The following is a 109692-nucleotide window of genomic DNA, read 5'->3' as shown; positions in this document are numbered from 1 at the left end:
AGGGTGGGAGGGAGGGAGATGCAAGAGGGAAGAGATATGGGAACATATGTGTATGTATAACTGATTCACTTTGTTGTAAAGCAGAAAATAACACACCATCGTAAAGCAATTATACTCCAATAAAGATGTTAAAAAACAACAACAACAACCATATGTGGTCCACGTCTCCTTTTCCCTTACCCACAAATCTTACCAATGGAAGAAATGGGAAAGGAAAAGACTGTTAACATGGTAACAGTTGTCCTAATGTTATAAAAGCAAACTATTTTCCCAGATCAAGTCCTATGAAAAAGCCTTATTAAAGATTATCAGTATGAACATAAGCCACCACAATAAGCCCACGCACTGCAATGAAGAGTAGCCCCTGCTCGCCACAACTAGAGAAAGCCTGCGCGCACCAACAAAGACCCAACGCAGCCAAAAATAAATAAACAAATTTATTTAAAAATAAATAAAATAAAATTTAAACAGTTGATCAATCTGGAATGGGGGGAGTAATACACTCCTCCTTTCACACACTCCTCCATTCCAGATGGATCAGATATTTAAATTTTAAACATAAAATCATATACTAGATAAAATATAGAATATCTTTATTTTTTATTTATTATTTTTTAAAATTTATTTTTGGCTGCATTGGGTCTTCGTTGCTGCACGCAGGCTTTCTCTTGTTGCGGAGCACGGGCCCTAGGGCACATGGGATTCAGTAGTTGTGGCGCATGGGCCCAGTAGTTGTGGCTCACAGGCTCTAGAGCACAGGCTCAGCACTGTGGTGCACGGGCTTAGTTGCTCCGCGGCATGTGAGATTTTCCTGGACCAGGGATCAAACCCATGTCCCCTGCATTGGCAGGTGCGTTCTTAACCACTGTACCACCAGGGAAGTCCCTATTTTTAAGTTTTTTTAAAGATTTATTTAGTATTTATTTATTTTATTTATTTTTGGCTACATCGGGTCTTAGTTGTGGCACAAGGGATCTTTGTTGAGGCGTGTGGGATCTTTCCTTGTGGTGTGTGGGCTTCTCTCTAGCTGTGGTGTGTGGGTTTTCTCTTCTCTAGTTGTGGTGTGAAGGCTCCAGGGCGCATGGGCTCTGTAGTTTGCGGCACACAGGCTCTAGTTGAGGCGCACAAGCTCAGTAGTTGCGGCATGCGGGCTTAGTTGTCCTACTGCATGTGGGATCTTCGTTCCCTGCCCAGGGATCAAACCCGTGTTCCCTGCATCGTAAGGTGGATTCTTTACCACTGGACCACCAGGGAAGTCCCTAGAATATCTTTTAAAAATATTCAGAAACCTAAACTTAACACTTTATACAAAAATTAACTCAAAATGGATCACAGACTTAAGTGTAAAATGTACAACTATAAAAGTTTTAGGAAAAAAAAGGAGAAAATCTTTGGGCTCTAACTAGGCAAAGAGTTCTTAGACATGACACCAAAGGCATGATCAGTAAAAGGAAAAACTGATAAATTGGCCCTCAGCAAATTTTAAGTTTCCTCTGTGAAAGCCCACGCAGAAAGGATGAAAAGACAAGCTACAGACTAGAAGAAACTACATATCCAAAAAAAGACAGACTACATATCCAACAGAAGACTAGTATCTAGAATGCATTAAGAACTCTCAAAACTCAATAGTTCAAAAAAAAATTAATTCAATTAGAAAGTGGACAAAAGACACACCAGACATTTCACCAAGGAGAACACACAGATAGCAAATAAGCAAATTGAAAGACATTCAATCAAAAAAATTAGTCATTAAAAGCAAATTAAAACTACAATGAGATATAACTACCCAACTATCAGAATAGCTAAAATAAAAAATAGTGACAACACCAAATGCTCACGAGGATGCAGAGAAATTGGATCACTTACACACTGCTAGTGGGAATGTAAATGCTATAGCTACTCTGTAAAACAGTTTACAGTTTCTTAAAAATCTAAGCATGTACTGTCACAAAGGAGCCTAAAAAGACATAAAAACTAAATGGAAAAACTAAGATCTGAATAAACTATGGACTTCAGTTAATAGTAATGTATCAGGGACTTCCCTGGTGGTCCAGTGGTTAAGAATCCACCTTCCAATGCAGGGGACCTGGGTTTAGATCTGTGGTCGGGGAAGTAGGATCCCACATGCTGCAGGGCAACTAAGCCCACGCGTCGCAACTACTGAGCCCGCGTACCACAACTAGAGAGCTCATGCACCGCAACTACTGAGCCCGCGTGCTCTGGAGCTTGCATGCCACAACTAAAGGGAAGTCTGTGCACACAATGAAAGATCCCGCGTGCCGCAACGAAAGATCCCGCGTGCCACAACTAAGACCTGATGCAGCCAAAAATAAAATAAATGAATATTAATAATAATAATGATAATAATAATGTATCAAATGTGGTTAATTAGTTGAAATGAATATACTATACTAATGTAAGATGTTAATAATGGAGAAACTGGGTGCAGGGTATATGAGAACCCTGTACTATCTTCCCAAATTTCCTGTAAATCTAACACTGCTATCTCAGCAGGGTCTCCTAAATAAATAAACGAATGAATGAATGAATGAATAAATGGATTTAAAAAACTGCTCTAGGAAAGAGTTTATTAAAAAAAAGAAAAGAAGACCAAATCACGAATACACAAAACAACAGGAATGAATCTTAAAATATTTAGGTGAAAAAAAAGCCAGTCTCAAAAGAATACATACTATATGATTCCATTTATATGAAATTTTAATATCTAATGATCTAAAAACAAATCTCTAGTGACAGATGGGGCAGAGATTGACTGCACAGGGGCAGGTTGGAAGTTTCTGAGGTGATATAAACATTCAATATCTTAAGTGGGGGAATGCTTACACAGCTGCTACATTTATCAAAACTCACAGAACTATATGTTTACAATGTATACATTTTATTGTATGCAAATTATACCTCAATAAAGTGGGTTTGGGAAAAAAAAACCACAACTACTGTATGACCCAGCAACTGCAATCCTAGGCATTTATCCTAGAGAAGTGAAAACTTACGTTTACACAAAAACCTGTACACGAATGCTCATAGCTTTATTTGCAATAATCAAAAACTGTAATCAATTCAGATGTCCCTTAATAGGTAAATCATTAAACAAACTGTGATATATCCACACCATGGAATACTACTCAGCAAGAAAAAGAAATGAACTACTGAGATGCACAACTTGGATGAACTTCCAGAGAATTATGCTGAGCAAAAGCCAATTCAAAAACAGTCCATATTGGGGCTTCCCTGGTGGCACAGTGGTTAAGAATCCACCTGCCAATGCAGGCGACAGGGGTTCAAGCCCTGGTCCGGGAAGATCCCACATGCTGCAGAGCAACTAAGCCTGTGCACCACAACTACTGAGCCTGCGCTCTAGAGCCTGCAAGCCACAACTACTGAAGCCTGCGAGCCACAGCTAAGCCCACGCGTCTAGAGCTGGTGCTCCGCAACAAGAGAAGCACTGCAATGAGAAGCCTGTGTACCGCAACAAAGAGTAGCCTCCGCTCGCTGCAACTAGAGAAAACCCGTGCGCAGCAACGAAGACCCAACGCAGCCAAAAATAAATAAATAAATAAATAAAAGAGTCCATATTGCATGATTTCAGTTATGTAACATTTTTGTTTTTCTTGTTTTTTAAAAAATTAATTAATTAACTAACTAACTAATTAATTAATTAGGTTGCACCAGGTCTTAGGTGCAGCAGGCGGGCTCCTTAGTTGTGGCTCACCGGCTCCTTAGTTGCAGCACGTGGGCTCCATAGTTGTGGCAGACAGGCTCCTTAGTTGTGGTATGCGAACTCTTAGTTGTGACATGCATGTGGGATCTAATTCTCTAACCAGGGATCGAACCTGGGCCCCCTGCATTGGGAGCGTGAAGTCTTATCCACTGTGCCACCAGGGAAGTCCCCTATATAACATTTTTGAAATGGCAAATTTTACAAACAGAAGACAGATTAGTGAGGTTGTCAGGGATTGGGTGGGAGGGAGGGAGGTGTGGTTATAAAAGGCCATATGAGGGGCCCTTGTGATGGAATTGTTCAATATCTTGATAGTGATGATGGATAAATGAACCTATAAAAAGTGATGAAATTGTTTAGGATTTAGTACTCATACACATATAAGCAAACAAGTGCAAGTAAAACTGGAGAAATCTGAATAAGATTGTTGGGTTATATCAATGTTGATATCCTGATTCTCAAATTACACAACAGTTTTGCAAAATGTTACCACTGGGGAAAACTGGTGGTGCAAAGTGTACAAGGGATCTCTGTATTATTTCTTTTTTTTTTTTTTTTTTTTTTGTGGTACGCGGGCCTCACACTGTTGTGGCCTCTCCCGCTGCGGAGCACAGGCTCCGGACGCGCAGGCTCAGCGGCCATGGCTCACGGGCCCAGCCGCTCCGCGGCATGTGGGATCCTCCAAGACCGGGGCGCGAACCCGGTTCCCCTGCATCGGCAGGCGGACGTGCAACCACTGCGCCACCAGGGAAGCCCTGTATTATTTCTTATAACTTCATATAAATCTACAATTATCTCAATTTTTAAAAATTGGAAAAACAATAGTCTCAAGAATAAATAATATCCTTCTAAGGATGACTTTACAAAGCTCAGGAGCCATAAAAGAAAAGACTAATATGTTCAATTACACAAACATAAAAATGTCTGCATGGCAACAAACATAAAGTTAAAGGACAAAAGACAAACTAGCAAAAATATATGCGAGATATATCAAAGGACTCATTTCTTTTATATATAAAAAATAACTACAAATCAGTAAGTAACAACTACCCAAAAGAAATATTGTGAAGAAATATGACAGTACCAGAAAAAGAAATGCAAATGGTTCTTTTTTTTTTTTTTTTTGCGGTAAGAGGGCCTCAAATGGTTCTTAAAATAATGAAGTGATCCTTATTCTCATTCATAATAAAAATGCAAATTAATCGGGCTTCCCTGTTGGCACAGTGGTTGAGAGTCCGCCTGCCGATGCAGGGGACACGGGTTCGTGCCCCGGTCCGGGAAGATCCCACATGCCGCGGAGCGGCTGGGCCCGTGAGCCATGGCCAATGAGCCTGCGCGTCCAGAGCCCGTGCTCCGCAATGGGAGAGGCCACAGCAGTGAGAGGCCCGCTTACCGCAAAAACAAAACAAAACAAAACTACAAGGTACTATTTATTCCCCATTTGGCAATGATGAAAAAGTTTTATAGGGACTTCCCTGGTGGTCCAGTGGCTATGACTCCACGCTCCCAATGCAGGGGGCCTGGGTTCGATCCCGGGTCAGGGAACTAGATCCCACATGCTGCAACTAAGAGTTTTTCTTTTTTTTAACATCTTCGTTGGAGTATAATTGCTTTACAATGGTGGTTGCAACTAAGAGTTTGCATGCTGCAACAAAGATCCCGCATGCCACAACTAAGACCTGGCACAGCCAAATAAATAAATTAATTTAAAAACAAAAAAGAAATAGTTTTATACATACTGTGTTTGAAAATTTTATGGAGAAATAATCATTTCGTAAGTTGCTGGAGTGGGGGAATATAAATTAGTTAGAGGTCTCTATAAAGAGCTACTTGGCTGTATCTACCAAAATAAGAAAAGCATATATTGTTTCAATCCCATAGTTCTATTTTTAGCAATTTATATTATAATTGAACTTGTATGTGAATAGAATAATATACATACAAGGAATTTCAACCTAAATGTCCATCAAAAGTGATATAGTTAAATAAACTAGAATATAACTATGCAATGTAATAGACTGAAAAAGAATGAGACTCATGAAAATATTATGCTAAGTGAAAGAAACCAGTCACAAAAGACTACATATTGTAGGATTCCATTTATATGAAATGTCCAGAATAGACAAATCTACAGAGACAAAAAGTAGATTAGTGGTTGCTAGGGCTGAGGAGTGGGGGAGAGGAATAGGGACTGACTTCTAATGTTTATGGAGTTTCTTTTAGGAGTGACAAAAATAATCTAGAATAGATTGTGGTGATGGTTGCACAATCTTGTTTGTAGCAAAAAACCACTGAATTGTATACTTTAAAATGATGAATTGTATAATATGTGAATGTCTCAATAAACCTGTTTCTAAAAAACGAGGAAGCTCATGAAATGACCTTCAAGATACACTGTTCATTGAAAATGCAAGGTTCAGAATAGTGAGGATAGGGACTTCCCTGGTGGCGCAGTGGTTAACAATCTGCCTGGAGCTTCCCTGGTGGTGCAGTGGTTGAGAATCTGCGTGCCATTGCAGGGGTCATGGGTTCGAGCCCTGGTCTGGTAAGATCCCACATGCCGTGGAGCAACTAAGCCCATGTGCCACAATTACTGAGTCCGTGCGCCACAACTACTGAGCCTGCATGCCACAACTACTGAAGCCCGTGTGCCTAGAGACGGTGCTCCGCAACAAGAGAAGCCACCGCAATGAGAAGCCCCCGCTCGCCGCAACTAGAGAAAGACTGCGCGCAGCAACAGAGACCCAATGCAGCCAAAAATAAATAAATAAAATTAATTAATTTAAAAAAAAGAATAGTGAGCATAGTTTGTTATCACTTATTAAAAAAGACAGGGCTTCCCTGGTGGCGCAGTGGTTAAGAATCCGCCTGCCAATGCAGGGGACAGGGTTCGAGCCCTGGTCCGGGAAGGCACCACATGCCGTGGGGCAACTAAGACCATGTGCCACAACTATTGAGACTGCGCTCTAGACCCCACGAACCACAACTATCGCAGCCCCCGGGCTTAGAACCCAGGCTCTGCAGCAAGAGAAGCCACCGCAATGGGAAGCCCGCGCACCCCAACAAAGACCCAACGCAGCCAAAAATAAAGAAATAAAATTTTTTTAAAAGACACATAATTACAAATGTATAAATTATTCCTGGAAAGACACATAAGAAGCTGAAAACAATGGTTGTCTTAAGGGGGACAGCAGAATGGTAGTACCTGGGTGGTTCATGGGACCAAGGTGCGAGACTTACCTTTCATTGTATACCCCAAATTCTGTAATGTGTGCATAAGTAACCTATGAAAAAAATTAAAATAATCTACTTTCTGGTTTGTTTCCACTGAAGAAATAGGTAATACTGACCCCTGTTTTTAAAATATAACAAAAAATATAGCAGTAGCAACAAAAATAAACCTTGACCTTTATCTCACACCTTATACAAAATATTAATAAATTAAAAACTGATCACAGACTTAAATGTGAAAATGTAAAACTATAAAACTTTTAGAAAACATAGGAGAAAATCTCCCTGACTTTGGGTCAGGCAGAGTTCTTAGATACAACACCAAAAGCACAATCCACAAAAGAAAGAAATTGATAAAGTGGACTGAATCATAATATAAAACTTCTGCTCTGCAAATGAAAACAAAGACAAGTCTGAGACTAAGAGAGAATATTTACAAATCACGTATCTGACAACTTGTATCCAGGATATATAAAAGACTCTCAAAATTCAATAAGAAAACAACTCAATTAAAAAAATGGGTAAAAGATCTGAACTGATCCTTCAACAAAGATATACAGATGGAAAATAAACACATGAAAAGATGCCCAATATCATTATTGATTAGGGAAATGCAAAATAAAACCACAATGAGATACCACTAAGTACCTATTAAAATAACTAAAATTAAAAATAAAATAAATGGACAAGTGCTAAAGAGGATGTGGAGCAGCTCAAACCCTCATACATTTATGATGCGACTGTAAAACGGTGCACTCTTTGGTAAATGGTTTGGCAGTTTATTATAAAATTAAATAGACACTTAGCATATGACCCAGCAATCCACTCCTAGGTATTTACCCTAGAGAAATGAAAACTTATAGTCATACAAAAATCAGTATGTGAATTTCTATAGCAACGTTGTCCATAATTGCCAAAAACTGAAAACAATCTTTCAACTGGTTAATGGATAAACAAACTATGGGTATATCCATATAATGGAATACTACTCAGCAACAGAAAGGAAGAAATACTAATACACACAACATGGATAATCTCAAATGCATTAATCTAAGTGAAAGAGGCAAGACTCCAAAGGCTACTTCCTGTATGAGTCCATTTACATGATCCTCCAGAAAAGGCAAAGCTATATGGATGGAGAGCAGATCAGTGATTGCCAGGGTTTGGGGACTGGGGAGGGTGTGACTACAAAAGAGCAGCATGAAGGAAAATTTGGAGGGTGGTGGAACTGCTAGGTAACTTGAGTGTTATGGGGCTTACATGACTGTACACACTTGTCACAACTCATAGAACTGTACCCTCAGAAAGGTGAATTTCATGGTGTGTAAATTTAAAAATAAGTTTAAAAAAATCACAACATGATCAAAATGGTCCAAATTACCTGTTCAGTGACAACTTTCATTAGCCCAATTGTAGACGATGCTGGTCAAGCACAATGGAATGAAGTGACCATAAATAACCTGAATTCCATTATGTAATGTACCATGGTTGCCCTCCAGCTACTCAAATTTCTCTCATTTCCTTAGAATGCTAAGAGGTAGGAATGTACTACTGAGCAAAAACAGAGGCATTAACTGTGGGACAGTTTGAGAGAACAATTATAACAGGAAACTCTTTACTAGCTCCTACTATGTGGAATTCATGTGCTATGGGATTCAAGAAGTCAGGAAAGTCCACACCCCACAGTGATCTACAGTAGAAAATACTTAAATGATTTTATCAAAACAAGATAGCTTGGCTGGGAGTTCAATTAAATAACCAAGACTATCCTCCCTCCCCCTACCCATCACACTTAAACTGTAGTTGATAGGCTGAGGATGACAAGCCCTAATTGCTTTTCCTTTTAACAACCCTGTACCTCAAACAGAAATCCAGTTGTAATTCTATTATTATTATTGTATCAAGAGGATCTGATTTTTCAGAGAGTAGGGAAACGGGGGAGACCTTGCAGTAGAAGACTGTGGTCTTCTCTGGGAATCTGTTCCATTAACAGATTTTTTTTTTAAGTGAAGAGAATAGGGGAATAGAAGACTGGATTTTCTTTTCTTTTTTTTTGGCCGCCGCACGGCTTGTGGGATCTCAGTTCCCCAGCGAGGGACTGAACCCGGGCCACGGCAGTGAAAGCACCGAATCCCAACAACTAGACCACCAGGGAACTCCCTGGATTGTCTTTAAAACCCTTTTACCTCTGAAATGTTTAGGAATTTATTATTTAAACAAATACTGGAGTAAAGGGGACTACCAGCCTGATAGCATAAAAGCCCTAACACTATGGTACATGACTTAATGATTTGGGTTTTCTACCTGGCTGTTTCTTTCCTCACTGGCCTGTAGATGTATCTAAACAAGCTCATGCTTCCCAGCCTAAATAAACCAAAAAGAATCAATTATATATTGCAGTCTGTGAGACCTGAGAGCAACAGAAATGTGGGATTTTTTTCCACTAGTTTTTTTGACTAGTTTGACCCTGTTTAGGCAATTTTGACTTAACAGAAAAGTAGTACAGTACAGTGGTTCAAGAGATGGACTCTGGTGGCAGTGTCTGGGTTCAAGTACCAACTCTGCCACTTATTAGCTTTATGTCCTCAAGCAAGTTACCTAAACTCTTTATGCCTCAAATTTCTCTCATTTCCTTAGAATGCCAAGAGGTAGGAATGTACTACTGAGTAAAAACAGAGGCATTAACTGTGGGACAGTTTGAGAGAACAGTTATAACAGGAAACTCTTTACTAGCTCATCTGAAAAATGGAGTTAATCATAAGGTGTACCTCACTGTTGTGACAATTCACTGAGTTTATGTATCTAAAGCACTTATAAGAATGTGTGGCACATAGTAAGTACAATTAAAAATGTTTGCTAGTATTTTATATATGCTCTCCTCTTTTAAATCTTAGTTATAAAAGTTAGTAATATTAAATCTAAAAGGTTGCACCCATCCTGTTATGTACTGGTGGCATCCTGTAACTATTCTTATTACTACAGACATTAACAAAAGAAAAGTGGATTAAAAAACAAAAAGTAGTGGCAAATGGTCAGCAGGAGGCTGATGAGAGGTATTGTGGCACAGGGAAGACCCAAATCAGTTGGGCTAGGTGTCATCCTAGCTCTGCCACTGAGTTATATGAGCTGCCTTTGACCAGAGTTTCTACATCTGTAATTAGAAGAACCAGGCAAATTCTAAAGTCTCCTCCAGCTCTAACAATTAGTATAAGATTTAAAATTAAGTCCATATGTACAGATTTCAAAGTTTGTCTTCTGCCTCCAAAACACCTGTGTCACAGTGCAGGCTATAAACACTGCTGATGTACTACCTCCAAAGCACTTTGGGGCTTTCTACAAACACCTTTGCTCAAAAGTAGTATGTTCTATGTTCACATCAACTTTAACACAATGATTTTCTGATCAGGTACTTCCTTAGAAAACCTATTCTAATAATTCAATCAATGCTAGAGCCACAAGTGAGTGAAATAAGTAATACAATTTGCAAACGTAGATGAGGATGATAACTCAGGAATAAACTATTATTAATTAAACCATCAAGTATTTTGAAATGGTGGTATGGCCATGCTTTACCTCATAATTTGGTGTAAGTTTTGACCACTTGCACTTAGTATAGGCACTTGCAAACAGTTTAGGCAAACCCACTGGGAACAAAGTTATTGCAGTTTCCCCAATCATCTAGTTCATGTTACAATAATTGTAAAGTTAATCCAATTTAAGCTCCTGTTCTTCAAATTCGTCTTTCTTGGCCTCCTAAATTTAAAATTAAATATCTTACTCCAATGGGAGGGAAAGTTCTATTCAGGTCCCATTTTTCTATCTTGAATATCTATGCTTCTTTAAAACACAGGAATTTAGTTCTCCTCAAATACTACACTACATAAATACCCTAATAAGTTATAGTACTTGATAGTAAGAGGAGTCTTGAGGAGGAGGGAGTGCTTTCATTCAATGCCATGCTTTGTATAACTATTACCTCTATTTTGCTGATGAGCAAGCTGAGACATGGTGAGGAATCCACTTAGAAAAACAGAAAAAAGTTTTAGTCAAACACATAACTGGGTTTGACTGTGGCTGGGCCACTTAGTAGCATGGGATTTCAGGCAAGGCACTTAAGCCTTCTGCACTGATTTCCTAATCTGTACAATGGGACTAACAATATCTAACTTGTGGGGCTGTAAGTGATAATTAAATGATTTAATATTTGAAAAGTGTTTATGATGATATCTGGTTAGTCTAAGTTTCTTTTTTTTTAATTGGAGTAAAATTGCTTTACAATGTTGTGTTAGTTTCTGCTGTACAATGAAGTGAATCAGTATTTGTAGACCTATATCCCCTCCCTCTTGGACCTCCCTCCCACCTCCACCCGCCCCCATAGTCTGAGTAAGTTTCAGTAAAAGATATTACTGAAGAATGAAAGTGACTGGTCCAAGTTTCTCCACCATCCTTATCTAAAAGCAGCCATCTTCCCTAAATGCTTATGCTAAAAATAAAGGGTACATTTTACTTATTTGTGACTTTCTAAATGACTTACTATATTGTTGAGGGGGAAGGAGCTTCATTTAAAGGTTTCCTAACTCGTAAGTGACATTCATTGTATCAATGTCAATACAGTTAACAAGACCCAAAATAAAATACTAGAATTTGTAAAAACTTCCCTCTTGAGTCTGAAGTTAGAGCAAAGATTCCAGAAGCATGTTTTCAAGGAATATTAACCAAGCATCTCCTATCTGCTATGAACAGCAGGGTACTGTATCAAAATCATGATCTAATCAATCATTGCCTCACTGTAATCCTAAACTTTCTTTGTACTTTAGCCTCCTTATATGTAAAATACGAGTTTAAAAAAGAGTATCTTTCCGGGTCCTTCCATCTCTGCCATCCTCTTTTTTTGAGATGCAGAGATCTGTGCTCAGAGTTGGGTGGAATGGGATTTAAAGCACTTATCAAGTATATAGCTGAGTTCAAACTGCTTCAACTTTACAGCAGTGCTTCGCCAGAACGAAGCAGAAAACGAAGATGCTTGCAAGTGGGCTTCCTAGATTGTATCCGACACATGATAAGCCTGCCAAAAGCCAAGTAGGCAGCGCGAAGGAGTCTTTCCCTGAATACATCCTTTACCACTCTCGGTTCACCAATATGAGAAAGAAAAAAAAAAAAGGATCACTTTATTTTTTCCGAACTCTCTCCCTTTCCCTTGGAGGCTGATCTCCTCACATCCATGGCCCCTTATACTCTCCGCTTTTAGGAGCTAGTGTCCTCACAGCCCTGTTCCCTCAGGTACTTCGGAGTCTCCAAGCCCCGATCCCGTTCCCACAGAAGCCCGTCTTCACTGCCCGCTCCTGTTCTTCCCAAACCCAAGTGTTCTCTTACTGCTCCTGCCTCTCAGGAACCTAAGTCTTCGCCGCCCTGTTTCTGAATCCTTAGAAACCTGGGTCTTCACTGTCCCGCTCCTACCGCTTAGCAGCCCAAGTCCTCACGGCTCCGCTTTTACCTCTCAGGAGCCCGTGGCTTCACGCCCCGTTCTCTTCCGACCCTCTCCTCTTCGGAGCGCGGGTCCTCACAATCCTGTCCCTCTCAGCCCACTTTCCCTCGGGTGCCGGCTAACTCCGTCCCCTTTCCCTAAGTCCCGCCTGGAGCCCAGGTCCCCACAGCCGCGTCTTCTCCGAGCCGCGAGCCCCCCAGTCCCGTCCCAAGAGCCCGATTCCTAACACAGCCCCGTCTCCTCCACAACCTGGCTCTTGAAACACTGACCACTGTGGGTCTGGGTCCTGACTCCCTCCTCCCGCTCTTCTTCCTTAACTGCCAGGGCCCAAGACTCACAGGCAGCAGCGTCTATCTCCCCATGATATGCGGAGACTGCCCCAGTGAAGCGCTCGTCTCAGCAGCCGGTCCGACTGCTCGGCCCTCCCCGAGTACTTCCGGCACCGCTCCCCGCCTCCAACCCGGAAACGCGCGGCTCTTCCGGCCAGCGGGCGCGCGCCTGGCTTGCACAGGCGCAGACTGCCCTCCGACACGTGGTCGAGATCCAGCGCTGTCGGTCGGCTCGGGCTGTTGGGCTTTTTCCTGCTTGGTAGTGTGAGCAAGCTCTGTGCCTTCTACCCGGCGTTACGAACCCTGCGCTCGCTCTTTCTCCCCGAAATAGCCTATTGTATATATTGCTAGCATGACCGGTAAACACGCCCTCGGATGGCCTATAGGTCGCCATTTTTGGTTAGTGTCTTTGTCGAGATATGAGGACGGTAATATCTCCTGGGACCAACATTCCATAGATATCCTATTGGACCCCAACAGGAAAAACCTGGGGACAAGAGAGACCGGTTGTGGTTGTGATTTGGCAGTTAATAATAACAATTGAGCAGTTGCTGTCTACCAGGAAATTTTCTATACACCTTACCTCCGATAAGTCAGTCATTTAATGATTCAAAGGAAACCTGTGAGAGGGACTTCCCTGGTCGTCCAGTGGTTAAGACTCCGCGCTTCCACTGCAGGGGGCGCGGGTTCAATCCCTGGTTGGGGAATTAAGATCCTGCATGACGCGCGGCGCAGTCAGTAAATAAATAAATAAATAAATGAAACCTGTGAGAGATTAAGCAAGTTCTAACTAATAAGTGCAAACTCTCAACTTGAACTCAGAATTCTCACCCTGACCATTAAACTGATGCTTTCGGTTGACTATCAATGGTGAGAACTGCTGTTTACCTTATGCTAGATGCTAGGGTTGTAAAGAAGACCCGATTCCAGCCTGAGTCCCTTCTAGAGGCCGGGTCCTCACACTAAAATGGACAAGAACCCAAGAACCCCAGACATAAAGGAATGTACAAAGGGCTGGGACAGCTTAGAGTGAGCAGCAGTGTCAGCAGGAAAAGCTGCCTCCTACCTGAATTGGTGTAGCAACTTGCTCTCCCTGTCTTTATATCCTGCCATCCTCATCCCACCAAATTCCCAATCCACTCTTAACCCTGCCGCAGATCCAAATTCACAGATTCCAGGCCCCTTCACCACTAGGCTCCAAGTTATCTTCCTAGTCTTATTTCTCTGTCACTGCTCTTTTCATTATCCTAAGGGTCTGGCATACCATTTTTGTTTTTGCACTCCATCTTTTTAAGACCCAGTTTACTTTTTTTGCTTTTATTTTTTGTACAATTTTTAAGTTACACTCCATTTACAGTTATTACAAAATATTGGCTATGTATTTCCCGTGTTGTACAATACATCCTTGTAGGCTATCTCTTACACCCAACAGTTTGTATGTCCCACTTCCCCACCCCTAAATTGCCCCTCCCCCCTCCCCACTGGTAACCACTAGTTCTCTAAATCTGTGAATCTGCTTTTTCATTATATTCAGTAGTTTGTAGGATTTTTTAGATTCCCCATATAAGTGACATCATACAGTATTTGTCTTTGTCTAACTTATTCACTTAGCATAATGCCCTCCAAGTTCATCCATGTTGCTGCAAATGGCAAAATTTCATTATTTTATATATAAATATAAATATATACCTTTTTATCCATTCATCTGTTGATGGACACTTAAGTTACTTCCGTATGTTGGCAATTGTAAATAATGCTGCTATGAACATTCTGGCGCATGTATGTTTTCACATTATTCTTGTTTTTTTCAGATGTATACCGAGGGATGGAATTGCTGGGTCGTATGATAGTTCTGTTTTTAGTTTTTTGAGAAACCTCCATAGCGTTTTCCACAGTGCACCACTACAGGTGGGAGGCAAGATAAACACAAAATGGTTAATAGTAGTTTGGGAAAAGCATTCTCACATTTCTGTACTGTATCAATTTCTTTACAATTAGCACATAGTTTTTATATTAAAAATGTAGTATACATGAATGATTCCATTTTTATGCCTTTCTGGAAAAGGCAAAACTACAGGGCCAGAAAAGAGGTTGCCAGGATTGGGAATGGGGGGAGGAGTTGACTAGAAAAGGGGACAAAGGAACTTTTTGGGGTGATAGAAATGTTTTGATTGATTGTGGTAACAGATACATGTCTGTTCAAGTTTGTTAAAGCTCACAGAACTGTATGATAAAAAAAGGTGAACTTACGGGCTTCCCTGGTGGCTCAGTGGTTAAGAATCCGCCTGCCAATGCAGGGGACACGGGTTCCAGCCCTGATCTGGGAAGATCCCACATGCCGCGAAGCAGCTAAGCCGTGTGCCACAACTACTGAGCCTGCACTCTAGAGCCCGTGAGCCACAACTACTGAGCCCACGTGCCACAACTACTGAAGCCCACGCACCTAGAGCCTGTGCTCCGCAAGAAGAGAAGCCACCGCAATGAGAAGCCTGCACACCGCAAGGAAGAGTAGCCTCTGCTCACTGCAACTGGAGAAACCCCACGTACTGCAACTGGAGAAACCCCACGTGCAGCAACGAAGACCCAATGCAGCCAAAAAAAAAAGGTGAATTTACTGTATATAAATTATACCTCAAGAAACCTGACTTTAGGCTTCCCTGGTGGCGCAGTGGTTGAGACTCTGCCTGCCAATGCAGGGGACACGGGTTCGAGCCCTGGTCTGGGAAGATCCCACATGTCGCGGAGCAACTAGGCCCGTGAGCCACAACTACCGAGCCTGCGCGTCTGGAGCTTGTGCTCTGCAACAAGAGAGGCCGTGACAGTGAGAGGCCCGCGCACCGCGATGAAGAGTGGCCCCCGCTCGCCGGAACTAGAGAAAAGCCCACGCACAGAAACGAAGACCCAACACAGCCAAAAATAAATAAATAAATAAAATTTAAAAAAAGAAACCTGATTTTAAGAAATGAAATAGAGAAAATATAGAAAGCACGGACTATATTTTTTAAATAATTTTAATTGCACAAGTAATAAAATGCACAATAATAATCTATGCTTTTTAAAAATGAGAACATTACAGTAAAACTAAAGTTTTGTGTGTCTCTGCCCTCATCCAGATTCCCTCCCTCCTTTCCAGAGGTAATTGATATGTGTTAATAATACAAACATGTAGCCATTGAAAATAAAGCACTGGGTTTTGTGTGCACACGTATGCTCTTTATTGCGGTATCATGCTGTACCGTATTCCCGTATTCAACACCTTTTTCATTCAATTTTTTTATACCTGTTGATAAAGCGCAGTATTACTTTGTTTCCGTTAATGGTGTCATGCTGTACCTTATTCTGAAACTTTTATCAGTCAATTTTTTTGATGTCTAATCCACTCCTTGGAAGTACAGCAGATGGCATTCCACTTTATGAACCCACCACATTCTACTCTTTCGTTGTTGTGTAGGTGAAGATTAATTAGCTCCCAGTTTTTTGCTCTTACAGGGATCCGGTGCCTCCAGTGCTCACGTGCTGGGGCAGCTTCAGGGTGGACGGCTAGGAGTGGCACAAGTTTGTGCATTTTCAATTTTAACAGGATGGGATTTGTGCCTTCCCCAGATAGGTACCCACAGCTGCGGGGAAGCAGGTCTTGCAGAGTCCCAGACCAGCTGTAAGTCGTCACGGTTCCCTCCCACAAACCCCTCCTCCCCTCCCATCCCTCTGCACCCTCCGGCACCTTCCCAGCAAGCACTGCGCATATTTGCATATAAGTCAAGTCTTAGCTTTTACTTTTAAATGAAAATCCAAAAATAAACGATAGAGTCTCCTTATGAAGCCTTCTCTCCGTCTCAGAAGTTTCTGCAGTTACACCCTCAACTTAGGGAACTCTGAGTAGAAAATTGCATCGACTTTGTTTTCACCTTTATCAAAAAAGGGATTTGCCGACACTGCCACCCTGCTTTTATTGATGGTACGGTAAAAAGGGCTTCTGTCGTGAGTGACACACGTGGGGCAGCTCGTTTGTTCTTCGTGCGGAATCGACATCAAGAGATTTCGGAAGCATAATTTTTTGGTTACCGGGCAGCTAGTGATCGTTGGTCCTGGCGCCCCTCCTTTACCAGGTTAGAAAAACAGAGTATTAATGTGTTTCAGTAGTTACATGTAACGGATTGATTTATGAACAAATCAACAACCCATCTCGCTTTTCTCGTAAACAAGTAAGTGGAACAGTGATTTTTTTTCAAAACGTTGTGCTTGACTGTTTCTTTGGGAGTGCAGGGCTTAATAGTGTGTTTGCCGATAGACAGGGAACGGGTTGGAGCCCTGGTGCGCGAAGATATCGCATGCCATAGAGCTAGTAAGTCGGTGCGCCAAAACTAATGAGCCCGCTTGGCACTACTATCGGAGCGCATGCATCTAGAGCCTGTGGGCTGCAACAAGAAAGGGCACCGCAATGACAAGCCCGCGCACAGGAACGAAGAGTAGCCCCCGCTCTTCACACCTAGAGAAAACCCGCGCGCAGCAACGGAGACCCAAAGCAAACAAAAATAAATAAATAAATAAATAATTTATTAAAAAAGAAAAACCTTGTGATTAATTTTTTTTATGGTGTACAACGTTTGGTTTTCAGAAATTTAGGTGGGGTGTCGGGGGTGTGAATTGTTTGTGAAGACTGCTTTCACAAGTAAGCAGTTGATTTTTTTCTTTTTTCGAAATAACAAAAGCAGGTACTTTCCTCCTTTCACAAGTTACGAAATTGAGACGTAAGCAACGAAAGTGATATATTTGTCCGTGAGTGCACTGCTCTATGCCGGGAAAAAGACTTTCCGTACTCGTTGCAATTGTTTGTCTGCAACAGCGATGGAATCATCATGCAAAACATATTTTGTAAAAATTTCTCCCGTTGAGAAATTGGGATTGACATGTATACATAAACAGTAATATGTATAAAACAGGTAACTAATAAGAACCTGCTGTATAAAAAAAAAAAATCCCCCCCCTTTTACCAGATGTACGTATCGCTTTCTAAAGCTGTGTTGATGTTCTTCTATAGCTTTTGTCGTTTAAAAACGTAGAGGCAATACTTTAAAACACCAGTGAAGTAGCGCTTACTTACTGCTGATAGCAACAACCTTTCTGGAGAGCAATTGGGCAAGAGACATAAAAATCTAAAACCCCAGATGTACGTATCGCTTTCTAAAGCTGTGTTGATGTTCTTCTATAGCTTTTGTCGTTTAAAAACGTAGAGGCAATACTTTAAAACACCAGTGAAGTAGCGCTTACTTACTGCTGATAGCAACAACCTTTCTGGAGAGCAATTGGGCAAGAGACATAAAAATCTAAAACCAAAAAAAAAAATCGTGTCTCAAGAATACATTCTCACATGTAAGATTATATTTAATAGGAGATTTAGGGAATTCCCCACAGTTCAAGGGTTAGGACGGTTCGCTGCCACTGCAGGGGGCGCAGGTTAGATCCCTGGTCGGGGAACTAAGATCCTGCCGCCCAATGGGGCCAAAAGAAAAGAAAAGAGAAAGATTTAGCTACAAGGATTCATTAATTCTAACAACATATGTATAGTGTACTCAGATATACAGTGGTCCCTCTATATCTGTGCAGGATGGGGAAGTTGGTTCCAGGATCCGCCGTTGAATACCAAAATCCGCACATATTCAAGTGCTTTATGTAAAACGACCTAGGGACTTCCCTCATGGCGCAGTGGTTAAGAATCCGCCTGCCAATGCTGGGGACAGGAAGATCCCACATTGCCACAGAGCAAGTAAGCCCGTGTGTCACAACTACTGAGCCCGCGCGCCCAGCCTGTGCTCAGCAACAAGAGAAGCCACCGCAATGAGAATCCTGCACCCCACAACAAAGAGTAGCCCCCGCTCGCCGCCCCTAGAGAAAAGCCCGCGCACAGTAAGAAAGACCCAATGCAGCCAAAAGCAAAACAAAACAAAAAACGGCCTAGTGTTTACATGTAACCTATGCACATCCTCCAGTTATGTTTGTTTTTTTGTGTTTTTTTTCTGTACGCGGGCCTCCCCCGTTGCCGGACGCGCAGGCTCAGCGGCCATGGCTCACGGGCCTAGCCGCTCCGCGGCATGTGGGATCTTCCCGGACCGGGGCACGAACCCGTGTCCCCTGCATCGGCAGGCGGACTCTCAACCACTGCGCCACCAGGGAAGCCCTCCAGTTATGTTTTAAATCATCTCTAGATTACTTATAATACCTAATACAATGTAAATGCTATGTAAAATACTTGCAGGGAGGTGGCAGATTCAAGTTTTGCTTTTTGGAATTTTGGAACTTTCTGCTTTTTTTTTTTTTTTTAATCTATGGTTGGTTGAATCTGTGGATGCAAAACCTGGGGATACAGAGAGCTGGCTGTATTATTTTACTCACTTAACGAATGAGAAAACAGAAGCTCTGAGAGGCCCAGATCACAGAGCTAGAAAGTAGCAGTCAAGAGGTGAGCTCAGGTCTTCTGAGAGGAATCCTTTGCTCTCACAGCACAGAATACCCAAGGAGGATGTCAACTAGAGTGGAATCTGTTAGAGAAGGAAGATTTATTAGGAGAGTGAAGCTTTTTTCGTTCTACTTATCCGTATTCTCCAGTTTTCTAAGAAAATATGGAGTACACAAAAAGATTAGAGAAATAATGAGGACACATAGTCACTGGAATACAAATGATGAAAAATAAAACCAGACTCACAAAGAAGCCAGTCACAGAAGGCCATATATTATATGATTCCTTTTACACAAGATGTCCAGAAGAGGCAAATCTAGAGACAGAAAGTAGGTTAGAGATTGCCTGGGACTGGAGTTGAGAGCAAGGACTGACTACAAATGGGCATGAGGGATCTTTTTGGGGTGAAGGAAATGTTCTAAAAGTAAATTATGTTGCACAACTCTATAAATTTACTAAAATCATTGAATTGTACACTTAAAATGGATAAGTTTTATTATATGTAAATTATATTTTAATAAAGCTGTAAAAAAATCAAGGGCTAAAAGGAGAAAAGCTCACTCAGCTAGGCGCCTGAGAATATATAATCAGTTTATGGAATAAGTTCCCTACTTTATAAACTTTTTAAAAAAAATAAATTTATTTATTTTTGGCTGCGTTAGGTCTTCGTTGCCGCGCGTGGGCTTTCTCTAGTTGCGGCGAGCAGGGGCTACTCTTCTTTGCGGTGATCGGGCTTCTCATTGCGGTGACTTCTCGTTGCGGAGCACGGACTCTAGGGTGTGCGAGCTTCAGTAGTTGTGGTACACGGGCTCAGTAGTTGTGGTGCATGGGCTTAGTTGCTCCGTAGCATGTGGGATCTTCCCAAACCAGGGCTCAAACCAGTGTCCCCTGCGTTGGCAGGCAGATTCTTAACCACTGCACCATGAGGGAAGTCCCTAGAAACTTGACTTCAGTAGATTTCTTGTATTTTGAGCTTCTGTGTGTTAGCTGAAAACTTTTCACTCACTCATTAAAACCCTTTAATGGCACCTAACTAGCTTGGGTTAACATCCTGTAAATTTTGAGTGACCCACCACCGCCTTTGTTCTCAGGGCTCAAGCCACACTGGTCGTCTTTCAGTTTCTCCGAAGCCACTACTCTCCTCAACTCAGGGCCTCCAGAAATTTCTCTCCTCCATCTAGAAATACTCTTTCTCAACAGCCTGTCTTCCTCTCCCCTTCTCCCAAAGTGGCTAACTCCTCCTCATTCTTCATATGTCAGTTCAAATGTGACTTCCTCAGAGAGGGCCTCCTTGACACCCCCAACCCTCATTAGGTTAGCTCCCCTACACTCTATTACACTCTTTCATAGCACCATATACTTCTCTGCAGAACATTATCATGATTGTTATTAATGTATTAGTTGCAAAGTTAATTGTTCAATATCTATATTCCCCAGCCAGATGTCACGTATGTGAGGGCAGGGAACTTATTTATGACTTATAGACCACTTGCGTCCATGGTTTCTGGTATAGTACCTGGCACATAATAGACATTCAATACATATTTGTAGAGCATTTCACAATCCATGAAGTTCTTGTGTATATACAATTACATTGGCCACTATTTACTAAGCACCTACTATGTCCTAGGATATAGGAATAAACAAGAGAGCGTGTTTCTGTCCATTCCAGAGAGTTGACTGTACTCTCCTATGTAGGACAAAACAGTCTTCTCATTTTACAGGTAATGAAGATTTCACCACTTGCACCCTTCTGAAATTAAAATAGAATTACTTCAAATAATATCAGAGACTCCCAACTGGAAAGGTTTACTGCAGGTGGGTGGGGGAAGGGAAGGTGGTTCAGGGAGATGGATTTTGAGAGGCTATGAAGCTTTGGTATTTTGAAGGATGGAGGGGAAGAGGGTGTCAATTTGTCAGAAGAGAAGAGGAAGTTTCCATCCTTCAGATGGACAGATGCCAGCATGGCTCCTCTCTTGAAACCAACCAAATCTGGTTCCTGAGATCCCCTATCTGGTCCATATCTCGGATGTTGGGATCAGTGACCACTGATAAGAAATGAAGGTCACACAAAAATTGTAGTCTATACACTAACTAAAAGGGAAATTAAGAATAATTCCATTTACAATAATATCAAAAAGAATAATATACTTAGGAATAAATTTAACCAAGGAGGTGAAATGTAGCCAAGAAGAAGTGTAACTTGTACATTAAAACTACAAAACATTGCTGAAAGAAATTAAAGAAGGCAGAAACAAATGGAAAGACATTCCATGTTCACAGGTTGAAAGACAATCTCGTTAAGATGCCAGTACTAGCCAAAACAAACTGTGGATTCAATGCAATCCCTATAAAAATCCCAATGACATTTTTTACAGAAATATTTAGAAAAACCCATCCTAAAATTCATTTGGATTCTCAAGGGACTCTGAATGCCCAAAACACTCTTGAAAAAGAACAAAGTTGGAGGACTAAACTTCCCGATTTCAAAACTTACTACAAAGCAAACTAAGTAAAAATTTTGTGGTATTGGTATAAAAACAGACATATAGACCAATGGAATACAATAGAGAGTCCAGAAATAAATGGTGGCATCAAATGATTTTTGATAAAAGTGCCAAGACCATTCAATGGGGAAAGGGCAGTTTTTTTCAGCAAATAGTGTAGGGAAGACTGGATATCCACATGCAAAAGAATGAAGTTGAAATTTTACCTTAAACCACATACAAAAAATAACTCAGATCAAAGATCTAAACTTAAGAGCTAAAACTATAAGGTGCTTAGAAGAAAACAGGGGAAAAGTTTTATGACATTGGGTTTCGTAATGATTTCTTAAATATGACACCTAAAGCACAGGCAACAAAAGAAAACATAAGTAAATTGGACTTCATCAGAATTTACAACTTTTGTGTATCAATAACCACTAACAATAACCACTACAGAATGGGAGAAATTATTTTCTCTGTCCCAGACCAACTTTTTCCTCTTCTACGGTGTCACCTCCTGCCCATGCCAGAGGATGAAACTCTATGGCTGCCAGGACCAGGCCTTGAGTGGAATCTGCAGCAGGCCTGCTGTGGTGGGACCAGCTGAAGACTTCATGCCTGATCTGGAGGAGCAGTGGGCTCCCCTACCAGCCTGCTGTGGCCTTCCCAGTATGTGGGCCCAGGGCCCAGTGTGACCAGAACAGCCAATTTGGAAGAGGAGGCGGAAATCCTTTTACTTGATATCTCTGGATTTGTAAATGTTGATAACCAATTAAAAACAAAAACAAAAACAAAATAAACAAAAAAAAAACTTCAGGCATTCTCTGCACTCTACATTATCCATCTGTGAAGAGGTATGGCCTATGGGTCCCCAGAGTGGGCAGCCTCTGGTCTCTCTTCCCAGGTATCTACTTCCAGCCCGGAACACTGTCTCCAGCTGCCTGGCCAGCTACTAACTCTGCAACTTCAACATGTCCACAACTGAATTCATAATTTTTATCCCTACTTCCCCTTAGATTCCCATCCCCCCATCAAACCTGCTTCTCCTCTTGTCTCCTCCACCTCAGTGAATGGCACCTCCATCACTTAGTCACCTCCAAAAGACCCCTCTAAGACCACCTCCTGAATCCCCACCGTCATCACCTGTTCTGTTATATTACAGCCAGAACCTCCTAATTGGTCTTTTGACTTCCTGTCATGCTGCCTTCTTCTTCTTCTTTTTTTTTTTAAATATTTATTTAGTTTGGCTGCGCCAGGTCTTAGTTGCGGCATGCAGGATCTTCGTTGCAGCATGCGGGGTCTTTTAGTTGCAGCATGTGGGCTTTCTTAGTTGCGGTATTCAGACTCCTAGTTGCAGCATGCATGCGGGATCTAGTTCCCCGACCAGGGATCAAACCCTGGCCCCCTGCGTTGGGAGCGCAGAGTCTTACCCACTGGACCACTGGGGAAGTCCCCTGTCATGCTGCCTTCTCGTCTTCATTCTTTTTTTTTTTTTTTTTTGCGGTACGCGGGCCTCTCACTGCTGGGGCCTCTCAGGCTCCGGACACGCAGGTTCAGCGGCCATGGCTCACAGGCCCAGCCACTCCGCGGCATGTGGGATCTTCCCACATGCCCCATGTCCCCTGCATCGGCAGGCGGACTCTCAACCACTGCGCCACCAGGGAAACCCCATTCTTTTTTTAAAAATTTATTTTATTTATTTTTATTTTTGGCTGCGTTGGGTCTTCATTGCTGCGCGCGGACTTTCTCTAGTTGTGGCGAGCGGGGGTTTCTCTTCGTTGCGGTGTAGGGGCTTCTCACTGCGGTGGCTTCTCTTGTTGAGGAGCATGGGCTCTAGGCGAGTGGGTTTCAGTAGTTGTGGCACGTGGGCTCAGTAGTTGTGGCTCACAGGGTCTAAAGCTCAGGCTCAGTAGTTGTGGCACACAGGCTTAGTTGCTCGGAGGCAAGTGGGAATCTTCCTGAACCAGGGTTCGAACCCATGTCCCCTTCATTGGCAGGCAGATTCTTAACCACTGCACCACCAGGGAAGCCCTCATCTTCATTCTTAACTCCTCCAATGGCCTTCCTTTCCCTTAGAATTAACCTTGTGCTCCTCATCGTGGTCTACAAGACCCTGCATGAGCTGGCACTGGGATCTTCTTTTTACTCCTTTTCTTTCTGTCACTCTGCTCCAGCCTGACTGGCCTTCTCCAAGTTCCTCCAACACATGGATTTCACAGCCTTTGCCTGTGCTGTTTCCCCATAGAATCCTGGAATGTTCTGCTTCCAGATCTTCAGCTGGCTCCTTCTCATCCTCCATGCCTTAGCTCCTGAGCCAGGCCTTTCCTGTTCTCACTGTCTCTCTCACATCTCCTTTATAGCCCTTACTGACACCTGGCATATCCTGTCCTTGTCTATATCCACTCCCCTCCTCTCTCCCCACTTCCCCTCTATTTCTACCCACCCCCCCAATGTATACACTCTGCAATAGAATTTCTATGAGAACAGAGACAAAATCTATTTTATTCACACGGGACTCCCAGCCCCTGGAACATTGCCTGGTACATAGAGAGCACTCAAAAATCTGTGTTTACTAAAGACTGCCTGCACTTTTGTGTCTACCTCCCCACCCCTCGCAGCTCACCCCACCCTCTGTATCACATTCTCAGAAGCCAGAAGCCACTAATAGATGGGGACTGAATCTGGAAAGGAGGAAGTTCTGCCCGTGGGTGCAAAAAAAAAAAAATCTGGGATGAATCCAGATACAGTCAAGTGAATCACCTCCTCCCCACACCAGCCCCACCTACCCCTACAGTCCTCCACCACCACCAAAGCAAAAGGCTGACTTGCCAGTTTTGGTGCTAGAGAGGACAAGATTCAAGTCCTGCTGGCTCTGTGACCTTGAATCAGTCTCTGTCTTGGCCTCAGTTTCCTCATCTGTAAAAGGAACACAATAATGGTACCTCATTCACAGGGAGGTTGGGAAGAGTAAATATGGTAATCCACACTCACAGAGGGACTGGGAATCATATCTGGAATGTAATAAGCACTCAAGAAATGCCAGCTGGTATTATTATTAATACTCCAACTGGCACCACCCACCTGCCTTTTAGAACAGAACCCAGTCAGCTGCCTCCATTGGATACAGGACCTTAGTTAAGGCCCTCTTTGGGCCTCAGTCTCCCCATCTGTGACAGGGACTATCAGTAGCTACACTTACGAGTACATGCTCTCCACCAGGCGCTTGGAATATGCACTGTTATGCCCACTAGAGTGTAAGCTCCCTCAGCTCATGACCAGCTTTCTGCCCAGTGCCAGGGACATCATAGGCATGCCCAAAACCTCACTCTTCACCGTCTCTTATTTTCTTTAAATTATCTTATTTTATTTTATTTTATTTTTTCGGTACGCGGGCCTCTCACTGTTGTGGCCTCTCCCGTTGCGGAGCACAGGCTCTGGACGCGCAGGTCCAGCGGCCATGGCTCACGGGCTCAGCCGCTCCGTGGCATGTGGGATCTTCCCGGACTGGGGCACGAACCCGTGTCCCCCACATCGGCAGGCAGACTCCCAACCACTGCGCCATCAGGGAAGCCCCATTTTAACCATTTTTAAGTGTACAGTTCAGCGGCATTAAGTACATTCACATTGTTGTGCAATCATCACCACCATCCATTTCTAGAACTTTTTCATCATCCTCAGTTGAAACTCCCATTAAACACTAACTTCCCAAACCCCCCTTCCCTCGGCCCCTGGTAACCACTATTTTACTTTCTGTCTCTGAATTTGACTATTTTAGTTACTTCAAATAAGTGGACAGAGCCTGGAATTTGGACGGATACATTGGGAGTGGCAGCTCTGCAACTTCTTAGACTTGTAACATGAGGTTGTGCCACTTAATTTCACTGAGCCTGTTTTGCCTCTTCTGAGAAATGGGGATAACACTCCCTACCTGGAAAGGAAATTCCCTGCCTGGAATTTTATCTATGCAAAAGCTCCTAGTACACTGCAGACACAGAGAAAGGGCTTAAGCAATGTTAGTTTCTTTTCCCTTCAATCCTATGAGCAGCTAGTCTCAGGAAGTCATAATGATTAGGCCATAGCATAGACTGAGGTCAAGAGCTCAGATTCTGGTTCTACCACATACCAACTATGTGACCTCAGTTTTCCTATCTGTAAAATGGGGACACTGCTAGTACCTACCTTGTGGGGATTCCATAAGTTAATAACAAGTGTTTAAAATGGCCTGGGGGGTCTTCCCTGGTGGCGCGGTGGTTAAGAATCCACCTGCCAGATGTAAAGAATGGACTTGAGGACACGGGGAGGGGGAACGGTAAGCCTGGGACGAGGTGAGAGAGTGGCATGGACATATATACACTACCAAATGTAAAACAGATAGCTAGTGGGAAGCAGCCGCGTAGCACAGTGAGATCAGCTCGGTGATTTGTGACCACCTAGAGGGGTGGGATAGGGAGGGTGGGAGGGAGACGCAAGAGGGAGGGGATATGGGGATATATGTATACGTATAGCTGACTCACTTTGTTATACAGCAGAAACTAACACACCATTGTAAAGCAATTATAATCCAATAAAGATGTTAAAAAAATAATAATGAACATTGCTTTGCAATCAAATCTAAAAAACAAAACAAAAAAAAGAATCCGCCTGCCAATGCAGGGGACACAGGTTCGAGCCCTGGTCCGGGAATATCCTACATGCCGCGGAGCAACTAAGCCCGGGTGCCACAACAACTGAGCCTGCATGCCACAACTACTGAAATCCATGCGCCTAGAGCCCGTGCTCTGCAATGAGAAGCCACCACAGTGAGAAGCCCGCGCACCGCAACGAAGAGTAGCCCCTGCTTGCTGCAACTAGAGAAAGCCTGCGCGCAGCAACGAAGACCCAACACAGCCAAAAATAAAATAAGTTAAATAAATTAAAATAAATAAATTAAATGGCCTGGCACTTAGTAAGCTTTAGCTGTTATTATTCATGCTGCTGTTGTTACTTAGCTTGAAATAAACATAGTCAAGAGCCAGCAGAGCTGTGGTTCTTCCACCTGGCTGTCCATTAGAGTCATTGAGCGACATTTTAGAAAATTTTCACGGCCAGGCTCTAGCCTCACAGATTCCACTTGAATTTATCTGGGGTGGGACTCTGGTATGAGTATTTTATAAGATCTCCCCAAGTGATTCTATGTGCAACCAGGGATAGGAGGGCCACAATGGTGAGGTAACTAGGAGCATGGGCTCTGGAGTGCAACTGCCTAAGTTCAAATACAACACAGCCAACAAATAGATATATGAATGTGGGAAAGTGTTTTATGGTTTTTTTTTTTCTTTTTTGGCTGCGTAGCTTGCACAGGATCTTAATTTCCTGACCAGGGATTGAACCTGGGCCCTCGGCAGTGAAAGCACAGAGTCCTAAGAATTCTCTGAATGTGGGAATGTTCTTAATCTCTCACGTTACACTGGGTTAATAACAGGACCTGGGAGGTTATATAGATCTAATGTGCTTAGAGCAAGCTCTCAGCAGGTCTGGGTACCACTGTCCCTCAGTTTCCCTGCTGTTTTCAAACTGATTGCAGCCACTGTGGGCCTTGTCCAGTTCATACCCACAGTCTCCCCAAGGGGGCCTGGAAGCCTTGAACATCCCACACGGGGGCCTCTCCTAAACCTGCCAGCTACCCCCAAAGTTATTTTTGGCTCTTCCACTGTTCAGCTTTTTTAGTCACCCAAAATGAACAGAATTATCTCCCAAACAAAATTGTCTGCTCAGAAATCAGAGAGACCCCAAGAATGCTAGAGGGGAGCATAGAACCAGACTGGCCATTCAAGTATGTCTCATATTGAAAAGAAGAAGGAAAAGGGAATTCCCTGGCCGTCCAGTGGTTAGGACTCTGTACTCTCATGCTGTCACTGCCAAGGGAGGGTGTGGGTTCAATCCCCATCAGGGAACTAAGACTCTGCAAGCTGCTCAGCCCAGCCAAAAAAAAGGGAGAGGGAGGGGGATGGGGTGGGGTGAGGGTGAGCTGGGGTGTGGGAAGAGAAGAAAAATTATTCTCTTCAATGTTTAGGAAACAGCGTTTCAGGGGAAAAGAAGAATAACACGGATTGCACATTCAAGACAATTCTTCAAGCTAAAGGAAAAAAAATGCATAGAAAAAAGATTGGAAGGAAATATACCACATGTTAAATACGTGGGGTTTTCTTTTTCCTGCTTCTCCATCCTTTTATGCATTTTAGAATTTTCTGCAGTGAACAGGTAATTACAGGAAAAACAATTAAGTGAAAAAATAAAAAAGGAAAGCCTTCACATGACTTTTTCGCCTCTTAAAATAATCATCTTTTTGCCTTATTTCTTAGTTCCTTCTTTTTGTCAAAAAATTTTGTCAAAAAATTTTAAAGAATTTTCTCCACTCGCTGTTTCTGCTACTTCTCCCACTTACCATTTGATTCACTCCAATCTGGCCTCCTCCCTAACCTCAGAGCTGACCCACCCTGGAAGGATCAGCAATATCCTCTTAGCTGCTAAGTCCAATGACTTCTCCTTTTTCCTTGCCTGATCTCTCTGCAGTATCTGGCATTGTTGGTGCCATCTTCTTCTTCTTTTTTTAAAAAAATATTTATATATTTATTTATTTAGGCTGTTCCAGGTCTTAGTTGTGGCATGCGGGATCTTCAGTTGCGGAGTGTGGGCCCTTTTAGTTGCAGCATGGGACTTAGTTGCAGCATGCAGACTCTTAGATGTGGCATGAAGACTTCTTAGTTGCGGCACACATGCGGGATCTTGTTCTCCGACCAGGGATCAGACGTTGGCCCCCTGCACTAGGAACACGGAGTCTTACCCACCAGACAAGTCCCGCCATCCATCCCCTTCTGGAAGCGCCCTGCTTGCTCTCTGGGCTTCTTTTCTCTTCTCTGTCCAGGGAGCTAAGCATTCTTACCACTTCTGGTTGGTTCCTTCAGGTTCCTCAAGGCTTAATGTTCCCCAGGTTTGGGCCCCGCATTCCCTGCACACTCTTCCTGGGTGACCCATCCACTCTTGGCCTCTGTGGCCCATCTACATTGACAGGTCCCAAAATCCAGTCCTGGACTCTTGCCTCAGACCAGTCAATCCAACTTCCTCTGGATGCCTTCATTTAGATGTCCCTCAAACACCGCAGACTCAACAAGTCCAAATGGACTCATTATTTCTACTTTCCCTCAATCCCGAACAAACTCTTCCTGCTTTGTTCCTTCACTTGGGGTCATCCTTGTCCCTTTCTCTCACTCCCCGCATTTGCTTGGTCACTAAGACCTGTTGGTTCCAATTTGGAACTGTGTCTGGAGCACCACCATGAACTCTGCCCTGCATGAGCCCCTCTCTGTCTTGTGGGGATGATCCTAGCAAGATGATCCTAGTCTCCCTCACATAGTTTCATTTTTCTTGTCTTTCTCCTCTCCAGTTCGTATCTCCTAATTTTTCTGATCATTCATTCATTCATTTGATCAACAAACATTTGCTGTGCACCAAACTCTATAGGTTGACACAAAATAGATAAATAAGTAATCCAGGGGATTTCACATTGTGGGGATTGCTATGAAGGTAAGCGGGGGGGTTGAGAGAAAATGACTAGGACATGGATGGGCGTTCTCTCAGACATGGTGCCCTGAATAGTCCCCCAAATGAACCTGACAAGTGCCCTGGTGGAACTGGGAGCAACAATGATAGGGAAGAAGGTGGCTGGGGACCCCACTTTAAGGTTGGGAGCCAGTGAAGGTCTGTGAGGAAGGATAGATGAGAGTGCGCTCTGAAGACTTGAGGGAGGAGCTTCCCAGCTAGGGGGAAGAGCCAGTGACAAGGCCCTGAGAAGAGTTCCAGGCACAAAGAGAGTATCCAGAGCACAGTGAGTGAGGAGCAGAGGAGGGCAGGAAGGAGATCATACATGGTGGCCCTAGTGAGAGGTCTGGATTTTATTCTAAGTGCAATGGGAAGCTACTGAAGGGTTTTTAACAGGGAAGTCACATAATTTGATGTTATTTCTTTAAAGGGTTACTCCCTTTAAGTGCCTAGGGCGGATAACATTTGCAGGTGGGTGGATAGGGTTGCTGAGTATTAGAAAATTACTTCAGTGGTCCAGGTAAGTCCTGTGGGCTGGGGCTGGGTGTTAGCACTACAGCTGAAGAGGACTTAAACCTCCCTTGGGTCCCCACTCCTTGTAGGTATCTCCTTACCCCGTATGAGAACCATCTGGTTCCAGCCCCCCTCTTCAGCCCCATTTCCCTGTATTTCTTTGTACATGTTCTTTTTGGAATGCTCTTCCCCATTTTTCCCTTTGATGAACTCCTACTCATTGTTTGAGACCAGGCATAAATGCCCCCTCCTCTGTGAAGCCTTTCAGGAATCCTCCAGGGAGAGTCTTTTGCAATTTTTCTGTGCTTTGTTTATATCTCTATGATAACACCTATCACACTGTACTACTGTCTTGTATGTTTACAATTCTGTCTCTGAAGAAGGTAGACCGAGAACTTCTGGAAGGCAGGGACAGGGTTTTGGTTAATGTTCAATGAGTGCATGATGCATAATCAAAAGATATAGATGATCTTGCTATGAAATAGTTCACAAAGGTCAAGAGTCCACTCATGACCAGCCCCTATTATATTCAAAATCACCTACTAATGTGTACGTTCTTGATCATAAGAACAGATATGAACATGGCTACTAAGTCTCCTTATTTGATCCTGGAAACAGCCCTCAGAGGTGGGCACAGTGGGAAAATCATCTCTATTTTACAGATGAGGAAATCAAGGCTTAAGGGAGTTGTGACTTGGCCAAGATCCCTGGGCTGCGATAACCAAGCCTAGAATCCAGGTTGTCTGACCCCCAAATCCTATTCTATTGTTTGACTCCTGGGCTGCCTACCTGTTCTTGAATCAAGAACCTGTAAAACTTCCTGTCACCTCATCATGACAGAGGAGACAGAGATCAGAGATGTGACTCGTAGGAAGGGGCAAGATGGAGAAGCAATTCTCTCTCCCCTTCCAAAACAGTGCCTGCATACCACTACCTCATTCGTTCTTAATAACGGTAGCAACCATCTGAGTGGTTATGACCATGTACTCTGCAGAAAGAAAGGCCTGAGTTTACATCCCGGCTATACCATTTACAAGTTTTGCGACCTTGAGGGATTAGTTAACTTCTCTTGGCCTCCTGTATTTTATCTGTAAAACGGGAGTGAAAAGAAGCTATTTAGTAGAGCTGCCAAGAAGAGTATATGAGACAAAAACATCTTCCCTAAGGCCTGGCCATAGAGAGGTCTTAATACTTGCTAATCACTATTACTGGCCCCAGGAACTTTCCTAAGCATTTTCAAGGATCACTTCTTTTAACACTTAACAGCAACCTACGTCCTAGGCGAAATAGGGGCTTACAGCTAGCTGTTCACTAACCCCCAAAGAATTTATGACTTGAACCCAGAACAAATCTCACAACCAGAAAAGGCTTGACAAACATGCATGGGTGAGAACGCAAAGGAGTTTGCTTACTGACTCTATACTGAACCAGATCTTTGATTCCAAAATGATAGTTGTATCATCACTTCTGAAGGTCTGATGAACGTAAGCTTCATAACCGGATTTGAGGAAGTAAGAGGGGCAGAGTCCTCCAAGGGGAGTCCTGACTTTGAGAGACATGCCTTTGCCCCCGACTGCGAATGAGGTGAGTCTTTAATTTAGACCTCGTTTTCCTCACCCATAAAGTGGGGTTAGAAGAGTTATCAGGGTCCCTGGCGTCCCTCCCAACACTAATTTTCCAGGGCAGGAGATTCTTGGTCTGATAAAGGCCCCAAACCCTCCGGCTGAAGTTCATCCTCCGCGGGGCCGGCAATAGGGACGCGTCCCCTTTAAGGAGCCAACTCGCCGGCGGCGGCGGCCGGAAGTGTTGAAGCCGGGCCTGGCGGCGGCGGTGGCGGTACCGGCCGTGGCGGCGTCTGCGCATGCTCCGTCGCCCGCCCGCCCTGGCCGCTCGCCGCCCGCCCGCCCGACGGAGACGGTGAGGAGGGGGAGGGGTGGGCGCGCGGGCGCGGGCGCGGGGTGGGGTGGGGGCGGGGGGGCGGGCGCGGGGGCCGCGCGGCGGCCGGCGAGGGCGGGCGGGCGCGCAGGGGGCGGGGGGCTCCTGCCTCCGCGGGCGCCTCCCCACGCCCTGTGCGTGCCGCCGCCGCCGCCGGGGAGCGAGCGGACGTCGCGGCGCCGCGGGGGGGTGGGGGGACGCTGCCGCTGGGTCCGCCCGAGCAGCCGGGCCGCCCCCAGCGCGGCCGGCCGCAGCGCCCGGGTCCGGACCCCGGCTGAGAGGAGCCGGGGGCCGGCGAGCCTGGCATTGGGGGGCCCCAGAGCCCCGGACCGAGGGTCCCGGAAGTCCTCGGCCGAGGGACCAGGAGGGGCCGGAGCGACTCCGGACTGAGAGGCCCAGACGCCCAGGACCCTGGGGAGGGGTCCGGGGATCCAGGGGTATCCCCAAAGGCGGGATCCGGGGAGCACCAGGCCCTTCGATGAGAAGCTGGGGAGAGGCCTGGGCCAAGCTGGGGAGAGGCCTGGGTCGCGTTCAGGCTAGGGGATAGTGGTGAAAGTGGGGCGAAGGGTGAAGGAAGCCCGCTGCCCGCCCGGGAGGATTCCTCGGAGCCTTGGGGTGGGGAGCAAGAGCAGAGAGTGGGTTGCTGAAGAAAGGAGGGTCCACGCTTCACCCGGGGGCGCGTTAGAGGCCTCGGTCATTCACTCCAGGGGGAAAGAAGCAGGTGCTTCCCCGAAGGCATGGTGACAGGTCCGGTAGTGGGAGCAGGGGACAAGGAGGAAGAGCTCCAAGGGAAAGTGAGCAGGCCCCTACCTTCCCCTAGATGAGGGGGCGGTAGGAAGATACCTCAGAGCCTCCAGAGGAAGGAATGAGAAGGGTCCAGATCTGTGAGGGAATAACAGAGCTGAGTACCTCCTGATATTATGGGTGGAGAGCAGGGTGATCTGGTCTGTCGGGGGTGGGGAAACCCGTGTTTTTGAGGACCGGAGGGAAGATAATTGATGGGAAGAAGGCTAGAGTACCCTTGCTTTCTAAAATGACAGGGGAATTGGCCTGCTGTCTTCTAATTGAGGGGCAGGAGAGGTGAGGGCAGACTCTTGCTTGAAGGTCCTGGAGTGTGATCCACCCAGATTAAGGCACGTCAAGTCTTGACCTAGGGATCAAGGGAAGGCTTGGCCGTCTAAGGATCAGGAGGAGGCCTGCATTCTCCTCTCAAGATGAGAGAAATTCCAAAACACTTCCTAACAGACACAGCAGGGGCCTTAACTGGTGTCTGTTTAGGAGAACCAAGAAGTGGCATTTTCCTCCTTAACCTGGAGGATTAGGGAAAGGGAGGATCAGGTAATTCTAGTCTCACAGAGGATTCTTTTTCTCTCTTTGGGGGACTTCTTCATTAAATGGACTGACTCCCCTAATTTGTCAGCCTTTTATCAATTATGTGTATTTAAATTAGTCTACTGACTTGATGACTTTTGTCATTAGTTGTTAGTCAACCACTTATTCATATTTACTTCAACAAACATATTGAATAGCCAACTTGTATTCAATTTCATTGGGTTAGTTTGGGCTGTATTTTGGTCTTGTCCTAAGCAGAAGTCTCGTCAACTATAGTACGGTGACCCTTCAAAAAACCCTTTTACTGGTCAAGCAGATTTGGAAAAGAATACAATAAAATTCCTAGTAATGAAAACTGAAATGATTGAAATTTAGAACTTAATTTTAAAAAGATAAAGAATAGATTTGACACACTTGAAGAGAAAAATCATGAAAGGGAAGATAGACGTGAAAAAACAAAACATTCACACACTCACAAAAAACCCTTTTATGCTATTGCTTCCCTAAACACCTACGTAGTGGTCACCAATATGTGACTTATCCTAAACTTCATTTGCCCTGGCTCTTTTCCTCACAGTGGTCCTATGTAGTGATCTTATTGGCTTCATTACATCTGGTAGCACCCTGGATCACCTACTAAATACGTGAGGAGGGATAAAGGAAAAAAAAAATCCAGGAGTTTTGGCCTCATGTAATAATAAAGTTTTAACTTGGAAATTTCTTAAGAATAGATCACACAGTCTACAAAAATTACAATGAAGTATGGAATAAATACATTTTGGAGTTAGAAAATTTCAGAATATCTAGTATTTCTGTTAGTCCATGTCAACTACCAACTCTGATGTTCCTATGATCATGTGACACTTGTGCTTACATCTTGCCATGTTTTAAACAATTTTCAGGACACAAAGTGAATACAATCCAGAATAAGTCAGATTATCATTTGTTTAGTTTTTTTTTTTTTTTTTTTTTTTGCGGTACGCAGGCCTCTCGCTGTTGTGGCCTCTCCCGTTGCGGAGCACAGGCTCCGAACGCGCAGGCTCAGCGGCCATGGCTCACGGGCCCAGCCGCTCCGCGGCACGTGGGATCTTCCCAGACCGGGGCACGAACCCGTGTCCCCTGCATGGGCAGGCGGACTCTCAACCACTGCGCCACCAGGGAAGCCCCTGTTTAGTCTTTTGATAGTTTATGTGAGTAGTCGTGCTTACTTTCAAGGTGTCTTATTTGTCTTTGAAAATAGCTACAAATAATTTTTCCTTTTCACATAAGTTTGACATATTTCCTTCATGTGTGCTCCTAGAATTACAGAGTGTTGTGAGATTCCACAATGAATACTCTAAGGCCCCTTCCATGAAATACCCAAAGGAGCAACTCACTCATCTTGCCTTAGGAGTTTTGGTTGCTATAAACAAGAGCTACTTTTCAGTTTACACTCAGCTCGAAGAGATGACCTTGCAATTAGCCAGTGTAGTCTGTAGAGCTGGTTCGGGTTACTTGCTAGGAATATGGTATATAGGATAATAAGAGATATTCAACCCAAACTTGCTTCTCTAAAGAATGTAAGAATTGCCATGTTGGATCAGACCTGTGTCTCTGACTGACACTGAGAGATATATCGTGGATGATTATAATTATCTTCTCTGTTAAACTCTCAGAAGGTTAGAGCAGCAGCCAGAACCTTCCTCTTGAGTTCCGAGGTGTTGGGGGGGGGGGTAAGGAGTAAACTATGAGTTCTTATTGAAGAAAGTATTAATCAGGAAGTTAGTCTACCACTTATTCAGAGTATTGTAGAGAGGACTCAACCTTAGTGTAGAAGGTTGAACTAGAAGCATCTTAATTCTGCTTCTCGAACCCATTAATTTACCTATGCTATTAATTTTTTAACATTTAAACCATTTTTTTGAAATAATAAATTCCCTACGATTGTTACAAGCTAAAGTATTACATCTTTTAAATTCATTAAATATGTAACAGAATAGTGCTTGACAACAAACAAGTGTCCGACAGATGTTAGGTGTGATTATTTTAATTCACCCTACATTTTTATGGTTCAAACTTTGACGATATCTATTGGTTCAATTATTCTAGGATTTGATGGCATTTTATACTTCATCATATCCCTTTTGGCTTTTTCTAGACTCAAGGGTCCTAATCATTTAGGTTCTATTGCTGGCAGCCAGCCACACCAGTCCACTGATTCTCTAATCTCCACGCCCGCTAGTTTTGTGTGTGTGTGTGGGGAGCTGGGGCGGGTACGCGGGCCTCTCACTGTTGCGGCCTCTCCCGTTGCGGAGCACTGGCTCCGGACGCGCAGGCTCAGCGGCCATGGCTCACGGGCCCAGCCGCTCCGCGGCATGTGGGATCTTCCTGGACCGGGGCACGAACCCGTGTCCCCTGCATCGGCAGGCGGGCTCTCAACCACTGCGCCACCAGGGAAGCCCCACCCCCGCCAGTTTTAAACCTTCAATTTACGTAAGTTTAGATTGTATATTGTAGTATCTTGCAATTACTATTTTCCTGTACTATGTGACAGTGTCACACATCTCTTTCCCTTCTGTAGCTCCTTAAGAGCAGATAACATCCCTTTTCATATCCAGGGAGCCTAAGTCTGTGTCCGATGTGGAGTAGGGACTCAGTACATATTGAACTGGCCATAATGATGGGCAATAAGCAAGGCAGCTTAGCCTGAGCTGTCTAAGCAAATTTATATCCCCTCAGTTAAAGACGAGAAAATTCTAGAAGTCTTTTAGGGTAAAGTGAGTTACCTATTGCACAAAAATTTATTACATACATGCTATGTGCCATATTTTCTTAGGAAGTTTTAGGTAGGCAGTTTTGTAAATAGAAGTCTGATATTTGAAAACTATTTATTACACTCGAGAGTCCTGGGCACTGAGCTAGCACAGGGGAGCCTGTTGAAAAAGAAAAGCTATCCTTTCTCTGCCAGAATGTAGTCTGATGGGGAGAGGCTGACAAAGGGGGTTTATGGTTGTGACAGGGGTGCTGCAGGTGCTGAGGAAGCAAGAAGACCCTCTCAGATCTAGTCAGGGATGTCACAGATGGCCTCTCTGAGGAAGCGATGTTTTAAATAAGTCATAAAAGTTTAGCAGTGACTTGCCAAAGAGGAAAGAGAAGAGAATTCCTGGTAGAGCAAACAAGTGTGAAGGCTCAGGTGAAGAAATATGGCGTAGTTGAGAAATTGGAAAAAATGCAATGGCAGGAGCCCACAATGTGAGAGGAAGAACTGTAAGAAATGAGGCTAGCAGGGTGGGCAGGGGACAGATTTGGTGGGTTTTGTAAGCCATGTTAGGGTCTTTGCACCTTAATAGCAGCAAAGGGAATGCACTGAAGGATTTTTAAGTGGGGGAAAATGGCCTTTAGTAAGATGACTTTGTCTGCCCTGTAGATAATGAATTGGAGATCAAGACCAGAGATTAGGGTACTGATGAGAAGCAGCTGGAAAAATCCAGGTAACAGTGTGGTGGCTCAGAATATGATGATGGCAGCACAGATGGAGAGTGGGGGTTGGTTAAAAGAGATATATAGGTGATAGAATGGATAGGATTTGGTGGTTGGTTGGATTTAGAAAGAGAAAAAAGAGGAGTCAAAAATAGCTCCTTAGTTTCTGGCTTGAGAAAATGGGTGGAGGGTAGCACCATTTATTGAGGCAGGAAACATAGGAGCAGGTTTGAGAGGGAACAGGCTTTCAGTTTAAGGTGCCTACAAGATATTTTAAGAGGCTTTTAGATATAGGAGGTGTTGAATCCAGGAAAAAAGTTTGAATGTGAGAATCATAAAGGGCAGAAGTCTAAGTCATATATGAGGAATTTTAAGTAGGTCAAACACAAACAAAAATTGATTGAACCAATGTATGTCAGTGCCTATGATGAGCAAGGCTGTGGGAGACAAGATTTTTATTTTTATTTTATTTTTAATTTAAAAAAAATTTTTGGCTGTGCCACGGCATGAAAGAAGCAAGATTTTTAGATAAGCAGCACCTGTCCTCACAGAGAGTATAGTGTAGTCATGGAGGTAGACGTCTATTCAGTTAACTGCAATGCAAGGCACAGTGTGATAAATACTAGAGGAGAGCTGCAAGCAAGTATTGGGGGACCTCAGAAAAGAAAATGGTTTGGCAGTGGCTTTGTGGAGGAGTGAGCTTTGAGCTGGACCTTGAAGGGAGAAGGAGATGAGGGAAAAAGGAGTTTTGGGCTTATGGAATAACAAAGGTAGAGAAACCTGAAAGTACATATTATACGTTCAGAAATCTGTGGGAGGTTGGTGTGGCTGGATCTTAAGATTCTTGGGATACTATAGTTGCAGATGAAACTGGGAAAATTTGGGGGCCAAATGAGGGAGATTTTGAGTGCCATGTTAAATGTGTGTATTATAGGCAAACAATTGCTGTGGCAGAGCTGAAATGTGGATTCGGTCATCTGAGTACTAGTTACATATTCACACTTGCATCCATTGTCTGTCTAAGCACAGTTCAGCACAGTCCTAATCATCTTCAAGTACTCACATATCTAAGTAAATAGAGTGTTCTTATCCATATTCTCTTATGTGACTCTCTCTTTTCAGCTGTGAAGACTAACAGCTGCAGAATAACTTGGGGACCTCTGAGTTTTCATTAAGATTGAGTTACTTTAGAGTCAAGGAGTTTGTGGTACTGGACATTGGTTTCCCCAACAGCTCTGCAGGGGATATGTCAGACAAGACCCTATCTCCATTCAATATGAGGCAAAGAGGTATTAAGACATTCCTGGAGGTCATACAATTGGATTCAGCATTTATTAAAAAACCACACGCTGCGAACCATCTTTCTTTTTCCCATACAACTTAGTTTAGTTAGCAGATACTTATTAGTATCTGCTTATTAGTATCTACTCACAAAGGACAGAGCACTTGATGAGGGATAATGGCTGATTGCAAAGAAAACAGATGATTCTTAATTCCTAGGAGCTTAGTTTGGGATGGAATTAGTGGTGTGCTGTAAACCAGCTCTCTAGAAGAAAAAATACCCTGATTTGTAATGTTTGTCAATTTCTGTGGTGTATATTCTCCCAGCAACTGATTTCAAGCTACCAACTTGATGTCACTAAACTTGGAGTTGGGAAGAGATGTGCACAGTTGGTTCTCAGGAGCTGGTAGAGCTGGCTCCAGCACACCACGGGGTGAATCACACATACTAAGAAAACCTACAATAACAAGTGAGTACTAAGGCATTTCTGGAAAGATCAGAGCCTATGTCAGCCCCTTCTCACAGTTCCCATCTTTTTCAGAGGACCATGATCTGCAGGGTTCCCTGGGAATTAATAGTTATTATCTTGGTGTTCCTTTCCTATGGTTGCCATCTTTTCAAACCAGACAAATTTACTGGTGCTTCTTGTTTCTGACAGCAGCTCCAGCTATCTGACTTCATGTGAAAGATGGCTAATGCGGAAGTGAGTGTCCCAGTGGGGGATGTGGTTGTGGTACCCACTGAAGGAAATGAAGGGGAGAACGCTGAAGATACCAAAACCCAAGTGATCTTGCAGTTACAGCCTGTGCAACAAGGGTAAGTGACTAGAGATTTGAATATTTTGAAAAATTTGGGAGGTTCAAAGAGTGAGGAAATTATAACTTTAAGGTGATTTAGCACAATGGAACATTCAACATCAAACTCTCAGAGCTAAGTTTTCATCTAATGTATTGTGTGCTATATTTGTCATTCAGTACTTATTACAACAGTTTGCTGTTTCCTTGTCTCTCTCCGTCTTCTCTACTGTGAGTTCCTTGGGGATAAGTTACATGGTTCCCTCATCTTACTTATCCACACTGTTTAGCACAAGGCCTTGGTACATGTTTACCAAAAGACAGTGTAGTTAGAGTCAGAGGAGAATAGGCAACTGTAAAAGTATTCCTACCAGAAGTTCTCTGGACCCTCGTGGATGGGCAAATTACTAAGCTTAGTCTATCAAAAAATATTTATCAACCACCTACCATTACACAACGTATTTCAAAGGTGGTGAAAGAAATATAGCACATGGTTCCAACCATCATGAAGCTTGTAGTCTAGTTGTGCAAGGCAAAAATACATGTTTGTAAATAGAGATCACTTACATGGCAAAACCTAAGAAGTGCAGAGTGGCATGGTTAGGATGTGCTTTTGAATTCAGAGGATCACTATGAATTTGAAAGAAGATATAAGATTTTTCAGTGGTCTTGAAAGTTAAATGGGAACTAGATCTGCAGAGAGAAGTGGGGGGTAGTTATTTAAAATAATTTTTTTTTATTTTTAAAGTTTTTTTTGTTTTGTTTTGTCAGCTATAGTTTTTGTTTGTTTGTTTGTTTTGGCTTTGCCACGTGGCACGTGGGATCTTAGTTCCCCAACTAGGGGTGGAACCCATGCCCCCTGCATTAGAAGCATGGAGTCTTAACCACTAGACTGCCAGGGAAGTCCCAGGGAGGTATTTATTTTATTTTGGGGAATGTATAAAAGATTCTTCAAGGATCAGAAGTGTTCTTGGGCAAACATATACAGTTGGCCCTCTGTATCTGTAGGTTCCGCATCCACAGATTCAACCAACCTTGGATAAAAAATATTAAAAAAGAAAATAATCCAGAAAGTTTGAAAAAGCAAAATTGAATTTGCCACATGAAAGCAACTATTTACATAACATTTACATTGTATTAGATATTATAAGTAATCTAGAGATGATTTAAAGTATATGGGAGGGGGCTTCCCTGGTGGCGCAGTGGTTGAGAGTCCGCCTGCCGATGCAGGGGACACGGGTTTGTGCCCCGGTCCAGGAAGATCCCACATGCTCCCCTGGTGGCGCAGTGGTTGAGAGCCCGCCTGCCGATGCAGGGGACACGGGTTTGTGCCCCGGTCCAGGAAGATCCCACATGCTGTGGAGCGTCTGGGCCCGTGAGCCATGGCCGCTGATGAGCCTGCGCGTCTGGAGCCTGTGCTCCACAACGAGAGAGGCCACATCAGTGAGAGGCCCGCGTACCGCAAAAAAAAATAGAAAATAAAATAAAAAAGTATATAGGAGGGACTTCCCTGGTGGCTCAGTGGTTAAGAATCTACCTGTCAATGCAGGGGACACAGGTTCGCTCCCTGGTCCGGGAAGATCCCACATGCTGTGGAGCAACTAAGCCCATACGCCACAACTACTGAGCCTGCATTCTAGAGGCTGCGAGCCATAACTACTGAGCCCGCGCGCCACAACTACTGAAGCCCGTGTGCCCTAGACCCTGCGTGCTGCAACTACTTAGCCTGTGCTCTAGAGCTCGTGAGCCACAACTACTGAGCCTATGCGCCACAACTACTGAAGCCCGCTTGCTCTAGGGCCCGCGTGCCACAGCTACCCAGCCTGTGTGTTGCAAATACTGAAGCCCATGTGCCTAGAGCCCGTGCTCTGCAACAAGAGAAGCGACCGCAATTAGAAGCCTGTGCACCGCAATGAAGAGTAGCCCCTGCTCGCCACAACTAGAGAAAACCCGTGCACAGCAATGAAGACCTAACACAGCCAAAAATTAAAAAAAAATTTTTAAATAAAAAATAAAAAAAATAAAGTATATGGGGGGATGTACGTAGGTTATATACAAATATTCAGTACTATGCTATTTTATAAGGGACTTGAACATCTGTGGATTTTGGTATTTGCAGGGGTGTCCTAGAAGCAATCCCCCACTGATACCAAGGGACGGCTGTAATCCAATTCCAGTCTACTAAGTAATGTACCTTGCCTTAAAAACAGTTAACCTATCTTGGTAATTTAAAAAGCTTTTTAGTATAGGAAATTTCAAATATACCCCAAAATAAAGAAAATATAATGAACCCCCATGTAAGCATCCATCACCCAGCTTCAACAGTTATCAACACATGGCCAGTCCTTTTTTTTTCACATGGCCAGTCTTGTTTCATCTCTATATCCACCCACTCCTGAATTTTTTTGAAGCAAATCCCAGACATTAGTATGTATCTGTAAAAGATAAGGACTTTTTCTTTTTAGTTTTAAAAATATAAACATAGGGCTTCCCTGGTGGCGCAGTGGTTGAGAGTCTGCCTGCCAATGCAGGGGACACGGGTTCTAGCCCTGGTCTGGGAAGATCCCGCATGCCGTGGAGCAACTAGGCCCGTGAGCCATGGCCACTGAGCCTGCGCTCTAGAGCCCGTGAGCCACAATTACTGAGCCCGCGCGTCTGGAGCCCGTGCTCTGCAACAAGAGAGGCCGCAATAGTGAGGGGCCCGCGCACCGCGATGAGGAGTGGCCCCCACTTGCCGCAACTAGAGAAAGCCCTCGCACAGAAACGAAGACCCAACACAGTCATAAATAAATAAATAAATAAATATATATATATAAACATAGTTTGCTGACATTTCTGAATATTGTTGAGCATAAAGGAAATATTCTAAGGTCTATAAGGGAAAGTTGATATAAATAATGCCTAACATATAGCCTACAGAGTGGTTTAAATTTTTATTGGCACCAACAGATTATGCATGCTTATTCAAACTCATTTGTTTGGGAATTTTGTTTGATACATATACACATACTTGTAGTTGTTACCTTTTGAGGTAGGGTAACATCAGGAAGAATTAAAGGGCAGGTTCTTTAGTTCTCCGCAGCTTTATTTTCTTTTTTCTTTTTTTTTTTTTTTTTTAGAATTTATTTTCTTATGGAGTCATCATTTCTTCTGTCTTTCGTAAAGTACTCCAGTTGTCATTTGTCCTATCCCCAGTAGAGACAGAAAAAACTTCTCTGCTACTTAGAGACTTAATTCTTTTGAAGATTTGGTTCCACTTATTTTTCTGTTTGTCTTTTTTATTTTCCAAATGATACTGCCTTTTCTGGAAACCTCTCATTGCTTGCTTAGGTAGAGGGATCTTTGTTCAACATATATTGACTCCCCACTCCACTGTTTACACTGAATTTTAGTGCATGAGCTAGTGAATAAACATTTTGAGGTATTGCATTTTTTTTTTGAGGTATTGTATTTTGAGATGCCTGTCAGTTGATTTTTCTAGTTATATTATTTTATTATTTGAATATTTTATTGCATTTTAGTCTCATTTTATAAAAATGAGCAGGGTACAAAAACAGTGATTCTAGTCATAAGAAATACTGGTCTCATAATTTTAATACACTTGAGACAGAGATGGAAATCATCAGGTGTCAGTCTTCAGCCTCATCACACTTAACCTGCTTGGCTACAGTTCAAGTATGAAGGAGAGAAACAATCAAAGAGTGTATATGAATTGCTAGGAATAAATTGGTAAAGATTATATTTAAAAGGCAAGAAATAATTAGGGATTTTATATAAGTATTTCTAGATTTCAATATATAATTCCTCTTGCCCATCTTTTTAGCTTTTACGTATATGACATTTAATACTTTCTCAAATATTCATCATATACACATTTTCAGGAATACATTGTGAAGCAAAAGTAGAGTGTCTGGTAACAGTCTCTTAATATGAATACATAGAACCTGACGCATAGTGTAAGTTGATACTTTCATAATAATACTAGATTGGTTTTTTTCTTTTTATAAATTTATTTATTTTTGGCTGTGTTGGGTCTTCATTACTGTGCGCGGGCTTGCTCTAGTTGCGGTGAGCTGGGGCTACTCTGTTTTGGTGCACGGGCTTCTCATTGCAGTGGCTTCTCTTGTTGTGGAGCACGGGCTCTAGGCATGTGGGCTTCAGTAGTTGTGGCATGCAGGCTCAGTAGTTGCACGGGCTTAGTTGCTTCATGGCATGTAGGATCTTCCCGGACCAGGGATTGAACCCGTGTCCCCTGTATTGGCAGGCAGATTCTTAACCACTGTGCCACCAGGGAGGTCCCTAGATTGGTTTTAAAATATGTCCACATTCAACTTTTTAAAAAAACATAGATACTGAGGTACTCAGAAGCCTTTTTTTTTTTTTGCGGTACGCGGGCCTCTCACTGTTGTAGCCTCTCCCGTTGCGGAGCACAGGCTCCGGACGCGCAGGCTCAGCGGCCATGGCTCACGGGCCTAGCCGCTCCGCGGCATGTGGGATCTTCCCGAACCGGGGCAGGAACCCATGTCCCCTGCATCGGCAGGCGGACTCTCTACCACTGCACCACCAGGGAAGCCCTAAGAAGACTTTTAATTCTGGGAGTTTTTCAACGAAGAAGGCTTGTTCAGCCTATGCTTTCTCTTTAAAAAAAAAAAAAAAAAAAAAAAAAAAGATGGTTATTAACTTTTTCAAATAAAACCTTTAAAACATACTTAAAAATTCCTCAGGAGGAGTGAAGGTACTAAGATTCCATCACCATTCTTGGCTTTCTAATTCATTTTGGATTCATAACAGAGTTTTTAACAATGAGATCAGGGACTGGTGATTTTAGTATTACATAAATTTACTCAGTGTGCTGAGTGGAATAGTTCAATTTGAGGAGTAGTGACCTTACTTTCCTTATCATGCTCATATCCCTCCCTAGTAGTAAGTTTAAGGCCTTAGGAAGCTGTATAAACTCTTTCAGATCAGTAGGGTACCCCTTAGTTTATGTAATAATCCCACATTCAATTAATCAGAATATCTTTCCTTATCATTCAAGATAAAAAGAACTTTGTGGATTTTCAGTTTTCAGTGAATTAGAATACAATGATGTAGACTTAACTTTAAAACTCTAGTAAACATAATTTTACCTCACTTCGATGATTCATAAGGCATGTCGGTATCTCATAACGCCTTAACATTTTAAACATATTTTATGATTTTTTACCATAATCGTAGTAGGTATAGAGAATTAGGCTAAATCCATCACTATCCTGAGTTGCTTTAGAAAGATTTTCCTGATAAAAATCTTGTTTGCCCATAAAAATATAGACTATTCCCTGACTTCCCACCCCAAGTGCAATTTTCCGGTTGTTGAAATTATGTATAGACAAGAATTTATTCTTTTAAAGAATTTTGCACATACTGGTCAAGTTAGAATGAGCTTACCAAATTTACTTGAAGCAGTGGTTTTTTTTGGCTACGCTGCAGCTTGCCAGATCTTAGTTCCCTGACCAGGGATCGAACCTGGGCCCCTGGCAGTGAGAGCGCCATGTCCTAACCACTGGACTACCACGGAATTCCAGAAGCAGCAGTTTCTCATGTGTATCACATTCCTCATTCATTTACCGGTCATTTATTGTGTGCTGTGCCATGTTCCAGTTAGCACACGACATGCCAGGTATACAAAATGAATAAAATGTAATCTCTGCTCTCGGGGACATTTTTTTTTTTTTTTTTTTGCACGTGGCCTGCAGGATCTCAGCTCCCTGACCAGGGGATTGAACCCGGGCCATGGTAGTGAAAGCTTGGAATCCTAACCACTAGGCCACCAGGGAACTCCCTCTCAGGGACCTTTTAGACTATGCCCAAGGAGAGAGAGAGACAGGTAAACAAGTATATAGTATGAAGTGTTATAGTTGTTGTGACAAAAGCCTAAAGTACAGTTGCATCACAAAGGAGGAAGTGGGTGATTATACTGGAGGATTGAGATGGAAGGAAAAGCATCATACAGGCTACTCATTAAAAAACAAAAGATGGGGAAGGATGTTCTGGGAAGAGGGAGAAGAGCAAAAATAGACGGTGTAAAAGAAGATGGGAATTTTGGGAACTACAAATAGTTTGGTATGATTGGGGCTTGGATTGTCTGGTGGGATTTGGTGAGAGATGAAACCAGGGGCCAGATCTTGGAGGGACTTAAATATCATATTAAGGGTTTGGGTCTTTATTTTAGCAGCAAGGAGAGGATTCTTGAAGGGTTTTGAGGAGGGTGTTACATGATCACTCTGGAAGGAATATAGAAGATCAGGTAGATGCAAGACCAGTTCAGACTAGAGATGATGCAGCCTGAATTAAGGCGGTAGTGGTGGAAATAGACAGGGAGGATGGCTGGTGTTAAGGAGATGCATCTGGCAGGACTTGGTGACTGACTATGTGGGAGTTGAGGAGGAGGAAAAGGGAGAAATTCAGTGTAATTCCCAGACTTCTGTTTTAGGCTACTGTGTGCTGGGTGGTGCCATTACAAGGATGGGGAATATAGGAAGAAGAGTAGTTTGGGAGGTGGGAGAGGAAAGAGAACTTGGTTATTTTAGACATAATGAATTCAATAAAGTCCTATGGGATATCCACATGTATTTATTTATTTAGCAGTTAATTGTGTCCTGGTGTGGAATTCAGAAGGGAGGTCTGTGCTAGAGGTGTCACCATGCGGGTGGCTAATCACTGATGCAAAGGAGATTATTCAGGCAGTGCTTTAGGGTAACAAGTGCAATAATTAACACGTTAGATTTATTATGGAAATTGAACAAAGGATGTCAGTGTATCATGTTAGGTATTCTGAGCCCATTTCTTAGGAGGTAGAAACATTTTGGAGAGAGATTTTCCTTAAATGGTACATCTAGTTACTGCTAGTTACTTTGGGCATAATGGTCTCTTACTTTTTTTTTTTTTTAACTAGGTTCTGCTCATGTCTATAGTTTGATTATGGTGACTTAAAAAATGCTAAAATGTAAAAATGACTAAAGTTCCTAGATTCCAACAAGGGACATCAACTTCTGTGGTCAGCAGGTTCTTCCTGGTTTGAACTAACAGTATTACTTTTTAGTCTTATTTGGATAAATCTATAATGTGACTTAATCTTATACTTGAAGCAGCACTTTATGTCATGAGCTTTTAAAGTTAGGAAGGGAAAAGTCTGGTGTAAAAGAGTAGCAAGTGGCGGTGTAAATACAGTAGCAAGAGGAACTTTCCTTTGGGGTGAGGAAAGTTGTTGATTCATTTCCATGGTAGTAGCTGCTAAGCAGTCCCGGGCAGCTTACAATTTAAATACATTGGGGCTCTAGTCAAAGCACTAACATTGAGTTGTAAAGTATATTATTTTATTCCTTTTGAGATAGATTAAAACAAATTTCTTAACCCCATGCTGTGAATATTAATTTTTTCATGATTTATGTAGTTTGTTTATCGATGGACACTTTTACAACAGGATTTATGAAGCCGGATCCGAGAACAACACGGCAGTTGTGGCAGTAGAAACTCACACGATACACAAAATTGAAGAAGGGATTGGTAAGTCTTTTTGTTGTTCTAGTACTTTTTTTTTGGCCGTACCTCGAGGTATGCAGAACCCGTGCCCCCGGCAGTGGAAGCGGGGAGTCTTAACCACTGGACCACCAGGGAAACCTTGTTCTAGTGCTTTTGACCTTAGCTTCCTTGGTTGAGATTTCTTGCCTTTTGTGCCTTATTTTTCCCCCCTACCCAGTGTGCCGTACCAGTGCTGTAGCCATCAATTTGATGATGGCACATCTAGAGACACCGCTGCCTAAGATGCTAGGGCTGTCTGTTGATGTTTAACGTGAACTTGCTAGAGTTGCTGAAAAGATTTTTCATCAATAGAAATCCCTCAAAGAAATTGGAGCCTCAAGGTTGATCTCTGTCCTTAGGGAAGTTGCTGATGAGGTGTTGATTGGAAGGCAGTCAGTGGAAAGAAACTGAAGTTAGACAAACCTGAGTTTGTCTGAAATTAGACAAACCTGAGTTTGAAGCCCACGTTCTCACTTCTTAGCTGTGTATCCTTGGGAAAGTCCCTTCACCTTTCTGAGTCCTACACAGGAACATAGGAAACAATCACTGCCTCACAGGATTGTTTTAAGAACTCAAAAAGATTAAGCCTATAAAAGCACACAGTACAGCGTCTAGCACATAGTGGGAACTTGGTAAGAGAGCTGTTATGCTAAACTTCTTCCAGAAGATTCCTAAACAGTACCAACCAGTGTGAACTGTTAGACCCTCAGAGGAACCAGGAGACTAGAGATTCTGAATTAAGCTTTGGGGAAGAGTGTTTGATAAATAAATGATATTTTTTCCATTTTCAAGATGCAAGCACTATAGAAGCAAATGAGGATATGGAAATTGCTTACCCCATAACTTGTGGGGAGAGCAAAGCCATTCTCCTTTGGAAGAAGTTTGTATGCCCAGGAATAAATGTAAAGTGTGTCAAGGTAATTGTCTTTTCTCCTTGCTGGGGCCTATTTTGGGTCTCCTTGTTTTCAGAGGGTATGGTTTTAGTGCCTCTTCTCTCTTTTCCACCGTGTCAATGTTTTTAATTTTGTGGTGTCCCTTTGTGTCACAGTAAAAAGAAAAAAAAAATAGGGACTTTGGAGTGAAATTGACCTGGATTCAAGTCCCACCAGAATATAAGTCCTTTGAGAGCTGAGAATTTGTCTATCTTGTTCACCATTGTATCCCCAGCACCTAGAATAGGGCTTGGCATATTTATCAGTAAATATTTGTTGAATGAATGGAGTCCCATCTCTATCACTGACTAGCTAGGTGACCTTGATCAAGTTATTTAATATTTCAGGGCCTCATATGTTAAAATACAAATAATTATATGCACACAGTAAGGTTGCTAGAAGATGAAGTGAGATCATATATGTAAAATGCCTTACACTGGTGTGTAATTTGGTAGAGTTTATTAAAAATTATTACTGATAAAAATAAGTAATCTTCATGAGAACACAATGTGGTAATAATTGCTTATTCTGTCTCCACTGGTAGCCACAGATGACCCATAGATAGTAGTCACCATCAGTGGCATCATCCTAGAATCATTAAGAATTACAGAGCTTCGAGGCTTTGTAGTGCTGTTGGTTTCTACCATCCTTATTCTTTCTACCAGATCCTGAATCTTGTCATTAGAACTGGATAGATTACTTCAGTTTAAATAGCCTTTGCAACGTTGGACCCATCTGCTTGATTCAGGGCATAAATGGATTTTAGATCCTAATCAGTATATTAATCTCTGACCCTCCTCCTGTCTTCTGTAGCTTCATACCAGGACAGCGCACGGTGTCCAGAGAAGGATCATCTTCTCTAGCACAGTAGGGTGGGAGGATGGATAATACAAGGCTATGACTAAAGATGTCATTTGGGTATTTTTTGTACATAACAAGTATAGTTATGTCTTTCTTTCCCTTTGGCCTGGCTAAATTAACATTGGATTATTTTGTACTTTACTTTTTACATTAGTTCAATGATCAGTTGATCAGCCCCAAGCATTTTGTTCATCTGGCTGGCAAGTCCACCCTGAAGGACTGGAAGAGAGCTATTCGTCTGGGTGGAATCATGCTCAGGTGAGCTCTAATAGCAAGCTCATACCTTTCAACTGACTGTGGGGCACTTAATCATGGTGGAATCCAGAGAATCCAGTCTTCTTAATTTGAATTTTTATTCTGTCTGAAGGATTGGCTTAAACAATCCATGTATTATTTGACCTTCATCAACTTGTTCTTAAAATCCCTGTGAGAGAAGAAAAATTGAATTAAATTGACTCTTCCCAGCATCTAGGACAAATTCTTCTGATGTCAGAATGTTGGGCAGGATCTTCTCTGGGCAGAGAAGCTCAGGAGTAGATGACAGTCCAGCTTGAGATCACTCAGCATAGGCAGAGCTAAGCCTGGTGCTAAGAAAGCTTGACAACAACGGAGATGTGGGCTGATGGACAAATCCTGGGATAATCTGGTAGAGTAGAAGGGTGCTGTTCATAAGTAACAATTATGCACAGCGAATGCAATCCTTGCCATCCTTGTACCATAGAAATAAACTTTATTTGTTTTTTTAAAAATATTTATTTATTTAGGCTGTGCCCGGTCTTAGTTGCAGCATGCAGACTCTTAGTTGCGGCATGCATATGGGATCTAGTTCCCCAACCAGGGATCGAACCCGGGTCCCCTGCATTGGCAGCATGGAGTCTTACCCACTGCACCACCAGGGAAGTCCCAGAAGTAAACTTTAGAATGTATAGTATCCCCACTCCCATCTCTTTATGCAACAAATTTATCATTGTAATCCACCCCACTCCTCGGTGAAATTAACATTAGTTGGTGTTTCTTGAGCACTCAACTACTGATAAAAAATTTTAAAATGTGGTTAAGAATTAAAAGTTCCCCACAGAACATGTATCATGAGCCTTATAAACCTCTTACCTTGGGCTTCCCTGGTGGCGCAGTGGTTGAGAGTCCGCCTTCCGATGCAGGGCACACGGGTTCGTACCCCAGTCCGGGAAGATCCCACATGCCGTGGAGCGGCTAGGCCCATGAGCCATGGCTGCTGAGCCTGCGCGTCCGGAGCCTGTGCCCCACAATGGGAGAGGCCTGCGTACCGAAAAAAAAAAAAAAAAAAAAAACCAAACTCTTGCCGTTTGTCTTTAATTTTTTTAAGGAATCTGTCTTAAGAGAAATCTATAGTGCTTGTAGAGATTCAAGTATAAAAGTGTTCATTGCAACATAATTTGTGATGGTGAAAATTACAGTCTGCTTTAATATATAATCAAGGTATATCTAAAGTAAATTATGGCTCATCTAAATATATATGACTTTATACTATGGGGTATTATGAGGTCATTAAAATATTTCTAAAGAGTTTTTACATGGAAAATGCTTATGATGTAAGGAAGAAAACAAAATGTAATATCAATTAATTTAGTTGTTTTAAAAAACACATATGTAAGTAAATTTAGTAGAAGAAAATATGCTGAAATGTTGATATTATATCTGTGTTGGATATTTTTTTAAAGAGCAGTTGTTTTCTTTATAGTTTCCTGTATTTTCCACAGAAAATGTTTTTTTCTTTACGTATGATTTTTATAGTCAGAGGCATAATTAAAAAAAAATTCATTCCAGATGATTTGTGTGCATTAATCAGTAGTTGAATGAAATTGGGGCTGAATACCTTTAACTTTCTTTTTTGTTGTTGTTCTTGGCTTGTTTTATTTGCCCAGAAGAACAAGTGTATGCCAACTTTCCCCAAATGTAAAAGACTCAGAGTGTCTAAAAAATTTTTAGTGAAAGCCAAGTAACATTGTAACATAGAGTTTACTGTAATTAAAATACTTCATGGCTTTGCTCATGGCCTATAATAACATCTTGTGAATCTAGTTATAAGGACATTTTATAGTGGGGGTTTAGTATAATCAACTTTGCTCTGTATTTATAGGAGAGTTATCTCTTTTTTTTTTTTTAAAGGAAAGAAATGTGCTGAAGTTTTATGTCTCCAGACGTGGCAACCGATCTTGCTGGTCTACAAGTACTAATACATCAGAATCTAATCACAAAATTCTAATCCCCCTGTGGCATTTCTCATTTGTGCTGGGATATGTGTTAGTCTTTTCCCCTTTGGGGCTTTGTTTCAATGAGATTCTATGGGGAAATTTAGCTATTGTCAGGAGTATATGTCTAAAACTTAGTGATAACGGGAAATACAAGAGAGTACTCATAATGAGTAGACTAAGGAGGGAAGAGGAGTACTTGTAAATGTGGGCAGGACCAATGAACATTTTATAGCCCCAATTAGAATTTCTGCAACCTAATGACTTTTAATACTATTAGGTTTCATTAACATATAGAAGGGACTCAGCAACTTTGTCTCTCTTTGTCCCTTCAAGATGAAGTGAAGGCTGAATTGGTACTTCTTGTCTCTCTTTGCACAGGAAAATGATGGACTCCGGACAGATTGATTTTTACCAACATGACAAGGTTTGCTCCAATACCTGCAGAAGCACCAAATTTGATCTTCTGATCAGCAGTGCAAGAGCTCCAGTGCCAGGACAGCAGACAAGTGTGGTGCAGACACCCACTTCGGCCGATGGTAGGGGGTAGGAAACCACCTGAAAACCCACTGTGTTTTTCAGTAGCACTTTCCCCCTCATTTCTTCTTTGTGTTTCTTTTTTCAATTCTTGAGAGCGTTAATGTAAGGTATGGTAATCTTGAGTGGGAGTCCATGCTTTAGAAAGAACTCTCTTTGTTTTCTCCAAAATGATTCCTATTGGCCAGACCTCCTTCCTTGTTTCTTTATTACAGTGCATGGTAAACGTTAGAAAGGTGATCCATATAATGCTTATTTAACAGTCTCACTTTGGTGCCACTTGACATATCTTTGAAATCAGATTGTTTTAAAAATCCTTTGCTCTTCTAGTGGTCAAGGCAGGTGGGTGGATTAGAACGGAGAACGCCTTTCAGCTGTTGAACTGAGATGTATCAAAGACAGTGTGTCATTGGCTGGGCTGGACTCTGGAGACTGCTGTAAGAGTCAAAGAGCTCTGTCTGTAAGGAATTCAGATAAGCAAGCTGAGGCTTCTTCACAAATGAGATAGGATGGGCATACACTTAACTTCAGTATTGTTGAGCGTGGGACAAGGGCTCTCTAGGAAAGATATAGCCATATGAAGTTATTATTAAGGATTTAGTTCAGCTGGAGACTTAGCACAGCTAAAATTCTTGGATAGAATATGTCTAAACTACTTCCAGGAGACTTATAAATATGCCTGACAGAGACACAAGAACGCTAAAGGATGTAAGGGAAGTATTGTGCTTTAAAAATGACTTCTCAGGGTTTCTTTTGGTCAGTCCTAATGTTCTGTGAGTAACCACTGGGTGAGTAGAAGCCAAATTTCTTGGAACCTACGTTCCTTTCAGGAAAATGTAAAATATCTAGCAGTTTGAATATTTGGTGGTGTGACACTTTCACTTGAAAAGTGAAAAATGCTGTGAAATTATCTACTTCCTTTTCATTTTGCCGAAACTTCTTTACTTGATCATCCATATTGTTATTACTTGTTTGCTTGATTATTGATATCCTCCAGTGTGGAGAGTCCACACTTGTCTATATTTCTGTCTGGATCAGTTTGATTTTTCTCAATTCTCTTTGTTTAAAACCTTAATATAAAATTGATAGCAGTAGTTTTTTCCTCTGTGAATCTGCTATTCATGGATCTCTTATCTGATTTATTTTGGTCTCATTTCTCTTGCTTTCTCATACATAACCTGATAAATAAGTTACAGCAACTTCATGTATTCTAGATGGTTAGTATCAAACATGCTCGTAGTAGGGCTCTTGACTATAATTTTCTTTTAAATTATTTCAAGTCCTCCTCATCTTCAAGTCTGGGGCCTGCAGCCTAGCAATCATGCCCACCTTCTGTCTCTTTCGAAAACATAACTGCTCAGAAAGAAGATTGCTTTTTTGTGATTTTGTAAGTTATCTTTCACTTTCTGTTCAGAGTAAGAAGAAAGCATTTTCTTTTGCAAGGCAGGTTTTATTTAGGAAATCCAATATTCATCCTGGATTACCTAGGATTCTAGTTTTTAATATAGGGACATGCAGGCAAAAGGTTAGAAAGTTAAATAACAGGATCTCTTTGGCTGTCTGAGATAAAGGATAGTTGTGACTTTTTCATAAAATTCACGGGCCTTCCCTCTAATGGACTGCTTTTAGGTAGCATTACACAGATTGCCATCTCAGAAGAGAGCATGGAAGAGGCAGGGCTGGAATGGAACTCGGCTCTCACTGCTGCTGTCACCATGGCCACAGAGGAGGGCATGAAGAAAGACTCAGAGGAAATTTCAGGTACTTTCTATGGGGCTCAGATTTCTTGTAAGGTTTTGTGACTCTTATCACCATTATAATTATGGACACAGAATGCCTCTTCATTACTTGTGCTGGTTTTTCTTATGCATATTAATACTAATTACGGCTGCAAACATCTTATTTTAATCCAAGCAATAGCCCTGTAAAGTCAGATTTTATGAAGAAATTGAGACTCAGAAAGGGTCAGCACCCTGCCTAAGACCAGTCACACAACTAATAATTCAGCTGTTTAACTGAATTCATCTGTTTAACTCTGAAGTCCATGCTTTTTATCCTGTCACACTGACTCCAACTTTGGCGCATTCGTTAGAGAAACCAAGCTGCAAGATGTTAGAAGAAAAAATCAGGTAGCAGGTGGTGTAGAGGATGGTGATTAATGATGATTCACTTAGAGGGGACAGGAGAAGCTTCACATCATCCTTCATTCATTAATTTATTTAGCAAATATTTATTGCTGCCTGTTTTTAGCTGGTACTGTTGCTAGATCTAGATAGATGAAAAGACATAGCTTCTGCCCTCAGGGAGCTTATAACCCCACCTATTCAACTGTTTTATTGTGTTTTTTAAAATTTTTATTTATTTATTTATTTTGGCTGCGCCGGGTCTTAGTAGCGGCACGTGGGATCTTCGTTTCAGCATGTGGACTTCTTAGTTGCAGCATGCGAACTCTTAGTTGCAGCATGCATGCGGGATCTAGTTCCCCAACCAGGATTAAACCCAGGCCCCCCTGCGTTGGGAGCGCGGAGTCTTACCCACTGGACCACCAGGGAAGTCCCTTTATTTTGGTTTTTTAAGTAAAGGATTAGAGGGAGTATATCTTTAACCTAATTTAATTTCTTTATTACTTAACATTTAAAATATTATGTATTATTTAATTTTAAATTAAATCATTTAAATAAATGCTTTAGTATTTATTAAATATTTAATTTAATATTTTTATTGGAGGAAGATACCCGTTCCCTGTAGCCAGAGGCATGACAAATTGAGGCAATTATCACAAGTCCCTATTTTGCTGCAGAGTTCAAATAGATACCAACTCAGGGAGGCAGCTAGTGTTTCAAAGGCTTCTTTTCTTTTCCCAGAAATATCCCAATAAGAAATTATTTTGAGGGGGGGTTCCCTGGTGGCCTAGTGGTTAGGATTCTGGGCTTTCACTGCTGTGGCGCAGTTTCAATCTCTGGTTAGGGAACTGAGATCCTACAAGATGCACAGCACGGAAAAAAAAATCATTTTGAATCGAAATACTTTTGAATTTAACATTGTAGAGATATGCCTAAGTATATGTAGCATCCCTTGTTTACCCTCTGTCTTATCCCTCTTTTGCCAGAGGACACTTTGATGTTCTGGAAAGGAATAGCTGATGTAGGACTGATGGAAGAGGTTGTCTGCAATATACAGAAGGAAATAGAGGAGCTACTCAGGGGAGTTCAGCAGCGGCTTATCCAGGCTCCCTTCCAGGTCACAGGTAAACACACTAATACTGACAATAGCGGTCATTGTAGGCAGATCATGTTAGCCTCATGAAACACTGAGGTATAGGTATTATTATCCTCATTTTACAGATTAAGGAACTAAGGCTAATAAAAAGTTACTATCCAAAGTTTGTAACTAGGGTTTTTTTTTTTAATTGTAAAATTTTTCTTTTCTTGAGGTATAGTTGATTTACAATATTGTGTTAGTTTCAGGTGTACAGTGAAGTGATTCAGTTATATATGTGTGTGTGTGTTTTTAAATTTATTTTTATTTAATTTATTTTATTTTTGGCTGTGTTGGGTCTTCGTTGCTGTGCGCGGGCATTCTCTAGTTGCGGCGAGTGGGGGCTACTCTTTGTTGCGGTGCACAGGCTTCTCATTGTGGTGCCTTCTCTTGTTGTGGAGCACGGGCTCTAGGCGTGCAGGCTTCAGTAGTTGTGGCACGTGGGCTCAGTAGTTGTGGCACAGGGGCACTAGAGCGCAGGCTCAGTAGTCGTGGCACACGGGCTTAGTTGCTCCGCAGCACATGGGATCTTCCCGGACCAGGGCTTGAACCCGTGTCCCCTGCATTTACAGGCGGATTCTTAACTACTGTGCCACCAGGGAAGCCCCTATGTGTATTTTTTCAAATTATTTTCCATTATAGGTTATTAGAAGATACTGAATATAGTTCCCTGTGCTATACAGTAGATCCTTGTTGCTTATGTATTTTATACATAGTAGTGTGTATCTGTTAATCCCATACTCCTCTAATTTATCCCTTCCTCACTTCCCCTTTGGTAACCATAAGTTTTTTTTCTATGTCTGTGAGTCTGTTTCTGTTTTGTAAATAAATTCATTTGTATTATTTTTTGCTTCCCCATGTAAGTGTAATTTGTCTTTCTCTTACTTAGTATGTTATTCTCTAGGTCCATCCACCTTGCTGCAAATGGCAGTATTTCATTCTGTTTTTATAGCTAAGTAATATTCCTTTGGATATATATACCACATCTTCTCTGTCCATTTATCTGTTGATGGACACTTAGGTTGCTTCCATGTCTTGGTTACTATAAATTGTAAATTGCTGCTATGAACACTGGAGTGCGTGTATCTTTTCAAATTAGAGTTTTCATCTTTTCTGGATATATGCCCAGGAGTGGGATTACTGGATCATATGTGGTAGCTCTATTTTTAGCATAACTAGGTTTTGAACTCAGGTCTGGCATTGCTTTTTCCACAGGTAATTTTTGCCTTGTAAATGGTGCCAGAAAGCAATTTCTCTCTCTCTCTCGATATAGATACAAAGTAGATATATAGAGTCTGAAAATTGGAGAAATCCACCTGGTTTTAGACAGTTCTCATATTCTGTTAGTTTAAGGCTTCCAGAACTATTGTCTGCATTCCAGGCAGAGGGAACAAAGATCTTGAAGTTACAATGAACCTGGCGGGTTCAAAGAATTAGAGAAGCACTGACGTGGCTCCAGTGGACTAATTAATGGAGAGAGTGGTAGGTGATGAGGTTGGACAGGAGCAGAGGGGACAGTTTAGATAAGCTTTGGTCAGAACTTTGGGTTTTATTTTAAGGTGATGGTAAGCCATCATAGTGATTTTGAGCAGGGGAGTGAAGTGATCAGATATATTTGTATTTTTTTAATATAGTTTTTTAATTTTTATATCTTTAATGGAAGCAAACTCATTAATATTTTCAAGATTATTTCTTCACTTGTTTGTAATTGAGGGAATTATCATGTTTGACAATTTCTAATGACCCCATGACAGTCTTAACTAATTTTTAAATTTTTTATTTTATTTATTTATTTATTTTTGGCTGCGTTGGGTCTTCGTTGCTGCGCACGGGGTTTCTCTAGTTGCGGTGAGCAGGGGCTACTCTTCGTTGCAGTGTGTGGGCTTCTCATTGTGGTGGCTTCTCTAGTTGCAGAGCACAGGCTTTAGGTGCACGGGCTTAGTTGCTCTGCAGCATGTGGGATCTTCCCAGACCAGGGATCGAACCTGTGTCCCCTGCATTGGCGGGCGGATTCTTAACCACTGCACCACCAGGGAAGTCCCTCAGATTTATTTATATTTTTAAAAGATCACTGTGGTTGCTGTGGGGAGAATAGATTATATGGGGCAATAGTAGAAACAAGACCAGTTGGGAAACTCTTGAAGGAATTAGTCCAGGCAAGAGATGATGGTAGCATTGATTAGAGTGGGTAGTGGTAGACCTGGGAAGAAGGGATCTTATTGGGCTTATATTTTGAATGTGGAACTGACAAGTCTTGCTGATGGATTGGATGTAGGGTAAGAACGAAAGAAATCCAGGATGACTCATATATTTTTGGTCTGAGCTGTGAGCGGTGGTAAAATTTCCTGAGATGAAGACCACTGGGAGAAGAAATCAGAATTGGTTTTTGACTTGTTTAATTGAGATGCTTAGGAGGGCTTCAAATGGAGAAGTCATGTGGCTCAACAGAAGTATTAATCTGTAATGCAGGAAAGAGGTCTGGGCTGGAGATCTACATGTGGAAATTCTTAGCATGTCCATGATATTTAAAACCATGGAACTGGATGAGACAACTGTGGAAGAGAGTTGTAGGTGGAAAAGTGGTCTGAGTTAAGGAAGTAATGACCAGTTACTGACAGCTCTTTCAAGAAGTTTTGTTTAAAGGGGAACAGAGGGACTTCCCCTGGACGTCCAGTGGTTAGGGCTCCATGCTTCCACTGCAGGGGGCATGGGTTCAATCCCTGGTCAGGGAACTAAGATCCTACATGCTGCGCAGCGCGGCCAAAAAAAAATAATATAATAATAATAAAGGGGAACAGAGATAATACTATTAATAATATTGCATGTCATTTCCCATGTTTGGCACTTAAAATGTTTCTAATATTCATATCTATCTTGCAGAGTAAGTATTATTAGTCGCATTTGTTTCAGATGAGAAAACCGAGGACAGAAATGACTTACCCAAGGTCACACAGATAGGCAACATCAAAACCAAGGTTCAAACTTAGTTCTGTCTCGTAGAATGACCATATTTTCTAAACCAAGTCAGAACCTATAACCAGATGCAAGATTTTTTCCCTTATTTTTGTATTTATTTATATGGAAACATGTATAAAGATATAACAATTAAATAATAATTAGTTACACATGTGATAAATCTTTGTTAAAATATTTTGAAAATGCTATTAGTATTCTAATTTCTGGATTGTTTTATATTTATAAGCAGCACAATAGGGAGTTGGTGGAACATTTCTGTTTTAACTGGACAGACATGTCTTTTGTTTTAAATAGATGCTGCTGTTCTCAACAATGTAGCACATACATTTGGCCTAATGGACACAGTCAAGAAGGTTTTGGACAACAGAAGGAACCAAGTAGAGCAGGGAGAAGAGCAGTTTCTCTATACTCTGACAGGTATGTATAACTTCTCTCTTTTCTTAGGCGATATTATACTAATATCCCTGAGTCTTGCCATTTCTTTGTTGACTTCTGTTGGGACTGGATTGGCTTGCTTCTTCTTTCTTTCCTTCCTTCCTCCCTTCCTCCCTCCTTCCATCCCTTCCCTCCCTCCCTCCTTCCCTCTGTCCTTTCTTCCTTCTCTCTGTGTCTCTCTTTCTGTCTCTCTCTCTCTTTCTTTCTTTCAACTCACATAGTGTCAGATTTGGCTTTTTCTTTGTACATAGTCCTAGGTGAGGTGGAGTGGTGGGAAGCAGAGGAAGCACAACGGAAAAGGAAAGAAAGCCAGCAACATGATCCTCTTTCTATATCTTTGGAGGATTAAGATGTCTGCTAGATCGCTGCATTAGTCCAGTAATATAAGTGGCAGAAGAAAAATATTGGCCTTTGTCTTTTTTACATTATTAATACTGAGTCTTTTTATATACATTTAGCACTTTCATTATTTCTGGTAATCAGAAATTATGAGCACATGGATAATTTAACTCTTTTTAATTAGTACTTTGTGCTGGTCTCTAAGCTAGGTTTTAGAAATAAAATGTTGAATAAGGTAGCCTCAGTCTCTTGAGGGCTTTCAAGGAACTCAAGGGAAAGCAGACTTAGAAATAAGTGCAAAAAGTAGTCAGTTTTGTAACAGAGGCATATAGCAGGTATAGTGGTGGAACAAAGGGCGTTATCATTTATACCCAGAAAAGAATCAAGAGAAGCTTTTGGAGGAGGTAAGGCAGTGAAAGATGCAAAACAAGTTGGAGAGGGCTTCCCTGGTGACGCAGTGGTTGAGAGTCCGCCTGCCGATGCAGGGGACACGGGTTCGTGCCCCGGTCCTGGAGGATCCCACGTGCCGCGATGCGGCTGGGCCCGTGAGCCATGGCCGCTTAGCCTGTGCATCCAGAGCCTGTGCTCCACAACGGGAGAGGCCACAACAGTGAGAGGCCCGCGTACTGAAAAAAAAACCCAAAAAACAAACAAAAAAACAAGTTGGAGGTATGGATTATCAGTCTTAAATGACGTAGAATATATTATAATAGTCGGTCATGAAGACAAGAGGCAAGAAAGATCATTTGGTAAGAGAAGAACAATTTAGGTTGTTTTAAACTTATTTTTATGCCCAGTTTATATTTTAAATTCGGTTTACCAGGTGTTCTTTGAGATGCCCTTTTTCATTTGATCTTTCTAGGAATATTATAGGCTGTTTCCTTATTTTACAGAGAACCCAGTAGAGGCACAGAGAGGATAAATGATTTGCCTGGGACCACATCACTCCTTGACAGTGAAGCCCAGAGTAGAACTCTGCTTCTTATTCATAGTCCAATGCTGTCTTCCACCTTGAAACTTTACACCATCTGAAAAATGGTTTTTGTTAGAAATGTAGGCTTCTGGTCCCTTGTCCATATCATTTTAGTTATAACCACAGTATACATAAAGTTGTGTTTTCTGCTTTTTTCACTGTGACATACTAATATTTTTCCAAGTTGCTACACAGTATTTTACCTAGACATTCTTCTAGGGATGAATTTAAATTTTCAAAATTTTCTTCAGTAGCTTATTTTGTTGCAGTGAACTTGTATGAATATAACTTTTCTTCTTATGTTCTTTTAAACTACTTCACAATATCAATACCATTTAAGCTTGAGGTTAAATGGTATTGATAATTTGTTTATGGAGTCTTGTGACCTATTGTCAAATTTCCAAGAAGATTATACCAATTTACATCACAAGTTTCAGCTCACCAACAATGGGTGTTGTTTTTTATAATACACCCTGATTTAACTTTTTAAAAATTGTAGACTTGGTATCTTGTTTAGTTTCACATTTCTTTGATTACTACTAAAGTTGGAAAAAATGCATTATCTTATAACCGTAAAAGGCAATGTTTTAAAATTTTTGAATGTGTTCTTTATCACTCCCTACTCCTTTAATTCCAGACAAGGAGTTGACTTGCTCTGGGTATTCCACAGTGAGCAAGGTGCTCTACAGGTGTACCTGGTTATTTATTGGATGCTTATCAGGTGCTAAGCAATAGAGAAGTTCTGGTGTAGAACCAGACTCACCAGTGGTCATCAAGGTTGGATTGGACCCTTGGGAGAGGGATAGTGATAGGTGTATTGGGGTGGAAAAGCCACCAAGTTGACTATCAGAAGACTTTTGTTTTGGCCCATGCTCTGTAACCGTAAGGAAGTCGCTTTATCTCTCTGGATCTATGTCAAAATGAATGTGTTAGAACTCTTAAGACCTCCTTCAGTTCTGTAATTCTTAGGGACTTCCTCTATAACTTTCTGTAGACTTCTCTGGGGGCTAATGGTAGACGAAAGCCATCTGGGTCACCAGCAAGTGATCCTGCCTTGAAGAACAGTTTGGGAATCACTGCTTTTCAGAGTGGCCATTGTAGCTCCTTTGTGGGTCCATGGCAGTTGCAAAGGGATTATGCCGATATTATTTTCATCTCTAGACCCAGGTAGGGCATATATAAGCTGCTAGACCAACTGGAGACTTCTTTGGTTTGCATTTTGGTGACAGGTGACAAAATGCCACAGGAGCTTCTAGAGTTGAGCTATAGTAGGATCACAGCACGAAAAGATTCTGAATTATTGACCTGCCTATAATCACACAATGACATGTAGTAACTGGAGGGATTTTAAAGACCATCCAGTCTAGTTTCTTCTTGAAAACAATGAAATGACTTGCCTGAGGGTACATAGTAGCAAAACCAGGGCAAGACCCCAGGTCTCCTCACTCCCCATTTACTGTTCCCAAGATTATACTTCTCTCCACACAAAGTCTGTCTTTTTTCCGTAGACTTGGAACGCCAGTTGGAAGAGCAGAAGAAGCAAGCTCAGGATCACAGGCTGAAATCCCAGACGGTTCAAAATGTGGTATTGATGCCTGTGAGCACTCCTAAGCCTCCCAAAAGGCCCCGGCTCCAGCGGCCAGCCTCTACCACCGTCCTGAGCCCTTCTCCTCCTGTCCAGCAGCCTCAGTTCACAGTCATCTCACCCATCACCATCACCCCCGTGGGTCAGTCATTTTCCATGGGCAATATTCCAGTGGCCACCCTCAGCCAGGGCTCCAGTCCTGTGACTGTCCACACACTGCCTTCTGGCCCTCAGCTCTTCCGTTATGCCACAGTGGTCTCATCTGCCAAGAGCAGCTCACCAGACACAGTGACCATCCACCCTTCATCTAGCCTGGCGCTGCTAAGCTCCACCGCCATGCAGGATGGGAGTACCCTGGGCAACATGACCACCATGGTGAGCCCTGTGGAGTTGGTGGCCATGGAGTCTGGCCTAACCTCAGCCATCCAGGCTGTTGAAAGCACCTCAGAGGATGGGCAGACCATCATTGAGATTGACCCAGCCCCAGACCCAGAGGCTGAGGATACTGAGGGCAAAGCAGTCATTTTGGAGACAGAACTGAGGACTGAGGAGAAAGTCGTGGCTGAGATGGAAGAACACCAGCATCAAGTCCACAATGTGGAGATTGTGGTCTTAGAGGATTAACTGGGGGTCTCCGGGCCAGGAGATATGTTTTGGTTTGGAATTTTAATTATTTGTTTATTTTTATCATTGTCCCACTCATTTCCACATAGGATCCTTTTTTTTAAAAACAAAATCTTGTTGTAACTGAACAGGTTGGGTCCCTTCCACCCCCTCATTGAAAAATGGACAAAACAAGCTGCCCTTCCGGAAGTTGAGAGTAGGTCACTCAATGTCCTAATCCTCTTACACCAAGAAAGTTATTTCTTTTAGGAGAGGCATCAAGATAACCAGAAACCCTATCCAGAAAGCCCTTTCCAGGCTAGTCTGTCTGTGTACGCATGTGGTTTTATTCTCATAAAGGTGCATCGACCAAACCAGGGAACACAAATCTGACCCTGGAAGGCAACCCACTCACACGTGGATGCAGAAGGATACTTTACTTTGTATCCTGGAAGGGGCCCTCAGAGGCCAATGCAAAAGTCTGAAAGTTGCACTCTGCTTGGAGGGGAAGGTAGCATACCAGCAGCAGCTTAAAAAGGGAAGTGCTTTGGCCAGGATGGGGCAAGGAAATTATCTTACTTCCAGAAGTGCAACTGATGCCTCTTAATATCTCTGAGGGTTACTACCATGGCTGCCATTTTGAGGCAAGGCCAGTGTTAAGAAGAAGGGTACATTTCCACCAAGCAAGTGGCGTCAGAGGCCTGTGGCTTGGCAGAAATAGAAATCCAGAGACGTCACAGCTGTGCTTTGGGGTTCAGGTTCACCTTGCCCCCCACTTTGTCAAAACACTTACCCTCCTACCTAGTCCATTCATTTGCAAACTGTGTGATGTGGTGTAAATTGCTCTGGTTCTTGGACTGTGGCTGTTCTCGGGGTGGGGCTCCAAGGCCATCATTTTTATTGCATGACTCCAGGAGCAGGAGAGTTCCTCATCCAGACCAGCTGCCCTTTTTTGTGGGGCCCTTTTTTGGCTTTGGAACCAAAAGCAGCCACTCATTTGGTGCTTCCTCTGTTCTACCCTCCGTTCCTCAGTGGTTAATGGCATCTGTCTCCTGGATCCCACGCTCTTCAGATTTTTGGCTGATTCAGAGAACAGTGACAGGTGCCTGCCTGCCTTCATCCCCTTTTAGATTCATATATACCATTTATACCACAGATGTTTCTGTGAGATATTGAGCTCATAAAAAAACCTTAGGTTTGGCAGGGAAGACTCAACACCCCACCCTATCCTGAGGCACCGAGTAGATGTCTCCTCCTGAGCGAGCTGGACTCCCTGGGAAAGAAGCATTGTCTGCAACATTATATTATAGGAAATGTACCAGGAATGTAATAATAATATCTTTGGGGGGGTTATTTTGTTTTCTTCTTTTTTTTTTAATGTTTTCGTATATTTAGAGATGGGCCCATTTTCCATGCTGTGATTCCTTCTCTTTGACCATCTTCTGTGTCTGGGGCAAGAGTGGAGTCTGTTTTTTGTTTCTTTGATTGCATTTTTTACTGCACTAGGAAGAATATAGGGAAACTGCAGACAATTTAAAAGAAAAATAGGTCAAAAAAGAAAGCATACACTTTAGAAGTGGGAGAGTCTTTTTTTTTTTTTAATTAAATACAAAACTTTGACCCGTAGTTTCCTTTTTTTTTTTTGAAGGCACCCACCTGAAGCTATGTTTCTTCCAATAGATGTTGGAAACCCTGTTGTTAAGCAAGTGAAAACTGCGTCCTGCCATCCCTCAGATAGCTGTGTATAGCTAGAGAAGCCCTCTAACTTGAAAGGGTCAATCTTAAAAGCCTTATGGCTGCGATTTCTGAACCCCATACAGTTGTGGTTTTCAGCTTTAAAATTGGGGTTTTATTTTTCTTTTCAAAATATTTAATAGACATAGCAATCTGTTTAGAACAAACCTTTGGCCTTTATATATCTTTAGTGAGGGAAGTGGCTTTTATTTCTTGCTTCTTTAGGTTGTCTCTTGGTACATAAACAAAAACAAAATTTCTGCCTAAGCCTAAAACTACTACTTGAACCTAGAAAGGCACATGTCATCCCTATTGCGGTTTTTAGGGACACTTTTATCTTTCCCAGAGACAAGAGGCTCAAATCAGGACAGAGGAGGAGCCCTGGAGAACACCTACCCACTAGCTCAGGTTCCTTTCTTTCCTCCGTCAGAGCTGTTGGTAGTGTTTTAAAGTAGTGTGAGCATCATGCTTCCAAAGTCAAGAGATCACCTCCTAAAGACAGAGCCTGTTTACTTTCACTATCTGAGTATTCCAGCTGGTGGAAATACATGAGCTTTGTTGTTTTCCTGGTCTTCCAGTAGCCTGTCATTATTGCTAGATGCTATGCACCCATTCTTGAGTGTGGGTTTCCTCACAGCCCTGGTCTAGATCTCAGACGGGGTGAGGCACATGCAAGCCACTGGTATGTACACAAGCAGTTGCAATGAATCATTCCTCAGGCTGAGTTGGCAGTAGCCATCTAATCTTTCTGTTCATTCATTAAATAAACATTTGTAAGTACCATCTATGTGCCAGGCTTTGTGCTAGGCACTGGCAGTACAGAGTTGAAGGCTCAGTCCATGCACTCAAGGGATTCATTCTCCAGAGGTTGTCTGGAGTTAAGAACTATATTTCAATATAATAATTGGTTTCCTTTATAATGCTATGTATTTTATTTCATGCATTGATAAACATTGTTCCGAGAGTTGGTCCATAGGTTTCAGAAGGCTACCAAAGGTACAAAATGGTTAAGCCTTTCTCTAGTGAGATACTGAAACAAATCATCATATTGGGGTAAGTGCAGTGATAGAGCTATTGGCTGGGAGAAGAGAGAACAAAGGGTCAAGCATCTAACCCAGCTTGGAGGCAGGGGTCAGCAAATATGGGAGTACTTCCTGGAGAAGATGTATACCTAACCTGATTTAGGAGAGACCATTTTTGGCTACTTTTTTTGCATTCCATTTTCAAGTAGTTGGACTTATTTATACAAGAGGGGGAAAAAAATCCTAAGTCTCTTGTTGCTTCTGTCTCCAGAGCCAGGCAGAGTCAGCAGCTCAGGCAGTCTCTTCTGAGAGCACCGCACTGGCGAAAGCCCAGTCATGTGTCAGTTTCTCTGAGCTCCCATCAGATGAATCCAGGGCAGGACTGGAGTTTAGCTGGTAGTAGGTAAATGCCCCAAACCTTCCTGTCATGTGGTTTGCACAAAGGCCTCAGAATCAACTGTTCAGCTGTCTTGCCTTGGCCATGTCCCTGTCTGACCCCCGCCTTCCTGTTCTCTTCCACTTTTCAATTTCCAGGTTCCATCCCTGCCCCCCTCCCCAAATTAAAACAAAACAAAACTTCCTGGCATTCCGAAGTAAAAAAGGGACAATAGATTTGAATATTTAAGATTTAAAGCTACTTCATGTGAAGTTTCTTTCATGCTTCTGTCCATATTTGGGAAGGAGGACCAGAGTTAATCCAAATACCTTGGAAATTAATATTCAGTTTAGGTGGTCTGAGACACCCTTTAGTGGTGGCATTTTAATCCATTTCATGAAAGCATTAAAGGTAAGTCTTTATGGTGGGAAGTACTGGTAACCCTTGATGATAAAGATAGTAAAACCAAGCATGAAATATAGAACTACTAGTTCATTGAGTTATAATTGGTCCACCACTATCAAGGAGGTAGCAAGGATAAAGAAAAGGTTGAATTCTCGAAATAGGTATGAGGTTGTGATTCACTTTGGGTAATACTCCTGAGGAAATAGTCCTCTCTGAGACAAAAAATCAGATTGTAGGCTAGCCCCTGCATTTTCAGTCAACTTAACCTAGTATAATTGATCACAGATCCCTCACACCTTGGATGCCTCCTCCCTGGGACATTCTTGTGTAGTCTGTAATGTACTACAATAACAACCAAGGTTGTTGCACTAAACAAGGGATCAGTTCTGCTAGATTGGAACTCTCTGCCCCTGGAATTTCTCTTCTTAGCCTTTATTCAGTCATTTTTAGGTTTTCTTCCCAATCCTGGAACACCTTTCTTAGTCCTGAGCTATGCAATTTCACTTCCCCTAGAAGGTTCTACTTTCCTTGAACATCCTTATCGTACTCCTGCTTCTCTAGCCCTTGCTTTGGGGAACCAAATGTGACTTAGTTCCCAAATTCTGCCATGTTAGTAACTCTACCTTTCTGCTATGTCAGTAACTCAACTCTTGAGACAATCATTTCTTCCCAAGGAACCCCCAAGACCCAAACCTCAGCATACATCCATAGACTGCAGTCTTCACTGCCTAGAACAGCCTTCTTAACTTCCTCCATCACCTGAATTGAAGCACCTTTGAGATGTGCTTGTAAGTTCCCCAGAATACACAGATTCTAAAACCTATCTTTTACACCTGATTGGTTCTCTACCTATGGTCCATGGCCCAGGCTAATACATGCCTGTTTCCTGGATAAGTTATTTCAGCCCAGTATGATTCCTACTACCTCTTCTGTTATGTCTTATGAGCCTCCCAATCTGAAGACTCCTGGTGCTGTCTCAACCTAAAGTAGGCCACACCCTACTTTGAAATTGCCTCTGGGTTCTCCTCCTGCATCTATGGTTTCCAATTCTGTACCTTTACTAGTAGTTGGCTTATAATATGGTATATATGGGTTGATTTCTCTAGTTTGAGAACAAGAGTGGACATTAGTATTGGATCACATATAAAGGAAAATGTGAGGCTGGGTAATGACCCAGAAGGAAAGATGGGTTCCTCCTTGGGCTTTGTAGGAGCTTCTGTAAGAGGGGGTGTGGGGGATGTTACCTGCATTTCAAAGTATAAGGTTTTTTTAAAAAAATAATTAATTAATTTAGGCTGCGCTGGGTCTTTGATGTGGCACATGCGCTTCTCTAGTTGTGGTACGTGGGATCTTAGTTCCCCGACCAGGGGTCAAACCCACGCCCCCTGCATTGGGAGCATGGAGTCTTAACCACTGGACCACCAGGGAAGTCCCCTCAAAGTATAAGTCTTTAAAAAAAAAAAACTTCTCTGCTGTTTTCTCTAAAGAAATCTATGTATTGTAGAGCAAATTGGAAGCCCACAGCTCTGATTCAGCCTTAAGATTTACTTTGTTTGGCCCACATTTTAGTTTTATTTTAACTTTTTATTGAAGTATAAATGCATACAGGAAAGTGCACAAATCACTGTACAATTTGATAAACTGAACTACCCATGAAATCAGCTTTCAGATCAAGGGAAAAATAAAAGTCACCAGCACCTCACCCAGACAGGGTAACCTCTATCTAGCTCTCTAACATCATATCTTAGTTTTACCTATTTTGAACTCTTTAGGGACTGGCTTTTTTCGTCTCAACATTACCTTGTAAAGATTCACCCATAATGTTGTGTGAAGTGTAGTTGATTGCTTCTCATTGCTGTGTAGAGACTGTTATTATTTACTATGCCACAGCTGATCCATTCTAATAATGGGCACTTGGGTAGCTTCCAGTTTGGGGCTATTATAAATAATGCCTCTGAACATTGTTTTTTTTTGGGGGGGGGGCCACGCCGTGCAGCTTGCAGGATCTTAGTTCCCCGACCAGGGGTTGAACCTGGGCCCTCGGCAGTGAAAACACCAAACCCTAATCACTGGACCACCAGGGAATGCCCACCTCTGAACATTCTTGTACATGTCTTTCGACGAACATATATATGCATTATGCCTACGACAGTTCACATGAAAAATTCAAGATAAAGTTTTTCTTAAAACAACAACAACAAAACCCCCACAAAGCCCAGAAGATCTGACAACACTGGGTCCACATTTCCTCACAGCAACACCTGACTGGAACTGAGGCCTGTCTTAGGTGGGCCATGGCTTCTTCACGTACTGTCACTCCCTATTACAAACTCAGATCTACTTATTTTTGGTAGCTTATTTTTTTCATTCAATAATCTCAAGCACACTCTTACCCCCAGATAACTGCAAAGCTTATTAACTCATTTCCTTCAAGTCTCTATCCACCTTATCAGAGAGGACCTCCCTGACCACCCATCCTATGAAAAGTGGCAACTTCCTCCTGCACTATGCTTCCTATTTTCCTTTACCCTGCTTTATTTTTCTTTCTTTTACTTATCACCTGACGTACATGTATTTTTTTCTCCCCCAAGTAGAATTGAAGCTCTGTGAGAGCAGGGACCATTCTCGTCTCTTAGTCACTGCTGTTTCTACAGTCCCTGGAACAGTGCCTGACATGTAGCGGAAACTGGATAGATATTTGATGCATGAATAATAATAAGAACAATAATAACCAATACTTATTGAAGGGTAACTATGTACCAAGCATTTTTCTAAGCACTTTACCTATGTTAATCCATTTGATCCTCAGGACAATCCTATTGGTGAAGAGCATTATTTACTTCATTTTACAATGAGGAAACTAACACTTATATTCTACTCTAAACAATAGATACATTTGAAATGTTGTATAGGGATCAAATTTATTCAACAGTCTTTAAATGTACTAGAGAAGCTTAATACCTAAAAGGAAACTTTCAACAAACCATTTTATTATGATGATGTTTTGCTGATAGCATGTTTAGTTGCTCCTTAGGTTGTTTTGTTTACAGTCCAGTTCACCATCTCTCCACAGTACTGCAGAGGGAGTGTGGTGGAGGGAGGGAACTTCCAGTTACCCGAGAAAGGATTTTAGAACCCAGATCATCTGTCCTGTCCATCAGTCACAGGAAATACTGATTTATCACTTTGTTAAAAGTGGTCTTGTCTTGTTTGAGATGACGTGGATGTCAGGGTCCCTGGTTAGAACTCTTTCATTTGTTTGCTAAGCTCCTACTATGTAGAGACCAACCCCATGTGCTTTGTTACACAGGGAACCTATTCCATAGAACATTGATAATATTGTAAAACCTTTGCCCACTGAGCAAAAAGATATTCCCCTGCTGCAGGAACAAAAATGGAACCACTATGCCTCAGAAATGCTAAGTTAACATTTCCATGACTGAGACATTCTGGTTAGCCTTTCTTTTTTTTTTTTTTTTTTTTTTTGCGGTACGCGGGCCCTCACTGCTGTGGCCTCTCGCGCAGGCTCAGCGGCCATGGCTCACGGGCCCAGCCGCTCCGCGGCATGTGGGATCTTCCCAGACCGGGGCACAGAACCCGCGTCCCCTGCATCGGCAGGCGGACTCTCAACCACTGCACCACCAGGGAAGCCCTGGTTAACCTTTCTGGACAGGGCTTCTCATATTCTTGCCTCTCATATTCTGTAGCTGCCACCAAGGACCGAAAGGGAAGGATTTATCTATAAACATTGTCACAAATAGTATAGATGCACATTCACTGGTTTAACTATTTTTTCTTGGCACAGACTTAAAATTGAACCAGTGCTTTCTGGGGCTCCCTGGCTTCATTTCCCCTTGGCACTATCTCCAGAAATCTTGTTTACACTCCATTTTTCTCTCTGGCCTATTGTCTTAGATTGAGACTGTAAACTGTTTCCTAGCACAGTGCTGCTCAGACTTTTAGATCCCATGGATCAATAAAAGAGATTAGGGAGCTTCCCGGGGCTTCCCCGGTGGCGCAGTGGTTGAGAGTCCGCCTGCCGATACGGGGGACACGGGTTTGTGCCCCGGTCCGGGAAGATCCCACATGCCGTGGAGCGGCTGGGCCCGTGAGCCATGGCCGGTGAGCCTGCGCGTCCGGAGCCTGTGCTCCGAAGAGATTATTAAAAAAAAAAAAGGTTTTAGGAACCAACATGGGGTTCTCTACATTATATTTTACCAATTAAGGATATTTTAAAAAATGGCTAATTTTTACTGGCATCATTTAGGAAGAAAGGGCATTTTCACATCAAAAAAGTTAGGAGGGAAATAATCTCAGAATAAAGAACAGTCTTCTGCATTGAGTAAATTTAGCTTTATGAAAAGCTCATTACATTATCATTACCTTTCTTATTTCTTGGGGGACTGGTGAAAATTTCAGCTTTCACCTCTAGACTCTGAGTTGAAACTTCAAGGCTCCTTTCCTGCTGTCTCTTTCTTGGTTCTTGTTCTTTTCTGCCCTTGAGGACATCTCCAACAGGGTCCCTTGTATATACACAGCTGCGGATTCCTAGTGTCCTTAGGCCACCTGGCCCAGCTGTAGGTCTTTTCTTCGTTTAGCTTTGTTCTCATGTTGCTCTTTTCAAAACTCCATTCAGCAAGTCATAAAACACACCTGCAAGTTAAAAGCCAACCATCAGTTTATCTTGGGATTTCCACAGTGCCTTTCCTTTAACATTCAATTAAGCTAGTTAAATCTGCACATTTGACTTTTTAACCCCACCAGGTTTTCATTAATAAAATGGGGATTGACATTACTAAGGAGAATTTTGAAAATGAATGAGATAAATTAATTCAACAAACATTTACTTAGAGTTGGACTATAAAGATTAATAATAAAAAAGTTCTTTGTCCTCTAAGCAGTCATAGATTTATTAAAGAGGCAATGTATAAGCTGAGAGTTGGTTCTCTTAATCTGGGGTCCATGGGATGGATGGGCTTGGGGAAGGGAGGGCTTAATGAGATTGCAGGCAAAAATTTGGGTGTATGTTCCTTCTTCTGAGAAGTTTCATTATTCTCATTAGATTTTCAACTGAGTCCAAGACTTCTAAAAGGAAAATATTGATGTAAACAGATAGTTTTTTTTTTTTTAAGTTTATTTTTGTCTGTGTTGGGTCTTCGTTGCTGCATGCGGGCTTTCTCTAGTTGCAGCAAGCAGGGGCTACTCTTCGTTTTGGTGCGCAGGCTTCTCACTCCGGTGGCTTCTCTTGTTGCGAAGCACGGTCTCTAGGCACGCGGCTTTCAGTAGTTGCGGCGCATGGGTCTAGTTTAGTTGCTCCGTGGCATGTGGGATCTTCCCCGACTAGGGCTCGAACCCGTGTCCCCTGCATTGGCAAGCGGATTCTTAACCACTGCGCCACCTTGGAAGCCCGAACAGATAGTTTTCATACACTAAGTTACCATAAGGAAATGTGACCAATATTATGGGTGAACAAAGAATAGAACACCTTCTTTCTGCTCAGGGGAAAAAATACGGTTTCATTGATCAGGGTCTCGAAGGACAGATAGGAATTGGGGAGGGGAGATGGCAAGGCCATTTGAGGCAGAAAGAACTGCATGTGCAAAGTCATGGGCTCCAGAACAAAATGCGTATTTGAGAAAAATGCAATGTGGCTGGAGCATGGAGTGCATGATGAGAAATATACAGGGCTAGGGAGTGACAAGGTTTGAAAACTGTGTGGACTACAGAGAACGAGCAGAAATCTTTTTTTTTTTTTTTTGCGGTACGCGGGCCTCTCACCGCTGTGGTCTCTCCCGTCGCGGGGCACAGGCTCCGGACGCGCATGCTCAGCGGCCATGGCTCACGGGCCCAGCCGCTCCGCGGCATGTGGGATCTTCCCGGACCGGGGCACGAACCCGTGTCCCCTGCATCGGCAGGCGGACTCTCAACCACTGCGCCACCAGGGAAGCCCCAGAAATCTTTAAAAATAGGTTTTTACACTGTCAGTGTGTGAAGTATATAAACATTTCTCAAAGGAGGTCCCTTCCATTCCTGCCTTACTAAGGGGGAGTGACTTGGGCAGCGAGGTCTGCTGTTCCTGAAGGCTAGAAAAGTTTGAGAACCAGAGCTCTAGGGCCCAGCCCAGGCCATAGCAAAATTCTGAAGAGTATGTAAAATCTGTCCTCCTTTCCTGCTTCTTTTCACTCTCTTATCCCCACTGCCCCCTTCATATATCCAGAAGGATCTCCTTGGTTTCTACCTTCCAGAGGTCTAAAATAGTTGAACTAGAAGGAACCTCAGAAGTTATTTTGGTCCAACTTCCAACTTATTTTACAGTCTTGGAAATAGACTCTGAGTAGGAAGTGATTTACTCTCCGTGTCTCCCCTTCCATCTCTGGTTTGCTGCTGGGCCTGTTGCTCTCTTCCTTCTCTTCTTTTTGTTTTGTTTTGCTTGGCTGCATCACTAACCAGGGATCAAACCTGTGGCCCCCACAGTGGAATGAAAGGAGTCTTAACCACTGGACCGCCAGGGAATTCCCATCCCCCTTCTCTTCTGAGGAAATCCCAGGGACTCCTTTGGCTTCAACTAACATCCCCATACCAGAGACTCCAAGGTTTGTATTTCCAGCTTGATTTTACTCTCTAAGCCCAAACCTTTTAATTGTCTACAGAACATTCCTATCTGATGTTTTATGTTCTTCTGAAACCCAACATGTCCAAAGATAAATTGATGATCACAAAATCTCCTCTAGGATTCCCCACATTAGAAAATGGCACCTCACCCACCGAATCGCTCAAATCAAACTACTAGATATTATGTTGATATCTCCTCCTTTAATGCCCTCCCCACAATCCGATCAATCACTAAGACCTCTCATTTTGCCTCCTAAAATGTCCGTTTTGTCCACTTCACTCTGTCTTCATCATCACTATATTAGACCATTATCTTTTGCCTGGACTTGCTGCAATATTCTTCTAACTCCTAATCTACTCTTTTCTCCCTGAATCTACTTCCCACACTGCAATCAGAGTGAACCTAAAACATAAATCTGAGAATGCTATGCTTCTATTAACCCTCTACTAACTGATCATCGTTTGTAGCTAACAACTAAAGGCCCTATTTTTCTCTTTTCTGCCCAATTCTTGAGTCTCATCTGGTGCCACCCTCTCTCTCATTATGCACCAGTCACATTGGCCTTTTTTTCAGTTCTTCACCAGTACCAAGATCCTTCCCCGCCTGGGGCCTTTGCACATATTGTCTCTCACATCCCTTCCCTCCTTGTCTGGTCAATTTCTGGTCATGTTTCAGGCTCTAGCTGAAGCTCAGGACTTCAGGGAAAACTTCTTGGTCCTCTGACTAAGTGAGGTCTGTCTGTGCTTTCTCATTGCACTCTAACAACTGTGAGTGAATAACTGTTTGTTTTTTAAAAAATTAATTAATTAATTAATTAATTAATTTTTGGCTATGTTGGGTCTTCATTGCTGTGTGCCAGCTTTCTCTAGTTGCGGCGAGCGGGAGCTACTCTTCGTTGCGGTGTGCGGACTTATTGCAGTGGATTCTCTTGTTGTGGAGCACAGGCTCTAGGTGCACAGGCTTCAGTAGTTGTGGCACGTGGGCTCAGTAGTTGTGGCACATGGGCTTAGTTGCTCCGTGGCATGTGGAATCTTCCTGGACCAGGGCTCGAACCTGTGTCCCCTGCATTGGCAGGCGGATTCTTAACCACTGCGCCACCAGGGAAGCCCAGAAGTGAACTCTTTAAGACTTTCTCTCCAGCACATTGCCTGGCCTTCAATAAATACTTGTTAGAAGAGGGATTGAGTGCTTTATGCACCTAGTGGCAGAGGTGAAACTAGAACCCAAACTCATTTCTGATACAGTATTCTTTTCTCAAACCATGAGGGTCTGCCCCCTAAGATGATATCCCACACTCCAGACTTCCTCTCCCTCTTCCCTGTGATTAAATATATCAGTCTTGTGTGTTCTGTTCAGGGGCCTATTAAAGCCAATCTGGTGAACTAATCCAGGTTTAGAGACTACCCTTCCCCCAGGATGTCTGCGTTTTAACTGGGAAATCCTGTAGGACAGAAAGTAATCCCAAAGGAACTAATAAAAATTTCAGCCACTATAAAAATATTATTGGAAGGAGGGAATTTTCACTATCATCCCTTTTTTTTTTTTTTTTTTTTTTTTTTTTTGGGGTATGCGGGTCTCCCTCTGTTGTGGCCTCTCCCGTTGCGGAGCACAGGCTCCGGACGCGCAGGCTCCGGACGCGCAGGCTCAGCGGCCATGGCTCACGGGCCCAGCCGCTCCGCGGAATGTGGGATCCTCCCAGGCCGGGGCGCGAACCCGGTTCCCCTGCATCGGCAGGCGGACGCGCAACCACTGCGCCACCAGGGAAGCCCAACTTTATCTTTCTAGCAAACCTGTTAGGTAGATTTTATTATCCCCTTTATCAAATGAGGGAATCTCTGAGAGGTTCAGTAATTTACCTAATGTCGCCAATCTGTTGGGGAGGCCAGTGTTTAGTCACTCCCCCTCCCTGATTATGACTCCTGGTCTAATCCTCTTTTTACCATACCACTGCCGCCTTCAAGCTAAGTGTAGGCAACTGCTTACAGTTTACACATAAATCTGGGCCATGGGGTTAACTGGTTAATTTATATTTAAAAAAAAAAAAAAAGGATTACTATGTTTCTTCTCTTCCCTTGTTGGGATCTATGCTCTGAACCTGGACTCTGCCAGAAGTCTATCACATTTGGTGCCTGACCTTATTCATTCCAACCATGAATGTGATTATGGGCATAAAAAATTCATTGAGCACTTTAAGCAAAATTATGATGCAAAATCCAAGATGCTGTGTTATCATTTATTTTACTACTGAGTCCACCCAAGCCTCCTGTATCCAGGGAGGGGATGGTATCAGGTTGACACTTGAGTGCATTATTTATCTGTTTACTACTATTTGCAATAACAAAAGCTATTAGGAGATGGACTGTCCTGGGATCAAATATCCCTGCAGGAGTCAGGTTTGCCTCTGATTAAAAATGCTTCTGCCCATCCATCTTTTAGATCGCCTCAGGATTCTAGTTCCTGAATACAGGATTTCTCTTGGGGGTGGAGGGACACTATTATGTTCCTCTCAGTGTCAGGCAAACCTTACTATTTAATAGCTTTGTGACCTTGGGCACATGACTTAACCTCTCTGTTTCCTCAGTTATAAAACGGATTGGCTGACAGCTACTTTGAAGATGCTGAAAGCCTTTAATGTTTGAAAGTACCTAACAACAAAGCCTAGTCTACAGCAGGTATTCAAATAGCATTTATTTCCTTTCTTCCCCAGGTAAGGACTCGTTGAAGGAACATGTAAAATTTTGTGTGGATGTGTGAAGTGTGTTTTTCTTGGAAATAAAGTCCACAGTTTAACAGATTATCATGGGGGCCAGCGACATCCCTAAAAAAGAATTGTGGATTCTCCTCCCTGCAACGCCAAAGGGTGAATCTCTTTCTTAGGGGACTGGATATTTTCTGGATATTTTTGTTCTCTGGGCCCTCTTTCTGTAGCCTGCTAACAGAGGAGGATAACTAGGTGAGAGGGTGTCTTTCTCAGGGCAGGGCCCCCTTGAACTTCCCCTGAGGCCTCTGTGACTCCTGTTCGTGTTCCCCCCCATATGGGGGTGGGGTGCCATCTGCAACTGGGAAGCAGGTTTATTTTAAGGCCTCTCAGCCTTCGGGGTTCGCTTCTTCACTGAAAAACCAGCTTTTGTGGGTTCCCCCAAGCTAGAGCTACTCCCTTCCCTCCAGCTGTTAGTCAAAACCTCGTGGTGCGACCCTGGCCGCCCCCACCCTCCTAGGCCCCAATCCCGAGGCGGTGGGGGCGGGGAGGCCGCGCGCGCGGCTTCCGCTCCTCCAGCCCAACAGAGGGCGCTGCGGCCCCACCTCTGCCTTCCCGGAGTGCTTCGCGCCGGGCCCCTTCAGCGTCGGTGAGCGAATGTGAGAGTCAGCGTCGCGCCGTGCGCGCCGTCCGCCTCCGCTGCTCGGCGCCCTTATTTCGGCTGCGAGGGGCGGGCGCGCGCGTAAAGGCATAGAGACGGGCGTTGAGCTCTCGGGCTAGAGCGTCGCCGAGTCGGAGCCGGAGCCCGAGCCGCGCGCTGTGTCTCCGCTGCGTCCGCCGAGGCCCCCGAGTGTCAGGGACAAAAGCCGCCGCCGCGCCGCCTGCTCCCGTCGCCGGGGCTCATCCGCTGCCGCCGCCACCCTGAGGAGAGTCCGCCGCCGTCGCCACCCGTGAAGATCCGAGAGCCATGTCGGCCAGCAGCCTCTTGGAGCAGGTACAGGCCCGGCCCGCATGCCTCGGCCATTGTGTGAGGCGAGAGGGAGCCCGACTAGGCCCGGGCCCTCCGCCCCCGGTCGGGCCGAGCCGAGGCGGCGCCTTTAGCGGGCCTCATTTTGAGGCTCTCAGGCCGGCCGCGCCCAGCGCCTCGCCCTCAGCCCGCTCTCCCCGCTCCTCACTGGGCCTCGGAGACCGCTGGCCGCGCCGCGTTCCCTTCTCTCAGCGGGCCTCGTTTTTCTCTTGTTTCCTTCCCCTTCTTTGAAGCCCTGGTCCCCTCGCGTTGTTTGTGGCGCGGCCCCCCTCTTCCCCCTGGGCCCCGCCAGCGTCGCGCTTCCCCCGCCTCCCTGCTTCAGCCTCCCCCTCACCCCATTCCTGACGCCTCTCCTTAGGCCTGCGCCTTTATTCTCGTATCGGTCCCGGCTTTAATTTGTCTCTCCTTTTCCGTTTTTTCTTTGGACGATGTGCTGCTCGGCGACGTTTCCTTCCCCCGCAGAGACCAAAAGGTCAAGGAAACAAAGGTGAGCCCAGCTCCGCCGGTGGCCCCTGGCGGGCGGGGGACCCCGCTTGGGGGGGCGGGGTCTCCGGGAAGCGCCCCGGGGAGAGGACCTTTCGGAAGCCGCTTAGTTTGCAGGTGCCACACAGTTAAGTATTTGACCCTTTTGGTGTGTTCCTGCAGCTGGCGAACAGCTTTTTAGTGAACAAGGAGTAATTCATTAGGGGTGGGGGTGGATTCGGTTTTGAAATGTCCCAGGTCCTTAGTTTCCTGTAGGTCTTAGAAGGCCTTTGTTTTTCATCCTCGTGGATCACACTCTGGAAGTGCTCACATTGATGGGGGAGGGGAAGCGGGAGGGAATAGAAATCTAGAGGAGCCAATAAAATGACCTTTTTAGATCAACTTGCTCTGGGTGGAGGGAGACATTTTTACTGACGAATGTTGTTCAGCATTCACTCTCATCTTTATCCTTTCGAAACCCAAACGTATTTGCTCTGTGTAGTACGGTTTTTCTCTGGTTAGGAGGTATTTGATTAATTTGGGAGGTGGATTGTACGATTGAGACACTTCTAATTTGAATTTTTTCTCCTTTAGTACAAAATGGATCTGTACATCAAAAGGATGGATTAAATGATGATGATTTTGAACCTTACTTGAGTCCACAGGCAAGGCCCGTGAGTAGTTAACCATTTTTGTGCTTGATCAGAGGATGTAGTATACCATTATTCTTTCTCTGCTCTATCAGTAAATCTCATTTTCAGGGGATGACTTTCTTAATATCAGTCAGTATGTTATAAAACCAGTTGCTACAAATGTCATAGGCTGTTAAGGTTCTTATCTCTGTTATGAGCAAACATACCATTCTCTGAGGCTAGTACTGATAACATTTTACAGTGTACTAACAGCAACACTTGTTTGAGTAGTTCTTCCTCCTTAGCAAGAATGTAACAGTGCAAAACTTAAGAATACTTTCCGGTGTTAAATGTTTTCATCCCCAAAACATTTTTCTTTTAGGAAAATTGGATTCATACGTGATGGGAAAAACTGACATAAAATCACCTGAACTTTATTCAGTGCTGCAGAACTGAGTATCTTCGTTTTGTCTAGTCACTAGTTAGTGGGTTCTTAGGTTATCAGAACTATTTTGGAGCTGGGTACTCTTTCAAGTTGAGCTCTATCTACATCTGTAAAGAGCAATTTTGTATATATCTGGCTTCTTAGGGGAGCTGTAGGATTTACAAAATGGAGTTGAAGGAAGATAAAACACTGTTGAGAACAGAGATCAAGAATGATGGAATTCCAGTTTTTGCAATGTAATCTGTCTTCTAATATGAAGATTAGTTGCATGTAGGTCCATATATGAACATGAACTGTGCACAGAGATTTCTTTGATTTAGCAGTTCTTTTGTGTTACTATCTTGGATCCCAAAGACAGTCACAAAGTTGTAACTAATAAGTATAACTCACCAAACTAATAAACCAAAAGGAAAATTGACAACTCATCCAGAATATCCTAAAAGATGAAAAAGTTTGTGGAACATTTATATAAATTCTGAACAGATGGTGTGTGATATGCATAACAGTCTTGAATAACTTGGCATTAGTGCTTGCGCATGTTTGGGCCTAATGCTTACATAAACTTTTTGATCCCTTGTGTAGAATTTTCTGAATTGAAAGTGTAGAAACCGCTTAAGCAAGTGATTGGAAAAAAGTTTTTGCAGAAGACAACCAGTTAATCAGGAAAAGTAGGGAAGGAAGTAGAGGAATGAACTATTAATGGGTTCTTGCTCTTGAGGTAGTTTGCTTACATAATCATTATAACAAGGAGAGTGGGAGCATTTGGAAACAATTTTAGGTAGTTCTTGTGAAACATTGTGTAATTCAGATTTTTGAGCTCAGGGGCATGTGGGAACCTGCCAGTTCAGGTGTAGGCATTCAGCTCTATAGTGGCATAACCTGTGATATTAAGTGTGTTTGTTTTTTATTTATTAAGTAAGCTAAAGCTTAAATATTTTTGAAAAATTTGGGGGGGGATATAAGTTTTGGTTAAATAGACATAATCTGAGACTCTGTAGTCTGTCAAGGCTATTTCATCTACTTTTTAACCAATTTTTTTTTTAATTTTTGAATTTTATTTACTTTTTTATTCAGCAGTTTCTTATTAGTTTAATCAGTTTTTCATCACCTCACATTGGAATAATTCTTCAGGCTTAATCTATTAAGGGTGGACTGACTTTCTTATTCATAATGTATTTGGGGCTGTTAAAATTATAACATTGTCTTTGAGAAATAGACTTCTCTTAAACTTGAGGGTATATGTGAAAGACTTAGGTTTTGAAAAGAAAATTTAGAATTGGCAGAGAGAAGCACCACCATTTTATCAAACTATATTAGTTGAAATGTTTAATCTTCAGGAGATGTGTTTTAGTGGCTAGGAAGAAGTACTATTGGCTTTGGTAATACAAACTTAAGGCCTGACATAGTTATGGTCATCCAAGTCTCTTAAGAACAAAACTCCCTATTGACTAGTTAGTGGATTCTTAGGTACCAGAGCTGTTTTGAAGTTTAAGTAGTCTATTTTTGAGTTGACCTGAGTCTGTATCTATAGAAACCAATTCTATGTATCTCTGGCTTCTCGTTTAAGGGAGTACTTTGTGAGTTATAGGATTTGTAAAAACTGTCAGTATAAATGAAAGTAAGAATGTTTCTGCAATGTAATCTATCTTCTAACGTGAAGACTAGTTGCGTATAACAATTTCTGGTTGTCATTCTGAAGGATGATTCCTTTTTTAACGATGTAGACTGTACTGTCTTTAGAATTATATTCCTGTTTTTTTTTTTTTTTTTTTTGCGGTACGCGGGCCTCTCACTGTTGTGGCCTCTCCTATTGCGGAGCACAGGCTCCGGACGCGCAGGCTCAGCGGCCATGGCTCACAAGGCACAGCCGCTCCGCGGCATGTGGGATCTTCCCGGACCAGCGCACGAACCCATTTCCCCTGCATCGGCAGGCGGACTGTCAACCACTGCGCCACCAGGGAAGCCCTATATTCCTGTTTTTAATGAAAAAGTTAGGTGTGCATTTTAGCTTACGGCCTTAACTTTTATAGGTGAAGCAAAACAGGTAGCATTTTTTTTGGTTTTGAATCCTCTGGAAGTCACTGTGCATTTTCTTTCCAGGTTATAATTAAATAGTGGCATCTCTTGATGTTCCCAGATGGTTTGCCAGGAGGCTTTACTATAAACTAGGTGTACTGAACCTTGATTTTTGGTTTATGGTTGAGGAATGGCTGCACAGATTTTTGGGATAGAACTTGAAATTTCCAGTTATTTTTGTTTCATCTATTATATAGTAAGTTTTAATAGGAAACTCTTGTGAATACTTTTTTTTTCTGCCAATATTCCCACTTCTTCAGTCCAGAGATAGTGGTTTTAATGAAGGCATCATTTCAGTACATCTATAGAGGAAGACTTAAACTTAGTGAGATGACAGGTTTTCCCTTTTCTGAATTGTAGCCGTAAAAGGTAAGGCTGGTATTCACTGTATGTCAGTTTAATTTTAAATGTTTAAGCAGTTCAATTATTAAACCAAAATATTATCTAAGTCTTTAAAAATAGCAAGTTTATGGGAAGAGACCATCTGAAAAGGTCACTCTCCTTTTTTATGGTAATGACTGAAATATTTGAATTGTGTGAATAATTGGGAGAGGAAATGTCCTGGTCGTTTTATGTATTTTTGTGTTTAGTTTTAATTTACCCTTTTTTCTTCTTCCACAGAATAATGCATATACTGCCATGTCAGATTCCTACTTACCCAGTTACTACAGTCCCTCCATTGGCTTCTCCTATTCTTTGGGTGAAGCTGCTTGGTCTACTGGGGGTGACACAGCCATGCCCTATCTAACTTCTTATGGACAGCTGAGCAACGGAGAGCCTCACTTCCTACCAGATGCAATGTTTGGACAACCAGGAGCCCTGGGTAGCACTCCATTTCTTGGTCAGCATGGTTTTAATTTCTTTCCCAGTGGGATTGACTTCTCAGCTTGGGGAAATAACAGTTCTCAGGGACAGTCTACTCAGAGCTCTGGATATAGTAGCAATTATGCTTATGCACCTAGCTCCTTAGGTGGAGCCATGATTGATGGACAGTCAGCTTTTGCCAGTGAGACCCTCAATAAGGCTCCTGGCATGAATACTATAGACCAGGGGATGGCAGCCCTGAAGTTGGGTAGCACAGAAGTTGCAAGCAATGTTCCAAAAGTTGTAGGCTCTGCTGTTGGTAGCGGGTCCATTACTAGTAACATCGTGGCTTCCAATAGTTTGCCTCCAGCTACCATTGCTCCTCCAAAACCAGCATCTTGGGCTGATATTGCTAGCAAGCCTGCAAAACAGCAACCCAAGTTGAAGACCAAGAATGGCATTGCAGGGTCAAGTCTTCCACCACCTCCAATAAAACATAACATGGATATTGGAACTTGGGATAACAAGGGTCCTGTGGCAAAAACCCCCTCACAGGCTTTGGTTCAGAACATAGGTCAGCAGCCAACCCAGGGGTCTCCCCAGCCTGTAGGTCAGCAGGCTAACAGTAGCCCACCAGTGGCTCAGGCATCAGTAGGGCAACAGACGCAGCCATTGCCCCCCCCACCACCACAGCCTGCCCAGCTCTCAGTGCAGCAACAGGCAGCTCAGCCAACCCGCTGGGTAGCACCTCGGAACCGTGGCAGTGGGTTCGGTCATAATGGGGTGGATGGTAATGGAGTAGGACAGTCTCAGGCTGGATCTGGATCTACTCCTTCAGAACCTCACCCAGTGTTGGAGAAGCTGCGGTCCATTAATAACTATAACCCCAAGGATTTTGACTGGAATCTGAAACATGGCCGGGTTTTCATCATTAAGAGCTACTCTGAGGACGATATCCACCGTTCCATTAAGTATAATATCTGGTGCAGCACAGAGCATGGTAACAAGAGACTGGATGCTGCTTATCGCTCCATGAACGGGAAGGGCCCCGTTTACTTACTTTTCAGTGTCAACGGCAGTGGACACTTCTGTGGCGTTGCAGAAATGAAATCTGCTGTGGACTACAACACATGTGCAGGTGTGTGGTCCCAGGACAAATGGAAGGGTCGTTTTGATGTCAGGTGGATTTTTGTGAAGGACGTTCCCAATAGCCAGTTGCGACACATTCGCCTAGAGAACAACGAGAATAAACCAGTGACCAACTCCAGGGACACTCAGGAAGTGCCTCTGGAAAAGGCTAAGCAGGTGTTGAAAATCATAGCCAGCTACAAGCACACCACTTCCATTTTTGATGACTTCTCACACTATGAGAAACGCCAAGAGGAAGAAGAAAGTGTTAAAAAGGTAACCAGCTTACCCTTCTTAAGACTTTAAAGGAAGGAGAAGGAACTAGAGAGAACAGGAGAGGTATTATACCGAACCATTAATAAAAGCTTTGTAAATAACACAAGTATCACTTAACAGTTCAAGCCTTAATGGAGGATAATTGGTCTTATTTGAACCTTAGTGTGAAAGAATATGGGAACGTTAATGGAGGACAGAAATGTGGGCTTAAGTTAAAGGAAAGCAGAAACAACCGTAGAGAAACTGGCTTTACATGATGCAGAAAGAGGTGAAGAATGAGTCTGAAAAAAACACAAAGAATAATTGAAGTGATAGAAACGTAGAAATGAAAGTAGGAGAAGATTGAGGCTGTAATGTGGCAGAGAAAAAGAATTAACTTTTGGCCTTGCTGGGGTACTGTGGTTAGTTTCAAGAGTTGGTGTGTCACCAAGCCCTGACATTTCTGCCTGCCTGCTGACAACTGGCAGTGTTAAGAGGACGTTTTTCAGACCTTTCTTCCTTGCTTCTGTCTTTTGTAGTGTTCTGCTTAATCACGTTTTTTTTTCAAAATCTTTTTCCCATTAGAAAAGGTAATTATATAAAACTTGGAAAGCAGATCATCCGAAAAAGCTGGCCTCTTGCTCTTAACAGTTGGTTGTATTCCTAAAGATGCACTTTCTCTTTTCCTCTGTGACAAGTGGGAATCTTGGACAGAGTGATAGGGAATAGTTCCAAAGTAAAGAGTTGACTTTATTTGAAAGGGTTGGTAATGCTTGATCTCATGTATTGAGTGTAAACTCTAGGACCATAAGAAAATGATAAAATACTGGTTGGGGCAGATCATATTATCCAGAAGTTAGACATGTTGAAGTATAGGAAGTAGGTGAAAAGATAATGGCAAGGAGAAAATGTTTTAAAAACATACGTATATATTAATGATAGCATCCTGAGTGGTTAGCTTCAGATGTAAAATAAACAAAACCTAACAGACTTAATGTAAATACATTTTCCTTGAATTTGTCATTAATTCATAGGGATCTTATGTAATTGATCTAGGACCTGAGGCACTTGTTATGCCTCTATAAAGACTTATTCTTTTGAGCAGTGGGAGGAGGACTGCTCAAAGGAGGAAGTTTGCTCTGGTAGATTCTCGAGCTCCATAACACAGAATCAGAGGTCCGTAGTTGTCTAGCTAAAGCAGGGTGGTTGACTTTTATTTTTGGCTGCATTGGGTCTTCGTTGCTGCTTGCGGGCTTCCTCTAGTTGCGGTGAGCGGCCTTTTATTGCAATGGCTTCTCTTGTTGCGGAGCACGGGCTCTAGGCACGCGGGCTCTAGGGCACAGGCTCAGTAGTTGTGGCACACGGGCTTAGTTGCTCCACGGCACGTGGAATCTTCCCAGACAAGGGCTCGAACCCGTGTCCCTTCCATTGGCAGGCGGATTCTTAACCCCTGAGCCACCAGGGAAGCCCAGGATGGTTGAATCTTTATCTTCCAGTGTGTACAGACAAATTAGAAATAGAGGTATACTTGTCAGTGATGCTGAAAGTATTGGGGAGATAGAGCCAGGTTACTGGAAAGTTGGCTGTCAGAAAAAACTTGGTACTTTTTAGTTCTTTAAACTCTTTCCTTTCCCAGAGTTTAACAGTGTAACTTAAAATCCTCCAGAATCTATGGAAAAAAGATATTTGATTATTTTTGCCAAACATCTGAAAGGCTCTAAAGATGTCTTAACAGGCTTCTGTTTCTAGAGGAACAAGGAAGGAGGCTGTGGCCTTTTAGGCATCATGTAGTGACATAGCAGATTATTAACGTGTGTGGGGGCATCCAGGTGCTTGGTTTAACTACTTGAAATATGCATAATATTTGTCACATATTAAGAATCTGCTTACTTTCATCTGCAAAGTTCTGTCCTACATCTTGTGATTTAAAATCAGGAAGGCAAAGATAGGAATATTTTTTGGAATGTGCAGCATAGCCGCTAAGATAAATTTGTATTTGTTAGAACTAGTGGGGAAGCTTGTGTTTAAAAGTGAAGTAGTAAGTCTGAGGATTGTTAATTTGTGTGCACTTTTAATCAAGTATATATCTGTATTAAATTCACTTGAGTGGTTCAGTGAATGATAACACTTCATAAGTAGGTGTAAGATTCATTGACTAGCCTTGTGTTTTCAGTGAGTGTAATAATAATCAAGGTTTAGGGTCTTTGTTAAGCTAACTAATGGCTTTTTCTTAAAACCGTTCTGTAAAGACTTTTGATGAATGAGTATCCTAATTGTTCTGAGGCTGGTGAACAAACCACCAAAAGTAAATACTTAAAAGCTTCAATTATACTTGTGTCAGATTACTTTTTAGTTTACTTTCTTTAAGAAGAGCTTGCTGGGGTTTCAGGAAGGTCCCTATGATTGCTTCCAAACCCAGCTACCCTTTCAGTCAGTATTGCCTTACTCCTATGTTGCCCACTGTTACCCTTTAACATCCTTATGTAACTGACTGTAAACTGTTCTTCCAGTTTTTATTAGGCTTCCAAGACAAAACAAGTTTCATGATAATGGGACTGATAGCTCATTGAAGCATTGACTCCCTTAAGTGGGGTGTTTGTATATGTGCCTTGGTATTATTTACAAGATTGAAAAAAATCTTCCAGCCAAATGGAAACTCAGTCAGTAGGGAAATACTTAAAACTTCATCCTGAAGATGATGTCACAACTGTTCTAAAGTTCCGTGATTGGGCATGTTTCTTGGCAGAACACATTGAAGCAGAACTACAGCCATTTTTGCCTTGTTCTGTTACATGATCTAATTCAATACCATAGAACCTTCAAGATCTGTCTGGCTTGGATATTTTGGATCTGTCTGGCTTGGCACTTCCAGCAAATTTTAGTGACTTCGTTTACTTTGTTGTATACTTCAGATACTATTTTGTAAACTGCTTTCTGCATTTATTTAGAACTTTCCTCTAATTGATATTTCTCTGTGACATCACTTTTTAAAAATTTATTTTATTTTTGTTTGTGTTGGGTCTGCGTTGCTGCGCGGGGGCTTTCTCTGGTTGCGGCGAGCGGGGGCTCCTCTTCCTTGTGGTGCACAGGCTTCTCGTTGCAGTGGCTTCTCTTGTTGAGGAGCATGGGCTCTAGGTGCGTGGGCTTCATTCAGTAGTTGTGGCTCACGGGCTCTAGAGCGCAGCCTCAGTAGTTACGACTTGGTTGTTCCGTGGCATGTGGGATCTTCCCAGACCAGGGCTCAAACCCGTGTCCCCTGCATTGGCAGGTGGATTCTTAACTGCTGAGCCACCAGGGAAGCCCAGTAACATCACTTTAAAAAAAAAAAAATTTTGAATTTTATTTAATTTATTCTTTTATACAGTAGGTTCTTCTTAGTTACCTGTTTTATACATATTAGTGTATATAGCTGTGACATCACTTTTGATGGCTTCATAGTGTTCTATCAGAAATTTATTGTAATTTACCAGTCCCCATTACTGAATATGTTAGCTTCTTTATAATTTTTTTCCGGCTAAAATAACACTGTTGTAAACATTCTAAGATACAAATATTGATTCATACCTATCCATAAGTGCTGTGTCAAAGGATATATGCTTTTTGAAGGTCTTGCCTGTGCTATATATTGCCATATGAGCTTTTTTCTTAAAATTTTTTTGGTGTTGTTGAGTATTACTGTCATCTGTTCAGAAGATGATGGGAGTCAGTTAATCTTTTTCTCTGTCTCAACTTTGGAATAGTGGGGCATAAAGGAAGGAGGTACTCCCTGCATTAGTGATTTAAAAAAAAAAAATAAACCTCATAAAATAGTTGGTTTAGGTTTTTTTTTTTTCTCAACTTTGGAATAGTGGGGCATAAAGGAAGGAGGTACTCCCTGCATTAGTGATTTAAAAAAAAAAAAATAAACCTCATAAAATAGTTGGTTTAGGTTTTTTTTTTTTTTTCCCAATATTTATTTATTTGGTTGTACCCGGTCTTAGTTGCAGCAGGCAGGCTCCTTAGTTGTGGTTCCAGGGCTCCTTAGTTTGCCACATGCGGGCTCCTCATTTGTGGCATGCGAACTCTTAGTTGCAGCATGCATGTGGGTCTAGTTCCCTGACCAGTGATCGAACCCGGGCCCCTCGCATTAGGAGTGCGGAGTCCTATCCACTGTGCCACCAGGGAAGTCCCTAGTTGGTTTAGTTTTGTCTTATCTTTCTAGCTTTTTAAACTGTAGGTAAAAATAAGATAGTCTAGTAGGGGAGACTAAGGGCTGTGTAATTCTCTTAAAGTCTAGCCCAACATGAGACTCAATCAGGCACTTGGGTAAAGATTTTTCTGAATAACTGGAAAGCTAAGGGGAGATTTAGGAGAGACAGATCTAGAGTAAATATTACTATAGTGACAACAGCTTAAGGTGTATATTTTTTAAAATTTCATTGCTATTAAGTGAGAATAGCAGGATTTCTTTTTTTTTTTTTTTTTTTTTTGGACTGAATTATTTAATTAGGTTCTTTGTAAGAAGTTTAGAACACTACTTGGTGAGGATAAATTCCGTTTGTAAGAGCGAACACAGAGCGGAAGTAGCCCTGGAGTTGAGGAACAGCTTTGATTCTTTACAGAATTTGTGAGTCCACAGCTTTCTGATCATCCTTCTGCTGCTCTGTAATCTCGTATTTCTCTCTCTGTGTCGAAGATCTCACCTTCCTGGTGCCTGGGCTTATGCAGTTTCTTCTTCTTGAAGTAAGCATCAGTGAGATGTTCTGGGATTTTCACACCACTGATACCAATTTTGGTGGAAGTGGCAATGACAAATTTCTGGTGTGTTCCCCGCAGAGGAACTCGATTGAGGGATAGAGGCCCAGTTACAAGTAGCAAGCCACTGCTCAGCTGCTTCAGGAAAATGACCCTCTTGCCTCTGTGGCACCCAGTGAGGATAATCAGAACGGTCCCAGGAGTGATGCTAGCACGCAGTTTTCTCACATGATTACTGAAGGGTTTTTTGCCGTGACTCAACAGCTTTCGAGGCACATCTTCAGTAGGATAATACCTAGGCATTTTGGGAAGTTTAACCACCCGGGTACCACCATTCTTGTCACCACCAACTGGTTTTGTGACAGTAGCAAGAACCTTCACCTTCTTTTTCCTTTCAACCTTGGATTTAGCTGCTGACTACTTCCTCTTGTACAGGGCCTTTCTGGAATACATAGCCCATGGGAATATCTGCCAATTCCTCTGACCAGGACTGGGTTTTGGCTGCAGTGGGGCTTCCCCTTCTTAACCTGCTTCACCTTTTTAACCTTGCCACCAGCATCAGCCTTCTTGGCTTCAGGTGTTTTCTCCTTAGTGTCTGGCTTCTCAGCCTTTTCACCCGCCATCTTGCAAGATGGGAAAAAGAACTCAGCATTTCTTCACCTTTAGGATTATTCTGATTTTCAAGCAGAAGACCTAAAAATGGTGACTTGGAGTATGTTTGGACATACTGAAAATTTATTATGGTGGTTAAGAATTGAGATGAAGCTATTTATCTTTTCTTTGAACAACTTTACTGTGTGCTAGACACTACAGAGAAACCACGAATGTATTGTCAGGGAGCCTTATATTAGTGACAAGTAACAATACAAAATGAAAAGTGTTTCCTCAAGGTATGCACAAGGTGCCAGTTTGGAAGCTTGAAGATTGCCTAACCCAGCTTGGTGTGTGGGTTGATTGATCATAGAAGAATCCTGGAAGAAGTGTTCTCTGAGCTGAGCCTTGGAAGATGTATAGAAGATAGCCAGAGGTGTTTTGAGAAGAGTGAACATGGTTCAGAACAGCCCAAATCTGTATAGATAATAACACTGTAGAGATAATAAGTTGGAATAGGAATTCCTGTACAGTTCAAGAACAAGTCTAATTGGAGTTTGTGGAGTGTGTTTCCAGGAAGGGAAGTTTGGAGATTAGATTAGGAAAAGGGAGTTAAATGAAATGTTAATGCAGTTAGTTGGATATAGAAGGAATCTACTGAGAGAGATACAAAGTTGGCTTAAAAAAAAGTACTAGAGTTTAAGAGAATGAGGAGTAAGGTCTAATTTGAGTTAGCATGGCGGAGGTCCTTGATGTAAGCTTCAGTGAAAGGCGATGGGAAACTTGTAGAAGTAAAGGTGAGCCAGTACTTTGTAATAATAGGTATCATTACTGTATATATATAGCTCACTTCTTCCTGCAGTGTGCTTTATACATGTTATCTTATTTCTCATCGTAGTGTTTAGCTTAGTAGAGATGATTTATAAGAGGAATACGATAGCTGTTATCAAATGATGATTCATGCTAGTGACAGCACTGGAACCAATACGTAAAGGTTATAGGGATTATAGGGTTATAGGATTTTTGTAAAAAAAGGGGGAACTTTCTAAAAATGGAGTCTTAGTCACAGGAGGGTTTCAAGAAGAGACTAAACGAACTTTTATTAGGTAAATTGTAGAGAAGATTCACACTTGGGGTAGTTTAGATCAGAGGAACCGAGGGGTAAAAGAGGATTAGGTGGCCCAAGGTAACATTTGAGGTTCATGGAGAGGAACTGATGGTACAAAACAGGTCTTTTTAGTAAGACCTTATTTTTGTTTGTGTTCTATAGTTTCTGACCTAAATACTAATTACATATAAAACATAAGAAAGGACTTGAGAACAGAAGGAGATAGATGACAGATAGGATTTGTGGATTCTCAGTGAATCTTAGTATAGATTAGGTGTTTGGGTAGTTATTCATTAATATATTTACTGTGTATTAATGAAAAAAATTATTACCTAAAATGTAATAAAGACTTAGCAAAGGAACATAGAAGTGATTACTTGAGAAATGTTTCCTTTAAAAAAAAAATCTAGTTTTCCTATAGTGTTGGCACAAGTAATATTTCTCTTTACATAAGGAAGTTTTTTTTTCCTTACAGCCATCTTTTTCCTCCTAACCCTTTAATTTGGGCATTTAGTCCCTTGTTTACAAATGTTTGAGGTAATCATCTTGGCTCCATTTTCAACTTTAGAAAAAAATTTAAAATATCCAAGTTTTAGTGATACAAAAATCAGAAAAGAAAGAAACATCACTTTAGCCAAATATATTGTTTTCTTACTATTAAATCGTTAGGAAATAAATGACCATGCAGTATTGTTCTTTCCATTTAACATCACTCCACCACTGTTTTAAATTGCTTCTTCAGAGCTAATGAGTGGGCATCCTGTTTTAATCAGGATGGCAAACCAGAACGTTTTGTAAAATTCTAAGGCCGTCTATGTCTTCTCCTGTCTTGCAGATAAATTTACTTGTTTTTCTGCCAGTAGGGTTGAGGGAATTCTATTTGTGTTACTCACCACCTTCCCTGCTTTGTGGATAAAAATGCCTTTCTGTAGCCTTGTTAAAGGAGGACTGAAAGAGAATAGGTGATACTGAATCTGGATCTCTTTGAAGCATGCCCTTTGTTTGTATCCATCTTTCAACAAATGTTTTTTTTTTTTAATTTATTTTATTTAATTTATTTTATTTTTGGCTGCATTGGGTCTTCGTTGCTGCACGCGGACTTTTCTCTGGTTGTGGCGAGTGGGGGCTACTACTCTTTGTTGTGGTGCGAAGGCTTCTCATTGTGGTGGCTTCTCTTGCTGGGAGCGCGTACTCTAGGCATGCGGGCTTCACTAGTTGTGGACCATGGGCTCAGTAGTTGTGGCTTGCAGGCTCTAGAGCACAGGCTTAGTAGTTGTGCCCCACGGGCTTTAGTTGCTCCTCGGCATGTGGGATCTTCCTGGACCAGGGCTTGAACCCGTGTCTCCTGCATTGGCAGGTGGACCACCAGGGAAGCCCCCAAATGTTTGTGTTAATTGCTAGGATAGAACAGATAAACAAGGCACCATCTTTGGCTTAGGACCAGACAGTGTTGTTAGGTGGACAACAAAATGGATAAAATATGAGATAAGAGCTGTAATAGAGGGATGAAGAAATATTTTGGCTTTCTGGAGAAGTGATAAATTCGGGGAAATTAAAGTCTTCATAGGGGAAACAACATTTGATCTATATCAAATAGAATGAATAATTGGGTAATCAGCACTTAAATGATAGCACAGTGCTTGGCACATTGTATACATAAAAGTTCAGCTATCTCATGTAATGTATCATTCTCATATTTTAGATGAGGAAGCAGGCTCAAAGAGGTTATTTATACAAGGTCTCATAGCTAACAAGTGGTGGAGTTGGTACTTCAATGTCCAAGTCCAATAATGTGCTAGAGCTAGCTAATTGTGAGCCAGTTGTTTAGCTTTCAAGAATTTTAACAAGCTAGTTGTTAAACACAGTCATTAATAAACAAATTGCATAAACTTAAAAATTAAATACGTCGTATTAAAAGGTGTTTTAAATGCCTTTCTATTTACATTGAATTACATTGTAAACTACAGTTAGTAATATGTTACAGTTAAGCTACATAAACTTAGAATACCATCATGATTACCATAAAAACAATATTATTTAAATTCATCACTCTTAAAGTTATTACGTCTGTATCAATATATAATATTGTGCTTTTGCACATGTCTTCTCAGCCCCACTGTATTCCTATATTTCATTGGTAGTTTGAGGTCAGCCTTGTTATTGACACCACGGAAATTGGCAAATGCTATATACAAATCAGGACTTGATTTTTGTTGATTGTCTAGACTTAAAGGGATGGAGAAAATATTAATACAGATTTGCCACAAGGCATGTGGGATCTTAGTTCCCCGACCAGGGATTGAACCCGTGCCCCCTGCAGTGGAAGAGTGGAGTTCTAACCACTCAGGGAATTCCCTTAATGCAGATTAAACTTAAGTGTGTCATGTCTCTATCCCTGACATATTTTGAATAGAACAAAATTTGAGGAATTAGTCTTCCAGAATTTGGAAATTATTATCCAGTTTAGCAAGGAAGTTGGTCAAATTGACAAGCCTGTGAAGTTCTGACATATGTCTTTGTTATTTCACTTTTGTCTTTAAGTCATTAGTATCAATAAATGAAAATATGTTGGAACTCCACCCAAAGCCACAGTCTCTCTCTAGTCCCAAAGCCCATGGACCACTGTGTGATATGTGGAGTTTGCCAGATAGAAAACTTGGGTCTTGTGAAATGAGAAGTTTAATATGGAAAGAATAAGTGATAAAGCTTCAGAGGTTGGTTGGGCCTAGTATAAGAAGGGTTTTGGATTTTTATCCTGTACTTATGTTTTTAGATTGTAAGGGAGGATAGTCAGTGTAGAGTGACAGTTTAGAGGATGGGAAGGATGAAGTACTTAACTGAGCACTGACTTTGTTAGGTACTTTCATAGTTTTACTTTAATCCCCACACCAACTCCGGGAGGCAGTATCCCATATTTATAGGTAGGAAAATGGAAACTCAGGTTAGCAACTTACCTAAAGTCATCTATTAAATGAGGAGAGAGAGGTGTAGGTGACTCAAATACCAAATGAGAGTCTTTTACAATAGTTGGGAGAAAGACAGTGAGAGCCTGTACCAAGATAGTGGGAATGGGGAAGTTACAGTTGAAAAATGTGGTAGAAATATTTGCTGATTAGTTATTTTAAAAAAAACTTAGAGAATATGGGATGAGCAGCAGGTTAGGGTTTGGAGATGTGTTGGCTTTTGGAAATAGTATTTGGGATGCTTGTAGGACAGAAAGGTGACAGTAGGATCTGGAGCTCAGGAGAGATCTGTTGATAGAAATTTGGGAGTTTCCAGCTCTCAGTATAGGTAAAGGCATGGACGAGTTCAAGATTTTTCAAGAATATTGGTAATAAAAATAATGGCTGAAATTATTGCTCATTCTGTAGTGTCTAATATGCACGTGTCCTGAATACATTTTTTTAAAAATAAATTTATTTTATTTGTTTTTGGCTGCGTTGGGTCTGCATTGCTGCGTGTGGGCTTTCTCTAGTTGTGGTGAGCGGGGGCTACTCCTTGTTGTGCTGCGCGGGCTTCTCATTGTGGTGGCTTTTCCTGTTGCGGAGCATGGGCTCTAGGCGCACGGGCTTCAGTAGTTGTGGCACGTGGGCTCAGTAGTTGTGGCTCGCGGGCTCTAGAGCGCAGGCTCAGTAGTTGTGGCACACGGGCTTTAGTTGCTCTGCGGCATGTGGGATCTTCCCGGGACAGGGATCGAACCCATGTTCCCTGCATTGGTGGCAGCTGGATTCTTAACCACTGTGCTACCAGGGAAGTCCCTGAATACATATTTTTATGTAAGTTTTCATTTAATTCTATCATTGTGAGGTATGCACGGCTATCTCAGTTTTACAGATGAAGGCACTGAAGCACAGAAAAGAGTGCATTCTTTTGCACAGTTGCCCAAACTAAGAAAGCAGAGCTGATGTTCTACTTCAGTGCGGTTCCAGAGCCAACATGCATTGAGAGAAGAGGGCCAAAGAAAGAACCCCCAGCAATAACACAATTTAAAGGATGGATTAAAGAGGGACCAAGTGAAAGGGTTTGAGAGGGAGTAATTGGAGCTTTAGAAAGAGAACAAGGAAAGGGCTATATCTTGAGTAGAATTTCAAGCAGTGGGGTATAATCAACTTATTCAGAGACTGTAGAGAGGTAGCAGATGACTGCAAATGCCAACAACTATCTGAATAAAAGTAACATGAGAGTGCTTTGTTAGGGGTTTGAAGGTTTTGGTCTCCATACATCATTCAACAGACTGTGCATTTGTTGTTTCTATAGTGTTCCAGCCCTTCACAACCTGTGAAGTTTTCTAAGCTGTCTGTTCCAAGTCTTTAAGGGATTTAATGAAGTAAGACCAGCTTCTGTTTAGTTAGTACAGGCTGTTTTGGTGAATTAGACCATATAACAATGTCTGAAATGCAGTTGGGTTTTAAAAATGTCAGTATTCTGTTTTTGCTATGGCTAAAGATTGATCCAGAGGGGACTGCTGTTTTTCCAGACTTAAACATTTTGGGACAAGGGGTAGTTAGCGATTCTAGAATCATTTAGTATTTACTCTGAATAGTTTAAATCAAGAATTACTCAGATGTGAACCATTCTGCTTACCTGCCAGAAGTAAAGATTAGTCCTATGACAATTTTCAAACTTGTTAAAAGTGGAATTTTTTTTTTCTCCTCCAAACAAAACCTTACTCAGAACCCCAGGAATGGCTAATTTCACATGCTCAGCTCTCTTTTTTTCCCTGGGTGGTCTTCGAAGCATCTCTTCTATGAAGCATAATTTGGAACCCACTGATGACAGGAATTTTTCAAAAAATGGAGTAATGGTGCATGGAGGTGGAGTTGGGGGTGGGTGAATCTATTTTGAAATTGAAGAAATGTAAGGAATCTGCAGCTTCAGCATCTCATTTAGGTGTATTGGTTATTTAGTCTTGGAGGAAGGGAGGGATTAGAAAAACATCTCACAGCAGCTGGGGATGCTACAGCATTGGCTTCGACTGCCTTAGTTTAAGGAACTGTATGATAAAGGACTGACACCTGCACTATATAGGAGTTTCATGTAGAGAAGGAGGAAAAGCTCTGTTCCCTGAATTAGGGAAAACAAAAGATCTCTTTCTTCACCATTGAGATCTGCAAGTCTGCAAATGAGGAAGGAGAGTGTGGTAGGCTCAGATCATACTTTCTGCCATTCTCCACAGAAGCAGGTAATTCAATTTAAATTTGCATCCTTCTGCCACCTCCTCCAGAGCAAATTTTTCTAGTTATAACAACTAGACAGTATAGACAAACAACTAGCTCAATAGCGTGACCTAATGCTTTTCATCCCTTGCTGAATAAGCAATTCCTAATCGAACTGATTTAACTCCAGTTAGCCATAGGGAGGAGATATAAGTGAAACAGTATAGTATAGTGGGTATTAAAGTGCTCATTTTACAGGATGAGACCAAGTACAGAAGAAAAGAATAGCAAGACCAGAGTTGTGTCATTTTTATGGAAGACTGGCTTTGAGTTGGGTCTAGAAGGATGTATATAGGAAAAGATTGTGGAAAGAAAGGTGAAGGAAGAAAACGGCTAAACCTTCAAGTTTAAGCTGTTGGGTATGTGGGGAGCGGGAAGAGGCAGGCAGTTGCTCTTTCCAGCTCATTTGCATTTACTGCTGTTGTAATACCTGGTGGTTCTTATGAGATATTTAATACTCTGCTGCATGTGTCAAAGCTAAAAATTTGGACAGATCACTTGTGTAATATGTGAAGCCATTTAGAAAAGGTAGACTTATATGTAAGTCTTTGACTTCATGTGGATCTTTTGCACAATCGGTATAGATAGCATATAGAGCTTTTAAACTGCATGTTAAAAAAATTTGCAAAGTGCAAATTTTATATTAGCATTTGCAGATTTTCTGGGTGCATTGTTTTTCATTGTAATAACCAAATTATAAAATGTGTAGAAAATAAAAGAAAACTCACTCATAGTTCCTCTACCCTGACAAAACCGCTCATCATTTTGGCTTATTTTCCGACACAAGTTAGTGGTTTATACAATTATAATCATATTCTATGTAGTATTTTATCCTGCTTTTCCCCCTTAATACTTCAGGTATTTACCCATATTTAGCCATTTTTTGCACTTGTACATAAGGCACTTTCCATATCTTATCTCTGATCCCTTGTAACAATCCTGTAGAATAAGATTATCTTTTTTTTTCTTTTTTCTTTTTTCTTTTTTTTTTGGCCCCGCTGCTTGGCTTGCGGCATCTTAGTTCCCTGACGAACTCGGGCCCCCTGCAGTGGAAGCTTCCAAGTCCTAACCAGGGGACCTCCAGGGAGTCTCCAAGATTATCTTCATTTTATAGTTAGGGAACTGAGATTCAGAAAGGAATAATTTTGTTAAGATCACTAGCTAGGTTGTAGAAGAGCTGGAATTAGTTTTGCCCCAAAGCTTTTCTGTTCTTAGGCCTTGCTGCATCTTCACATTTATCATTTAAAATAACTAACTGCTATGTTCTATTATCTACTAATGCCTTTTAGTCAGTCAACTCTTCGTTGGCTCTATGAGGAGAGCATAGCTGGTTGAAACTTAAACCTTTATTTAAGCACTTAGGTTTAAAACTCCCTCATCACAAGCATCAAAAGGGAGCAAATTGGATCTACTCTACCTAACCTTGTGAGAGAGTTGCTGCTAATGACAGGCAGCAAGAGTAAGGGAGAACACAAATGGTTTTGAATAATTACTCTGGAAGGTTAAGGTTATAAAATTGAATGGGAAAAAAAAATTGAGAAGGTTTTAAGCTACCGAACTCTTTTTGTACACGGACTGCAAGATTACCTCATTTTAGTGGCAGAACTAGAACCCTAGACAAGTTCTTGGGTAATTCAAAATCATTTATGACAAATGTTACCTACTTGCAGTCCATAATCCTGCAAAGGGGTGGGGAGGGGGGAGCAGGGTGGAAGTGGTGTGAGAGCTTCAGAGTATAAATTCCAAAAAAATGGTAACAACAATTTAAAGCAAACTTTGAGTCACCTGGAAAGTCTTTACAAAAATACTGATAACTAGGTCTACCCCCAGATTTACTAAACTGAAATTTTATTTAGTAAGCTCCCTAGGTATTTCTTAAAAGGATTAGAAGCAGTTGAAGAGCAGTTTCCCAGTTTGTACAGGTTACCATCTGAGAGTTACTTACATTGCAGATTCTTGTGCTTCCTCACCTACTGAGTGGGCACCTTTGGAGTTGAGGCTTTGGAATCTGCATTTTATCAGCTCTATAGGTGATTCTCTTGTATTTAAATTATAAATGTCATTAGGTAGTGTTTTGTATGTCCCCCACCTCAAATGTCTCATGCTTATTTTTCCTGTAAGTTTCTTCCTTTGCTCTGTAGTCCTCCTTCCAGTCTCTGCCTGCTAGTCTCAAGACTTCCACCCCCCCCCACCCCCACCCCGCGGTACGCGGGCCTCTCCCGTTGCGGAGCACAGGCTCCGGACACGCAGGCTCAGTAGCCACGGCTCACGGGCTCAGCCGCTCTGCGGCATGTGGGATCCTCCTGGACCGGGGCACGAACCTGCACCCCCTGCATCGGCAGGCGGACTCTCAACCACTGCGCCACCAGGGAAGCCCCCATCTTTTTTTTTTTTTTTTTTTTTTTGAGATGTTGAGTTCATTTTTATTAAATATTAATCAGAACCATATGAAACTGCCATATTTCTGGGTCAAAAAAAACTTCATCTTTAGAAACAATGTTAGAATTCACATGTGTCTGATAAATCTGGCTGTACCTTTTTATACTGTGGCCTACCGTAAGGCTGAAAGGGTCTTTTGAGTAGTATTTTTCATCAGCTATCAATATTATGAGCCTCTAGTGAATTGCCTGTATTGTTTGTTCATTAAAAGGTGCCGATGTCTTTGGCTGAATATCCTCCATGTTACTTGTTATAATCTACTCCTCAGAGACATTATGGCTACTTCTAAGAGGCTTTAATGTTTTAAGTTTTACATTATTTTATTGTATCTTCCTTTTTGTGAGCACATTAATTGTTTAGAGTTGTTAGATAATTTTAAGCAATAAGATTTACTGGCCACTATTCATCCTGAAGTTGCCCGAAGATGTTAACTGAGTTTTTAAAAAAATTTATATATTTTATTTTATTTATTTTTGGCTGCATTGGGTCTCTGTTGCTGTGCGCGGGTTTCCTCTAGTTGCGGCGAGTGGGGGCTACTCTTCGTGGCGGTGCGCGGGCCTCATTGCAGTGGCTTCTCTTGTGGAGCACGGGCTCTAGGCGCGCGGGCTTCAGTAGTTGTGGCTTGCGAGCTCTAGAGCGCAGGCTCAGTAGTTGCAGCTCACGGGCTTAGTTGCTCCGCGGCATGTGGGATCTTCCGGGATGAGGGCTCGAACCCGTGTCCCCTGCATTGGCAGGCGGATTTTTAACCACTGTGCCACCAAGGAAGCCCATTAACTGATTTTTTTTTTTTTTTTGCGGTACGCGGGCCTCTCACTGTTGTGGCCTCTCCCGTTGCGGAGCACAGGCTCCGGACGCGCAGGCTCAGCGGCCATGGCTCACGGGCCCAGCCGCTCCGCGGCATGTGGGATCCTTCCGGACCGGGGGCACGAACCGGTGTCCCCTGCATCGGCAGGCGGACTCTCAACCGCTCCGCCACCAGGGAAGCCCCTTTTAACTGATTTTTAAAGGTAATTAGTTTTTTGGGTTGTGGGAAGGGATTCTATTATTCTATTAAGTATATTACGTATGATGGGCTTTTAAAAAAATTTAGGTGTATATATACTTTAGGTAGATATTATTAATAAGCATGAATCCTAGATTCTGTTTTCTTGTTAGCATAGTATTGAAAAGGCTAGGAGCTCAGAAGATGGTGTCATATCTGCCACTATCAGTGATTTGAGCAAGTAAACTTCTGAGCCTCAGTATTTTATGAAAATGGGGGAAAAAACTTACTGGGTTGTTAGGATTAAATGTATATATACAAGTGAAGTACTTGCATACAGGTCTTTTATGAGTGATTATTGTGATCCATAATCTCAGGCATATAAATGTATATATACACATAAATACACCTTCGTTTATTTTAGATCAGTCATCACATTCTTCAGTAACTTTTGGCATGGTACTTAATAATGCTACTGAGTTTCCATTTTGGGGTCCCACCCTTGGAATAGACTGAGGAGGGCACAAGACTGAAAGGGAGATCAGTTAAAAGGAGTCTGTGGCAAAGTCCTTTTGAGAGGGTACAGTAGCTTGTACTAGAGAGGTATTAATGGAGGTGTTGAGGATGGTTCGACTGGAAATTTTTGAAGGTGGAACTGGAGGTTATATCATTTATCAGATAGCTGGAAAGCATATTCAGTGATTGCTTCATTCTTTCTGAACTTAACTGTCAAATGCTTGGAGTGGGGGCGGGATTTGACTGACAGGCTATTAAAAAACCTTATTTGTTTAATTGTATTCTGAAGTGTTTTCAGAAATTGATTTTATTGTGAAATTAGTTTTTTTTCAAATGTAGTTCTTACTGGAGAGCCAAGGAGTGATTCAAAGAATAACTGAAAAAATTTTAATGTATCTGTCTTACCCTTTGTTCTGTTACTAGTTAAGACTTATGATTCAGGGCCTGAAAATAGTAGATTATCCAGGCTTTTACTTCTGACCTTGTTAGTGAAATGTATATAGGAGTTCAGCTACTAACTAACAATCTTGGAAAAGAATTTGATGGTAGGAAAGGTTATTAGTTAAATGCATTTACTTCATCCTGGTGCTCCTATGCCAGTTCCCAGAAATTTATTTCAAGTGTCCATTTCTGCACCTAGAAAATCTTAAAAGGGAGGGAATATATATGTGCGTGTGTGTGTGTGTGTGTGTGTGTGTGTGTGTGTGTAACTCATATATTCATAGCATCAGAGACTATTAAGATTGATCAGGGAGTTCCCTGGCAGTTCAGTGGTTAGGACTCCGCACTTTCACTGACGTGGCTCCGGGTTCAATCCCTGGTCAGGGAACTAAGATCTCACAGGCCTCGCAGCACAGCCCCCCCAAAAAAAGATTGATTTCATAAGCCATATAAAGCATTGAAAGTCATATTAGTGTAATCCTATTTTTTCATGTTAACCTATGTAAGCATTGTCTTATTTTCAGCCAGGGACCCTGAAATTTGTGTTCTTTTCTATCAGGGACCATGGGGATATAAGAAAACTTACTTACTTATTTGAGGGGTAGACATCAGATTTTAAAGTTAATAAAATTATATCCGACAAATAAATATATGTGTGCCTGTTGTGTTTTATGGCCCACTTCAAAGTGGGGAGAGGGGTGGTAGTAGAAATGAGAAAGGATATTAAGCTAAATAGAGGAAAAATTAAGCAGATTTATAATATCATAGGAAGAGATTTCAAATGTGCAGACTTTAAGTAACATTGCCATCTTGTGGCTTTTAGGATATTTCCTCTAGAGATGAACTTTTGCATTTTACAGTCATAGATGTAAGGTGAGGAGGGACTAAGATGTGATGGGTGAATGGTATGAGTATTAACCTCTAGTTGTTTAAGTGACAGACCAGATATTGAGGCCTAGAAACTTCTTCCCCTGGTTTATACATTCTTAGTTAATATCTTTAAATTTATTTTTATTTTGTAAATTTTTTTCTTTAGTCTCTTCATTGAACAATGAACAATGAGATTGTGGACTGATTTAAAGATTAGGATGAATGTGTCCTAGTGAGAATTTTGTGATGAGGTGTGAATTCAGTAAAATCTTGCTCTGATGTTTGCCTTTATTCTTTATTACCATCACAGTACCCCCAAGCTTTAGGAATGCTTCTTCCCTTCCTTTTAACATTTGGTCTGTTTTTTGGTTAACTGGGACTTTATGATTAATTGTGTGTTTGTGCTTGAGGATCTTATGCAGGAGCTTAACCTAGGCTAGCCAGTCCAGCCTGTTCCTACCACAGATCTCACTGTAGCTGCCTTGCACATGGCACTAGGTTAAAAAAGGTGGTAGGTAGGCTGCAACATGACACCACCACCACCACGGGGAAAGCCAGTTTGCTGCACCACTTCCCCTGCTACGGTGGATTAGTAGCATCTTCATGTATAAAATCTGGAGTGTCCAACAAGACACAAATGCATGTTGTGTTTATGGCAGTTCCAGCTGGGACTTGGACCCATTGGAGGTCCCAGCTTGCTTTTATGTGCTCTGCTGCTCTTTCCTTTTATTGTGTATCTTGTCATCATTCTTCTGTCCCCCACCCTCCCAACCCCAGCTTTTTCTTTATTAAATATTACCAAGGTAGGACTGGTTAATTAGAAATGTTAATAAATACATCTGACAAGTGAAGTCTTTCGCCCATAAATTGTCAAAGCAATTTAGTGGAATTCCCAGTGGTAATAGGAAATAGTCACAAAAGTGAAAGAAAAGACCTGCTGTAAGAGAAGTCTTTTATGGAAACCTAAAAGGTTTTAATGTCCCAAAGCGGTTAAAATAACAGTCCTTGTGTTAGAATCTTCGCTGTGTCATTTTTTTTCTCATTTTAAAAGACTTGTAAAAAGCTGATAGGCAGATTTTTTTCTTTTTCTTTTGCTAAAATACCCTCATGTTTGATGATTTTAGTGTAGGTATGAGGAAATAAACCCATTTCAAAGTTTCATGAGTTGTTAAACATAACTTTTTATTTATTTTTATTTTTGGCTGTGTTGGGTCTTCGTTGCTGCAAGGAGGCTTTCTCTAGTTGCAGCAAGCAGGGGCCTACTCTTTGTTGCGGTGTGCGGGCTTAGTAGTTGCAGCACATGGGCCCTAGAGTGCTTGGGCTTCAGTAATTGTGGTGTCTGGGCTCAGTAGTTCTGGCTTGCGAGTTCTAGAGCACAGGCTCAGTAGTTGTGGCACATGGGCTTAGTTGCTCCGCGACATGTGGGATCTTCCTGAACCAGGAATCGAACCTGTGTCTCCTGCATTGGCAGGTGGACTCTTAGCCATTGCGCCACCAGGGAAGTCCCAAATATAACTTTTTAATGCAGCCAATTTTTGCAGAAGAATTAAATGAATTATCCCCCAATTTATTAACTTTTTACTTTGAAATAATTTCAAACTTGGAGAAATTTAAGGAAGAGTGCAAAGGACTCCCACATACTCTTCACCCAAATTTACCAGTGTAATATTTTGCTACATTTGCTGTATCTTCTCTTTGGAGATGTGTGTGAAATTTTTTTCTGAACCATTTGAGAGTAAGTTCCAAGACATCATGACCTTTTCTCCTAATTATTTCGCTGTGTAGTTCCTAAGAACAAGAACATGGATTTATGAGCACAGTGCAGTTTTCAAAATCAGGATTTTTTTTTTTTTTTTTTTTTTTTTTTGGCGGGCGTCTCACTGTTGTGGCCTCTCCCGTTGCGGAGCACAGGCTCTGGACGCGCAGGCCCAGCGGCCATGGCTCACGGGCCCAGCCGCTCCGCGGCATGCAGGATCTTCCCGGACCGGGGCCACGAACCCATGTCCCCTGCATCGGCAGGCAGACTCTCAACCACCGTGCCACCAGGGAAGCCCCCAAATCAGGAAATTTAACAGACACAATACGATTATCTAATCTACAGATCTTATTCATATTTATTCCAGTTGTCTTAATGTCCTTGGTAGCAATTTTTGGGGGGCGGGGGGTCCAGGGTCCAGTCCAGGATCTTTCAGTTTTATGTCTTTTTAGTCTCTTAATCTGCAGTTATACACACATACTCACACACCAACATCCCACCCATTCAACCCTTTTGTTTATGATATGACTTTTCTGAAGAGTATATGCTATTTTTGTAGATGTCGCTGTTTGTCTGAGGTTTCCTTTCCTCATTGTGTACATTCAGATTATGCTTTTCTGGCAGGAATGCTACATAAGTGACTTTGTATCCTCAGTGCATCACAGTAGGAGGTATAAGATGGTCTGTTTATGCCGTTATTAGTAATGTTTACTTTGATCACTTATTTAAGGTATTCACCTGGTTCTCCACTTAAAGGTACTATTTTCTTTTTAATAAGTGGGAAAATAGTTTGCGACTATAAATATCTTGTTCCTCATCAAATTTTTTTTTCTTTTTAACAATCTTTATTGCAGTATAATTGCTTTACAATGGTGTGTTAGTTTCTGCTTTATAACAAAGTGAATCAGTTATCCTCATGAAATTTTCACCCTTTAGATTTTGCATCCATTGCCAGTTCTTGCCCAATTAAGATATTACTGCGATAGTTGTTTACTTATCATTAAGGCTGTGTAATGCTCAAATTGGACAATGGCAGGCCCTTCAAGCAGGATCCTCTGATTCATTCCCGTTTTCAACCAATTTTTTTTTTTTTTTTTTGGCTGTGCTGTGTGGCTTTTGGGATCTTTGTTCCCTGACCAGGGGTTGAACTTGTGCCCCTACAGTGGAAGCTCGGAGTCCTAACCACTGGACCTCTGGGGAATTCCCCCAAGTGTTTTTTTTGTTTGGTTTTTATTTTTTTTTAATATTTATTTATTTGGTTGTGCTGGGTCTTAGTTTTGGCACGTGGGCTCCTTAGTTGCAGCTTGCTGGCTCCTTAGTTGAGGCTTGCAGGTTCCTTAGTTGTGGCATGCATGTGGGATTTAGTTCTTGACCAGGGATCGAACCTGGGCCCCCTGCATTGGGAGCATGGAGTCTTATCCACTGCATCACCAGGGAAGTCCCTTTTTTTTTTTCTTTTTCTTTTTTAATAAAAATGTTTAAAATAGCTAGTATTTTAAATCTTGTGAATTGTTTACAGTTTTATTATTGGTGCCAAATTCATTTTACTTTTCAAGATGGTATGATGTGAATGCTTAAGTATTTTTATAATCTCTGAGAAGATGGATATTGTCTTTATTATTTGTAAATATATAAGCTTATTTTTTTGTGTACACATAAAAATTGCATCTGGAAATAGAAGAGCAATTTAATCAGCTTGCTGAATTGTATCAGTGTGGTATTTTCTTGATGTTGATCAGGAGATTAAGGCAGCTAATGCCATTTGTTGTTTGCATGTAATTTCCATAATTTAAAGTAAGCTTCTGTCACACAGGTTTACATTAGGGCACAGTTGGTTCTTGCCCTCTTGATATAATTGTGTAGCTAAGATTCAGGAATAGTTTTTTTTTTAATGAATTTATTTATTCATTTATTTAATTTTTGGCTGCATTGGGTCTTCGCTGCTGCGCGCGGGCTTTCTCTAGTTGCGGTGAGCGGGGGCTACTCTTTGTTGTGGTGTGCGGGCTTCTCATTGCGGTAGCTTCTCTTGTTGTGGAGCATGGGCTCTAGGCACGTGGGCTTCGGTAGTTGTGGCTTGGGGGCTCTAGAGCGCAGGCCCAGTAGCCGTGGTGCACCAGCTTAGTTGCTCTGTGGCATGTGGGATCTTCCCAGACCAGGGCTCGAACCTGTGTCCCCTGCATTGGCAGGCGGAATCTTAACCACTGCACCACCAGGGAAGCCCCAGGAATAGTTTTATGTTATGTTTGAGGCAAAATTGAACACAGGTGGATTTAGTATCACATTATAGAGGAACAAACTTTGTGTTTAAAAAATGAGATGACTTAATAAGTGCAATTTCACAGTGCTATTTTGAATTTCTTTTGACTAAATATTTTAAATGCTGTTATTAAGCATCGTGATGAACTTACAAGTGTGTATTTCTGTTTGTTTGTTTGTTTGTTTTGCCGAGCTGTGCAGCATGTGGGGAACTAAGGTCCCCTGATCAGGAATAGAACCAGTGCCCCCCGGCAGTGGAAGTGTGGAGTCCTACTAACCACCGGACCACCAGGGAATTCCCTTAAGTGTGTTTCTTAGGAAAAAATGGATTTGGCAAAGTCTAGGTTTTCTAATTTAATGGTACAATTTGGAGCATGTAAGTTTATTTGTATTCCTGGGGTTACATTACATTAAAATGAGATAATAGGCAGAATTTTTTCTCCATTTTTTTTGTTTTTTCCTGCCAGTCCGTTTTGTTTTTTGATGTATTTCAAAGAAATTGTCATTATCAGTATACTTCACCCCTAAACATTTCAGCATGCATTTCATTGACTAGAGCTCAGTATTTGTTTTACGTATTTTTTTTTTTTTTTTTTTTTTTGTGGTACGTGGGCCTCTCCCTGCCTTGATGTATTTCAAAGAAATTGTCATTATCAGTATACTTCACCCCTAAACATTTCAGCATGCATTTCATTGACTAGAGCTCAGTATTTGTTTTACGTATTCTTTTTTTTTTTTTTTTTTTTTGTGGTACGTGGGCCTCTCACTGCCGTTGGCCTCTCCCATTGCGGAGCACAGGCTCCGGACGCGCAGGCCCAGCGGCCATGGCTCACGGGCCCAGCCGCTTCGCGGCACGCGGGATCCCCCCAGACCGGGGCGCGAACCCGGCCCCCCTGCATCGGCAGGCGGACGCGCAACCACTGCGCCACCAGGGAAGCCCTTACATATCTTTTGAGTTAAATAAAATGCACAAATTTTAAGTGTATATTTGCTGAGTGCTGACAAATGTACTCATGTGTGTAACCCAAACCCCAATGAAGATATAGAACATTACCATCCTAGAAATTTCTACCCCCACCCCACCCCAGACAACTACTGTTCTAATTTTGTCCCCACCATAGATTCATTTTCTCTGTTATAAAACTTCACATAATTGGAATCATACAGTGTGTATTCTTTTGTCTGAGGCTTCTTTCATTCATCGGCACGAACCCGCATCCCCTGCATAGGCAGGTGGACTCTCAACCACTGCGCCACCAGGGAAGCCCTGCTTCTCTTTTGGATCTTCAATTCCTTCCTTCCGTCCGTCCGTCTTTGTTGCTGCACATGGGCTTTCTCTAGTCTGGCAAGCGGGGGCTCCTCTTCACCGCGGTGCGCGGGCTTCTCATTTCGGTGGCTTCTCTTGTTGCGGAGCACGGGCTCTAGGCTCGCGAGCTTCGGTAGTTGTGGCGCACGGGCTAGTTGCTCCGCGGCATGTGGGATCTTCCCGGATCAGGGCTCGAACCTGTGTCCCCTGCATTGACAGGCGGATTCTTAACCACTGCGCCACCAGGGAAGCCCTAGATCTTCAATTCTTCAATTCAGAGCAAGGAGGGTGCTCCCAGACCCATAAAAAGACCAGATCTATATGTGTTAAAGTTTAATAATCTGCAAGACATATTAAGTGAGGGGAAAAAAAGCAAAGTGAAGTGTTTTGTATGCTGCTTGTGAAAAGAAAAAACAAAAGATGTAATAAGCTTTTATATGCTTAAAATAACTCAGAAAGGACGCAAGAAACTGGTAACAGAAGTTGCCTCTAGGGATTTCTCCCATTTTTATTGAGATATAATTGACATACAACATTGTTAAAGGTGTACTACAACATAATGATTTTATATATGTGTTTATTGAGAAATGCTTACCACAATAAGTTTAGTTAACATCCATCACCATTTTTTTTCTTGTGATGAGAATCAGAATTTTACATAAAAGTCAACTGTAGCCTGTTATCTACTGCTAAACTCATAAATAAGTTTGTGAGTGAGCTTAGCTAAAGAACTTTTCTTTGCTTTCTAGGAGCTTTTGGTTGAGTTGGGGCTAATTTTATATGAAATAAGTCAATACAATTTGATTTTCAATTGTGGATGCAGATTTAGAAGCACATTGAAAACTGCAGTGGTTGAGGAAGTCTCAAAGAAGGAAGGGGTTTTGAATTGTACCCCAGGGCCAGAAGGCCAGAGAGTCTTGGCTTTTATTTTTATTTATTCATTTTTTTGTGGTACGCGGGCCTCTCACTGTTGTGGCCTCTCCCGTTGTGGAGCACAGGCTCCGGACGCACAGGCTCAGCGGCCATGGCTCACGGGACCAGCCACTCCGCGGCATGTGGGATCTTCCCGGACCGGGGCACGAACCCGTGTCCCCTGCATCGGCAGGCGGACTCTCAAACACTGCGCCACCAGGGAAGCCCCATTCTTGGCTTTTAAAAGCATAGGAATGAGATTTAATCAAGAAACACGAAGAAAAGAGTCCATACGTCCTGAAACTAAAGGTAGATTTTGATTAGCAATAGAAGAGAGGTTAGATAAATAGTATCCATCCAAATTAAGAAAGACTGAACGAGGTAGATGAGTTTATGATTGATAGGAGAACCTACTCCTATCACAGCACGGGGGGAACTGTATATTCAGTATCTTGTAATAACCTATAACGGAAAGGAATCTGAATAAGAGTATGTATATGTATGTATAACTGAATCACTTTGCTGTATACCTGAAACTAACACAACATTGTAAATCAACTATACTTCAATTAAAAAAAAAAGATTGATATGAGAATCTAGGTGCTTTTGAAAGTTTCAATTTGGTCAGTGCCAGAGGGTTTTTGGTTTTCTTTTTAGTTGTGATTTTCCTATTATAAACAATATATTCATTATCAAAACTTTGGGAGAGTTATAGAAAGGGAGGGTCAGTACTGCAGCCCGGGAACATCAAAACTTTTGAGGTCCCCTTTATGTTGGATTGCATTTCTTCTTCTTATTCTTGAATTGAGTTTGATTTCCAGAAACCGTGTGTGGGTGAATTGTTATATTAAATTAATTTTATAAAGGTCGAAGTTTCAAAATGACTTATTTTGAAAATATCCCAGATCTTTGTATGTTGGTGAGTTTATCTCTGAATTCCAGATATGTGAAGTGGGACATCACAAAAAGATAACTGTTCTGAATAATTTACTGTTTTTATATCCTTGGAGTAGTTTAGTGGTGGTAGTCAGTTCATCACAAAGCCTCACTTAACTTTGTTGACTTTTACGTAAATATTTGTAATGACATGGTGTAGATAAAGAGCCATATAGCCATGGATTTGAATCTTGGTTCTTAGGTAACCTTGGTCAGGTAACTTCTTTGAGCTTTAGTTTTCTTATCTCTAAGGCAGGAATAGTATAGTCCTTGTAGGGTGGTAATGAAGATCATTATGTACAGTGCGTGGAACATGGAAGCCCATAAGTAGTAGTTGCTGTTCTTTTTTAATAGGAATCATGTTTAACTTCAGAACCATAGTTACCATAAGGTGAATGGGAGCAAATGACTACTCATGTAGCTTGATGAATCGAGTCTAAGTTCGGGTCTGTGCTTGCTCCTAACCACTTAATGCTTTTGCTTTTTTTGTTTTTGCTTTTGCTTTTAAAAGGCATGAGGATTTAGTCATATTTTTTAAAATCCCAATAAGTGAGGTAGTGTGAAATGGAATGCTGTTTGGGGTACATTTAGGAAAGGCTCATAAAGAATGATTCTTAATAAGGAAGGAGCATTTAGATCTATTTCAGGGAAAATGTAAGTATTGCATTCAGTTTTCAAAATCCACTTCTGAGTGGATTTTAAACTCTCCCTAGGGGAAAAGGATGATTTTCTTGCTTGCTTTGGGCTAAAAGCTTCTATATGTCAACTCATTAATTCTCGCACAGCCCAGATACATATCCTCACTTTATTTTAAAAAAAGGAAATTAAGGCCTATGAATATGTTTAAGGCCTTGGGACTAATATGGGATGACTCTAGTACTTTTAGGGCTTATGCTGCTTCCCTGCTGCAGGCCATTGATAGATATATGTTTGAGTTACTTAGGCCCATATTTTGGGGGGACTGACACATATTAGCGTAAACCAACTATAATAGGAAAACAAATGTGTTTAGTCAGTTAAGAATTTTAAAGTCAAAGAAAAATGATTTTGTATTAATCGGGGTGCTTGAGTGCAAGTACTTCGGTTTAAAATATAAGAAGTAAAAGTCAGTTTTTATTTGTGGGGAATATTCTATTTAGCACAAATAATTAAATTTCTGTTGAGTTATTCTATGAAGTTGTAATTCTTAAACATGTTCAGATAAGTTTTAACTAACCATTTCAATTTTTTTTAACTTATAGGAACGTCAAGGTCGTGGGAAATAAGAGGCAGTTCTGCACAGACTGCAGCAACGGTTGCATCTGCATATCCTAAGAGGAAAAAAATTGACCTTCGAGAGAATTAGGACTTTTTTCTTAATTTCATTGACTTCAGAGACGATTGCAGACTTGCAGTTTAAGTATTGGAATTTCACAAAAGACATAGGACTTAACTGGAAAGTGAAAAAAAAAAGAAAAAGAAAAAACTAAACAAAAAATCCCTCTAGGTAGTTTAGGTGAAAAATGTCCCTTTTATTTTGGCTTTGGTTGTGATTTCAGAGCATAATGCTTTGTTCTTTTGTCTTTTTACTATGTTTTTCGGATTTTAAAGTCCGTTAAGTGCATACAGTTTTCTCTAATTTTTAAACCCTTTCCTCCCCCCATTTTGACATTTGCACTTGGAGAACACTTGAGTTTTGAAGGTTTTGGGCATCCACCCCAGAAAGTGGGAATTTGTTTTTTCCCTTCCGAACTGGAAGAACATTTTTATGAAGAATTTTTGTCTTGGAGAATTTAACAGTGTTACCCAAGGTTGTGTCTTTAAGGGTGGTTCATTTTCTCTGACCCTTTGTTATTCAAAGTAAAATACTAGGAGTCCTAAGAAATGTTCTGTTCTTGTACATTATACTGATTAAGTCAGGATTAATTTGATTTCAAATCTAAGAACAGTGGTAAAAACTTGTTTACAGAAATGCATTTTGGAAGAGAAAAATATTGTAAAACGTGTAGTGAATGTTTCTTCAGTTTCTTGTTCAGCCAATGAGGAAAGGGCATTGCCTTTCTTTTTACCATTAATCACTTCTCAATAAACGTGAGATCCTGTTGAGCATCACTTCTAGTACCATTTATTAGTATTATTTGAATCTGCTATATTTTATGAAAGCTTTGGAGTATAAGGAGTTTTAAGAGGTGAGAGAGCAACCATTTTTAGAAAGTTCACTGAGATGGAATAGTTCAGGCTTGCTTTTGTACCCAGGGTTGGATAACCATGACCTCTGCAAAGCAAGATGGGCCAATATTCATAATGCTTTATTTCTGGATATTTCCCTGAGAAGGTAGAGCCACTGCTATGCTAAATTGTTCAACAAATATTTGATTGTGAGTGCTTATTAGGTGCCAGGCACTGTGCTAATAACTTTGAGGAAACCTGGCCACATATCTTACTTGCAGAGTAGGTAGAGCCCAATATCAAGGTTTTAAGTGTTTAATCTGAAATATGACTTATTTAGGCAGGATTCCATGTGGTCCAAGAAAAAGAAATTCCAATGGGCTTGAATCTTTGTGAACCATATAACCATAATGGTAATTGATTCATCCTTGTTTATTTCCTAAGGTTTGGAGCTTCTCTGCCTTAAAGATTTTTAGCCCTTAAGATGTCCCAATTTTAGAGATTGAGTTAAATGTGTAAAAACTTCTGTAGTAAGAAAGGGTTCTGAAAATGGATTATAATACTGTTGGACCCCTGTTTTGCCCACAGATTACTTATTCATCCTATTCTACACAGCCCAGGCTACTAAATCAAGGGTGCGATAAAATTAATAAATGTTGATTTTGTAATTAGCATTATTGTTGACACTTTGAGTTGAGAACTTTTCTCTGCCTATCTGAAGCACCGCACAATATACCTAGATATTCCTATTTGCTAAGCTTTTTGAAGTATATTCCCCCCAGATTGGGGAGTCCTTTGTGCTTTCATTGGTTTGAAGATGCCCAATTTTGAATTGGAAATGTAGCATTTCTTGTTTTCAATTTTAGCTGAAACTTCTGTGACTTCTACAGGACTCCCATGGGCTTAATGGAGGTTTAGTATTTCACCTTTGAAAGAGAAAAAAATATCCGGAGAAAAGCAAATTCAAAATCAGTTTTACCTAGATTTTCCTACCGTGTATTCAAGTTTGATATGAGATTATTCAATATGCTTTTTTTGCAGTTTGAAATGTTAGTGCCTCAGTATTTTATTTAAGCCAGTCTTTCCCAGTCTTTATTTTTACATCACATAGAAAATACTGGTATGGCTTTGAGGACAAGCTGAAAGGAATTTGGAGCCCTTAACAAGGCTGCTCACCCAGCTGTCCCTGAGTGAGTGTTGAGGGAGGCAGGGTGTTGAATTTGTATTTTTTTTAAAAACCATATTGGCCTTGTAATGTAGTATAAAACATTAGATTATATTCACTCTTAAAGAGTTGGTCCAGAAGTTGGTGTGGTGAAGATCCCAAAATGCATCTCAACTAGTTCTCTTATTTGCTAACAACGCCTTTGCCAGTGGAAATTGTTGACTTTTGACTATTTGCCCTTAATGCTTTGTTCTGTCATTTGTGAATGTAAGACTTTGGATAGCCATGCTTGTTTACTGTTCTCCTTTATTGAATATGAGGGGAAACTGAACAATCTCACAACGTGCCATCAGTGTTGAATTCAAAGCATTTTTTAAACCTTTAATACAGCAAAATGTATAAGTCTCATATTCACTAGATATAATCTTAGTTAAACTTGATTGGCTACCTTCCCCCAACATGTTCCATTTAAAAAAAAAACTTATTTTGCAGAAATGGTGTGAAGAGTTCTCATATACCCTTCACTCAGCTTCCCCCAAATGTTAACATTTTACATACCATGGAATGATTTTCAAAGACAGTAAATATTGATACAGTACTATTAACTAATCTATAGACCATATTTGGATTGTGCCGGTTGTTCAAGGAATGTCTCTTTTCTAGCTCAGCATCCAGTCCAGGATCCCACAGTATGGTTAGTTGTCTCTAGTCTGTAGACTGCAAGTTCTTCAGTCTTCATCTTTTATGATTTTGACACTTTTGGAGAGTACTGACCAGTTGTTTATGGAGTGCCCCTCGAGTTGAATTTGTCTAATACTTTCTCACTATTAGATTGAAATTATTTTTTTGTAAGAATACTGCAAAAATCATATGCCCTTCTTACTGCATTATATCAGGGTACATGATGTCCATATGTATTATTACCGGTGATGTTAACTTTGATCACATTAAGGTAGTATTTGCTGTATTTCTCCACTGTAAAGTTATTGTTTCCCTTTGTAATGAGTAAGTAACTTGCGGAGGGATATAATTTTAAACTATCAATCTTTGGTTCACTAATTTTGACGTCTTTGAATTGTTATTCCCCGGAACAAGTACTGCTGTGGCGTTTGCCTAATGTTAATTCATTATGTCTATTATTTCTTCTACATTCATACTAATTAGAATTCTGCTATAAGGAGGAGCTGTCCCTCTCCCCATTTTATTTGTTCAGTGATATCAGTATGGACTCAGTATTTTATTCCATAGGTCAATGCTATCATTTAATTTCTTGCTCAGATTGTCCCAGCTTTGGCCATTGGGACCTCCTTCAAGTTGGCTCCTGTGTCTTTTTGACATGCCCCCAATGTTTTTTGGAGCCCTTCTATAAGATGTTCTTGGCTAGTCTTGTATTTTCAGTGCCCCAGCCCCATTTTTCCAAAGGAACAAAGGTTCTTTTTATTGGATAATATTTAGAAACCTATCGTTGATTTTTTTTAAAGCAACATTTTAAATTGCAACAGATTATTAAAGTGGAGTTTTTATTACTCCTGTAGGTGAAGAATTATTTAGCCTAATCAAAACACCTAACCACTTCATCTCTTCTTCCACTTTTGTAGAGCTTTTATACCAGTCTTCTGGAGTTGTGGAGAGGGCTTTTCACCTGGCATAATACTTAACCTAGAGTGAGGTCCAATGAATGTAGGTTGGTTTGCACCCTTCCATAATTTCTATCTTTAGCCTTCTAAAT

At 41.8% G+C, this 109692-nt stretch overlaps 3 protein-coding genes, 2 long non-coding RNA genes, 2 other non-coding genes and 1 pseudogene across 16 annotated transcripts in view; 5 read left to right on the top strand and 3 right to left on the bottom strand.

Moving 5' to 3' along the window:
- Window positions 1-12913, bottom strand: part of TAF12 (TATA-box binding protein associated factor 12) — a 29482-nt gene extending 16569 nt beyond the window's left edge. The window contains exon 1 of one of the 2 annotated variants that reach the window (XM_007100878.4): window positions 12797-12913. The gene's annotated coding sequence lies outside the window, so the exon portion shown is untranslated. The remainder of the gene's footprint in view (window positions 1-12796) is intronic. The other variant, XM_007100876.3, reaches the window with a different exon arrangement.
- Window positions 12914-13159: 246 nt separating this feature from the next.
- On the top strand, window positions 13160-15129 carry LOC129391922 (uncharacterized). The gene is made up of 3 exons (XR_008616802.1): window positions 13160-13186; window positions 14599-14695; window positions 15085-15129. It is a non-coding gene; the product is annotated as an uncharacterized lncRNA (long non-coding RNA).
- A 1620-nt stretch (window positions 15130-16749) lies between these two features.
- Window positions 16750-16883, top strand: LOC112065366 (U11 spliceosomal RNA). The gene has a single exon (XR_002891993.1). It is a non-coding gene; the product is annotated as a U11 spliceosomal RNA (small nuclear RNA).
- Window positions 16756-17357, top strand: LOC129391921 (uncharacterized). The gene is made up of 2 exons (XR_008616801.1): window positions 16756-16989; window positions 17076-17357. It is a non-coding gene; the product is annotated as an uncharacterized lncRNA (long non-coding RNA).
- A 14293-nt stretch (window positions 17358-31650) lies between these two features.
- On the top strand, window positions 31651-61059 carry GMEB1 (glucocorticoid modulatory element binding protein 1). Of its 7 annotated transcripts, none has more exons than XM_055083334.1 (11): window positions 31715-31735; window positions 38153-38295; window positions 38485-38642; window positions 46053-46165; window positions 46973-47097; window positions 48128-48231; window positions 50586-50743; window positions 52371-52502; window positions 53851-53988; window positions 57270-57392; window positions 60231-61059. In XM_055083334.1, exons 3-11 carry the CDS (start codon window positions 38515-38517, stop codon window positions 60929-60931), a joined length of 1722 nt encoding a protein of 573 aa, XP_054939309.1. In that variant the 5' UTR covers window positions 31715-31735; window positions 38153-38295; window positions 38485-38514; the 3' UTR covers window positions 60932-61059. The 7 variants fall into 7 exon arrangements, with proteins under 7 accessions (XP_028343068.1, XP_028343052.1, XP_054939309.1 ...); XM_007100874.4 differs by lacking the exon at window positions 31715-31735 and adding an exon at window positions 35018-35557 and having other exon boundaries at window positions 36492-38295; XM_055083331.1 differs by lacking the exon at window positions 31715-31735 and adding an exon at window positions 36024-37833.
- Window positions 44105-44177, bottom strand: TRNAE-CUC (transfer RNA glutamic acid (anticodon CUC)). The gene has a single exon. It is a non-coding gene; the product is annotated as a tRNA-Glu (tRNA).
- Window positions 61060-74406: 13347 nt separating the features above from the next.
- YTHDF2 (YTH N6-methyladenosine RNA binding protein F2) lies at window positions 74407-106089 on the top strand. 3 transcript variants are annotated; one of them, XM_055083329.1, is made up of 6 exons: window positions 74422-74752; window positions 75248-75272; window positions 75842-75921; window positions 79022-80608; window positions 103801-103931; window positions 105889-106089. In XM_055083329.1, the coding sequence occupies exons 1-6, from the start codon at window positions 74726-74728 to the stop codon at window positions 105962-105964; spliced, it is 1926 nt and encodes a 641-aa protein (XP_054939304.1). In that variant the 5' UTR covers window positions 74422-74725; the 3' UTR covers window positions 105965-106089. The 3 variants fall into 3 exon arrangements, with proteins under 3 accessions (XP_007100935.1, XP_054939304.1, XP_054939302.1); XM_055083327.1 differs by lacking the exon at window positions 103801-103931 and adding an exon at window positions 95520-95682 and having other exon boundaries at window positions 74423-74752; window positions 105892-106089; XM_007100873.3 differs by lacking the exon at window positions 103801-103931 and having other exon boundaries at window positions 74407-74752; window positions 105892-106089.
- On the bottom strand, window positions 85062-86648 carry LOC102980416 (60S ribosomal protein L6-like; annotated as a pseudogene).
- Window positions 106090-109692: the final 3603 nt, after the last annotated feature.

Source organism: Physeter macrocephalus, chromosome 3, assembly GCF_002837175.3.
Source record: "Physeter macrocephalus isolate SW-GA chromosome 3, ASM283717v5, whole genome shotgun sequence".
Lineage (NCBI taxonomy): Eukaryota > Metazoa > Chordata > Mammalia > Artiodactyla > Physeteridae > Physeter > Physeter macrocephalus.
Note: the sequence above shows the minus strand (reverse complement) of the source record. Positions and strands in the feature narration are given on the sequence as shown.

Coding starts and splice junctions, on each gene's coding strand:
- GMEB1 (XM_028487251.2), top strand. CDS start 38,515: ATGGCTAATGCGGAAGTGAGTGTCCCAGTGGGGGATGTGGTTGTGGTA. Junction 52,503..53,850: donor AGACTCAGAGGAAATTTCAG/GTACTTTCTATG, acceptor CTCTTTTGCCAG/AGGACACTTTGATGTTCTGG. Junction 57,393..60,230: donor GTTTCTCTATACTCTGACAG/GTATGTATAACT, acceptor TTTTTTCCGTAG/ACTTGGAACGCCAGTTGGAA.
- YTHDF2 (XM_055083329.1), top strand. CDS start 74,726: ATGTCGGCCAGCAGCCTCTTGGAGCAG. Junction 75,273..75,841: donor AAAAGGTCAAGGAAACAAAG/GTGAGCCCAGCT, acceptor TTTCTCCTTTAG/TACAAAATGGATCTGTACAT. Junction 80,609..103,800: donor AAGAAGAAAGTGTTAAAAAG/GTAACCAGCTTA, acceptor TGTGGAGCACAG/GCTCCGGACGCACAGGCTCA.